This window comes from Equus caballus, unplaced genomic scaffold (assembly GCF_041296265.1).
Source record: "Equus caballus isolate H_3958 breed thoroughbred unplaced genomic scaffold, TB-T2T haplotype2-0000437, whole genome shotgun sequence".
Taxonomy (NCBI): domain Eukaryota; kingdom Metazoa; phylum Chordata; class Mammalia; order Perissodactyla; family Equidae; genus Equus; species Equus caballus.
Genome location: NW_027222394.1, coordinates 2,618,085 through 2,762,263, shown reverse-complemented (window position 1 = coordinate 2,762,263; position 144,179 = coordinate 2,618,085). Strand labels below are relative to the sequence as shown.

The 144,179-nt window shown below is 46.7% G+C and overlaps 2 protein-coding genes and 2 long non-coding RNA genes across 54 annotated transcripts; 2 read left to right on the top strand and 2 right to left on the bottom strand.

Moving 5' to 3' along the window:
- Nucleotides 1-33,304: 33,304 nt before the first annotated feature.
- On the bottom strand, nt 33,305-41,623 carry LOC138922946 (uncharacterized). The gene is made up of 2 exons (XR_011436082.1): nt 39,912-41,623; nt 33,305-36,609 (listed from the first exon to the last, which is right to left on the bottom strand). It is a non-coding gene; the product is annotated as an uncharacterized lncRNA (long non-coding RNA).
- Nucleotides 41,624-46,657: 5,034 nt separating this feature from the next.
- Nucleotides 46,658-137,025, bottom strand: LOC138922993 (ral guanine nucleotide dissociation stimulator-like). Of its 50 annotated transcripts, none has more exons than XM_070259494.1 (26): nt 136,901-137,025; nt 135,641-135,812; nt 135,289-135,493; nt 134,680-134,735; nt 124,569-124,666; nt 116,300-116,394; nt 115,951-116,156; nt 111,800-112,005; nt 106,822-107,094; nt 81,354-81,509; nt 79,981-80,106; nt 58,126-60,460; nt 55,126-55,236; nt 54,063-54,256; nt 53,354-53,461; nt 52,499-52,689; nt 52,072-52,352; nt 51,071-51,286; nt 50,622-50,725; nt 50,032-50,101; nt 49,185-49,253; nt 48,667-48,741; nt 48,048-48,080; nt 47,553-47,674; nt 47,256-47,347; nt 46,658-46,961 (listed from the first exon to the last, which is right to left on the bottom strand). In XM_070259494.1, the coding sequence occupies exons 14-26, from the start codon at nt 54,212-54,214 to the stop codon at nt 46,900-46,902; spliced, it is 1,575 nt and encodes a 524-aa protein (XP_070115595.1). In that variant the 5' UTR covers nt 54,215-54,256; nt 55,126-55,236; nt 58,126-60,460; nt 79,981-80,106; nt 81,354-81,509; nt 106,822-107,094; nt 111,800-112,005; nt 115,951-116,156; nt 116,300-116,394; nt 124,569-124,666; nt 134,680-134,735; nt 135,289-135,493; nt 135,641-135,812; nt 136,901-137,025; the 3' UTR covers nt 46,658-46,899. The 50 variants fall into 50 exon arrangements, 35 of the variants coding, with proteins under 35 accessions (XP_070115595.1, XP_070115592.1, XP_070115597.1 ...); XM_070259491.1 differs by having other exon boundaries at nt 115,951-116,133; XM_070259496.1 differs by having other exon boundaries at nt 106,822-107,091; nt 115,951-116,133.
- Nucleotides 82,707-89,063, top strand: LOC138922995 (uncharacterized). The gene is made up of 4 exons (XR_011436130.1): nt 82,707-82,981; nt 83,725-83,770; nt 84,367-84,427; nt 84,706-89,063. It is a non-coding gene; the product is annotated as an uncharacterized lncRNA (long non-coding RNA).
- LOC138922992 (spermatogenesis-associated protein 31D1-like) lies at nt 95,759-105,254 on the top strand. 2 transcript variants are annotated; one of them, XR_011436109.1, is made up of 3 exons: nt 95,770-95,977; nt 99,856-99,901; nt 100,497-100,558. XR_011436109.1 is itself a non-coding variant. In XM_070259482.1 (2 exons), the coding sequence occupies exon 2, from the start codon at nt 101,740-101,742 to the stop codon at nt 103,831-103,833; it is 2,094 nt and encodes a 697-aa protein (XP_070115583.1). In that variant the 5' UTR covers nt 95,759-95,977; nt 99,856-101,739; the 3' UTR covers nt 103,834-105,254. The 2 variants fall into 2 exon arrangements, 1 of the variants encoding a protein (XP_070115583.1); XM_070259482.1 differs by having other exon boundaries at nt 95,759-95,977; nt 99,856-105,254.
- Nucleotides 137,026-144,179: the final 7,154 nt, after the last annotated feature.

Below are 144,179 nucleotides of genomic sequence, written 5' to 3'. Positions count from 1 at the left end.
AGTCCAATAAAGGATGACTAACAAAGTTTTACTGATAGATTATTGTACATACATCACTTTTAGTAGATGATTCTCAATGAGTTTCCTTCAGCTATATTTTAGAAAAAGTTCACTGGCCCATATCGCTTTCATATTTTTCATCAAATTGCCACAGAAATCAACATAAAACCCTTTCTTGGACTCTTGACCATAAATGTGTAATTTGTGAATCTGCTTTCGAAGAAAGACAAAGTAAATTACCCTTAAAAGAGCAAATTGGAGGAGAAAATACATGCTCTCATAATTTGTAATAAATACCATCACAAATTGTGACTATTTTATGTCAAAATCATAATGCTTTGGCAATATCTATGAAATTTTTAAATGCGTATATCCTTTAATCCAGAAATTTAACTTCTAGGAATTTATCCAACAGATATATGTGAAAAATGAGATGTTCACAAGACTATTCACTGCAGCATTGTTTGTAACATCAAAGCTTTGTAAATAACATAGATATTCCTCAACAGGACACCGGTTAAGTGAATTGTGCTATGCAGACAACAGAATACCATATAGCACCTTAATATAAAAATTTTTCAAAAATCATTTGCATTTCCATGCACTAACAATGATCAATCCAAAAAAAATTTTAAACAAATCTCATTTACTATAGCAACAGAAAGGATAAAATACTAAGGAATAAACTGAACCAAGGAGGCAAAAGATTTGTACACTGAAATCTAGAAACTATTCCTAAAAGAAAGTACAAATGAATGGAAAGATACGCCATGCTCATGGACTGGAAGACTTAGTGTTGTTAAATGGCCACACCAGCCAAAGGGACCTGTAAATCCAATGAAATCCCTATCAAAGGCCCAACATCATTATTTGCAGAAATAGAAAAAAATCCTAAAATTCACATGGAAGCTCAAGGGACCCTGAATAGCCAATACAATCTTACAAAGGAAGAGCAAAGGTGAAGACTACATATTTCTTGATTTCAAAAAATACTACAAAGCAACAGTAATCAAGATGATGTGGCATTGGCATGAAGACAGATATATAAACCAATGGAACAGAAAAGAAAGCCCAGAAATAAACCTTTGCATATATGGCCAAATAATTTTCAACAAGGATGCCAAGACTACACAATGGGGAAAAGACAGTCTGTTCAACAAATGGTGTGAGGAAAACTGGATATCCACTTGCAAATAGTGAAGTTGGACCCTCAACTTACACCATATACAAAAATTACCTCAAAATGGATTAAAGACCTAAACCTATAAAATTCCTAGAAGAAAACATAGGGGGAAGATTCAGGACGTTAGATTTGACAATGGTTTCTTGGATATGACACCAAAAGCACAGGCAACAAAAGTAAAATAGACAAATGAGACTACAGTCGTGTGCCACATAACAACGTTTCAGTTAACAACGGACCACATGTACAACAGTGGTCCCATAAGATTAATACCATACAGCCTAGGTGTGTAGTAGGCTATACCATCTAGGTTTGTGTAAGTGCACTCTATGATCTCTGCACAACTAGGAAACCACCACATGATGCAGTTCTCAGACTTCCCCATCTTTAAGCAATGCATGACTGTATATCAAGCTTAAAAACTTCTGCACATCAAAGGAAACTATCAACAGAATGAAAAGACAACCTATTGGGGCCGGCCCCCTGGCTGAGTGGTTAAGTTTGTGCGCTCTACTTCCATGGCCCAGGGTTCCGCCAGTTCGGATCCTGGGCACAGACATGGCACCACTCATCAGGCCATGCTGAGGCAGCATCCCACACAGCACAACAAGAGGCACTCACAACTAGAATATGCAACTATGTAGTGGGGGTCTTTGGGAAGAAAAAAAAAAGAAGATTGGCAACAGTTGTTAGCTCAGTTGCCAATCTTTAAAAAAAAAAAGACAACCTATGGAATAGGAGAAAATACTTGCAAATCATATATTGATAAGGGGTTAATATCCAGAATATATAAGGCACTTGTACAATTTAACACCAAAAAACAAATAACTCCATTAAAAAAATTGGTAAAGGACTTGAATAGACAATTCCCCAAAGCAGATATACAAATGGCCAACAAACATATGAAAAGATGCTCAGCATCACAAATCATAAGAGAAATTCAAATCAAAACAACGAGATATTACCTCCTGCCTGTTGGAATGGCTATGATAAAAAGACAGGAATAAATGCTGGTGAGGATGTGGTGAAAGGGAACACTTATGCACTGTTGGTGGGGATGTAAAATGGTGTGGCTGCTGTGGAAAACAGTATGGAGGTTCCTCAAAAAGTTAAAAATAGGATTACCATATGGTCTAACACTTCCACTTCTGGATGCATACCTAAAACAAAAGAAAGCAGGGTCTCAGAGAGATATTTGATACTGATGTTTATGGTAGCATTATTCACAATAGCCAAAGGGGGAAACAATCCAAACGTCCTTTTACGATGAGTGAATAAAGAAAACGTGATATACCTCAACAAAATATTGGCAACCCGAATACAGCAATACATCAGAAAGATTATACACCATGATCAAGTGAGATTTACACCAGGGATGCACAGATGGTTAAACATCCACCAATCAATCAATGTGATACACCATATTATGAAAATGAGGAATAAAAATCATATGATCATCTCAATAGATGCAGAAAAAGCATTTGACAAGATCCAACACCCTTTTACAATAAAAACTCTCAATAAAATGGGTATAGAAGGAAAGTACCTCAACATAATAAAGGCCATAAATGACAAACCCACAGCCAACATCATACTCAACAAGGAAAAACTAAGAGCCATCCCTCTGAGAACAGGAACAAGACAAGGGTGCCCACTCTCGCCACTCCTATTCAACATAGTAGTGGAGGTTTTGGCCAGAGCAATTAGGCAAGAAAAAAAAAGTTCTCCAAATTAGAAAGAAAGAAGAGAAACTCTCCCTGTTTGCAGATGACATGATTTTATATGTAGAAAACTCTAAAGAATCCATTGGAAAACTATTAGAACTAATCAAGAACTACAGCAAAGCTGCAGGGTACAAAATCAACTTACAAAAATCAGTTGCATTTCTATGCTCTAATAACGAACTAACAGAAAGAGAACTCAAGAATACAATCCCATTTACAATCACAACAAAAAGAACAAAATATCTAGGAATAAATTTAACCAAGGAGGTAAAAGATCTATACACTGAAAACTACAAGACATCATTGAAAGAAATCGATGATGACATAAAGAAAAGGAAAGATATTCCATGCTCATGGATCTGAAGAGTAAACATAGTTAAAATGCCCATAATACCGAAAGCAATCTACACATTCAATGCAATCCCAGTTAGAATCCTAATGACATTCTTCACAGAAATAAAACAAAGAATCCTAAAATTCATATGGGGTAACAAAAGACCCCAAATTTCTAAAGCAATGCTGAGAAAGATGAACGAAGCTGGAGGCATCACAATCCCTGACTTCAAAACATACTACAAAGCTACAGTGATCAAAACAGCATGGTAACTAGTACAAAAACAGGCACACATATCAATGCAATAGAATTGAAAGCCCAGAATGAAAACCACACATCTATGGACAGCTAATCTTTGACAAAGGTGCCAAGAATATACAGTGGAGAAAGGAAAGTCTCTTCAATAAATGGTGTTGGGAAAACTGGACAGCCACATGCAAAAGAATGAAAGTAGACCATTATCTTGCATCATACACAAAAATCACCCAAAATGGAGTGAAGTCTTGAATGTAAGATGTGAAACCATAAAACTCCTAGAAGAAAACATAGGTAGTGCACTCTTTGACATCAGTCTTAGAAGGACCTTTTCAAATACTATGTCTCTTCAGGCAAGAGAAACAAAAGAAAAAATAAACAAATGGGCCTACATCAGACTAAAAAGCTTCTGCAAGGCAAGGAAAGCCATGAAGCAAATGAAAAGACAACCCACCAACTGGGAGATAATATTTGCAAATCATATATCTGACAAGAGGTTAATCTCCAAAATATATAAAGAACTCATACAACTCAACCAAAAAACAAACAACCTGATCAAAAAATGGGCAGAGGATACAAACAGACATTTTCCCAAAGAAGATATACAATAAGCACATGAAAAGATGTTCAACGTAACTAATTATTAGGGAAATGAAAATCAAAACTACAATGAGATACCACCTTACACCTGTTAGAATGGCTATAATCACCAAGACAAAAAACAGTAAATGTTGGAGAGGATGTGGAGACAAGGGAACCCTCCTACACTGCTGGTGGGAATGCAAACTGGTGCAGCTAATATAGAAAGCAGCATGGAGATTTATCAAAAAAGTAAAAATAGAAATACCATATGGGGGCTGGCCCCGTGGCCGAGCGGTTGGGTTCACGTGCTCTGCTTCGGTGGCCCAGGGTTTCATAGGTTTGGATCCTGGGTGCGGACATGCCACCGCTCATCAGGTCATGCTGAAACGGCATCCCACATAGCACAACCAGAGGTACTCACAACTAGAATATACTGGGGGGCTTTGGAGAGAAGAAGAAGGAAAAAAAAAAAAGAAGAAGATTGGTTGGGGCCAGTCCCATGGCTGAGTGGTTAAGTTTGCACGCTCCGCTGCGGCGGCCCAGGGTTCAGATCCTGGGCGTGGACATGGCACCGCTCGTCAGGCCACGTTGAGGCGGTGTCCCACATCCCACAAACAGAGGGACCTGCAACTAAGATATACAACTGTGTACAGGGGGGTTTGGGGAGATAAAGCAGAAAAAAAAAAGACTGGTAACAGTTGTTAGCCCAGGTGCCAATCTTAAAAGAAAAGAAAAAAAAGAAAAAAAGAAATACCATATGACCTGGCTATCCCACTACTGGGTATTTATCCAAATAATTTGAAATCAACAATTCAAAGAGACTTATGCACTCCTATGTTCATTGCAGCATTATTCACTATAGCCAAGATACAGAAGTCAACCCAAGTGCCCATCGACTGACGAATGGATAAAGAAGATGTGGTATATATACACACAATGGAATATTACTCAGCCATAGAAAAAGACAAAACCATCCCATTTGCAACAACATGGACGGAGTTTGAGACTATTATGTTAAGCTAAATAGAGCAGGCAGAGAAAGAAAAACACCAAATGATTTCACTCATATGTGGAAGATAAACAAATATATGGACAAAGAGAACAGATTAGTGGTTACCAGAGCAGGAGGGCGTTGGGAAGTGGACAAAAGAAGTAAAGGGCACATATATATATGATAACTGACAAATAATAACGTACAACTGAAATTTCACAATGTTATAAGCTATTATGACCTCAATAAAATAAAGAACATATATATAAAAAAGAAAATGTGATATGCATACATACATATATACATACATACATACATAAATACATACACACACAATGGAATATTATGCAGCCTTAAAAAAGAAGGCAATCCTTTCATGTGCTATGACATGAACGAACCTCGAGGATATCACGCTAAGGGAAATAAACCAGTCACAAAAGGACAAATGCTTTATGATTCCATTCCTATGAAATATCTAAAATAGTCAAAATCATAGAAACAGAAAGTAGAAAAGTGGTTGACAAGGGTTAGGGAGGGGGCATTAGTGTTTAATGGGTATAGAGTTTCAGTTCTGCGAGATTATGCGGTTTGAAAGATCTGTCGCACAACAATGTGGAGATACTTAACACTACCGAACTGCACACTGAAAATGGTTAAAGTGGTAAATGGAATGTTTTGTGGGCTTTTTTGCCACAATAAAAACTTTTTTAAAGAAGGCAGGGCAGGATGTACAGATATGTGAGATGTTTTCCTAGTTATACCATTAATGAAAAAAAAAGCAAGTCACATAACACTGTGCATAGTATTTTAACATTTGTGTTAGGGGTGAGTGAGGAGAGGAGAGAGAAGATAAGATAAGATAAAAAGTGAAATAACTCGGAAAGAATGAAAATTACGCTTGATAATGGTGGCAGCCTTGGGAAAGTAATCTGGTAGCTGGGGGAACAGGGCAGGAGGCGCCTTCACTATACTTCACTATATACTCTTCGTCCCGCTTATATTTTGTACCATCTGAGTGGATTTCCTATTCAAACAATGGACGTAATTTCAATATTAAGGCAGTGTAGTATTAGTGGAAGAATGCACAGATAGATCAGTGGAACAGAATAGAGGGCCCAGAAATAACCCGCACAGAGTCAACTGATCTCTGACAAAGGACCAAAGGCAATTCAATGGGGAGAGGACAGTCTTTTCAACAAATGGTGCTAGAAGAATTGGACATTTACATGCAAAGAAAGCAAAGCTGGACACAGACCTTGCACTTTTCATAAAAATTAACTCAAAATGGATACAGATCTAAATTTAAAATACAAAACTATAAACTCCTATAAGCAAAATGGGAGAAAATCTAGGGGATTGTGAGTTTGGCAATGACTTCTCAGATGCAACACAAAAAGCATGATCTATTAAAGAAAAAATTGATAACTTGGATTTTATTATTAATTAAAAACTTCTGCTCTGCAAAAGACACTGTTAAGAGAATGAAAAGATAAGCCAGAGACTGGGAGAAAATCTTTACAAGATATATCTAATAAAGGACTGGTATCCAAGATATGCAAAGAACTCTTACAACTCAACAATAAGAAAACAAAGACTCAACTTAAAAATGGGCAAAAGGACTGAACAGACACCTCATCAAAGAAGATATGCTGATGGCAAATAAACTTATAAAAAATGCTCAACATCATATGTCATCAGGAAATTGCACATTAAAAGAACAATGAGGGGCTGGTCCGGTGGCATAGTGGTTAAGTTTGCGTACCCTGCTTTGGCAGCCTGGGGTTCATGGTTCAGATTCCAGGCACAGCCTACACATGTCTCATCAAGCCATGCTCTAGTGGCAATCCCACATACAAGATAGAGGAAGATTAGCACGCATTTTAGTTCAGGGACAATCTTCCTCAAGCAGAGCGGAAGATTGGCAACAGACTGGCTCAGGGCCAATCTTTGCTGCCTGCCCCTCCCCCTCCCCGACACACACAAAAGGATACAAAGCACTCACTGGAATATGCTAATCAGGGGCCAGCCCCACGGCTCAGTAGATTAAAGTTCTGTGTGCTCTGCTTCAGCTGCCTGGGGGGTTCGAGGGTTCGGATCCCAGGTGCAGACCTATTCCACTCGTCAGTCATGCTGTGTAGGCATCCCATGTACAAAGTAGGGGAAGATCAGCACAGATACTAGCTCGGGGTTAATCTTCCTCACGCAAAGAAAAAAAAAGGGGAGGATTGGCCAGGGATGTTAGCTCGGGGTGAATCTTCCTCACAAAGAAAAGAAAAAAACAGAAATATACTAGTCACCACTGATTCTGCAGGCAGGGTTTATTTGAATGCCCCTAAATTGTCACCCAGAAGAGCCTGAAGATCATGCTTCAACATTTCCACCACGAGTCCTACTCTATCCAGCTATACTCACATTTTCAGGACAATGACCAAATACAAAGTGGTGTCAGCGAGGATACATCAATACGGAGTCGGGGCCAAGGCATTAGTGTCTGTTTTAATTTTGAACTGTGGTACAATATACAGAAATTGACCATCTTTGCCATTTGTAAATGTACAGTTCAGTAGCGTTAAGTTCATCACACTATTGTGCAACCTCCAGAATTCTTTTCATCTTGAAAAATTGAAACACTATATCCATTAAAAAATAACTCCCTATTCTCGCTTCTCCCAGCCCCTGGCAACCACCATTGTGTCTGTCTCTGAATTTTGATGAGGATTTTTAGGCTGGTTAGTTTTAAAACTACAGATGAGATTCAGGCTCCAAGGAGTGGAATTTGTTTGCCCCTTTGTTGGGAAACATTTACATTTCTAAGGGAAACCTCTATCTGTGTAGATGCCTCCCTCTCTGTGCCAGGAAGAAGGGGGGATGGTCTTATCTCTAGAAGCTCTTAATCAATGCCAGAGGCAAGAACTTAAGTTGGTTGCTGTGTGGCAATCTCATGTAACTGGTTTAGGGTGGTGGCGTCTAACCTTTCTAATAACCTTTACTTAATCCAATTTGATTCTTGTCTAAAAGTCATGGGATCACCCAATGACCAGACCCCACCTGCACTGATACCATTGTAACTTTTTTTCATGTTCTTTCATTTGTCTTGTAAAGAGATGAATCATATACCTATGCCTTAAATTTAGCCATAACCCTCAACTCGGGGCAGCAGCAGGAGCTCTGACTGCCCGTGGGTCTTGTCCCCACGCACCAGCTCTGCCTGCCCATGGGTCCTGTCCCCATGCCAGCGGGGGCAGCAGCAGCGGCTCTGCCTGCCCGTGGGTCCTGTCCCCATGCCAGCGGGGGCAGCAGAGGCAGCAGCAGGAGCTCTGACTGCCCGTGGGTCCTGTCCCCACACACCAGCTCTGCCTGCCCATGGGTCCTGTCCCCATGCCAGCGGGGGCAGCAGAGGCAGCAGCAGGAGCTCTGACTGCCCGTGGGTCCTGTCCCCACACACCAGCTCTGCCTGCCCATGGGCTCTGTCCCCATGCCAGCGGGGGCAGCAGAAGCGGCAGCAACAGAAGCTCTGACTGCCCATGGGTCCTGTCCCCATGCTATTCCACACTATTCTCTAAATAAAAGAGCACTACTGCCAGATCTTAAGAGTCTAAGAAATCTTTCTTTCGACTCCTCGGCTCACCGACCCCGCATCAAATTTGACTACCGTAGGCGCCTCATATAAGTGCAATCATACAGTATTTGTCGTCTTTTGTGACTGGCTTATTTCATTCAGCATAACGTCCTCAAGGTTTATCCATGTGATAGTATGTGTCAGAATTTCCTTCATTTTAAAGCAGAGTAATATTCCCTTACATGTATATACCACGTTTTCTTTGTCCATTCACCTGTCGATGAACACTTGGGTTGCTTTTACTTTTTGGCTATTGTGAATAATGCTGTTATGAACGCAGTGGTACAAATATCTCTTTGAGATTCTGCTTCTAATTCTTTTGGACATGTACCCAGAAGAGGAATTGCTGGATCATATGGTAATTCTACTTTTAATTTTTTGAGGAATTGCCATACTATTTTCCATAGCAGCTGCACCATTTTATATTCCCACTATGCAGCAGTGCACGAGGGTTCCAATTTCTCTCTATCCTTGCCAACATTCAGTTTGTTCTTTTGATTGTAGCCATCCTAATGGGTGTGAGGTGGGATGCCACTGTGATTTTGATTTGTATTTATCTTATGATTGACAGTCATCAGTACTTTTTCCCCTAATTACGCCCAGGGAAAGTTGAGAGTGAAAGGAAGTACGAAGAGTTCTGAAGAGTAATCTCTAGGCTTCTGCTGCTGTCTCCCCACCCAAATTCTACTTTCACGTATTAAAAGGAGTCAATCAAAACTCCTCCTTACTGCTAAAACCTGCATCAGCCCCTCCGGGCTAATGTCTCTAATTAGGATCCTTCTCCCAACAATTCAGATGTCAGGAAGCAACCAAGGTCGATTAACTGCGGTCAAGGTCGATTAACTGCAGTTTTCGTGTCTCCAGGGAGTAATTTGAATCTCCAAGTGAACCTAATCCATAGGGAATATGCAGCAAAATGGGAAACCTGAAGGCATTTCCGTGGAATAACCTTCAGTAAATTGCTTCATCTCTTTAGGGCCAGTTTTCTTTAGCAGTCAAAATGAAGGGGCTGATTAAATGGCATCGAAGGTCCCTTGGGCTTTGACTTTCTATAATATTAGTATACTGTTACCATTGTTGATCTCATCCTTGTTCATAATTCGGCAGAACCCATTTGAATCAACATCTGATATTAACATATTGGTTCCAAGTGTATCCTTTCTAAAAAATATTTCAATGCATATTATTATACAATTAGCAGCTATAATGGCCCCCATAAGCATTTCACAGCTTCTTCAGAAATCTGACAACAAAACATCCTGCATTTCAGCTGATTTAATTTAACACCAAACCTGAATATCACAAATGATCTCTATTCAAAATGTAAATACATCTTTAATATTTTGCATCATACAACAGTAGTGCTGGAAGGGACACTGAGGTGATTTAGTACAATGCACTCACATTAGAATAAATAAATGGGTACAGAGAGGTTCAAGGCGACTGCCCTATGGTCACAAAGCTAGACAGAAAGAGTAAGGACTAAAACCTGTTTAAAAGCCAGATCTCTTTACATCCTGTCCAGTGTTTCTACTCCATGTTTGAAAATGTACTATTGCCTAGTCTCATAGAACTTATCATGTCTGGGTAACTGTTTCAAGTCAACTATTTAGTAGCAAAAAGAAACTACTTACAGTGTTTACTGACTGGAACAGAAGCTAGATAACCATTGAAAACAGCCATTCATCCACTCATCTACCTTGGCTGTTTTGACTAAACTAATGGGTGACAACATTAGCGAAGGATAATCTACGAAAGCATGTATCTCAATCTAGAAATCCTTAAGGAAATTGGTCTATCAAATTCACTGTTGTTAAAGAGAAAGAACAACAACAAACATATGGGATTTCATCAGACTAAAGAGCTTCTGCATGCAAAGGAAACCAGGAAGAAAACGAAAAGACAACCCACCAACTGGGAGAAAATATTGGCTGACCATATATCCAACAAGTCATTAATCTCCAAAATATATATAAAGAATTCACATAATTCAAAAACAAAAAAATAACCCGATAAAAAGAATGGGCAGAGGATATGAACAGACATTTCTCCAAAGCAGATGGCCAACAGGCACATGAAAAGATCTTCAACATCACTAATCATCAGGAGAATGCAAATCAAAACTACACTAAGTATCACCTTACACCTGTCAGAACGGCTATAATCACCAAGACAAAAAAGAACAAATGTTGGAGAGGGTGTGGAGAAAAGGGAACCCTCATACACTGCTGGTGGGAATGCAAACTGGTGCAGCAACTATGGAAAAACAGTATGAATATTTTTCAAAACATTAAAAATAGAAATAACACAGTATCCCACTACTGGGTATTTATCCAAAGAACATGAAATCAACAATTCAAAGAAACTTATGCACCCCTATGTTCACTGCAGCATTATTCACAACAGCCAAGATGTGGAAGCAACTCAAGCGCCCATCAACTGATGACTGGATAAAGAAGATGTGTTATACACAGACAATGGAGTACTACTCAGCCATAAAAAAAACACAAAATCATCCCACTTGCAACAACATGGATGGACCTTGAAGGTTTTATGTTAAGTGAAGTAAGCCAGGCAGAGAAAGATAAACACTGTATGATTCCATTCAAATATGGAAGACGAACAAACACATGCACAAAGAGAACTGCGTAGTGGTTACTGGGGGAAGGAGGCTGGGGGGTGGGCACAAAGGGTGAAGGGGTGCATCTGTATGGTGACTGACAAAGAATAACATACAACTGAAATTTCACAGTGTTGCAAACTATCATAACCTCAATAAAAAAAAGTCCAATATAAAACAGTGTTGCAATATACTCCCTCTTGTGTATGTCTATATAATAAATATCTCATGTGCTGTACTCATATAAAAAAAAATTAAGGGCTGGCCCCATGGACGAGTGGTTGAGTTCCTCCACGCCGCTTCACTGGGCCAGGGTTTCCCTGGTTCGGATCCTGGGCACAGACATGGCACCGTTCATCAAGCCATGCTGGGGCAGTGTCCCATATAGCACAACCAGAAGGACCTACAACTAGAATGTACAACTATGTACTGGGGGGCTTTGGGGAGAAGAAAAAAAAAGATTGGCAACAGATGTTAGCTCAGCTGCCAATCCTAAGAAAAAAAAATTAGCACATGAAATCAACAACACATAAAAAGAATTATACACCATGACCAAGTAGGATTTATCACAAGTATGCAAGGCTGGTTCAACACTCAAAAGTTAATTAATGTTATCCATCACATCAATAGGCTAAAAAAAACCCCACATGATCATTTCAATAGGTTCAGGAAAAGCATTTGACAAAATCCAAACCTATTCATGATAAAAACTCTCAGTAAACAAGGAGTAGACAGGAACTTGCTCAACTTGATAAAGAATATCTACAAAAATCCTACAGCTAACATCATACTCAATGATGAGAAACTCGAAGCTATCCCACTAAGATCAGGTACGAGGATGTCCCCTCTCATTACTCCTTTTCAACATCGTACTGGAATTTCTAGTTAATGCAATAAGACAAGAAAAGGAAATAAAAAGCATATAGATTGGGAAGGAAGAAAGAAAGCTGTTTTTGTTCAAAGATGACATGATCATCTATTTAGAAGATCTGAAAAAATAAACCAAGATAACTCCTGAAACTAACAAGGGATTACCGCAAGGTTGCAGGATACAAGGTTAATATACAAAAGTCAACTGCTTTCTTATATACCAGCAATGAACAAGAGAAATTTGAAATTAAAAACACATCATTTACATTACCATCCTCAAAAATGAAATGCTTAGAGATAAATTCGGGAAAACATGTACAAGATGTATACGTGGAAAACTACAAAACTGTGATGAAAGAAATCAAAGAACTAAAGAAATGCAGAGACACTCCATGTTCATGGAGAAGAAGACTCAATATTGTCAAGATCCCAGTTCTTCCTAACTTCATCTATAGATTCAGTGCTATCCCAATCAAAATCCGAGCAAGCAATTTTGTGGGTATTGACAAACTGATGCTAAAGTTTATATGAAGAGGCAAACCCAGAACAGCAAACACAATATTGAAGGAGAACAAAGTTGGAGGACTGACACTACCCAACTTCAGGCTACAAGTAATCAAGAAAGTGTGGGATTGGCAAAGAAAAGACGAACAGATCAATGGAAAGGAATGGAGAGCCCAGAAATAGACCCACATAAATACAGCCAATTGATATTTGACAAAAAAGAAAAGGCAGTTAAATGCAAAAAGGATAGTCATCTCAACAAATGGTGTCAAAACAACTGGACATCCATGAGTAAAGAAACAAACAAAAAACACCTAATCTAGACATGGATCTTACACTTTTCTCAAAAATTAACTCAAAATGGATCATAGACCTAAATGCAAAAGGGAAAAATATAAAACTCCTAGAAGATAACATAGGAGAAAACCCAGATGACTTTGGGTACAGTGATGACTTTTTAGATAAAACACCAAAGACACAACCCATGACAGACATAATTGATAAGTTGTACTTAATTAAAAATTTCCGCTCTGTGAAAGACAAAGTCAAGAGAGCAAGATGACAAGCCACAGAATGGGAGAAAAAATTTGCAAAAGACATTTCTGATAAATGATTATTATCTAAAATATAAAAAGAACTCTTAAAACTCAACAATAAGAGAACAATCTGATTTAAAAAGGGACACAACGGGGGCTGGCCCTGTGGCCTAGTGGTTGAGTTCAGTCTGCCTCGCTTCAGCGGCCCGTGTTCCCGGGTACGGACTGACACCACTCGTCAGGTATGCTGTGGTGGTGACCCACATATAAAATAGAGGAATATTGGGGGCCAGCTCCATGGCACAGCGGTTAAGTTCACACATTCTGCTTCAGTGGCCCAGGGTTCGCTAGTTCAGATCCTGGGTGCGGACCTACGCACTGCTTATCAAGCCATGCTGTGGTAGGCGTCTCACATATACAGAGGAAGATAGGCACGAATGTTAGCTCAGGGCCAATCTTCCTCAGCAAAAAGAGGAGGATTGGCGGCAGATGTTAGCTCAGAGCTAATCTTCCTTAAAAAAATAAAAATTGAGGAAGACTGGCACAGATGTTAGCTCAGGGCTCATCTTCCTCAGCAAAAGACGCCCCCCGCACAAGACCCTAACAGACGTCTCACCAAAGAAGATATACAGATGGCAAATAAGCATTTGAAAAGATGCTCCACATCATAATTCATCAGGGAAATGTAGATCAGAACGAGATACCACCAAACACCTATTAGAATGGCCAAATAGCAGAACACTGACAACACCCAATGCTGAGGATGTGGAGCAATAGGAACTCTCATTCTTTGCTGCTGGGAGTGCAAAATGATACAGCAACTCTGGAAGATATTTTGGCAGTTTCTTACAAATCTAAACATACTCTTACCATATGATCCAGCAATCGTGCCCCTTGATATTTACTCAAAGGAGCTGAAAACTTCCGTCTGCACAAAAACCTGCACACCGATGTTTACAGCAGCTTTACTCATAATTGCCAAAACTTGGAAGCAACCAAGATGTCCCTCAGTATGTGGATGGATAAAGAAACTCTGGTACATCTAGACAATAGAATATTATTCAGCATTTAAAAGAAACGAGCTATCAAGCCCTGAAAAGACATGGAGGAACTTTAAATGCCTATTACTAAGTGAAATAAGTCAATCTGAAAAGTCTACATACTGTATGATTCCCACTATATGGCATTCTGGAAAAGGCAAAACTGGAGATAGTAAAAAGATCAGTGATTACCAAAGATTAGAGGGGAGGGATGAATTGGCAGAGTACAGAGGATTTTCAGGGCAGTAAAAATACCCTTTGTGATACCGTGTTAACAGATAGATGTCATTATACATTTGCCCAAACCAGTAGAATGTATATGACCAAGAGTGAACTGTAATGTAAACTATGTACCTCGGGTGATTATCATGAGTCAATGTAGGTTCATCAACTGTAACAAATGTAGCACCCTGGTTGGGGATGCTGATAAAAGGGGAGGCTCTCCATGTGTAAGGGCAGGGAGTATATGGGAAATCTCTTATCTACCCCTCAATTCTGCTGTGAACCTGTAAAATCCTCTAAAAAAATAGTCTTAATTAAAAAAAATACAAGTGAGAGAGGTCATGATTGACAGAGCGGGTGGGTACGGGATCCAGGGCACAGAAAAAGGCTTAAGCTTTGAACAAGATGAAGGAGCATTTCCACTAAGACAAGAAGCAAGGGGGTAAAGACAGGTGCCTAGCTATACTAAGAACTTCAATATTACATAATGGTGGCATAATGGTGGGATTTATGCTGTGATTTACAAAGTTACTTGATAAACTGTACACTTCAAAATGGCTAAATGGGGCCGGCTCCGTGGCCGAGTGGTTAAGTTCACGCGCTCCGCTGCGGCGGCCCAGGGTTTGGATCCTGGGTGTGGACTTGGCACCGCTCGTCAGGCCACGTCCCACATCCCACAACTAGAAGGACCTGCAACTAAGATATACAACTATGTACCAGGGTAGGTTTGGGAAATAAGGCAGAAAAGAGAAAGAAAAAAAAATTGGCAACAGTTAGCCCAGGTGCCAATCCTTAAAAAAAAAAAAAGGAAGATTGGCAACAGTTGTTAGCCTAGGTGCCAATCTTTAAAAAAGAAAAAAAAAAGGCTAAAATGGTAATTTTTTATGTATATTTTACCACAATAAAAAACATATATAAAATTACTTGATTACTACCCAATTTCCATATTCTAAAAGGTTAGCGCTGACCATTGCATTTCATGGTTAGCTCAAGTTTAGTTTCTATTTCACTAACTATTCTAGATTTTACATAAGACAAGTCCTATTTAACTTCTTGTGGCCATGGGAAAAGATGTATTCCACTTTTTCCAGTTTACCTATTCCTACTTAATAGAATAAACCAAAGATCTTACCATCTGAAATACATCAGAACCTTCATCAAAATCCACCATAGCAAAAAATATCCTGTTGGTAAATGCACTGGAGTATTGCCAGGAGTTTGCCAGGATCTGGAATTCTTCATCAGCTTGCCTGGATGCAATATGATTTTTGAAGACAACGTATAAAACATTTTTCAAAACAATCTAGTTCATCAGCAGGAAAACATTCAAAGAAACAAGAGCAGTTTTTACAATAGGGTAAATATTAAAAAAAAAAAAAAAAAAGACAAGCAAATCAGGCACTACCGAGAGGGTTAGGACAAACCTTGGAAAACACTGCCATTGTTTTGGCACAAAAGAAGCCTAATCCCAACTGTTGGGGATTTCAACAGAAAGTAGTAATTACCTGCCTCGGCTTCATAGTTTGTGCCTGTTTTCTTATCTCAAAGCTCTTTCAGTAGTCGCTGGAAAAATCCAGCTAATAGTCTCTGCAATTTTTTTTTAATTAAGATTATGATAGCTAACAACCTTGTGTAATCTACAACAATTTTAATACCCTAAATTACTTCTAGGAGTTCAAAGACAAGAGTAAAGTATTTCTCCAGAGAAAGTAGACGATAATATTAATCCATTAAAAAAATCTAAAGTACAAAATGCTACTTAGTAAATAAAAATACAGCCGGATGAATTATTAGGGTAAAAGATAAGAAGAATCTAGGGAATTGAGATTAATTGAAATCTCAAGTCATGTTTGACTTTTCCTTTACCACCCACGTGCTTTCAGTTTCCAAGATCTGATAATTCTTCATTTGTGATTATTTTTTAACTCCATCCCCTCCCATTTATTTTCATTGCTATCATCTAAAGTCAGATCCTTAATACCTGACATTAGAATATTAAAATACCAGCTCTAGTTTCTCCCCCTCCAATCTTTCTTACACAGTCTTCCTAAATTACCACATTTTGAAACTCTTGAAAGATAGCGCCTTAGAGGGTGGTGGCCTCAATGATCACTGGTCTATCTTCCAGCCTTGACGGTCTAAAGGAGCTCTGGGCGGGCAGGGGCAGCAGGAAGCAGGAACCAGGGGGCAGACTGATGGGAACCGACTGGCTGAGGTTTACTGATGGAGCCAGGAGGATGAGAGTAAGAGGCCTGGGGAGGGCCGGATGCAGAGAGCAGCAGCTAAGGTTACTGGCAACAGCCCTGGGGTCTCCCTCCTCCTCTTTTCAAGAGCAGTTTCTTCCTGAAAGATCCTAGGAGGTAGAAGGCTGGCCTGATCTCTCCCAGCACAAACAACCCCACTCATTATTTCAGAAATTACCGTTCCAGCTGTGCCCTGCAAGACTCGGGTCTGTGTCAAAATCCACAATTAAACTGCGAATACAATGAAAGGAGTAAAGTACTTCAAATTTTTGACAACCTCTCTTGAATCCAATTAATAATCAACAGACTTTTTTTAAATTTTTAACAGATTCAACTCAAATACGCAGATTTCACTCTAGTTTATCTAAGCTTAAGAATAAGAAAATAGGCCCGATGAGGTGTAAATACCCAATTTACCAATTTTGGCAGTCGCTTGGAGTAACCATGAATCTCTCTCAGAACAACCCTTGCCAAGCTCAGAAACTTCCTAAACCCAAGTTCACTATTCGGTAAGCAATTTCTGTCTTTTAAATTGTAAGAAAAAAGTTGAATAAGACCATTCCTTGCTTTCCACGACAGCCTGGTGAGGGTGGTAAAGCCAGGGATCCCTAGTCCCAATTCATAGAAAAGGAAATGAAACTATACAAAGGGACTTGTTCAAGGTCGTGCAGCTGAAAGTGACAGCAAGATTAGAAGCAAAGTCTCCTGACTCCTGGTCCAGGACCCTCATCAGCACACAAACTGCTTCCCAGAAAAAGGCGTCCAGTCAAGAAGAGAGAACCTCCCTTAAAGCCCACCCCCCACCCCAGAACACTCACCAGGAAACTGAGTTCCACCCTTTCCCAAGCTGACCTGGCCCTTCTGCCCTGACAATCTATGACTTTGCAGCCTTGAGTGTTTGGTTAAGCTTTTGTTTTAGATAAAAGGGGTCTTTCGCTGGCTGCTGGGAACCTGACCTCAGAGGAAGGCACCACATCCCAGGCCGCAACCCCTGCCCTGCCACCCGACTCCGCTCTGCCATGTAAACAAGTCAAACCCTGGGAGCGCTTAAGCACCATGAAAAACAGCCAGGCGCGGCACTTCAGAACAATGTTTTCCATCTCGGGGGTTCTTCTGCAAAGGGACGGCGACACCTGGGTCACACCGGGCTGGAATGCGAAAGGAGCTCCCCTGGTCTCGTTTGGGGAGGGGAGGGAAAGCTCTCAGAGAATGGAGGCTGGGCAAGACGGCGAGAAGGGGCCACAGACGCCTCCTGAGGAGACGGAGACGAGGGTGGGTCAGGGAGGCAAGGACCCCGCACGTCCGAAAGCCCTGCCAGTGCTCCGGAGAACCCTGGGCGCCGGGAGCGCAGGCGACCGCTGAGGGCCCCAAGGGCCACCGGGGACCGCAGCCCAACTTCCCAGGCCGCTGTCACCCACACAAAGCCCTCCTCTCCGAAGCCACTCCAGGGACGGGCCCAGGACTCGGCGTCGTTGGAGGCGGCGGCTCTGACGCCGACCCGGGAGCTCCGGGACGGGTCCGAGCCCTCTCCCGACAGCGCGGGCCAGGCAAGAGGCCCGGCCCTCCGACCCCGAGTCCCCACTCCGCGCCCGGCGGGGAGGAGCCCCAGCCCCCCGCCGACAGCGGGCCCCCCAGCCGAAGTTCGAAGGCCGGACGCTCGTGCCAGCCTTCGGGACCCTGCCCCGCTCTCCGGCCGCCGACGGCGACCACAACGGGGAACACGGCGGCTGCGCCAGACCGGAGGGGCGCCCACGGGCCACCGCACAGTCCTCCGGCCTCAGCCGCCCCGGGCGGACGAGTCCGAGCCCGGCCACAAGACAGACGCCGGGGTCCTGGCAGCGGCGGGCCCCTCCCGAGCCCTGTGTCCCCTCCGCGGAGAAGCAGGCACGTTGGAGTCTCGGCACACCCGGCACGACTCACGCGACGGCCGGGCCGCGGGGAGCGGGAGGAGGCGCCCCGCGGACGACCGGAGAGCCTCCCTTTGTCCCGCGCCGTCCGCGCGCTCCCCGCTGCGCCGCTCCCCGGACCCCGCACAGCCCCCCAGCCGGCCGGCGCACCCGCGCCCGCGAGGCCCGCGCGGCCCGCTCACCTGCGTCAGGTCCTCGTCGTTGAGCAGATGGGACTCGCGCGGCTTGAAGCAGTTCTGACTTGCACTTGTTGAAGATGTTGGTCTGGAACTTCCCGCACGGGTTCTCCTTGGCAGCCGACATGGTCGCGCGGCGGCGGCGCAGGCCCCGAGGCCCGGCCAGGCCCGGCGCGCTGCGCGGCGGACGGCGGACGGCGCGGCGGCGGCGGCAGCATGCACGGCGGCGGGCGGGCCGCTCAGCGCGGGCGCCGCCGCATGCCCCGCGGCCGGCCGCCTCTCACCCGGCCGCGCGGCGGTCGGGGCCTCGCGGGCGCCGGGACGCGGGCGCCTCCCATCGCGTGGAGGCCCCGGGCGCGGGCCTCACAGAGCGCGAGGTCCCCGCCGCCCGCCCGCACGGCCGCCGAGCGCCCGCCGCAGGCCCATGGACGCGGCCCGCCCCCGCCGCCGGGTCTTGCCGCTCCAGGTCGGTGTCGCCGCGGCTGCCCTCGGCGCCGCGCGGCCGCAGCAACTGGGAGCGGAGCGGCTGGCGCGCTCTGGGAGGCGCGGGGCGGGGCGGGGCGGGGCGGGGCGGGGCCTCGGCAGGGCGACCGGCGGCCCTGCCGGCCTATGGCAGCGGCTCGCCCGGCTAACAAAGGGAGCCCTCGGCCAATGGGAGCCGGGGGCGGGACGAAAGGCCGCCGTGCGCAAGGTAACTTGTGCAGGCGCAGGAAGGTGGGGGCGCGGCCATGGGACATTCAGGTTTGGTGGACTGGCGCCCAGGCCGCCAAGCCCCTGACCGCTGCTGGGCCGGGGCGGGGGCCTGCGGGGGGCTTGCAGGGGGCGGGGGCCTGCGGAGGTGGGGACCTGCGGGGGCGGGGCAGACCTCCGGCCGGCTCTCCGCAAACCTGGCTTCCAGCCTGGTCTTCCTGCCTCCATTCTGGACACCCGGGCCCAGCTCCGAGCTCTTGTTTTAACACCTACTATGCGCCAGGCTGGGACTGCAAGAGGCGGGCAACACAGGCGGCCAGCTGGACCACCCCCTCCTTGGCCCCCCCATCTGCACCAGGGCCTGGAGGATAGCCAGCTGGCCAGGGCAGGGAAAGGCTGCCGCTCTTTGGCCTGCAGCCCTGCATGTGGCCAGGCTGGCTTATGGAGGTTTCTTTGGAGCCCGCATGCCTGAGTTCTCACCCTCTGGTTCACCAGGTCACTGTAGGGGCCATCCCTCTGCATGCGTGCATGCATTTGTGCATGAAAGTTATGGATATAGCATCTCCTTGGGTGTCAGTGTCCGTGCATGTCCCGGTGGGGTCTGGCTGCCTTTGAGAGTAAATAGAGGCATGGCCACGTTATGCATCTACGTGCATAGTGACCTGTTTATCCGTGGGTCCATGACGTGTGAGTGTGCGTGTGGGTTGTACGGAGGCGTACATCTGTGTGTCTGCTGTGTATGTGTGAGACGGTGCCGCCTGTCTGTGTGTGTCTGTGGGTAGCTGCGCTATCCAGCTGCCCTGATACCTGCATGTCCGTGTTTCTGTGGGATTGCCTGTGTGTTTACACTGTGTGTGTGTGTCTGTCTGTCTGTCTGCTCTGCCTGGTTGAGTTGTGTTTGCTTGCATGTCTGTTGTATGTATGAGCATCTCAGTGCGTCCATGCCTGTGTGTGAGTGTATGTCAGTTTCTGTAGCTGTGTGTTGTGTCTGACTGAGTGTATATATGTGTGCATGCACGTGAGTGTGTGTGTGTGTTGGATGCTGGGGGTCAGGGTTCGAATCTCTCACAATCAGCACCAGCTTCTCAGTTCCCTCTGCCTGTCCCCATAAGACGTACATAAGGTCCAAGCAGCCCCTGCCAGCCTGCTCTGGGGTGCGAAGGGCAAGGGCAGGCTGGCTGCAGGGTCCAGGCTTGGAGGGCTCTGGAGTCCACTCTTGGTGCACTCACACATTGCAGCTGCCAGCCTGCCCTGGCCTGGCTCCTAGAGGCCCCTTGCCCTGACCAGCTGGAGAGTCTGTGACCCGGGACACGGCCCCCACAGCCCGCCACCCCTTCGTCATCTGCCACGAGTGCTGCCTGAGGCCATTTGCTCATGGGCCTGATGTGATCACTCACCACACACAGCCTGTCTGGTCGCCCTTCCTGTGAGGTGGCTGGGGGGCCCAGGGGGGCGATGGGGAGTTGAGGAGATGCGTAAATGAAGGGCATCTTGGGCAAAAGAAAAGGAGCAGGATGCCTCAGAGCCTCAGGACCAGAGGGGCCCTTGGAGACCCTCAGCTCCAGCCCTTTGTTTTATAGATAAAGACACTGGGCCCAGAGAGGGCAAGATCCTGACCTGAGGTCACACTGCAAGTCCCTAGCAGAGCTAGCATTCCAGAGGCCGGCCCGGTGGCACAGCGGTTAAGTTCGCACATTCCGCTTCGGCGGCCCAGGGTTTGCCGGTTCGGATCCTGGCTGCGGACATGGCACCGCTCATCAGGCCATGCTGAGGCGGCGTCCCACATGCCACAACTAGAAGGACAAGTGAAATATGCAACTATGTACTGGGTAGATTTGGGGAGAAAAAGCAGGAAAAATAAAAAAGATTGGCAACAGTTGTTAGCTCAGGTGACAATCTTTAAAAAAAAAGAAAAATGTAGTTGTATTTTGGCAGGGGACCCTAAAGTGATGTCAGCTCCTGATAGGGCCAGGGGATGGGTCACCCTGAACTTGACCCTCTTTCTCCTGGAGGCCCTGCCATGTGGCTCCTAGGAGGAATCTGGACCCTGAGCATCGGCTCTGAGCATCCCTGTGATAAGGCACCTGAGTGCACCTGAGCTGCCACCTGCAACCAGTTGGCTCCGGCACCCAGAGGATCTGAATAGACGTCCCTTGCACTTTCCACTTATTTCACTGCTTTTCTACATCCGGGGTCTTGTATTCAACCCCAGAACTTATGAGTAAATCAGCGGCTTTTGATCACATGGACTGATAATAAATCTCACTAGAATGTCAATTGCAGAAGAGTGAGGACTAGTCTTGTGCCCGCTGGCTCTCCATCTAGAAGAGTGGCTGACAGTAAGAGGCTTCAGGTGGAGGAAGGACAGTGACCATTTGTTGGGCCCTTTGCAAAAGGCACGGGTACACCCTTAATGTGGATCATCTCCTTCAGCTCGCAGGACAGCCCCATTTTCCAGACGAGTAAATAAAGACTCAGAAAGGAGAACATGCTTGTCCAGCATCACGAGGAAGCAGTGAGGCTGGGATTTGAACCTGTCTGTTAGACTAAATACCTCCTCAAAAAAGGTCAGAAAAGGGAGCTGCCCGAGCCTGCGTTTGGGAACCTGGCCGGGAGGCCAGAGTGGGAGCTGGGGCCAGGCCTCCCTTGCTCTGCCGTGCGAAGCGTTCACAAGGGCCTCTCCTCCCTTCAGCTCTTCTTCTCTGCCCCCACTCTCCTTCCTGGGGGCACAGAGGAGTGAGCAGAAAAGCATGCTGGAGGGCACAGTGTGCACAGAGGGCCCCCAAACCTGTGCCCCACATGGAGAGCAGCTCCCTGAAAGCTGAGTGTCTGCCAGCCAAGGAGTGATGTGGGCATCCAGGGAAGAGACTGAGGGAGGAAGGAAGGAGCCGCTCCTCTTCAAAGGGGCACCTGCTCTCAGTTCCTGAGGGACCGTCAGTGTTTCTGTCCATGGGGACCAGTCCCAAACACGCTGGAGCACAGGCCTTCCCCAGACCCGGGGCCGTCCTCAGAGAAGCCAGGAGGACAGCCTGTTCATCCCTCGCCGTGGGGCAGGACTTCTGGCCAGCCATCTCTTAGAGCCTCTGAATTACTGAGCATCGAATGTAAATATAAAAAACAAAGTAACTTGTGTTCTTTATAGCAGATTTAAAAACACAGAAAAGTATAACAGAATGATAAGATAACCCTCCACTTAGGAATAAACACTTTTCCCCCCCCCATTTTACGACAAATTTTGAACATCCAAAGCAGTTGGCAGAATCCCACAAAGACCTCCCAGGCTCTCGCCTCGTGACACTGCATTCGCGAGCCCTCCGGTCTTTACACACCTCTCTCCATCCCCCCACCCCGGCATCTAGCCGTCCTTCCATTTCCCTTATGTTTTCATGCATTTCAAACTAAGTTGAAGACAATTTTAGCATGAATACTATTAATTAGTGTAAAATAACTTTTTAAAAAGCTTTTAGTATAGAAATGTTCAAATACACGAAAGTGGAGAAAAATAGTATAACTATACGAGAGCACACATCTCTTAGCCTCACCAACTGTCAACATTTTTCCAATCTTGTTTCATCTATCCCTCACCTTTTTTTATGAAAAATCACGAGTTTCCTAAAAGTAAGTTTTACTTTAAATTGTAAAAGTAATACATACTTGAAATCATCGGGATAATAATTGAGTCAGGCATTTGATGGATGCTAAACTATGAGTAAAAGCTTGGTGGGGAATAGGATATTCACACAGAAATATCACTCATAAATTACTTATTAATGACATGGGGCCAACCCGGTGGTGCAGCAGTTAAGTGCGCACGTTCTGCACGTTCTGCTTCGGCCAGGGTTCGCCGGTTCGGATCCCAGGTGCGGACACGGCACCGCTTGGCAAACCACTGCTTGGCTTTATATGTGGCAGGTGTCCCACATATAAAGTAGAGGAAGATGGGCACAGATGTTAGCTCAGGGCCAGTCTTCCTCAGCAAAAAGAAGAGGATTGGCAGCGGTTAGCTCAGGGCTAATCTTCCTCAAAAAAAAAAATTTACTTATTAATGACAGAGGGAACAATTACCTCCACACTGGAGGACCTGGCAGACACTACCCTAACCAAGAGGTCAAGGTCAACAACACCAGTGATGAGAGAAGCCGACTTTGGGTGACTCCTGATAGGATGCACAAGGACAAACACAGCGTCACTGCTGTGAGATCCCAAACCTGCACAGCATGGAGCTAATCACGGGAAAACATCAGACGAACTGAAAGCAGAGACAGTATACAAAGCAACCGTCTACGCACATTTAAAAAATCAAGGTCATGAAAAAAAAGACAGGCTGAGGAATCATTCCAGGGCAGATGGAAAAGAGAGATGTGACACCTGAAGGCAGTGCGAGGTCCTGGTTTGGGTGGTGGATCGGGGGAAAGCAACACAGAGGATGCTGTTGGGACACATGGCAAAGTTTGAATATCATCTGAGTTTGACCACCATAGAGAAAGCCCTTGATCCTAGGATCTTAGGAGATCACACTGAAGCAATTGCGGGTGAAGGGCATGAGGTCTGCAGTCTGTGCAGGGATGGCTCAGGAGGCAACTTCCCAGACATGTACATACGATGCATCACTATGTGTAACCAGAGCATATCATATATAACATAACTTAAAACACTTTTTTTAGGAAGATTAGCCCTGAGCTAACATCTGCCACCAATCCTCCCCTTTTTGCTGAGGAAGACTGGCCCTGAGCTAGCATCTGTGCCCATCTTCCTCTACTTTATATGTGGGACACCTGCCACAGCATGGCTTGCCAAGTGGTGCCATGTCCACACCCGGGATCCGAACCGGTGAACCCTGGGCCACCGAAGCGGAACATGCGAACTTAACCGCTGCACCACTGAGCCAGGCCTATATATAACTTATAATGTGCAATATATAATATATTATTATACCATGCATTATTACAAAGAGTGAGGGAGAAAACAAAGGTCATAAAATGTTAACAACGGGTGACTCTAGGTGAAGGCTATAAGAATGTTATTTTTTTAATGCTTGTAAATTTTAGATAGGTTTGAAATTATTTCAGAATAGAACATTTAAAGGTAACGCGTGCACACAGCAGAGGTTCCAGCTGCTCACACGGCACGCGCAGGGAGGCAGGGGCCCCACCACCCAGGCCCCAGGCCCTTGTCCGCTCACGGAGGCAGCCTCATCAACCCGCTCACAGGCAATCTTGGCATCTTTTCCAAAATACGCATAGTTCTGTATCCTGCCCTTTTTGTGTAACATCATCTCATGAGCATTTTCCTGTGTTACAAAAATTTCCTCAAAAATACCACTTTTAATGGCTCTCTAGCAGCCTGCCCAAGGTTTCTTTGGGTATTCCCCTCTGTCAGAATGTGTATATTTTTCTGCCTTTTCACCACTGTGAATAATGCTGCAGTGAACAACTTTAACTGCTCATCTCTGCTGCAGCTCTGACCAGTCTCTTCAGGAAGATTCTGAGGAGGGAGACCCGAGGGAGTCTTCTAAAGGCATTCTGCAGGTCCAGGACGCCCAGCAGGTCCGCACAGATTCAGCCGCGAGGTCCGGCGCTGCCGAGGATGTGGGCGCAGAGCCCTGTGGGTGATGGCAAGCCTGCGACGCTCTGGTGGGCAGTTCGGCAATGACTGTCAGGTCATGGAATTGTCACAGTGCTTTCCCTCGACCCAGGAATCCCACTGTAAGGACCGTTCCTGGAAGAATGTTTGTTCAGGCATGCAAGGGGACAGGCATAAAGGTTTTTATTTCAGCATTGTGTGTGACGTTGAAAAGTTGGTAACAATTCAAATTTCTATCACAAGGAGAATAATTAAATTATAGCACGATCACAATGTGGAGAATCAGGTAGCAGCTACAAACAGCGGAGTCAGTCTATGTGGCCTTCACGGAAAGAACATGTGGCGTAAAAAAAGATAAGTTATAAAATGATGTACACATGTATGATGCCATTTATTTATTTATTTAAAGATTTTATTTTTTTCCTTTTTCTCCCCAAAGCCCCCCGGTACATAGTTGTGTATTTTCAGTTGTGGGTCCTTCCAGTTGTGGCATGTGGGACGCCGCCTCAGCGTGGCCTGATGAGAGGTGCCATGTCTGTGCCCAGGATCTGAACCCGTGAAACCCTGGCCGCCGAAGCAGAGCATGTGAACCTAATCTCTCGGCCACGGGGCCGGCCCCAGCATTCATGTATTTAAAAACACAAAACAACCTTATATATTTTCTACTGGTTAGCCCAGTGGTAAGTAAATGTGTAGGAAAATGTGTGCAAGGATATGTGCCAGAATGACAGCAGTCACAGCCGCTGATGAGGGGGGCAGAGGCAGGACCTGCATGAGGATGCGCCCTGCGCAAAGCTGCCCACCAAGGGGAGTGGAGCCAGCCTGTGCTGCCTTCTCCAGGTCAGGCACCTTCAGGCTTGAGTCCACACAGAGGGGAAGCCTTTTTCTCCTTCTCCCAAAGGTGCTACGTGGGCAGCTATCTGTCTTGTGGAGGGACCAGGACTTGGGGGTCAGCACTGTCAGAGGGAGGTTCAGCGATGTTTGAATGGTTTTTCACGAGGAAAATATTTATGAAGTGCTTTTATCATCACACACACACACACACCCAAACACTTTTTAGGTGGGGGCTTTGGAGTCACACAGACCCCAGCTTGAGCTCCGGCTCCATCACTTAGCAGCTGTGTGACTGGGAGCCGGGCGGCTGCCCCATGATCCTCAGTCTTCTCATCTGTTACAGGGCGTCGGGCGGGCTTCTGCACTTTTGCCTGCTTGGCTGCCAGAGAGCCCGAGTCTTCTCTGGGAAGCTGCTGTTCCTGCACCGCTGGTCTGTACTGTCTGGCGGGCCAGAATCATCCCTCTTCAGGTCGGAGCACGTGACAGGGGCCTAGCTGAGCAGGGGCTCAGTGACTGGTTCAAGAAAGGACGCATGGCCACCTTTGGACCTGGAAGCCCCCAGTTTTGTGACTTTCACCGGAAGAGCAAGAGCTGCTCCCTTTCCGTGGAGTTGTGGGGACCCCACATCAAGGGCACCACGTGGAGATGAGTGCATAGGAAAAGTGAGCCAGGGCCTGGAGAAAGGGGACTGCCTGGGACATTACCCAGGGCCCATGTCTAGCGTCTGCTTTCTGGTGACCTGGTCCCTGTCCGTGTCCCCTTGGCCTTCACAGTGGTCACCTGCAGAACTTGCTCACAGGAACTGCATGTGTGAGGCAGGCCAGAAAGTTAGTGCCTCAGGGTGACCCTCCACCACCGAGGGACACGAGCTGCTGAGTGAGGGCCGCCCGGCTCCCTTGCTGTCAGGCACATCCTGAGATGTGTTCTGGGACTCCTGGAACTCCCCAGTGGTCACCACTCAGTAGTGCACCCTGCACGGCCCCTCTTCTTCCTCTCTCACTGCCCTACATCCACACAGCGCTTTCTGGGACCACTCAAATGTGCGCCCATGATGGGTGTCCAAACTAAGACACTGAACCACCAAATCTCTCTCCCCACTCCTTCCCTCTCTCTCTCTCCCTTCCTCCTTCCCTCTTTGGGCTCCCTCTCTCATTAAGCCAGTTGGAGTCAATGTTCTCCACGTGCAACCAAAGAACCCTGGTTAACACTCTGACAGTGACGATAACAACTAGCTTACAGCGTTTTCCTCTAAGGTGAGACGGTGTGCGCAGTCCTCGCCCTGCGCCTGCTGCACGGCAGACGTGGCCTCCTGCTCTGCTCCAGGCCCCTGACAGAGACAGCGAGCCTTTCAAGCGGACAGCTGGGAAGGGCCTCCTTATGTGGGTCTGCGGACGGGTTTAGGCTGCCTGGCTAGACATATGCCATATACACGCCCCCTTACCTGCCACAGCAGCTCAAGTACCCACAGCAAAGGTCATTCTTTTCAGTTAAATCCTCTTCTCAAAGCCAACCCAAATGCGAGGGGGCACCCAGCACTTCCGTTGAACTTCCCACGCTCATCACAATACACTTCTCGAGGACTCGTCCTGTGCTGAGCTCCACGATCTGCCAAAGGGAGGAGTAGCGCCCCCTCCAGGTGCTGACAGCACTGTCTTAAGTTCAAGACTCACACAGAAATGTGTGCAAATCCTAATTATATAGCTCAATGAATGTTGAAAAGCGAACAACTTGTGTGACTACAGCCCACATAAGAAACAGAAAATGACCACGCCCCAGAGCACCCTTCACCCCATCCCTGCCTTTCCCGAGGGTGATGGTTGTCCGACTGTCCACCCACAGGTGAGTTTTGCCCGGTTTTGAACTTTGCTTCAAAATGAAGTCGCACAGTGGATGCTCTTTCACGTCTGACTTCTGCTGGACGTTACGCCTGGAGAGCGATCTGTGTTGCTGTGCACCGGGAGACGGTTCACTTCCATCGCTGGAGAGGACTTCATCGGGGGATGCGGCACAACGCACTTGCCCATTTCACGGCACGTGGGCGTGTGGTTGTTTCCCGTTTTCTCCCACTGTTAGGAATAGTGCTGCTTTGGCACTTTGGTTCTTTGTTACTATAACGAGACTGTAGGATCCACAGAGGGAGAAATGAGACCAAGTGTTTCACCGTCATTTCTCCCTATTCTGTGCAGTACCACAAACTACCCCGGTGTCACCTGTCCCCACTCTGGCCCTATGCCAAAAGGTGGAATTCTCCCATTGTCTGAAGTGGGCCTGGGTCCCAGAGCTCGTGTGGCTTCCTCAGTGATGTCAAGCGGTCACCTGCTCCTGTAGCTGAGTCTCTGTGAGCAGGACCAAGTGGCCCTGTTGAGAGAGGGGCTGGGAGGAGAGAATCCCGTCGTCTCACTTAGGACCAGAACTGTGGACCTGTGGTGACATCTGTGTTAGTTAGGAATTATATCCAGCTGCAAGCAGCAGAGCGCTGGAAAATCGTGGCTGAGACAGAAGGTTTGTTTTCACAGGTCACAGAAGGCAGGGGCTCCCAGGACCAGGATGGTGGTTCTAGAGCATCATTAGGAACCCACAATCCTCTGTCCTTCCCTTCTGCCAGATTTAGAGTTTGGCTCCATCCTCAAGGTCACAAAATGGCCTCTACAGTGTCAGCCATCACGTATATATTCCAGGCAGGAAGAAAAAGAAAGAAGATAAAGAGGGCACACACAAGCTTTTTTGGAGCTTTTCTGGAAGTCCAGCCCAAGAACACCTACTTCTGTATCCTTAGCCATCCTTATTTACCAGGGAAGTGGGAACTGTAGTCTCTTAGCTGCTCACCTGGTCATCTTGCAAGAAGAGGAGACTGGATGTTGGGTAGGCAATGAGCAGGCTCTCGTTCAGCATCCAGCCCTAGTTTTCTTCTCCCTTATTTTGTGAGGGACAAGGAACTCTCTAATGCTAGCAATTTCTAAAAGCAAGTAAGCTGGATTTCTGAAATGAGATGCTTTCAACAGGGACTCTGCTGACATTCCTCCTTCATGAGAGCCCTGCGGTGTGCCCTTGGGAAGGGGGTACAGGCTCCTCCTTAAGAACAGCAGGTCCTCATCAGAGCCTATTAAGGGCAGGGCTCTGGGAGACGAGGAAGGCCCTCTCCCATGGCAATGTCGGCAGGGCTCAAGCTCCAGGGGAGAGCCACACACGAGCCCAGCTGATTCTGGAAGCAGCCTTGAGACAAGCATTTGTGTGCCAGGGGTTTGTACAGGAGAAGCCCGGCCTCAGCCTGACGCTGCAGGAAGCTCAGGGCATCAGCTCCACCTCAGAGGGAGCTGAGACAGGAGCTGGCCTCTCAGACTTCTGCACTTGTCGGTCCTTAGTTGAGGGCCTGGAGTGGGGGTGGAGGAAGGGGGCATTTGTAGGCACTCCCGGCTCTGCTCCAGGAGCCCCCGGGCGCCCCGTGAGGAGGGGTGCAGGGGGGAGGGCTGCAGGGAGTAAGCACGTGGTATCTGGGGCCGGGTGTGCAGACGTGATGGAAGAGCCCCAGGGAGATGTGGGCTGAGCACCAACGGCATCCACTGCATCATGTACCTCATTTACAGCCACAACGCCCCTGAGAGGCCAGGTGGGGAAACGGAGGCTCAGGGAAGGAAAGTAAGAGAACTGTTCAAGTGTCAGAGTTGGGATTCTAACCCAGGCCTAAGTGTCACCAAAGGCCCATGTTCCTGCCAAAGCTTACATTCCTTCCTTGCTTATTCAATAAATCGACAGGCATTTGCTGAATGCCTACTGTATACAAAGCCCAAGCCCCTGCCCTCCAGATGGGGGCTGCCCGCCCCAGGGACCCCTGCCCTCCTGATGAGGCTGCCCGCCCCAGGGGCCCCTGCCCTCCACGTAGGGGCTGCCCACCCCAGAGGCCCCTGCCCTCCGGATGAGGCTGCCCACCCCCGCTGCTCCTGGGCATCATCCTCTCCCAGGCTGAGTGTCAGACTCATCTGTTCATTTTCCTCTGTGCTGGCACCAGGAAGCAGACAATCTCAGACGCAATCAGGGCATGTGGTGTGTCAACTTGGGGCCTCCTGAGGACTGGGCTCACGGGAAGGTGGGTGACGAGGCCCAATGAGGGAGGTCAGCAGATGAGCTGGAGCATTAACCCGGCCGGGACAAGCTTGTCCTTGGAGTGACGGACATGACTCAACTGACATAGCCTGCAGTTCCAGAAGGTGCCACTGGGAGAGGACTTGGAGAGCTTGTGGGTCCTGTCCCAGTGGAGGGGGGACTCAGGGGGCAGACGGCCTATGCACAGGCACACAAAGCTTGGAGCCCTCACAAACCCCAGCTTTACTGGGGTTTTACCACTCGCTGGCTGTGTGACCTTGGGTAGGTTAATGAACCTCTCTGGGCCTCTGTTTCCTTACCTATAAAACGAGAGGAGGCATCATAGAGGGGCTGGGAGGACTCAATGAGTTATCAAAGTGGGGCCGGCACCAGTAAGCAGTCCGCGGGCTTGATGATGATGATGGTGATGATGATGACCATCACTCCCACGGCTGACGGAACTGTCTGGAAGGAGGGCTCCTCCTCCCTGGCCTTGGGTAAGGCTCACAGCGCCCCTATCAAACCTCCCGGCCCTGGGCCCGGTCCCTCAGAGCGGAGCTCTCCTGCCTCAGGCGGCCGCACAGGCTGCTGGCTTTGGCCTTGCTGGCATTCATGAGGGTCAGACTGTCAGGTAAGGCTTCTCCAGGGCCTGCGCGGCTGGACATCTTGCTGAGGAAGCACCTCCCATGCATTTTCCCACGTCATCCCCAACCCACCCCTTTGCTCAGTCGATCCCCAGGCTGGTGGCCCAGGGGGCTTTCGGGCCCTGCTGGCTGCACAGCCTGTGCACCCCATGCTGCGTGTTGGGGGCACAGGGCAGGGCACACACAGTGAGGGCTGAGAAAGGTGGCTGAGCGAGGGGCCCTCGAGTGAGCAGCTTGGGAGCCGTGTCTGTTCTGCAGGACCTGCCTCCTCGGTGCCGAGGGACAGGGGCTCAGGGAGTCTGATTCCAGGCGTTCTAGGCGACATCCAGGCACAGAGGACACCAACAGCAGCCCAGCGCCCGCATGGGTGGGACAGTCACAGCACAGGCAGAGCGTGCTCTCCAGCAGCCCGGACTCTCTCCGCGCTGGGGTGGGCTGGGTGGGTGGGGCCCTGGAGGTCTCTTCGTCTTCTGGCTCCTCCTGCTGAATGCTGCTGGGCCCGTGCCCTGGGGATCCTCGAGCTGCCACCTGCCACAGAGTGGTGCTAAAAAGGTTTCAGAGGGACTCGGGGCGGAGGCGGGGGGGCGCTGCCAAGGATGGATCAATGCTGCAGTCACTGCCGGCAACACCCGCTCAGGGGCAGAGGGCAATAGGGAGCCAGAGGAAGTGCTCCTGGAGAACGTGGCTGCTTTTATCCACCCCCAGGAGAGCACTGGACAGGGAGTCCTGCGGGTGTGGGCCCCCCGTCAGATGGGCCCATCTCTGCCCCTCGTGCTGTGTTGCGGTGTGCTTAAGGCCCAGCCACTCTGTCCTTGCCTTCCTCCTCTGTGAAAGGGGACAGAACAGGACACCCTCATGGATCCGGGACCCCCGCATGCTTGACAATGCGTCAGGCAGCTCAGAGCCCTCTACCTTCACTGAAGTCAGGTAGGCTCCTGACAAGTGAGGACGCAGATGCACCGAGAGGCAGAGCTACTCCTGAGGCCACACAGCTCCTAAGTGGCTGCAGCGGCCACGGGCGCTGCCCTGCCACACCTCTCTCCAGGATCCATCTTTTCATGCCAAAGGCCAGGGACACCTGTGACTGCACCTCAGGGCTCTTTACAGCTGCAGGAGCAGGTGGGCTAAAACAGCCGGGGGTCTGGGGAGTGAGTGTCCCAGAAGCAGTTCTCAGCCCACAAGGTGTGGACGAGTCCCCCTGCTCTGCTCCTCCCTTGAGCAGACTCTGGGACCTGCTCCACGCTGTCTCCCAGGGCTCGGCAAGGTGTCACCCTCGATCACACACCCTTTACTGGCTCCTTCCCTCCCCGGCCCCACAGCCTGCTCCCCTGACAGTACCTCCCAGATCAAGTACTTGCCCTGGAACCGTTGTTGCAGGGTCTGACCCTGAGACCCCACTCCCCAAGTCAAGAGTGGGACCCAGACAGCCGGGCTCCAGAACCAGGTTCTTAAGCACAACTCTCTGATGCCGCCCTTTGAGAGGAGGTGACGTGTAGTCCTCCCTCCACACCAGGCACCCAGGGACAGCGCAACGAGAGGCAACCACTGGTGCAGTTTGTGCTGCTCTTGCCATCTGAGGTGGGAAGCCACACTTTTGCAGGCCCCTTCCCGCTCCCACCTTCCAAGACTCTGTATCCAGTCGCAGAGGGCCTGGCAAGCATCGTGACCTCAGTGAGGACAAAGTGTTTCAAAAGGATGGAGACACCAGACTCCTGGGCATCTGAGATCCTCCAAGAGGACTTCCTACTGCCCCTCGACACTCTCTGCCTGTCTCACAGTATCCCTCACGAATGGTCTTTTAGTCTCTGCTTGCCTACCTCCAGGGACAGGGCGCTCACCACCTCTCGAGGTCACAGCTCTAATCATCTGAAAGCTTGTCTCTATACTGAGCCAACATCTACCTCTGCACTGGCCTGGCTTTGCCATCTAGGAGGTAGTGAAAATCCTGTTCACATGGGAGGGCCGAGGCCCAGGCCATGTGACCCCTGAGCTGTCGCTGTCCATCCCTCAGCTTTTCTTAGACCGCCGAGCTGCAGACAGATCGGGCACACCAGTTCATCACCTCTTCCTCCTACTGCCCCTCGACACACATACGTTCTCTGCCTCTAAACGCACCAGGCAGCTTTGACAGCATTCACGTGTCACGTGAATACAGTTACAGAAATATTACGGGTGCAGGATTTTAGGGATCACAAGTGCTGAGTTTCCAAGGCGAAAAGAGTCTGTCTTTTTTTGGAAAAGGTATTTGAACGTGGGACATTTTCAGGAAAAAGAGTGACAGGCATAGGTGGTTCTGTCTTGGAAACCCACCTTTCCTGGCTTCTCGGCTCAGCGGGGCCGCCGGGTTCCATCAGTCACAGATGTGGTTGTTCTCTCCCGGCTCTGGGTTTAGAACTCACGTTGTAAGCACGAGGCCCACAAGGTGGGTGGCAGAGAGCAGGCTTGTCCTGTGACCTTAGTGGGTCCTTATAGGGGGACCTTAGAGACAAGCATGGGAACACAGAGAGACCTCCATGTGGAGCTCATGGCCTAGCAGGGGAGCAGACCACTAGCACCAACTGTCACTGCGGTGGCCAGAGCCCTGAAGGAGGGCTGCACAGAAGGCCGACAGCTCATGGGGGGGGCATTCATTCTAGTCTGGGAAAAAGGCTTCCCAGAGAAAAGAACTTGCTTATTTTTACTTTTTTATTGTACAAAGTAGGCCCATTTTAAGTACACAACTGGGTGAACTTCTACTGATGTGTATACAGGGGCGATCCCCACCCTGACCAAGACGTAGAGCCTTCACAGCCCCTGAAGGCTCCCTGGGCCCCTCTTAGCCAACACCTCCCTCTAAAGGAACCACTCTGCTCAGCCCTTTTGCCATCGATTAACTTTGCCTTTTTTTGAGCTTCACACGATGGAATCACACAGAACGTGCTCTTTTGTGCCTGGCCTCTCCCCTCAACAATTACATCTGTGAGGTTTGTGTATGTTGTTGCACGTGAGGAGAAGCCATTCTTTTTCATTGCTGTACAATCTTCCATTGCATGAATACACAAGTTGATATGCTCAGTTGATGGCTATTTGTGGTGTTCTAATTTTCATCTACTATGAACAAAGGTGCTATGAGAACGTGACATTTTTAGCTGAGTAGAAGTTAACTTGATACAAGGAGGCAGAGGGAGTAGGGAGGAACCATCGAGAAGGAGGGAATGACACCTGCAAAGGCCTTTGGCAGGAGGGAGCCTGCAGGCAGGTATGGCTGAAGGGGTGCCACTTCCTGGCACCACATTTCTTGGGGATATCAAGGGTACTGGGTCCTGAGCCCCTGCTGAACCGGCATGGTGCGTGGCCCTCGGCATCCATTCCCACCTCTTCAAATGCAGAGGCTGGAAAGCCAAAAGACTACACTGGGCAGGCTCCCGTGCAGCTGGCTCTGGGTGTGGGGGAGGGGCCATCAGGAAACACGCTGAGGGAGGTGAAGGCGGGGCATCTCCGTGCTGCTTTGGGCTGTGTTCCACTGTCCAACAGGGCCACTGGGATGTGGGGTTTTCTGCAGCGGCATCCCAATGTCTGATCTTGGGCTGCTGCGCTGTGGGACAGGCCCTGATCCCAGCTCCCGGCAGCAGGGGGAGCTGTGCCCCAACCAGCCGGCTGTGTGGAGCGGGCAGTGACCTCCCGCCCTGCAGGCCGGCTCTTCAGAGCTCCGGGAGGCAGCCCAGGAGGCCCAGCCGAGGGTCCCTCTGTGACTTTGTAAATATCTGTTGCTGTATCAAATCCGGTGTGCTTCAAACACCTGGAGGCACCGCCCCCACCGCGGAGACAGCTGCTGTCAACACAGAGACACACACGGTGGGAAGGACGTGCAGAAACTGGCACCCTTGCACATTGCGGGTGGGAATGTAAAATGGAGCATCCGCTGTGGAAAGCTGTTGGCAGTTCCTCAAAAATCAAAAATAGGATACCCTATGATCCAGCAATTCCACTTCTGGGTATAAATTTAAAAGAACTGAAGAGACTTTTGTCCACCCACGTTCACAGCAGCATTATTCACAGTAGGCAAGAGGTGGAAGCAACTCAAACACGACAGGGACACGGATAAACAAAATGTGGCATACGCATGTCATAAAAAGTTATTCCTCCTTAAAAAGGAAGGGAACGCTGACACACGCTCCAACATGGATGAACCTTGAGGACGTCATGCGGAGTGAAACAGCCAGACACAAAAGGACAAACTCTGCATGGTTCCACTCATATGAGGTATCTGACACAGAGCCATCAAATTCACGGAGATGGAAAGTGGAAGGGTGGCTGCCAGGGGCCAAGAGGAGGGGCATGGGGAGGAAGGTCCTGTGGACATGGACCATGGGCAGGCAGGACTCTTCCTTCTCGGGCCCACTAGGGGCTCCCTGTTCACCTCTGACCTAGACTGGATCCCCCTGGGCTTCTGGTCCCTGACTCCCAATACCATTTCCTGCTTGTTGTCTATCCAAGGGGAAAGCTGTGGGATGCAGCTTTTAGGGCCTCAGCCAGGTCTCCCTCCAGAAACCCAGTGCTCCCAACAATCTGTTCCAGAAAATATCACCAGAGACAACACTTTCCAACTCATCTTATGAGGCCAGCAGTACCCTAAAAGCAAAACTAGAGTTTAAAATTAGGGAAAACTTGAGAACAGCAAGTCTCAGAAATGAGCAGTTATCGTCTTCTACAAATATTAGAAAACTGAAGCCAACAATGTAAAACAATCATACACCAGGACAAAGAGGAAATTTATTCAGGTATGCAAGGTTGTATCAGCATTCCAAAATCAAATCAATGTGATCCACCCTGTCACAAGCTAAAGGAGAAATTTATACATATCTGTCAGTTGATATGGGGGGGCAAGTCATCAGATAGTACATATTAGATATGTCAGGTTCTTTTTCTATCAATTGCACCTCATTAAAGCTCTTACAAAAATGAACATAGATATAGAATTTACACTTTCACAAACTTTTAGAAAATGGAACAGAGACCTAAATGTAATGCAAAACAATACAACTTCTAAAAAGATTATGCAACAAACTCTAAGTGGACTCGAATCTGGAATTATGTTATTAAGATACAAACTGAAAATGTAATCTATGAAAAAAAACTGATGTTAGACTTTATTTATTATTTTGGTAAGGAAGGTTGACCCTGAGCTAACATCTGTGCCGATTTTCCTCTATTTGGCCTGTGGGATGCTGTCATGGCATGGCTTGACAAGCTGTGTGTAGGTCTACACCCAGGATCCGAACCTGTGAACCCCAGGCTGCCGAAGTGGAGTGCGTGAACTTCACCACTGTGCCAGCGGGCCGGCCCCAAGTTAGACTTTATTAAATTAAAAACTCCTGCTTTGTGGAAGGCAAAATCGATGAGTCAAAGGACAAATTACAGACTGGCAGACGATATTCGCAAAACAGATATATGATAAAGAAAATATGTCCAAGATATATGTAAAGAATTCTTAAAAGTCAACCACAACAGGGGGCTGGCCCCGTGGCCGAGTGGTTAGGTCCGCGCGCTCTGCTGCAGGCGTCCCAGTGTTTCGTTGGTTCGAATCCTGGGTGCGGACATGGCACTGCTCATCAAGCCACGCTGAGGCAGCGTCCCACGTGCCACAACTAGAAGAACCCACAATGAGAAATATGCAACTATGTGCTGGGGGGCTTTGCGGAGAAAAAGGAAAAAATAAAATCTTCAAAAAAAAAAAGTCAACCACAACAAAAAAATAAACAACCTTATTGAAAAATGGGCAAAAGACCTGAATATATCCCTCACCAAAGAAGACATACAGATGGCAAACGAGCCTGAGGACAGACAACCACCACCACAGGTCATTCGGGAATTTCAAATAAAACCTCAATGAGACACTTCTACACACCTGTTAGAACTGATAAATGCAGGAAACTGACAATACCAACTGCACGTGAGGATGTGGGGCAAAGCAAACTCTCATTCATTGCGATCTGGAAAGCAAAATGGTACAGCCATATCAGAAGAAACTTGGCAGTTTCTTACAAAGATGAGCATAGTCTTACCACACAATCCAGCAACTGCATTCTTAGGTATTTACCCAAGTAATTTGGAAATAGGTTTACAAAACACCTGTGGGCTAATATAGATAGTAGCTTTATTTATACTTTCTAAGCACCGGAAATGACCAAGATGTTCTTCAATAGGTGAGTGGAGGAAGAACCGGGGTACGGCTATAAAATGGATTATTATTATTTAGTGATAAAAGGAAACAAAGCATTAAGTCACAAAAAGACATGAATGAATTTTAACGCTTATTTCTAAGTGAAAGAAGCGATCTGAAGAGGCTATTGTAGAACACCAATTTTATGTCATTCTAGAATGGCAAATGTATAGAGACAATAAAATGTCAGTAGTAGCACGGTCTTCATGGAAGAGGAAGGAGAGTCGAATGGATAAAGCACAAGGGATTTTTTAGTGCAGTGAAACTCTTCTGCATAATACTGTAAATATGGACAAAACCTTAGATAGTTATCAAAACTCTGAATTTTACAGCACAGAGAGTGAAACAATGTGTGCAAGCAAAAAGCCACGTATGTGTCCAAGAAAATTCCCGAAGTGAATGAAAACTGTGGAAAAAATCTAACTGTATTACAAATGTATGAAACAGTCTGAATGAAGGGAGTGGGTAAAAAGGTGCAGAAATATGTAATTTGGGAAGTGAGTCGAGTCTGTAAAACTGAAGATGAAAGAAACTGTGCAGACGCACTGTATTGTAGCTGATAAAGTTGTGACCCGGGGGGTATTGTTAACAATGCTGATACTTCTATCCATGTGGACTGAAAATGAGCAGATAAGTAAATGGACAGTGAACAGTGGGCACAAGGTTATTATTTGGAGTAGGAGTTTACAGATAAGCAAGGAGAAGAGGCTAGAATGATCCACGTGGTGATAGAGTTGGAGACATCAGTGTGAACTTACTTTAGCTGAACATAGACACAGAAGGCTGTGTATAGATAGATTTATAGGTGTTTGAATACACACAGGCTACTACACACAGATATATTTCCCTGCTATGTCCGCTGAAAGAACCTAATGCCCTGACAGCTGCAAACACACCTGGTACCCAGGTCTTAATTCTAATACCACAGTCCAACAAAAGGAAACAGGGTTTCCAATTCTAGGATTCGGGAAGGAAATGTAAGAAAATGAGACTAAAGTGTCATTCAACATAAGAAAGTCATGAAATGCTACTCAAAAAAAGCCAAGAATGCTGGGGGGACGCCAAAGGGACACATCGGCTAACTGAAGGAGCTCTCAATCGCCAAAGCTGGAACAACCTGAGCAACAAAATAAATAAAGTTGTTGGATTATAATCCGGAGAATGTATGAATATCAATACTGTACCAATGTAAATAACTGAATAATAAGGAAATGAAAAGACACAAATCTCCTGTGCGGGAGAATACCAATGATTCATTCGGACATTCTGCTCTAAAGGAGGTTGAGGCTAACTCTCCGCTTCTTAGGCGTGGGCTGCACAGACAAAAGTCCCTACAAAGGGCACGGTGTGGACAGAGGGGACAGAGTGCGCAGGGGAGACATCTGACAAACGCTGCCTCAGCCAGGTGACCAACATTAACATCAGTGGGGGGAAGTCACAGGGAGAGCATGGACCCTTGAAATGATGAGATGAAAATGGCAATTTACCTCTCTGATCTTCTTGCCCCAAATCCATAATCCCAATCTAATCATGAAAATAAAACAGACAAATTCTGTTGGAGAACATTTTACGAAACACCTGACCATTACTCCCTAAAACTACCAAGTTCTTCAAGAACAAGGAAAGCCCAAGAACCTGTCACAGCCAGGGGAGGCTAGGCAGAAAGGACTAAATGTAGTGTAGGATAACAGACAGGATGTGTTCATAAGAGTAGAAACTGCGAACGGAGCTGAGGGAAACTCTCTGTACTATCACAGCAAGTTTTTCTAACTGTACAACTGTTCAAAAAATAAAGTGAATTAAAAATCAGAGTACTAGCGAAATGCAAAATACCTGGAAACCATGAGTTCTGAACATGTCTCCAGACTCCATTATGTGCCCTGCACAAGCACTGTCACTACAGTCACATTCTTCATGAAACAGGATAATGATACCAAATTCATAGTTTCTGGGAGATTTAAATAATGAATATAACATTTCTGGCATTGTTTCTAGTAAAAATTCACTACTTAATGGAAAAATTAATCGGAATTTTGGGATACGTTATTTTTCACCCCTCAGAGACCCGCTCCTCTCCTTCCACTCCCAGGGTTCCCGTGCTGTTTCCGTCCCTCAGTCTCTCTTACACTTTGAAAGCAGCAACAGTCTGTTCCTCACATTGACCTGGGTGACTTTTCCACAGAGCAGACCTGATCACGGCTGTCCCCTCACATGAAACCTGCACTTACCATCCACTAATTTCAGAATCAAACCACAATCCTGTAGCCAAAATATAAGGCTCTTTCTTAACCTGACTGTGTTCTCTCTGACCAGGCTCATTTCCCACCCTCTGCTATGCAGGATTGGTCAGATAGGAATAATCTGCATCACAATTACAATGTCGTATTGCAATTTTATACACACACCTTCCAGTCTAATTACCCCCTAAATGTCCTCCTCTCCCGGCTCATCCTGGAGTGCTCCCACCTCTCGATCACCTGGGAGGATTCCAACACCTTGTTCAAGGCTGAGCGCAGTCACAAGCTTGTCTGTGAAGCTTTCACTAGACTCTCACTGAAGAGTCAACTTCTTTGGATAGACTTCACCAGAGTTCAATGTCACCTCTGGATATTACAGTTTTTTTACATCTCCCATCATGTTTAGCCAATGAGTGCCTTGTGAGAATAAACAGTGTCTTAGTCATTACTTAATATCCAGAATAAGATTTAGTGCCTACCATACATCAATTGCTGGGAAAAAAAAGATTTTTTTAATGACTGTAAAAACAAACTATTGAAGGAGGATAAACAGACATTCCCAAAATGGGAGACAAAGAATAAACCATGAAAGACGGAAATACTATTGAGGAATGAAGGCCCCGTGATTAAGCACAGACACTGGAAAAGACAGAACAGAGAAAGAAGTTTGATTCCTGAGTTTCCTTCCAGAATCAGTCTGTACCGGCAGGGCTTGGTGTCACTACATTCTCTCTAACTTATTTTCCCTAGTGATGCCCCCAAAGTAACTACCAATAAAAAGGCTCCCTCACACCATCACACGTCCCCTCAGCACTTGTGAAAATGCTGTGCTCACCTAGATGTCATCACAGAACAGCCTGAGAGCACCGATCCACCTTCCTCCGTGGACGAGTCATCGCGTTGGAAGTCACGCCTCTACAAAGGTCAGATGGCCCCTCCTGGGCCCTTTCTCACTTGCTGTCAGCGAGGTTCTACGCTTGACACAGCCCTGCATCATCTCATCAGCTTAACAACTGCTGCAGCACTGAACACAACAGCAAGCCGTTACCCTGTAAATATCCGTGCAGATTGTTCACGCAGATGCTAGCGCTGAAGTGACAGGAGTGCTTCACATGGTGACCTGTTGTTAAGTCCAAAAGTTTGGTCACTGTGCCGACCCAGAATCTGAGCGGCACCGTCAGGAGGCAGAGAACACCACCTGCGGCCCCTTCTGCAGAGAAAGCCTTTAAGCGACCTCCCGAGACACCTTCCCTTCTCCAGGGAGCAGAGGAACATCGCCTTATCTACCCAGAAACTTAATGCCAATCACGACACGCCAGTTGCAACAGCATAAACACCAGCAGGACCCAATGGTGACAGGAAATACCTCTGCTTCCCTCTGCAACTGCTTTATGATCATAGACCAAATCCTTCCCCAAACCATCCTGCTCAGCATGGCCTCAAAAGCAAGTGGCTGTCGCTCTGAACTCCTACAAAGAAATGCTGCCCTGTGTTTCCTCCAACGCTTGCAAATTTCAGCCTCGACAGGCGATCCCAGTAAAACAGAGAACAAGAACAAGAACTCAGGAGGCTCTTCGACCGTCCCCCAACCCACCGCCCTCCCACAGCAAAGCAGGGCGTCCAGGTCGTTCCAGGACAGGGAGCTGTGGGGAGACGGGAGGCGTCCACACCAGGCGAGACACAACCAGGTGAGTCGCGGGGAGGCAGGTAGAGAAGCAGGCGGCCTCCCACTCCCTCCGCCCGGACTCAGCCGGCTGTCCCTCCCTCGAGCCCCTGAGAGCGGGGAGCTCAGCAGGCTGCCTCTCTGAGCCTCAGACAGCCGCCAGGACAGCCCCGCCATCGCTGGGGAGCGGGGACGGAGGGGACGGAGGGGACGGAGGCCCCGAGGAGCCCTGTGCAGCCCGCGAGCCCCGCGCCCCGGCCCTCGAGGACAGCGCCCCGCAAGCCTCAGCGGACATGGCGGGCCAAGGCCGCGCCGCCGCCCGGAAGGCTGTCCGGGACCCGTGCCCGGGCTCAGGGCGCGTCTCCCCTCGGAGCGGCCCTCCCGCCCCGCTGCGGCCCTGCCCGCCGTCCTCCGAGGGCCTCCTCGTCTCCGCGGAGCCCCGTCAAAGCGCTCCCGCCCGGGCTCCCCGCGGAAGCGACGCCCGGACCCCGGCGTTGCGGGCCAGGGCGGCACAGACCGTCCTCCGCCGGCCGAGCGCCCGACGCGGCGCGCGTTGGACCGGCCGCCCCCGCCCAGGAGGGACGAGGCCTGGCCGGGACAGCCCCGCGCGCACTGGGCTGAGGGGAACCGGATCGTCGCGGACGCCCGCGAGGCCCCAGCTTGCCGGCTCTCCGCGTCAGGCACGCCCCTCACGCCGGTCTGAACCTGCAGCCCCTTTCACCGGCTCCACACGCTGGCACCGCCAAGCCTGACGCGGATGTCTGGGGCTTCCCCATTGGCTCAGGGGCGGGGGGCGGAGCGAGTGAGGAGGCGTGGCGAGCGGGGAGGCGCGGAGACAGAGGAGCCGGGGCTGCAGCCTGCAGCCTCACTGGGGAAGGCCAGAGAGCGTAAGTCTGAGTGACAGGCAGAGCGGGGAGGCGGGGCGAGGGGGGCGTGGCGAGCAGGGGGCGTGGCCACAGAGGGGCGGGGCAGTCGAGCCGCCCTGAGTTGGGAGACGGCAGGAGCGCGAGGAGCAGTGTGAGCGGAGAGGCTGTGCCAGCTCGGGAGCACAGCGTGTTGGGAGGCGTGGCCAACAGGACGGCCCCCGTGGGGGCGGAGCCCAGGCTGGCCAACTGCCTGCTCACAAACGCCTGGAGCCGCGCCCCTCCTGCCCGCTGCCTGCTGGGAAATGGAGTCTTTTTTTACTGGAAACAGAGAAGCTGCGTGTCTCTGCCCCTTGGCCTTTGGGAAATGTGGTCCACAGTCGGACCTTCGGATCAGATGCCACAGCCCTCCATGCCAGAAAATCCCAAATGAACGTGTTAGGTCATTGATAACTCTATGTTTAATTTTTTCTAAACAAAATTCACCTTGAGGTGGAAAGTGGCTCCACGAAGTTGAGTTTCGTCACCCAAAATAACTGCAATATTTTCCGTATTCTGCCTGCAGGAACCAAAACACACTTGTTTGGGTAGGTTTCCCAGGTTTTCCCTGTAAATCGAGATGAGGCAGTAGGTACAGTCCCGGACAAAGACAGAAGAAAAGAGACAAATCCATTTCCGGCATCCATGGCCTCTGACTCTGTCTTGACCCTGAAACAGAGGTTTTCAGCATATTGCTACTTAGGAAGACAGAGGCTCAACACAGGAATGTGAACAGCAACAACCAGAGAAAGCTTTGTGTGCTCGCCCCTGAGGGCTTCCTCAGGGGCCCCATCTGTTCTTAGATTTTCCTAGGTAGGAGCCATCCTTCTTTGTCTCTTTGTATGCTCTGGGGCTTTTGGCAGAAAACTTACCATTTGGAATATTATGACGTGACAACTAGGGAAATCAGGTTCTCCCCCTCCCCAGCGTTTCTGGGGGATGCTGACTGCAATCGATGGTGATAGTTTCTTTAGGAGATATTCTGATCCAACCCTGAAAGTTCTGTAGTGTTTGTCATGTGTGGCCACTGAACACTTGGATCTGTTAGCCTAAGGATCTTCTAGAGATCCTGAGTTCAGTGGGTCTTAGGATGTCCTCCTGGGGAAACAGGGCGAGGGAACACTGTATGTGACAGGGAGAGCGACTGTCTGCTTTGGTGTAGAGAAAGAGCGTGGCAGACTGCATCCAGTTCTCCTTTCATTCTGGCACACAGAAGACTAGGTTTCCTAGCCCTCTTGGTTTTCGAATGGACGTGTGGCTACTTCTGCCCAAGGCATCACTTTTAGGCCAAAGGAGAAAGGAGGGTGTGTAAGGCCCCAGGTGCTCTTTGTGTCCTTCAGTGGCAATGGAAGAAGGCGTGAGTTTCAGATGGTGTAGCAACAAGGTCATAGGGTCTCCATCAGCCTTGCCCAACGAGACTTGGGAAGCAGGGTTCCCTTCACCCCGGCGACCAATATTTGATGTAAATCTGAGGAGAAATACATCTTGAGTCATGGATTTCTTAATCATTGCATTTAATTTCTTACCAGAGCATTACCTAAGGTTGTCCTGAAGATTACGATGACCTACCCTCTCAGATTGTCTAAAGGGTGATTCTCCCAAAGCAGAATTTCCCGAATCTCATATTGCTATGGTCAGAAGTCGTGTCTGCTGACGGCTGCTTGTCACATATCAGGGCCCTGCCAAGAGACTCTAAGTCTGATGGGGAGTATTGCATGTGGAAAGTGTATGGAAGTGTTCTGGAGAGATATCCCTATGGGAAGGTAGCAAAGCAGAGATGGTCGCAGGAGAAGCTGAAGCCCAAGCCTGCTGCCACTGGGTCTCAGCCAACCCTCAGGGATCTCTGGAGCTGGGACGGCCCTTTGGTGTTGTCCCAAATTGAGACAAGGGGACCAGGCTTCTTACTCTCTTATCTGCCAGACATGGGCCCCTGGCTGTCCCTGGAGAGGGCTGCATCCTCTGGTTAGGCGCTTCCCTATGCTGTGGGAATGTCCTGTGAGGGAAAGAGCTGTGAGCTGTCCTCAGCCAATATTCCCAGGAGCTGTGGGGTGGATGCCTTGGCCTTGAGCATGAGTCTGGGCTGAGTCTCAATGTTTCAACGGCACTTCTCCTTCACCGTGGTCTTCCTTCCCAACCCAGTTAACAAACTCCCCATGGGAGGATGTCCCTGGGAGGACTTATGTAGAGCTCTGCCTTTCCCTGTGATTGGCTGAGAGAAAGGCATGGGGGAAGACCAGAATCTCTCTCTCCAGCATTCAGACCCTCTTACCTGGGGGCTTCTGGAGAGCTCCAGAAGGGTTCCGACCTCGGCTGACACTGCTGAAGTTGTTCCTGTAACAGTGGCCACGGATTTGCTGTAGTCCGGCGCTTGTAGTTAGGGAGAGTCCGATTCCCTCCACAGAGCCAGAACAGTGTGCTCTCCAAGGTCTTGGCATCACAGGGACAGGCCTGGTAGACATCGAAACCCAGGGGCAGGTTGGCGAGTCGAGGGGTGTTCTCGTTGGTCTCCTCAAGGGTGAAAGAAAGGCCAGTCTATGCTGGTAATTCTTCCAGACACACCTAAGCCAGGGGGCAGCATTCAGGAGAATGGTCGAGTCATGCCATTCAGGGACAAATCCTAAGCCAAGCCTAGAGAAAGGCAGGGTTCTGGACTCAGGTTACCCATCCAGAGATGCTCCTGTTTTGGCAGATAGAGGGGGTGTGAACATGGTTCCCAGGGCTCTAGAACTCCCTGGCATGGCTCTCTCACTGTGATGAGGCAAATCATGTCCAAATCAGCAAGACGGGTGTTCAGGGCACTGTGAGTCGGGGGAGACGGCATTAGGCTGGATGGTATGGCTGTCAACTGGACAGATTTTTTGTTAGCTCCCATAAATGGAAGATGCATCTGTGCATGGACCACACAGCAAGAAGTTCTCGAGGTCCGTGAGTGAGGAGTACAAACACCGTCTCATCGACCACTTTGGAAAGACTGAGTTGAATCCCAAAGTGGCCTTGTTTTCGCTTGCACTGGAAGCCAAGATGCAAGCATCCGTCCTTAGACCTGGAATAGTTTAAATGGCACCCAGCTTACCAGTTCCTCAAACATTTTGAGCATTTCCTGCCAACACCATATTCACCTGAGGCATTTCAAGGGACTCACATTGTTACTTTCTCTTCCCCTAAGTCAGCTCCTAGGAAGCCAGTTTTGGTAACTTCTGTGTGCCTTGAACAAGAAACATTTCATCCAGATTTGCTAATTTCTTTCCTCGTGGACTTCCACAACCTACTTCCAATTTGGAAACCCAAAGATGGGATGAATGGTGCCTCCTGTGTCCACAGCTGTACTCCCACAACAAACTAAATATTGCTACCTGCCGGGTCGGCTCTCAGGAGCACCCCAGTCCCGGAGGAGACTCTCTTGGGACACCCATGCCTTCATCCCAGCCCTGGGCTAGCCCTGGGACCTGCCACGACTCTTTCTCCTCCGAGGGACAGCACAGCCTTCCCCACCTTCCTCTGGCAAGTCTCTTTGCTGGGTGGCTGTGCCGCATCAGCAAAGACCTGGGCTGCCGGGGACCAGGATTGATCCTCAGCTTCCCGCGGTGCTGAGATGGCCTCCCTGGCAGAGCCCAGCCTGCCTGTGTCTGAGTGACACTTGCAGCCACCAGGAAGGAGGGGATAACTCAGAAGTGCCAAGCGCTTCACCCTGCCCTTGTCTTTCAGGCTCTTTCCAAGGGACGACATTGCAAAGGGTGGGTGGTCACGCTTTCGCTCCTGCTTCTGGACCCGGTGCTCCTGTTGAGCTCAGAGCAGTGTCTGTTTAGCACCCAGATGGGAAGCATTTCAGCATTTCCCTTGGTAAGGCTGTGTCCACGCACATCCACAGATCATCAGGTTGCTGACATTCCCCGCAAGACCCCCAACTCACACCCTTCTTAGGCCTCCTCTTTCAAAGCTCCCAACAGGAAAGGCACATATCCCCATGACAGAACCACAGCACAAGACTGTGGAAAAGAACACACCCAGCCGAGGGGCTGCACACTTGCTGGGCTCAGGCCCAGCAACGACTTTAGGAAAATCACTAAAAATACTCCAGATTGTGTAAATTTGGGACTGTCCGACACCACAGGCCTGGGAAGCACACAGGCCCAGAAGTCACCCTCGGCAGCAGGGAGACTGTAGGGTCATTCCTGGTCACGATGATGATGAGAAAGGCTGGGGGCATCTAGGGAATTTCTGCCCCAAGATACAACTGTATGCAAAAGTGCAGAGATGCTGAAAATCCTACCTCACAGGGAGCACTAGGTTTATGGAGGGAGACCTGGCTGAGGCCCTAAAAGCTGCATCCCACAGCTTTCCCCTTGGATAGGCAACAAGCAGGAAATGGTATTGGGAGTCAGGGACCAGAAGCCCAGGGGGATCCAGTCTAGGTCAGAGGTGAACAGGGAGCCCCTAGTGGGCCCGAGAAGGAAGAGTCCTGCCTGCCCATGGTCCATGTCCACAGGACCTTCCTCTGGCCTCGTCCTCTCTATGTGCACGTTTTGAGCTTTTGACGGTATTTTCCCCACTTAGAGCTGAAGCCATTGCGGAGACTGAATCAGAAAACAAGGTCCTAATCTGTGTGCAAGAGAAACTGGGAAAATGTTCCCTCTTCCAGCAGAGTGTCGAAAGGCAGCCACTGTCCTGGGCAGGACGTGTGTTAGGGACAGGCACGTGCTAGTTTGACAGACACACCCAGCTTAGTGGTTGTGGCTCTGCCTGAGAAAACGCCTCCAACCGCTTAGTCCCAAGAGGTCGGAGGGGCCATCTCTGCTCCTGGACAGGGTGAACCACACTGCAATGATCCTGTCCTCGGCGGGAGGGGCACTTGGGCACGTCCTTCAGTAGCCAGGGAGGGGACTGGCACTTCTCCCTTCTCCACATAAACTGAGCCGCTCACTCTGGGAGATTTCTAAATTCGAGGAGGAATGTGAGTTTCTGGATCTGGTTTCCATGAGTGCTGCGAGCGAAAGACTCACACCTCCACTCCCAGGATTAGAAAGAAGCAACAATTTAATATAATACTCAAACGGAGCATTTACCATTGACAGCAAAATATGGCCCTGCCAAATAGGGAAATAGGTGCTGGGCAAAAGGGGGGAGGGGGAAGAGGGGTTGGTGCCTTCCCTCGTGGCCAACAGGGGACCCCAAGAAACGGATCACAAAGTTCTCCTCATCAGAATCAGGGGAGGTGGCCCTGTGCACCCTGAGTGTCAATGCTGTGTCCCCGCTGTAGCTCAGCTGGTCTCAGGAGGGTCATCGACCACCACCACTGGGCCCTTGGTTGGGGGTCTGGTGTCTGGAGAAAGAGAGGCATTTCCTGAGCGGCCTGCCCTGGAACCACAATGCACACCCCATCCCGGCCCCCACTGCGCTCTGTGCTCAGTCAGCCAAGAGAACCCCATCTGATTTAGCGTCACCCACTTCACAGAGGAGGAAACCAGTCCCAGAAACGTGAGTGCAACCGCCCAGGACGGGACTGCTCAGCAGTGGAGCTGGAACCCAGGGCCAGCTGTCTGCCTCCCCAGGCCCACGCTCAGCCTGAATGTTTCCTGAGCCCATGGTTTCAGCCACTGCCGGTCTGGACACTCACTCTGGCCTGAGCGGTTCTTCTTGCCTTTGAAGAAGAGTCGAATCTTTCTGACCCAGTGGTATCGGGGCTCCAGCTGGCAGGACAGGCTGTAGCTACAGGACAGAGCGGAGCTGGGAGCTCTCAGGAGCCACACATCACATGTGCGTCCTGGAGCCTGCCAGCAGCTGGGGTGGAAGGGCCCCAGGGGTCGCCATGCAATCAGATCAGGGGCTGACCATGGAGCAACGGCCATGGGCTCTGGAGCTGGTCAGCAGAGAGAGGCTGCCCTGCCCTCCCCCAACTCCTGACCCGACTCACCTCTCCTCCTTGCTCAGGGGCTCCACGGCCTGGAACCAGGCCCCAAAGTGCTCGTCGGGCTGCACGGTGTACAGATTTGCAGCCTCCTGGAGCAGCTCGATCTCGTCCATCAGTTTGAATTGCTAGGACAGAGCAAGCACAGGATGCCCACAGGGCCTGAGTGGGGGACCCTGCAGGGCTCGTGGAGGGGGTGAGGAAGGGGGCAAGGGGCCAGTCTGGGACCTTTGCCCACTTGGGAACCCTCCCTCCCTGCGATTCCAGTCAGGGCTTGCCTGCTGTCACACTTGGCCCAAAATAGCTCCTCCTCCAGGAAGGAGTCTTTGATGCCAGCCCTTCCCCCACCCACCAATGCCATAGGATCCCTAGCTCTGTATATCGAACTGTGCAAATAAATGTTCCACCCTGGGGATTGGGTCAGAGGGGGTCCTGCCCACTGCGGGGGGGTCTCTGATTTCCAACCCCCACCCTCCCCACCGGGAGGCCGCAGCCGCTTACCTCATTCCATTTCCGACAGTTGAGCACATTGCCCTGGAAAGCAGACAGCCGCAGTCCATCAGAAACAGCCCCCTGGGGCCAGCACTAGCCCCCGTCCACACCTCTTGCAATGTTGCACTACTGCCAGTGGGCAGGCCCATCCAGAGCCCGGACTTGGACCTGGGCCAGTCTCTGGGCTCCAGAGCAGGGGGCGCAGAGCAACTGAGGCAACAGACCTTGTGACCCAACCCTCTCTGATGACACGTGGGGAGACTCAGGCCTCAGGCAGGAAGGGACAGCTCAGCCTCTGATGTGCTTCCTGACTGGGAGGGGCCCGACTTCTCTTGCCTCACTGGCAGGGCCAGAGGGAGAGGCTGAGTCCAGCTCAGACACCACCTCCTGCGGCCACACAGTCAGGCAGCTCTGAGCCTCAGCAGCCCAGGGAACCTGGACGGTGGCTTATGCAGAGCCTGCATCACCCACTGGGGAGATGGGCCTGACACCCCAACTCCCACACGAGGCTGGAGGCCCTGCTGAGAGGACCTTTGCCAAATGCAGAGAGCTCAGGGCTCAGGACAGGACTCTCTCCTCCCCACCCTCAGGAGCCTGAGCCCCCGGACCCACCTCCGGGCTCACTCACCTCCACATAATCCTCCATCGTAGCGTCCAGCAGCTCCAGGGAATGGAAAAACGTCACCAGGGAGGGGACGACCCCCTGTGCCGCCATCGGGATGGGCATGGTGATGAGCTCCCGCTCTCAGGTGCCCCCATGAACCTTCCCCTGAAACCCCTCAGCCCAGCCTCCTGCCCACCCCACGCTCCCACACAGAGCAGCCTAGGATCCTCGGGACACCCCAACACACACAATTCCCTCCCCCGCTCCCCTCCAGGAACACCAAACTCCGTCAGTCAAGTCCCAGGGCTGGCTGTTGGCCCCTCCCAGGGGCAGTGGCCCCTGCCCTTCCCCACCCCAAATCTGCCCTGCTGCCAGCCCTTCCAGGCCTCCTCCCGCTCACTGCCACTGCAGGCCCGTCATGCTTGGCAGCCACAGCAGATTCGCCTGAGGAGGAAGGCCCCTCTCCTGAGGGAGGTCTCCAGCTGGGAGGGGGAGCCCCCTCTCCTCTGACTCCTAGGCCCCTCCCCCACAGTCACCCCCACCTGCTGCCGCTGCCTCTCCTGGGCTCCCTGGCAGGCCCTCTCTGCAGTCTTTAACACGGAGGTCGCCTCCTGTCGGGGCCGAGGACAGGGTCAGTGCGCCCATACTCCCCTCCGCATGTCCCCCAAGGCCCCTGATCTCAGACCCTGGCCATCGGCTCCAGTCCCCTGCTGCCTCTGCTGCTCCCACCTCCAGGGTGCTCTGATTCTAGACCAGTCCCAGCTCCAGGACTCAGTCCTGTGTGACCTTGGGCCTGCCCAGGCCTCCCTGGCCCTCTTTCCTCAGCTGAAAAGTGTGAGGAGAACGTCACCTGCTTCCAGGAGTCTCCTGAGGACACAGAGTCATCCGCGTGTCATCACTGCTCTCCCCTCACCTCTCGAGGAGGAGCCGGCACAAATCTCCTCACATTCCTGTCCTCCCTTGGATGGTAGCACCCCGCTGGGAGGCCTGCACCGCTGATCATTTCCCTCCACTTCCCAGAGGAGGAGACGGAGGCCCCCAGAGGGGCAGTGACTGGCTCAAAGACCCACTGGGAGAGGCTGCTCCCCGTGCCAGCTACAGGCCCTGTCCCCGCTGCCTTCACCCCAGCCCTGGCTCCAAATCTGACCAAGGCCCCGACCTCCGGACTCCAGGGGTGCGTCCAGACCCCAGCTGAACAGACAGGGAGGGGGAGGGCAGGGTGTCTTGCAGGGCCTGGCCGAGTGGCCCCGGCCTGCCCCACCCTCACCGGGCTCTCTGACCCCCAGCCTGGGCCGAGCCTTGCCATAGCCTCACCTCCTAGGATCCCCTCGGGATGCTCCCCTCCCCTCTCCTTCTGGCCTCCTTCCAGATCTCCAGCCTCCAGGTTACCTGCACCAGCAGCTCCCTGCTCACGCGTTTCTCTCTCCTGACCCACTTCTTCCAGGTTCGAGAACTCTCCCTGCGGGGTGGGGAAAGAAAGAAAGAAAGAAAGCAAGAAAAACTGTGGGATGCTTGAAGGCAAATCCCATTTATTTGAGAACCCAGCAGATCCAAACCGCCTGGGGCCTGGATGAGGGATTTCACTGGGGTGCTCTGAGCTCTAAGGTCCCCATGGGACTGCGGAGGGGCCTCCCCTCTTGTCCTCGGGGCCTCCATTCCCAGATGTCCCAAACAGATCTCTTTGGAACAGTGTTGGTTTCAGCTGCATAGAGGCTTCTGTTGCTGCAAAGGAAACACTTGACAATCTCCACCTGGGCTCAAGCCAGGATCTGGTCTGGAAGGAAATGAATCCCTGGGACAGAACTGCTGGCCTAAGGGCGCTGAGAGACTCAGAGACCCAGCACCCAGCTCAGTTCCTGTGCCCGGCGTTCGCTGTCTTCCAGGTGGCCTCAGCTGACTTTGGGGGACATGCCGGCCCAAATCAGGCTGCCTGGGCCACCTCACCCTCATGGTGCTTGGCTGGAGAGCAGACTACCCACCTGGAAACTTGTCCCCAGGTGTCTTGGAGACGGGCAATGGCAGGGCTCTGCAGGGCAGAAAGGATTGTGTGGAGGGAACAGAAGTTCCCGAGCCCTCGGCACTCCTGGGGAAGGGAAGAGATGGAGCCGTGATGGGGAGCTGAAGTTCTGCTGCCTCTGGTTTCTGTCCCCTCACGGACTTCCCCTGTCCTGGAGGAGACAGATGCCCAGGGAAGCCAGGGAGGGCACACCTGCCACCCGACGAGTAACACTGCCAGGCACAAGGATTTGTAGCTCAACACAAGGAAGGAAGTGAGCTTGTCCCCACTGGGACCTCAAGTCAAGGTCAATGTGGCCCTGGCATGAGGGTCAAGGGACAGTCCAGGGACTAAGACCCCAGACTTCAATCCTGAGGGCTGAGAAACAAGAGGCAATTCCCACGCATCCAGACAGGGCATGCCAAGGCTTACCTCAGCCACCCTGATCCACAGCTCAACCACCCTGGCCCTGTCCTGCGCTGTCATGCTGGGGTCCCCAAGGCAGGTGACGAGGATGCAATTGGCCACGGTGTTGTCGTGCATCACACTGTCACGGACGGTGGGTGCCAGGTACTCTCGTTCCCTGTTGTCACGCTCGGACCAGATGGAGCCGAGGCAGTGGGCGGGCACCAACGTCTTGAACAGCTCCTGCAGAAGATTCGGAGTGTCACCCGGTCCTGCCGCACCCCAGCTCGGCGTCCACAGTCCCCCATAGGCCCAGGCACGGTGAGATCAGAACTGGAGCTCAGGAAGCAGAGCATGTGGCCTGAGGCTTGTGGGAGTCCCTGGGTTTTGTCTGTGTCCACTGAATGCACCCAGTCCAGGATGACCCCGGACACAGTACTGTGGGGAAGGGAGGGGACATTTGCTCCCAGCCCCGTCTCACTTCCTCCAAGCTCCAGAAGGCAGCCCACACATGCCCACCAGAAGGGCCATCATGCACCCATCCCAGTGCCCCTCGGGTCCCACACCCCATTCCCATGCACATTCCCCCGAGGCAGGGACAACCCCCAGCTTTGTTTGACTGTCTCCACTGGAGTCAATACACATCACCTTCCTGCTAAGTGCTGAGGCTGTCTGGGCCACCTGCGCAGATGGGGGATCCACCCAAGGACCTGGCAGCACTTCAGTGAGTGCCCATCCCCCACCAAAGGGCCAGACTCTGCCCACCTTCCACTCTCTCCCACCTCATTCATCGGCACAGCCACCCTGTACAGCAGGTGCTCTGACTGTCCGTCTCTACTGTCCCCTGTTCGCTAGGGGACAGCGAAGGCTTGGGAGAAAGAAAGCTGCCCAGGTCACAGTGTTGATAAGAGAGGGAGCAGGGATTTGGACCCAGATCATCGGAATCCCGAGCAGGGAATGGCAGGTGTGGGGTGGCTCATGGCACCGGGAAGGCAGGGGCCACCCGCCCCGCGAGCTCCTCTGCTCACCGCAGCCATCCTCGTCAGCTGCTCTGCCACCAGCTGGGGAGGGAAGTCCAAGATGTTCAGCTTCTCCTCCCGCAGCTGGTCCTCGGTGGTCACGGCCCAGGGGCAGTTGGGCTCTGGGGCTGCCTCTAATGGTGGCCCTTGCTCTGGTCCTGGAGTGGCCGACTCAGGGGCTGCTGGCTCCAGCTCTACCACACGTGGTGAGACTGGAGGTGCAGCTGGCTCCAGCCCGGGGGCTGGCACTGGCTCTGGCTCTGGAAGTGGCAGGAGCTTTGGAGCTGGCTCTAGAGCAGGATAAAGAGAAAGTTTCACCCACACACCTGACAGTTTCTGTGCCTTTCCAAAGATAGGAAGGGCTCCACTGCCTCTAAGGGAACGCTAGCCCATGAACCTCAACACAGACAGTCTTCCCAGACTCCAGTCCCCTCACCTTTCCGTTCGGCCTCAATGGCCTTGAGATGCTCCAGGTGGCCTGGCAGAAGGTAGGCATGGCCCTCCACATGGGAGCCACCAAAGCTGACGTGCAGAGTGGCCAGCTGCAGGGTCCAAGCGGGAAACCGCAGGGGCTCCCTGCAATCCTGCCCTTGGCCCAGCCAGGTTCCCAGCAGGAAATAGATAGCACTGCGTGGAGGCAGATGGGCCAGAGAGTCAGTGGCCTGGCCTTTCCTTAAACACCGCCCTCCCAAGGCACTCTTGTTAGCATCTGCGCCCCTTTGCCAGACCCTCCCCCTCCAGAGGAGGGCCCCATCCCAGCCCTGAGCCCTGGCTGGCTGTCCTGGCTGTGGCAGGCCTGCTCATCCAGCAGGCTGAACACAGAGTCTGTGAGAGTCTCTTGTTCCCACCGATACTCTCCTCCCCAAGGGTCTGGACACAGCCCACCCAAGCCCTGCATGAATGTGGGCCACTGGAATGAAGACTCCAGCAGATTTGGGAGCAGCTTGCTCACACACCTCCTACTATGGACCTGGCGGTGGTGCTCACAAGGGGTGGATGTGGAGAAAGGGAGGCAGGAGGGGCTGGGACTCTGCTGGGAGTGGGTCTCTAGGGGACAACGCAGCCCAGTCTCCTTTCCAATTCTCAAGGGGCCTGGGACCCATGCACAGCTGTCTTTGAGTCCAGTCCTGCCGGAGTGGAAGCCACCAGAACTCAGCCCTCCCATGGGAATCACAAGATGGGTGAGATGCAGTGTTCTCCCAGGCCTGACCCGGCCACAGCCTCCATCCTCTCCCCACACCCTGTTTGCAAGAGACAGGAGGCCGTCCTTCTCGACCCAAAGACCACTCACTTTGGGAGGTGGTCCTGTCCTCCAGCATCCCGCACGCAATGGGCCAAGCTGCCTCCATGTGTCCCAAAGGGGATGAGGGCATCGCCCGGGATGGAGGGTAGATGGGACCTGTGAATGATGTCAAGTGTGACTGTCTGACTCTCAGATTAGAGGGGAGGGCCAGGGAGGCTGTCTGCTTCAGTCACTGAGTGACACTTAGTGTGTCCAGAAGTCCTGCTCAGAGTAGGTCCTTCATAGACATTGTTGAATGACCTCCAAGCAGAACCACCCTGGGTGTCTGAGTGGGCCTGTGGCCCCTCTGTGGCCCTAGAGATCCCTAAGTGGCTACACCAAGGACAAGCACCAGGGCCAGCTGGATGGCATCTCAAACTCCTTGACAGGGTGCTCTCCAGGTGCTTTTCCAAACTCAAAAAGCCACAAGCCAGTGAAGGGAGAGGAAGACTACTTTCCGTGGGGGACAGAGAAATAATCACCACCAGCAACCACAGCATGGCCCACCACCCTCTCTGCAGAGCCGGGCACCAGGGCAGCACCTGGAGGGCTGATCCCATTCATCCCTGGGAGAAGCCTAGCAAGTTCATCCTCTCCCACCCCACGTTTCAGAGGAGCCAACTCAGGCTCAGAGAGATGCGGTGACATTCCCAAGGCAAGACACACAGCTGGCAGTGGGCAGAGTCACCACTGTGCTGAGGGGGAGGTGGGCAGTCACCTGGGAAACAGCTGGTCCAGCACCTGGTGGGCTGTGCTGGAGCCTGAGTAGCTGCAGAGGGAGGTGATGACACTGCAGAGGACTCTGCTGGGGAAGGCTGGCAGCACAGTCTCTGAGAGCCTCTGCATCATGCCTGCCTGGAGGGCACGCATCCTGCAGGCCTCAGTGACAGACAGAGTGGACTCATCTTCACTCTGGGTGGGACGAGCAGGGACACAGAGTCAGGGTCACCACTGCGAACCACCAGCGTTATCGGGGTCTGCAGCTGACGCAGGAACTCCTAGCCCCTCCCAGACGTCTGCGACAGGAGAGACAGGGGTCCCAACTCAGCAAAGTTCTGGGCTCTCAAAGTACAATCTGACTTTGGTCCTGCGAAGGATTCCACACTGAGCTCCCTCAAGGCCATTTGCTCGCTGAGGGACAACAGAGCTCCCTCTGTGCAGAGCACCAGCCCAGTGAACACTCAACAGACACCCCTCTCTAGAGAGGAGAACAGAGGCTTAGGCATGCCAAGTGGCTTCTCTAGGTCCTGTGGCTCAGAACTGAGAACCGCCCAAAGTGAGGGCTGAGGGACATCCCCTCTAACTGCCTGAGGCTTCATCAGACGCTGACCTGGAGGGAAATGTTATGTGGCCACCTCACCCCTCCCAGGTCTGGAAACAGTGTACAGGGCAGTGACACGTTCTGAGAACCCCTTTGACTTTCAAACACGCTGACGGTTATTTCTTTTACATTAAAGGGAGTTTGGAGACCCTTGTTATCGAGCTTTCATTTTCCAAAAAAGGCAAAATTCAAAGATACTCAGGGCCTATTGGGAAGTGACAACGACATCAACGTTTTCTCTAATCTTCCTAGGAAAATGCAAAGAGTGCCCTCCTACCCTCCTATGCAGCTGGTGGGGAGGAGCGGAAGTCCAGATTCCTTTGGGAATGGGACTGTGGGACACTCATGGGGGACAGCCCTGTTAGGGTCCCAGGAGAACGGCAGTTTGAGGTTGGATTCTGGGCCTGCCCTGGTCATCTCAGGGGCCTGGGTGGGAAGACCCCTCCGTGCCCACTCTCACCTCAGAGCAGCCCTGGTTATTGATGGTGGCGCGGTGCAGCTGGTCCCTGTCCAGGGAGATGGAGTACCCGAAGCCATCCGTCAGCTCTTCCACCACCTCCTGCGTGCAGCTCTGCAAAGACAGTGCCCGAGAGCCGGGCCGGGAGGTCTGAGGGGCATGCCTCGACTTGGCCACAGGAGGAAACCCCAGCACAGATCAGGTACCGAGCAGCATCTGCATAGACCTCTAGCCAGGGAGGGAATGAGATGACACCTGGAGGGCTCGGGACTAACCTATGGGTAGAGGAGCTTGGTTCCCAGCACCTACTCTCCCATCCTGCTAGCCACCACCTAGGCTGGGAACACGACACACTGCCAGGCTTCCAACACCGAGCAAATGGCTCCTGCCCAGGGTGGGTCCCCACTCAGCACCGCCGTCCCTCTCTCACTCCCCTCCGACACACAAGGAGGCTCAAATTGTTGTGCGGGTGGCATCCAGTTGTGGCCTAACCCGGTTGGCTTTCCCTGTGTTACCTGAGTGCTCCTCCTGCCAGTTGGACAGAGGCGGTGCAGGTGAGGGCCAAGCCAGTGTCTATAGTGACTGAAAAGGCTCTTTTTCTTGGCTTTCCTGAAGCCAGAGCCTCCACAACTCGGGAGACAGCAGGAGAACATCCTCTTGTCTTCAGTGTCGCCACTCAAGTGGGCTCAATAGGATGCTATGTCTAGAATGTGGACGCCTGGAGACCAGTGTGCTAAGTTCTGTTGGGGTCTGTCTCCAAGGAAGTGAGGTCACTTCCTCAAGTTTCCCTTACCTGGGCGCCTTCTTCAATAACACCCACCGAAAACCTCTCTGGGATCTTGGCTGCTCACCCTCCTTGCCCATGTCACCTCCAGAACTGTACACAAATAGCCAGCACAGATCCCAACACAGGACCTTGAGATGGAACCAGGGTTCCAGCTTGAGGACATCCAGCTGAGTTCCGACCTCTTTTTTCCTACAAGCTCTGTGTCCTGGAAATGCCAATGGGCCTCCCAGGGCCTCCTCAATCACCCAACCTGCACGATGGGGACGAGGCCAGAAATATCTCCCTTGGGACATCCTCAAGTGTAGAACAGACAATAGCGACAACACCTGTGGTCTGGTTTCCATGTGTCTGATGCACACACTTAGAGATGAAAGAATCACAAGAAGGGGTGGGATGTAGTGTGGAGTACCCCTCAAAACAGGACTGGGTTCCAGCTCTGTGACCTTGAGAAAGTCACTGCCCCTCTGGGCCTCATTTCCAGGTCTGCACCTTTAAGAGGTGGAAATTAGGGGAAATTCAGATACTTCCATTCACTGGCATGAAACCTTCCCAGGTCTCCTGTTTGACTTAGAATCAGACCCAAGTGCCTCGTGTCGGCCTATGTAGTGGGCAGCCTCCACTATGGCTCCTGGTGCTCACTGTCTTCTGCTGTGCACGTCCTTGTGGAACCACAAGTGGTCAGGAACTGCCTTGTGAATAGAATGCAGCCAAGGTGATGGGATGGCCTGCCACCCAGGGTTAAGAACAAAAAGCCTGGCCCTTCCTTCTTACTCATTGGCTTTAGTCCCCTCCGTCTTTCCCTCCTTCTGTTTCCATCTCTCTCTCTCTCTGCAGCTTATATCTCTGGAACTGGGGGAGCAAGTGTGCATGTTTTCAGTTGTCCTATGAAGATGTTCCATAGGAGAGAACGGAGGGAATGATCGACCAACAGACAGGCAGGAACTCAGACTTTCAGTCCAAACAAACCCCGTCAACATGCATGTGAGTGAACTTGGGAGCAAACCCTCCACGAGTCGAGCCGCAATATAGCCGCAGCCCCTGCTTCACGGAGACCTTGAGGCGGAGGCACCCAGCTAAGCTGTGCCCCATTCCTGGCACACAGAATTTGTGAGATGTTAAGGATTTGTATTTTCTAGGTGCAATGTCTTAGAGCAGTGTCATCAGAGAGCGACGGGAAAAGCACAGTCTGCCAGTTCCTGCCCTCTGGCCCTGCCTGTCCCCATCTACCCTCCTCTCCCTTCTCAGGCTCCTTCCAGCTACACTGCCCTCTTTCGGACATTGTCTGGTCAGACCCACTTCTTCCTGTGAGCCTCTGCGCCAGCGGTGCCTTCTCCCTGACACTCAAACTGTTCCCAGACACAGGCAGGCGTGCCTCTCATCTGGCACCCTGCTGACAGCAAATGTCACCCCTATGATGCCTTTCAGAGCCTCCCAGGCACAGGCTCCACTGTCACAGGTCTCCCACCTGCAAGGGCATCTCATGATGTCCTCCTCCTTGGTCTCATCTGGATAAAGTGAGTCCATGAAGGAGGGCTTTCTGCTTGGTGGACGAGGAGGCAGCTTCTTCTGGTTTCCTCAGGATCATGACTGTCTCTTCTGGGCTGAATGTTTCCCCTCCCAAGTCCATTGTGAAAGGAAATTCTCATTCCCTTGCTTTCAAGGGTCTGGTTTCCCCAAGAACACAGGGAGACTGGCCTCTCCCTGGAATGCGGCACCAGCCCCTACACCCAAAGCCAGAAAATTAGCACCCAGCTTGAAACACCACCAGATCCTGAAGTCAATTCCTGCTGAGGTCCCCCATCCATTTTGTAACCCCATAGTATCTCCTGATCTCACCTTTCCCCTAAGACACAGCTCCCAGCCTGCCCTTGGCTTCTTACAGGAACAGTGGGATTTCCCAGAAGCACTCCCAGCCTGGGCAAGAAATGTTTTGAAATGTTCTCTATGTATTTTCCAGGACATGGGATATGGGGAGAAGTCATTTTGGTTGTGTATGTGCAACAGTTTTGATGCGAATAGCATCTTTTTCAGACAGAGATCAAAGAGTGGGGCTACCGGGTGTAACAAGAAAATGGATACACTGAGCCAACGTCTTCATGGTGTGAAGTCATAGGGAGCAAAGAACATGGTTAAGAGCAGAGAATATGGAGCCACAACTTAGGTTCAAATTCCACCTCAATCACTTCCTAGATATTGGTAGAGGGCAAAGTACTTACCTCATTGGTGCCTCAGTTTCTTCATCTGTTGTTGGCAAGAAGGATAAGCATACCTAATTTGTGAGGATATGGAGAGTGCTAAAGGAGTTAATGTTTCAAAACACTTGCAACATCCAGCACATTGCATGCCCTGTACGCATACATTACAAATGAAATGTAAATGTTCTTCTGACGCTGTCTGTTTGCTCCAGACGGGAGACTAGGGGCTGGAAGGATGTAGACAGCACTCCCTGAGACAGGATGAATCGATGAATGAGCAACACTGTTGAAGGCATTACCAATGGCAGATCCGCCTCCCTATGGACATTCCCAAGGACAATCACACCCAAGCATCCCTCCTCCGTCCTGCATCGTCTTCTGGGATTCTATCCAGGAATCACGGGGGCTTCTTGAACCCTGGGACCCACACCCACCACAGGTTCTCTTCTGTCTGGCAGCAAACCCCAGGCCTTGTCCTAATGGCTGCAGCCCACAGGCTCTGACTCAGATCCTTTTCTTCACTTGAGGGAGACGTGTCATTCCCAGAGCTGGGCACACAGAGTGTCAGCCTTGGAGGAAATGCCTCCCTGGCCAGTGGCAGGTGGAAGAGCGCCGTGACGGAGTAGGATTTGGGGAGAGTCCTCCAGGTGTGGTCAGAAGGGGCCCAGCCAGGGCATTTGTCAGCAAGGTCTGGTTGGTGGACCTTGGTGGCAAAAGAGTGGTGGGGACAGCATGTTTTAGAGTTCCTGGCATGAGACAATCCACAGGATGGTCATGAAGTCAGAATCAGCCTAACGAGGTCCAGCTCAATCCACTGTCATCTGTTCCCTGACTGGCTCACTAATCCAGGAGTGATTTACAAGGGCGATATTCGTGTTCTACCATCTTTTCGTTGATTGGCAGGAGCTAGTATTCTTTACAAAACTTGTGTACTTTTACATAGGAAAGGATAGGTGAGTTCTGTAACAACCCTTCTTGCAAAGTTCTCACTAACGTATTGAGTCTCTAACAGAATCCGCCGCTGGGAACTTCACCAAAGATCCTGACCTTTACTCTCTGGTTTTAGATCTTCCTGGTTGGTAAATTTTCTTGACTCCTGGCTCCTTTCCTGAGGTTCGTCCACTTAGAGCAATGTAGGACTGCAAGCTCTTGCCACTTGAGAAGTAGTGGTTCAACTCTATGATGATGTTGGTCTTGCTTACTAAGTGTGTGTGTGTGTATGTATGTGTGTATGAGACTGTTTTCTGCATGTTGCCACGTGGGTCAGATTGACTCCTTTCCTTGGAAAAATTGTCCCTAACCACTTTCTCTGGGCTTTATTTTCACGTCTTGAACAGTGCTGTCCAACAGTAGAATTTCACACTCTATCTAATGAAATTTAAACTTTTTTTAAATACTGACATTTAAAAAAGTAAAAATAAACAAGTGAAACTAATTTTTAATGGTATATTTAAACCCATTATAACCAAGATATTACCATCTGTCCAGGCAATCTATATAAAAATTAATAGTGAGATAGTTCACATTTTTTTTTATTGGGATCAACAAATCCATTTACATAGTCTCCATTTGTAAGCTGAAACTTTTTACATATGTGGTTTCTGTGTCCCCCACTCAGAACCTGGGCTGACTTGTTAGAGAGGAAATAAAGCAGAACAGGCATAAGTAACGATCACTGTCAATCCAGCTCAGCACAAACACTCACAACTGACAAAAAGGCTGTCCCTGACCAGGGAGTAGAGGTCCCTCGGGGTCACATGGTGGATCAGCTGGTTCAGCACCCAGGAATGCTGCTCTCTGTCACATGGGGTCTCTGTCACACTCTCCATCATGAGCCATGGGGTCAGGGTGGTAGGTGCAGACAGCTTCCATGCTGGAGGCTGCCCCTTCCTCCGCAGGCCCGGGGAGAGAGGAATGTGGGGACTCTAGAGAGATGTCCTGAATCCTCTGATAATGGGGGCCAGAGGGAGGGAGGGAGGAGCAAATTGGCAGTCAGTGGCAAGAGTGAAAACTGCGGTGGTCACCGAAAGTGTTCATGACTCTCATATGCTCAGAAAAGGGACTTCCCTGAGGGAGATCAGTCTACAGCCCAAGACAAGGGACCCAGGCTGCTCTTCTTGAACAAGGATCCAAGCAGGGGAGGAGGCAGGAGGAGGATGAGCAGGAGAGACAGCAGGTGGGGTGCGGCTGGCTGGGACTCATCCTGCCGGGAGCTGCTGACACCAGGGTCTCATCAGGTGCTGCAGGACTCTCTCAGTGGAGTTCAATGTGGCTGAGCTCTTGCTCATGTCTGTCAAATACTGGATGTTGGAGATGGTGGAGTTGAGTGTGAGGGCCTTCAGGTCGTGCCCCTTGGCTGCAAGAAGAGAGGGAGAGAGATGGCCATCACTGAGAGCTGGGCTGAGACCAGATCAGAAGCCTGAACTCAGTATCATCTGTTGCCTTTGCTCCCAGTGGAACCACCACCCAATGCTGCGCTCATCCAAGTTGAAGCCAGCATATCTCTCAGCTCCTCCTCCCTCCCCTGCCGGTAACACCAATTGCACCTACAGATTGCTCCTCAATGCATTCCTTCTGTTCATTCACGTCCCAGGTAGGTCTTATCTTTTCTCACCGGAACCAACACCCTAACATGCTCACTGGATGCATTGTCTAAAGGATGTTCTCTGCCTTGAACATTAGAAGCATTTTTCTGAAATGAAGATCTCACTAGAACACTCCTGCTCTAGCATCACCCATGGCTCCCTAAGGCCTTCAGGGTTAAGTTCAAACTTCTTGACCTGGCACTCAAAGCCCTTGCACATCTGGCTCCTGCTGACTCTTCAGCCTCATTGATGCATTCACTCTGAGTTAGGCTTTGTGCTTCAGGCAAACCAAATTCCTGTCACTTCTCCCGTACACTATGCTGTTTTTGCCTACAGGGCCATTGCTCATGCAATTTCCTCTGCCAGGAACACGCTCCACACCTTATTTCCCTATATAACTCCTACTCCTTCTTAAAGACCCCAATTGGGCAAAACTCCCTCCAGAGAGCTCTTCCCACCCAAAGGATGCCAGGTGCTTCTCCTCAAAGCATCCCACCTTGTATTAGAATTTTCTGTGACTTTCACAAGACCAGGGGCTCTCTGAGGGCTGCATCAGATTGAAATATTGGTCTAATCCTTGTGATCAGCATGCTTGCCCTCAAAGCAGAATTGCACACCTCGGCTTCCCAGCTGCCCAGTAAGAATTGGTCAGTTGAGGTGTGGGGCTGGAGAGCTCCTCTGGGGAAGGAAGAGGGGCCCCCTAGGCCTGTGGTGTCTTCTGGTTGCTCAAGCAATGAGGAAGTAGGCAGGAACATGCTGCCCAGCTCAGGAGCTGTGGAAAGGGCTGTCATCTGGGAGACACAGAGACCCCACACAGTGGGTGAAGCCCCACAGGCTCCTCTGTACTCCAACAGTGGCTGTCCCAGGACAACCATTCACAGGTGAGCCATAAATGTGAGTGACAGAAGGAGGGATTGTGTGAGTAGAGGGATGTTCGAGCCTGTGAGCGAGATGAACCCAAGAGAGACAGTGTGCTTGAAGAAGAGAGACACACAACAAAGAGACAGGTAGAGGCACAGATAGAGGGGATACCTGGATGGACAGAGGAAGAGTGGACAAATGGAGGGTCACAGGGAAAGCAGGAAGAACAAAGACAAGGAAGAGAAGTTGAGAGATGGGAGGAAAGAGGATGGAAGGAGAGAAGAAGGACAAACAGGCGAACAGGCAGGAGGACAGTTGGACAGATTGATACCTGGACAGATGCTTGGGTGGATAGATGGAAGGAAGGAAGGAAAGAAAGAATGGAGGGAGCGAGGGAGGGAGGAATGAAGGATAGGAGGAAGAGAGGAAGGAAGGAGTCTGAGAGGAGGGAGAACTGGGAAAATCACCTGCCCACGTTCAGAGGGTGCTTTAAAGGGAGGGTAAGGCTGAGAATACAGGACCCCTAACTCCCAGGCTTGTGTCCACCTGTCCCAATGCTGCCTGTTATTACTCGTAGAGACGGGCATATGGATGTAAAGGAAACCTTGAGCCCTACCCTCACAACACACAAAGCTCAATTCCTGGACACTTTGACCTAAAGGGGAAAGGTAAAATAATGAAACTTCTAGAAGACAACATAAGAGAACATCCTCGGGACCACAGGGTAGAAAAAACTTCTCAAAGAAGACACACACACACTCTCCATACAAGAAATATCAGTAAACTGGGATTCATTAAAATTTAGGCTTTCGGTTCATCATAAGACACATTACAAGAGGGAATTTGCAAGTCACAGGATGCGAAGAGATTGTCCCAGTTCCAATATTCAACAAAGGATTCACATGCAGAATACAGAAAGTCTTCAGCATATTTATTAGATAAAATGCAGTGAAAGAGATACATATTAATGCTGCTTATTTTAATGAGCCACATTTATTTTACAAGGACAGTGAACAAAGCAATCTGAAAAGCAGGGGGTGGAAAACGAACAGTAGATAAACAGAATCCCAGGAGGGTTTGGAAAAAGCAAGAGAAGCCCCTTACATAACAGTTCATTGGCCTTAGAAAAGGAAAGTACTACTGGATTCTGTTAGGAAGTCAGAAAGATTGAAATATCTAGTGGCTTCAGTGGAAAAATAAGATAGGAAAAAATAACTATGATAGTTATTTGATTTTCCTCCAAATGACTTTATCCCTTAGAGAGCAAGGCACTTTCCTTTTCAATCATCAACACATCAAAGTTTAATTTCCCTCCATTTAGCCTTTTTCGTGGCCATAGGTTAGAAGCAGCAAAGGGGCTGGGCAGGCTGAACCAGTCTGCAGACATACTCTGTCCTGTTCCACACTGGCTCACACACGTGCAAAGTGGTCGCTTCTCACAGGGGAAAAGCCTGCAGGGCTGAGGGGCAGCCACCCCTTGGACCCTGTTTGTTAGTACCATTGGAAATTTCTCCTGAGTCCCTACTCAAAAAGGAAGTGGGTGGGGGGTAGAATAAGAAGGCCATATATTTGAAGGAAATAGGAGAAAATATTTCATTGTGAAAGTAATAAATGTTGCTTTTCAGAAGTCATGTGTATGTTGACAGTCTATGTCTTAAGGTACCATAATGAAACAATGTACACCTCATCTTCTCCCTCTTTTATCTGAGCATTAGGTTAAAATCCATGAAATTCCTAAGCTTAAAAAAACACACAAAAATCACAAGGAAAGTTTTGGAGGTCATGGATGTGTTCAGCACTTGGTTGTGGGGATGATATGATGGGTGTATGCATATGTCCAAACTAATCAATACACATATAGAAAACGTGTGCATTTTTTGTCTATTACTCATACCTCAACAGAGCTAAAAATTCAAATAAATTCCTAAGTTTACTTTTTGAGGGTGTATAAAAGTCAAAATTTCTAATAAAATTCAGATTCTTAATTTCTGAACATAAATAGCATTCCTGCTTTGATGGGCGACCCCACGACTCTCAAAAAAATCAAGAGCAATTGCTACTGTCAATCTCAGTGGAAGTTATTTTCAACACCTCACCCCCTTCTTTACACCTCATTATTTAAAAACCAAGGAAATAGTCTTCAGCTTTTAAAATGAAGGAGTAAATGAGTCAGCTTGACATTATACTTTATTCAAGATTTAATGTTAAATAAAGGAAATAACTGAGCACGAGCAGAATCCCTTCCATAACTCATCTTTTCTCCTATGCTGATAATAAAAATGACACTCTACTTAAACATAGTTTGCATGATATATTCTCAAGTAAATTTACTTCACTGCTGGATATTTTATTTTGAGATTCTTATTCAATTTCTTCATATTTATCTATAAAACTTATTTGGCGTCTTTCATCTTTTTACCATTTTCATCTTTTTAACTTTCGAAGGTTTAACTTTCCAAGAGACGATTTTTTAATGACGAGCTAACTGATGAATTTGTGCACCGACTGTTTTTTTGAGACTGAATATACAAATGGACAAAGGCCAGAGCATTTATGACAGTATAACTCTGACCCCCAACGTGGGAAGCAAACATCCCAAGAAGCCAAATCACAGCCCCTGCAGCATTCAGCACAGAACAGTCAGCACTTGGTCAGTAACTGCCAGTTTCCAAAACTCTCGTTCTGCTTTCAACACAGGACCGCCAGAGAAAGCCACATATGCTCCCTAAACCATCACATAGGGTGCCTGCCTTCTACTTAGTGAGCTCCGGCTTCCCCGTGTCAACAACTTCCAATCAGGCCACCCCTCCCCCACTCTCCTGAACTCTGCCACCCTCTCCCCTCCCTTTCCCTTCTCTCCTCTTCTTGTGCATGCAACAATCCTCTCCTGTCGCATTACAGTCTCTGCAATATTTTTAACGTGTGATAGAGCAGCTCCTCCCTCAGAGTTCTTCCTGGTCCATATTTTCCTAGCTTAGCTTATGTGTTTATTTTTTCCATGTAGGATCATTTATCTAACTCAACATAAAAGCTCGTTAAAATTTTTATTGGCATTGTATTCAATTTATAAAGTAATGGGACTGACCATTTAATGAAACTTCCTAACTTAAAACATAGACTGACTTTCCATTTGCCAACTATTTTTAATTGAAATTTATAGTGTGATCGTTGTAGATTCTACACTGCTGTAAGGAATAACTCCAAAAGTTCCAGTGTACACTTTACCCAGTTCCTTACAATGATAACATTCTGCAAAACTATAGGACGATACCACAGCCAGCTTGTTGGCATTGATGCAATCCACTATCTTATTCAGATTTCTCCAGTTTTACTTGTACTAATTTGTTCCTGTGTATTTAGTTCTGTACAATTTTATCAGATGTGCAAGTTTGTGTATCCATCACAGCTAAAATAATGATCAGTTTTATCACTACAAGGTATTCTTGTATTGCCTATTAAAAAATCAATGGATGTTATTTTTTAGAGCAGTTTTACATTTACAGCAAAATTTAATGAAATACACAGTGTTCTCATATAGTCCTTGCCCCCACATGTGCATAACCTTTCTGTTGTCAATATCCCTCATCAGAGTAGTATACTTTTCACAATTGATGAACATACATAGGCACATCATTATCACTCAAAGTCCATAATTTACATTAAGGTTCACTCTTGGTGTCAGAGATCACTAGGGTATAACTCTGTGGTCCATTTCTGGATTCTCTACTCTGTTCCATTGATTTATGTAGCTGTCCTACAATGAAAATGATGATGCTGTGATTACAGTATGTACAAGGCAATACTAAATATTGTTAAAGTGTTTACTGCCGCATTATTCTTCCTGTCATGATTGTTTTAGCTACTCTCAGCTATGTGCCTTTCTATATAAATTTTAGAAAAAGGTGTCTCTGTCTACAAACTGTGGTGGAATTTTTATTAGAATAATATTAGACCTATAGATCAATTTGGGGATAATTGAGACCTGTACTCATTATTCTATCCAGTAACATGGTGAGGACTGCAGAATTCTCAGCACATAACAACTCCTTCCAAACCCCCACACCAGGAGGAGACTCAACCAGACTCTGGCGTGGCTTCTAGCTGCATGAGTCTGTGTAACCGGAATGACTCCAGCCCACCATTAAAATGCCTTCCTGAGAGCTCAAAGCTGACAGAAAAATTTGCTATTTATTTTAGTCAACACCCAATTATAGGCCTCTGATCCCCCTTCTTAGAGTATTTACTAAAGAGGGCTTACAACTGTAGATATGTATCTCTCACAATTCTCTAAAGGACCTAAGAGCCACTCCTTTGAAATACGATCATTAAGACAGATAGAGCCTCTTTCTCTCAACTTCTGAGTGAGGATAGAATCCTAACTTTGATAACTGCAAAGTAACGAACACAGTGGGTCTAATCACAGTTACGCTGACCAACCTTTGTACTTTTTCACTTCTTTGACTCTACTGAGCCCCTGAACCCTGCTCCTTCATTCCCTCTTTAAAATTCTAGATTCACCTCCGTACAAATCTGAGCGCAGCTCAGCTTCTGTCAGCTGTTACTGAATAAAATCTGCTTTCACCACTTTAACTAATTTCTGCTGCATTTGTCTTTGACAATAGTAAGGCTCTCAATTTATTTGCATCTTCTTTAATCACTGTAATCGGTATTTTATAATTTTCAGCATCAGATCCTGTACACATGTTCTTGAATTTATGCCTGAATATTTCATGTTCTTCGGAGTGGTTTTAAATAATACAGCATTTTCAAGTTTATCATCTGCAGGTTCATCATTAGTTGTAGAAATAAAATTGTCTTTTGTGTGTTGATCTTGTACTTTGTACTTGGTGAACTTTTTGTACTCACGTATTAGTTCTGATTTTTTTTTTTTTTTTTTGGAGATTCCCAGAGTTTTTTTACACAGACAACAATGAAACTAGGAATGGTTACATTTTTTCCTTTCTAAACTCTATGGCTTTTATTTCCTTTACTTCTGTTATTGCCAGAAGCTTCAGTATTTTGTTGAATAAGAGTAGTGAAAGTGGTATTCCTTTCCTTGTTCCTTATTGTGGGGAGAATCATTTAGTGTTTCCCTGTTAAGCATGAAGTCAACTGTGCATTTTCTGTAGATGACCTTCAACAAGTGAAAGTAGTTTCCATCTATTTCAAACTTGCTAGAAAATTTTATGACAAACAGGAGTTGGATTGTATCAAATGTTCTCTCTACATCTCTTGCTTATTAACAAGTCTTGCCCTTAAACAAATAGACAGCCAGTTATTTCTCTGGCAAAAATTGGTTTATCTGGGATTAGCGAAGAATAGCCATTTGGAGTGTGCAACCATGGCAAGCCATGCAGGAGCACCCAGCAAGGAAGAGAGGAGAAGCTCTTTTATCTCAGAGTGGGGAAAACTGTGGGGGCTATTGGACACAGTCTTGAGGGCAGTGGCTTTTCATCGGCAGAGTTGTGACTGTCTCTCCTTGGGTTAGTTTCTGACTGGTCAGGAAGAGAAAGTCTTTATTCTTCCTGTTGCACTGCGCCTTTGACATAGGGCATGAGAACTCCCTCTATTAGCCTTCCAACACTATTTCAACTACGTTTCCGTTTATTAACTTTCACATGTCCCCATTTTGATTTCGATCTTTCTCTGAAAGCACTGTTGATCTGCAGTCAGATTTTTCCAGTTTCAGTAGCCTCTCGTCCCTCGATGCCAGGAAGGAGCTTCTCTGGGAGTCATGTCCCAGGTTGGAGGAAAAACACACAGATTGGAAACCTATTGTGGCCACATTTGAGGAACACGGAGTGAGAGGAGGGAGAACTCTCTGGCACTTTTTACCTGAAGTTTGCATGTTATCAAGATCAGAGGCATTGGAGATGATCTGAAGTGTCATGTCATCCTCAAAGGTTTGGCAGACAAACTTCCAACAGACCTGGTCCAGACACCTTGGAAACCTTCGCATCAGATACTGTCTGCTTCCATTTGGAGAAATCTTTATTTTTAAGTCACCAAATGATGTGCAGTTCCCCCCAGAGTTTGTGCTTTCTTCAGGTGTGTCGCATGAATCCAAGTCTTGAGTTTTGTGGCAAAAAGCTTGGCTAGCAGCGCCCGATTGAGGAAAATACTATCATCTTGGTTGAGTTTTGTTAGTTTGAAATTTTTGGTAAGTTGTTCCTTGTTTTCAAGTTGTTAAATTTATGAGAATGGAGCTGTTTATATTATTTTCAATGGCTGAAGAACCTGCAGTGATCTATCCCTCTAGTGTGTCTCAGGCCTTTGAGGGTGAAGAGGCTTCCCCAAAGCTTCTTGAGGCAGAACCCTGTTTGCTGTTGGCCCCTAACAGCTTGAGTGCATCTGGGTTGGGGAGGAGACAGAGACTTCCAAGAACAAGTTGTTTCTTCTTGAAGGAATGCTGAAGATGCCCAAAGTATGGTACTTTGACATACAAATTATTTTGAGCCAAAAGCAATCGAGAGCCAGCAGATGCAGGAAAAACTCTTGATCTCCACCTTGACTGCTTTAAATGAAGGATAGACTTCCTCTTTGGAAAGGAAATTTATGTTTCTAAAGGAAATTTCCATTAGTAAAAGCATCGGCACCAGAAAGAGAATGACTCTTAGAGAATTTTTTTTTGAGGAAGATTAGCCCTGAGCTAACATTCCCCACCAACCCTCCTCTTTTTGCTTAAAAAGATAGGCCCTGAGCTAACATCCATGCTCATCCTCCTCTACTTTATACGTGGGATGCCTGCCACAGCATGGCTTGATAAGTGTTGTGTAGGTCCGCACCTGGGATCTGAACTGGTGAACCCCAGGCCATCAAAGCAGAATGTGTGAATTTAACCCGTGTGCCACCAGGCCAGCCCCTACAGAATTTTTTTTTTTTTGAGAAAGATTAGCCCTGAGCTAACTGCTGCCAATCCTCCTCTTTTTGCTGAGGAAGACTGGCCCTGAGCTAGCATCCACGCCCATCTTCCTCTGCTTTATGTGTGGGACACCTGCCACAGCCTGGCGTGCCAAGTAGTGCCATGTCTGCACCTGGGATCAGAACCGGCGAACCCCAGGCCACCAAAGTGGAACGTGCACACTTAACCAGTGAACCATCAGGCCAACCCCTAGAGAATTTTTTTAACTGAGAGATTTATCTGCATAACAAGGCAAGCTTTATTTATTATACATTTTCTCCCCTCATCTTCCCATAATTTTCCTTCAGCCACTTCCTGCTGCTGCTCACCCAGATGGCTTCCTGCTTCCAAGCTCCCCCATGTGCACTCAGTGTGGACTGGACTTGCAACTGGCAGCTGGTGTGGAGCTGCCTGCTCGAGGGCTGCAGAGCACCATCCTAAGTCTCATCCCCAGCATGACCTACCTGGCCAGCAATACTCAGGATCTGCCACCACTGCACAGGATTGGGGCCGCGGCACTGATGGTTCAGATTGTGGGCAGTACCCAGCCCAATTCCCACTCACTTTTGTTGACCACATGCCTGTGCTGTTTGCAGATGGTACAGATTTAAAAGAGAAGTCATATCCTGCTATTAAAGTGGAACTGTTGGACTGACTTGAGGGATTTTTCAACACCTGTAAAACTAAAGAGAAGCTGGGAGAATTATCAGAAGAGTTCTACAAAAATGAACTACTATCGATTGAAATGTTGAATATACATGTCCCTGCAGTTGCTAAATTGAGACGTCTTTTAGACAGTTCTCCTAGGGAAGATTTACTAGACATTCTGACATCACTTATCCAAACAAGCAACAGAAATGCTCCAAATTTTAGATACTGTGACTCTGGAGGAACTGTCCGAGATGATGATACCACTGCTGGTGAAACAAATGCAAGAATTGAAATTGCTTTAAAAAGACAGAAAACTTGGGGCTGGCCTGGTGGCACAGTGGTTAGGTTTACATGTTCTCCCTCAGTGGCCTGGAGTTTGCCGGTTCAGATCCTGGGTGCAGACCTATGCACCACTCATGAAGACATTTTGTGGCAGGAGTCCCACATATAATGTAGAGGAAGGTGGGCATGGATGTTAGCACAGGGCCAGTCTTCCTCAGCAAAAAGAGGAGGATTGGTGGTAGATGTTAGTCAGGGCTAATCTTCCTCAAAAAAAAAAAAAAAAATTATAACAATAAAACAGAAAAAGCGAGAAAGATGATAATAAATGCATTATATGAATATGCCTCAATAGGATTTCACACATCCTAGGTACTTTATTTTCTGGCACATTGTTATGGGATGTCATGCAGGTGATTTCGACATATCCTGTGTGTTTTCCATGCGTGTCCGACACCTGATTCTGGCGTGTCCGGCAGGTAGTTTCAGTGAATCAGGCACCTGGTTCCGGCGTATCCAACAGGTGGTCCCGGCATGTCTGGTAGGCGATTCCAGCACATGTGACATGTGGTTCCGGCGTATGCGGCAGGGGATTTCGACGTGTCCGGCAGGTGGTTCCAGCATGTCCAGCACCTGGTTCTGGCATGTTTTGCAGGTGGTTCCGTCATGTCGGCACCTGGTTTTGGCATGTGCGACACCTGTGTCTGGTGTATCTGGCAGGTGGTACTCACAAGACTGGCAGGTGGTTCACATGTGTCTGGCACCTGGTTTTGGCATGTGCGACACCTGCGTCTGGTGTATCCGGCAAGTGGTTCTCACAAGACTGACAGGTGGTTCAGCTGTGTCAAGCAGGTGGTTCTGGCATTTCAGGCACCTGGTTCTGGCCTCTGCTGTACCTGTTTCTGGTGTATCCATCACATGGTTCCAGCGTGGCTGGCACATGGTTCTGGCATATTCGGCAGGTGGCTTCAGCGTACTGGGTGCCTGGTTCCGGCGTATCTGACAGTGGGTTCCATGGTTTCTGGCAGGTGGTTCCTGCGTGTCTGGCATGTGGTTCCGGTACGCTCTGAATGTGGTTCCAGCGTGTCCATCAGGTGGCTACCATGTGTCCAGGACCTGATTCCATCGTGTGCGGTTGGTACTTTCAGAGTGTCCAGGTGTTGGTTCCAGCATGTCTGGCCGTTGGTTCCCGCATGTCCAGGGGTGATTCCGGTGTGTCCGGCAGGTTGTTCCGGCCTTTTCCAGAAATTGCTTCTGGTGTACCCAGGACCTGGTTCTGGTGTATCCGGCAGGTGATTTTGGCGTGTCCAGCAGGTTGTTCCAATGTGTTATGCTGGTGGTTCCGGCCTCCATGGCAGGTGTTTGTGGCATGTCTGGCACCTGATTCTGGCGTATACGGCAGGTGGCCTCAGGGTATCTGGTACCTGGGTGCGGCACATCCAACAGATGGTTCCGAAGTGTCTGGCAGGTGGTTCCGAAGTGTCTAGCATGTGGTTCTAGTACGTTCGGAAGATGGCTCAGGCGTGACCGTTGGGTGCTTCAGGCATGTGCGGGAGTTGGTTCTGGCGTGTCAGAGTCATGGTCCCAGCATGTCCGTCATTTGGTTCCAGGTGGTTCTGGCTTGTCTGGTGGGTGCTTCCAGTGTGTCTGGCGGGTCGTTCTGGCATGTCTGTGTGGTGGTTCCAGAGTGTGTGGCGGGTGGTTACGGCATGTCTACCAGGTTTTTCCAGCATCCAAGGTGCCTGGTTCCAGCGTATCAGGCAGGTGATTTTGGCGTGTCCAGCAGGTGGTTCAGGTCAGTCCGGGAGATGGTTCCGGCGTGTCCAACATGTGGTTCTGGCATATCTGAGAGGTGGCTCCGGTGTGTCCGGCAGGTGGTCCCGTTCTGTCTGGCACATGGTTACGGGGTATCATGCAGGTGATTTCAACGTGCCCAGTCGGTTGTCGAGGCCTGTCTGACACCTGGTTCTTGTGTGCCTGGCAGGTAGTTTCAGTGAATCAGGCACCTGGTTCTGGCATATCCAACAGGTGGTCCCGGCATGTCTGGTATGTGATTCCCGCCTGTGCAGCACATGGTTCCGGCGTATCCGGCAGGTGATTTCGACGTGAGCGGCAGGTGGTTCCAGCATGTCAGGCACCTGGTTCTGGCATGTCTTGCAGGTGACTCACTCGTGTCTGGGACTTGGTTCTGGCATTTCTTTAAGGTGGTTCATTCATGTCCAGCACCTGGTTTTGGTGTGTGCAACACCTGTTTCTGGAGTTCTTGGCAGGTGGTTCTCACAAGACTGGCAGGTGCTTCAGGCGTGTCCAGCAGGTGGTTCTGGCATGTCGGGCACCTGATTCTGGTGTGCCCAGCATGTGGTTCCAGACTGTCTGTCAAGTGGTTCAAGCTGGTCTAGCAGGTGTTTCAGGTGTGTCCAGCAGCTGTTTCAGGTGTGTCCGGCACCTGGTTCTGGCCTGTGCTGGACCTGTTTCTGGTGTATCCGTCACATGGTTCCAGCGTGTCTGGCACATGGTTCTGGCATATTCGGTAGGTGGCTTCAGCACACTGGGAGCCTGGTTCCGGTGTATCTGACAGTTGGTTCCATGGTGTCTGGCAGGTGGTTCCTGTGTGTCTGGCATATGGTTCTGGTACATTCGAAAGGTGGTTCCGGCATGTCCAGCAGGTTGCAACAGTGTGTCTGGGACCTGATTCCATCCTGTCCGGTTGATGCTTTCAGAGTGTCCTGGCTTTGGTTCCGGCCTGTCTTGCAATTAGTTCCCACATGTCCGGTGGGTGATTCTGGCGTGTCTGGCAGATTTTCCAGCCTTTTCCAGAAATTGGTACTGGCGTATCCAGGACCTGGTTCCGGTGTATCTGGCAGGTGATTTTGGCGTATCCAGCCGGTTGTTCTGGCGTGTTAGGATGGTGGTTCCAGCTTGTGTGGCAGGTGTTTGTGGCGTGTCTGGCACCTGGTTCTGGCGTATTTGGGAGGTGGTTTCAGTGTATCTGGTACTTGGTTCTGGGATATCCAACAGGTGGTTCCGAAGTATGTGGCATGTGGTTCTGGTAGGTTCAGAAGACGGTTCCAGCCTTTCCGTTAGGTGCTTCCAGCATGTCTGGAAGTTGGTTCTGGTGTGTCAGACTCATGTTTCCAGTGTGTCCAGTGGGTGGTTCCAGGTGGATCTGGTGTGTCCGGTGGGTGCTTCCGGTGAGTCTGCTGGGTCGTTATGGGATGTCTGTGTGGTGGTTCCAGAGTGTTCGGCGGGTGCTTTCGGCATGGCTGTCGGGTTTTTCCAGCCTCTAAGGTGCCTGGTTCAACCATATCCAGCAGGTGAGTTCTTTCTCAGCTTCCTAAAGAGCTGGAAGCAAGACAGTTTGTGGCTTGTCTCCGCTTGAGGGACGGAGGCAGTGCTTTGTGCCATCCACCTCTCGAGCAATATAGGGCATGGTTGAGAGCAAATGGGCCTTTCTGACATAGGGGTTTTCTGACACTCTCTCCACGAATGCACAAGGACAGTTGGTTAAAAGCCTCTTGTCTCTATCCTCCTAAGCTTGTGGAATCACAATCATTTGGGCCTTGGCCCAATTGCTTAAGGGGAAGATGTAGCCATTACCCCTGAGCCGGCTTGGCAAGAGGGAAATGTGGCAGAAGCAGAAGTTCTAAAGCAGCGAGTTAAGGGCTGGGAGGAAATGGCGTTCAGCTGCCTGTGTATGAGAGGTTCCCAATATGCTGTAAGAGCACTGTGGAAAGTGACTTCTTTCTCAGCTTCCTAAAGAGCTGGAAGCAAGATGGTTTGTGCCTTGTCTCCCCTTGAGGGATGGAGGCAGTGCTTTGTGCCTTCCACCTCTAGAGCAATGTAGGGCACGGCTGAGAGCAAAGGGGCCTTTCTTCCATAGGTGCTTTCTGACACTCTCTCCTCCAGTGCACAAAAGCGGTGGTTAAAAGCCTATTGTCTCTCTCCTCCTAAGCATGTGGATGCACAATCATTCGGGCCTCAGCCTCCTTGCTTAAGGAGAAGATGTAGGCATTTTGTCTGAGCCGGGCTGGCAAGATGGAAATGCCCCAAAAGCAGAAGTTCTAAAGCAATGAGTTAAGGGCTCCAAATAAACAGCATTTCAGGTGCCTTTGTATGAGATGTTCAAGGTACACTATAAGAACAGTGTGGCAAGTGAGTTCTTTCTCAGCTTCCCAAAGAGCTGGAAGCAAGATGGATTATTGCTCATCTCCCCTTGAGGGTTGGAGGCAGTGTTTTGTGCCTTGCAATTTTAGGGCAATGTAGGACTCTGCTGAGCAAACTTGGCCTTTCTTCCATAGCTGCTTTGTGAACACTCTCTCCACCCATGCACAAGGGCGGCATGAGAGGTTGCCAGTATGCTGTAAGAGCACTGTGGGAAGCAAGTTTTTCTTAACTTCCAAAGAGTGGTTGGTTAAAATCCTATTGTCTCTCTCCTCCTAAGCATGTGGAAGGACAATCTTTCGTGCCTCGGCCGAATGATTCGGGCGGGACTTGTGTGACCCACCTGCCTTAAATGCTGGAACCAACTGTTGGACACTTCAGAAGCATCATCTGGAAACGGTGGAACCACCCACCGCAGATGTGAGAATCAGGTCCACAACGTGCCAGAAGCACCTGCAGGACACACCAGAACCATCTGACTCTAACGCCAAAATCACCTGCCGGATACACAAGAACCACTTGATGGACGCTCCAGAATCACATGACGGGCATGAAAGAACCATCTCTCAGAGTGCCAGAACCATGTGCTGGAAATGCCGGAACCACATCACTGACAGACATGAACCACCTGCTGGACACGCCTGAACCACCTGCTTCACTCGCCGGAACCACCTTCTGGACAAGCCAAAATCACCTGCCGGATAACCTGGAACCAGGCCCCTTAGAAACCGGAAAAAGCCAACAGACATGCCAGAAGCACCTGCCGCACACCTGGAACCACCATACAGACATGCCTGAATGACCCGCCATACACACCAGAAGCACCCACCAGACACGCCAGAACCACCTGGAACCACCCGCCGGACACACTGGAACCATGACACTGACACGCCAGAACCACCTTGCAGACATGCCAGAAGCACCCAAAGGACATGCTGGAACCATCTTCCGAACGTACCAGAACCACATGCCAGACACACAGGAACCACCTGTCACACACTTCGCAACCACCTGTTGGATATGCCGAGACCATGTGCCAGATACACTGAAACCACCTCCCGAATACGGCAGAACCAGGTGCTGGCCATGCCACAAACACCTGCCAGACAAGCCGGAACCACCAGCCTAACACGCCAGCACAACCTGCCGGACATGCCAAAATCACCTGCCGGATAAACCAGAACCAGGTCCTGGATATGCCAGAACCAATTTCCAGAAACGGCCAGAGCAACCTGCCAGACAGCCTGGAATCCCCCGCCAGGCATGCGGAAACCAACTGTCAAACACGCCAGAACCAACACCTGGACACACTGAATGCACCAACCACACACGAAGGAATCAGGTTCCGGACACATGGTAGCCACCAGTCGGACACGCTGGAACCACCTTCAGAACATACTGGAACCATATGCCAGACACACAGGAACTACCTGCCAGACACCACAGAACCAATGGTCAGATACGATGGAACCAGGCGCCCAGTACGCTGAAGCCACCTGCTGAACACGCCCAAACACTGTGCTGGACATGCCAGATCCATATGATGGATACATCAGAAACAGGTCCAGCACAGGCCAGAACCAGGTTCCAGAAACAGCTGAAACAGCGGCTGGACACACCTGAACCACCTGTTAGACCAGCCTGAACCACTAGATGGAGAATCCTGAACCACATGCCAGGCACACTGTAACCAGATGCCCGACACACCAGAACCACCTTCTGGACACGTCTGAACCACCTACAAGTCTTGTGAGAACCACCTGCCGGATAGACCAGATACAGGTGTCGCACACACCGAAACCAGGTGATGGACATGACTGACCACCTGCAAGACATGCCAGAACCAGACATGCCAGATGGGGAAGAGGTGATTTTGGGGGAGAGGAGCTTTGTAGATTTCTCACTTGGGCACTTACCTGTTTTGTTCTCCATCCAGGTTTTTCTGGGAGCAAGTTCTTGAGAAACCTATAATGAAAAGTATGAGCTATCTACATAGGGAGAACTCAGACTTCGTTCAGCAATTCCCTGGGTGTCTGGAGACTCGATAGAATACTTTTTTCTTTTTCCATTGCCAACACCCATGCCCATTCAGGCCTATGTGAGTTTTTACAATGCTCCTCCAACTGGTCTCCAAGCCTCCAGCGTGCCTCATTTCTCTTCATCGTAGAGGACAATAGCAGATCAATGTTTCTGAGGCATGGCTCCACCAGTGCCCTCTCTGATGCGGAAACCTTCCTCTCACTGCCTACCTGATAGACTCCAACTCTCTGCCTTAGCACTCAAGGGCCCCTCCGCCTTTCATGTATCCCACAGTCCTGCCAAACCGAACAGTACCCACTACCCAAAAACACACATTGCATTCTTCTCTTTTACCTCTGCCTGATCAGATGATGGACTTGAAACAAAGCCATCATTTGCTAGTTAAGTGACTTTTGCACAGGTCATTTCACCTCCCTGACCCTCAGTTTCTGCATATATAAGTGATGAATATTAAGATTCACCTCATATTGTTCTTATAAAGAATTAAAATTGACTTAGAGAGCATATGCAAAAACAGTTGGCTCCCTGCCTGACATGCTGCAGTCACCAATAATTATTCGGATCTAAATATTGGCTCATGCCATGCCCTGCTTCTTTTCCTATTAAAACCTTATCCTTCAAAAATCGGTGTGTACCCTTTCTTGAAAACCAGCCCAAGGTGTAAACTGAAGTTCATTTTCCTAAGCTGCTCAGTAACATTTATAACGCAAAGTCTAATGCATTAGATCAGTTTTTTTGTTTAAGCAAAAGAAGCTAACTCTGGCCAACTTCAGTTTTCTTATTAAAGAAATTGACTAGAAGGACTTATGGTAACTCACATAACTGAAGGGAATTTTTGAAAAAATCAACAAACAAAAAGCAAAAATATGCTTTGGAAGACACAATAGAGCACAGCGTATAGTTATTATTACTGCCGTTCACCAAATAGTGTCGGCTCTTCTCTGGCACACAGAAGGGATGTATCTTCTTGGCCCCTTAAAGTCAAATGTGACTTTGTGAGCCTTTGGCAAATGAAACTTGAGCAAAAATGAGGCTGTCTCTTCCAGACAAACCTTTGGCAAACAGTAGGAGTGTGTTTTTCCTGCCTGGCAGTTGTGCAAGAAGTTGGATCGAGCATCTTTTAGCTGCCATCTACTCAATCCTCCAGACTGAGCAAGGATAATACAGAGCCAGCCCCTGATGACATGGAGCATGTTCAAGAAATAAACCTTGGTCACTTTTAGCTGAGACTTAGGAGTTTGTTGTGAATACAGCACAACATGGACTATCTGACTGATGAAAACATATGTAGGGGAGGAAGACATTTCCTCTTCCCAAGTGTGGGTTCGTCTGGCTGGAGAACGAATTAAATTCACATGAGACAGAAAAGCAAGAGAAAATTAAACAAAGCTTTATGAGGAACCGTGGCCCGGTGCCTTTCTTCCCAAAGGAAGAAAGGGCACCAAAGAAGTGGGGTGCACATAGTGGTTATATACCGCCAAATGGGGTGTTTCACATGTGATTGAAATGTCCCTCCCACAATAGTCACAAGATTGCCCTGTCGGCACTTGATGGACACAGCAGGTAGTGGGTCTGCTATCTCAGTGGGCATGGCAGGACTCAAGTCGATTGTCTGGAGCTGGGCGGTCACAGGTGAGCTCAGCAATCAGTTCCTAGCCTAAGGAAAGATGCTTAATCCTTAAGAAATGCCAACGTTGGGAGGGGGAGGAAAGTCAGTTACAGGAGGTTACCAGACTAGCACAATAAAATGCAGATTTAAGTCCTTGCCTTTGGTATTGATTAAGAGTTTTTAGAGAGAAGGTCATCTCCTTTCTTCTTCCTGGTACAGAGAGGGAGGCAACTTTTACAGATAGAGATTTACCTTACAAATGTAAATGTGCCCTAACAAAGGGCAAGTTCCATTCCTCCTTCCCTGTCCCAGTTTATCAAAAGCAATCAGCCTCAAATAATCCTGATGCCAAAGAGACATATCTTGGGGTGGCCATTTCCAGGTCCCCACACATACATATTACCGATTTCCTGTGCTGTTGACCAAAATGACTTCAGTGAGCCAATATTAGAATTCCTTTTCACAAAGGTGGATAAGTGACAGATTAGAAGTCTACACTGTCCCAGGAGTGTAGACAGATACCATGCTTATATCTAGCAAAAATATTTCCTCATTTTGTCCTTTACCTGTCAATAAAAAAGTATATCTATAGAAATCTGGAGGTAAAGCTCCAGACAAAACCAACATGGTGACAAGGAGGAACATTACATACTTGTAAAAGGAGCGACAGATGAGAAAATAATATTAATGGCTGGGAACTTATAGAACCTTGCATTGAAAGGGATCTCATATGGAACTCAGGAAATATTTATAGCTGAAAGCACTACATGACAAAATCTGGTGGATGGAATTAAACAATACTTAGAAGAAAGATACCTTCAACATACGTATCTAAAAAGAAAAATTAGAAACCAATGAGCTGCTTGTTCAAGAAGCTAGACAAAGAGCAAGACAGTAAAGTCAGGAAGAAAGGAAATGAGAAAGAGAAATGCCAAACCTTTGTTTCTATTTATTTGCTCTTTATTTATTGCTATGGACTGAATTCTCTCTCCCCACCATTCATATATGGAAGCCCTGACCCCCCTTGTGACCATGTCCAGACACAAGGTCTTTAGGAAGTAATTATGGTGAAAATGAAGTCATAATGGTGGAACCTAAATCAGATAGGACTGTGGCCTCATCAGAAGTGGAAGAGATCTCTCTTTCTGTTTCTTCACACGCATACACACACCCCGCCATCTGAGGACTCAGTGAGAAGGGGACCTTATGCAAGCTGAGGAGAGAGCCCTCGCCAGAACCTGACCATGCTGGCATCCTGCTCTCAGGCTTCCAGCCCCCAGAATGGTGAGAAAATAAATTTCTGTTGTTTAAGTCACCCACGCTATGGCATTTTGTTATGGGAACCCAAGCTAAGATGCTTATCTTTCACAGTTTGTTCCTAGGTTCTGGTACCAATTCCAATGTGTGTGGGGTTGGGGGTCAGGGGAGTCCCCCACAGCAACAAGCAATTCTTGGGACACCAGCTGGGTGTCCTACAATTCAACTCGATTCTGACACTATGTACCCAGAGACAGCATCACATCCCACAGGTTAAGGGTTCAGCCCCACAAGACTGCCCCCACTGCGGGTGCCAAGAGCAAGTCTAGGCTGTCACCTATGCTTCTGAACAACTGGCTGTCAGTAAGAGGTTCTCAAGACTCTCTACTCCGGTTCGACGAATTTGCTAGGGCGGCTCACAGAACTCAGAGAAACCTCTTACTTACTAGATTACCTGTTTATTAGAAAAGGATATGACTCGGGAATAGCTCGATGGAACAGACGCACAGGGCAAGGCATGGGGAAAGGGCAGTGAGCTTCCACGCCCTCTCCAGGTAACCACTCTCCCAGAACCTGCACATGGTCACCAACCTGGATGCTCTTGGAAATCTGTCCTTTTGGGTTTTTATGCATAAGCCGTTTATTTATTCTCTTACCCTCGGCTGCTGTTTTTCCTTCCCCATTTATAGCCCAAAGCCAATCAAAGAAGGACATGTGCAGTGTGATGCTGTTCCTGTACATTTTTTAAGTGCATAACAATGTAAGAATTTGTTAACGGAGACATACACATGTATGTCTTGACTATGCATAAAAATGTAATCTTTTGTTAATGGAGCCATGCACATGGATATTCTTGGAATCATAAAGAATGTAATTAATTTTAGGATATTGATACCTATGATGAGGGAGGGAGGAGAACGGGATGGAAATGTGAATTTTAGGTGTGACAGCAACATTTTGCTTCTTAAAAACAGAGATATCGTTGTGGGCTGAATCATGTCCCTGAAAATTCATATGTTGAAGTCCTAACTCCAGGACCTCAAAATAGGGCTGTATTTGGAGAGAGGGCCTCTAAAGAGGTAATTAAGGTAAAGTGAGGTCACATGGGTAGGCTCCAATCCAATGTGACTGATACTCACATAAGAAGAGAAGATTAGAACTCAGACACACACAGAGGGAAGACCGTGTGAGGACACAGGGAGAAGTGGCCGGGGAGAGAGGCCTCAGAAGAGACTATACCGGCCAATGCCTTGATCTTGAACTTCAGCCTCCAGAACCGTGAGAAAATAAATTTCTATTGTTTAAGCCACCCTACGTGTGGTATTTTGTCATGGCAGCCCCAGCAAATGAATGCAACATCGGAAGCAAATAGGGCAGAATTGAACGTCTGTTCTTTCTGGGTATTGGGGCCGGAGATAGAGGTCATACTATGTACTCTTCTGCATATTTGAAATATTTCCATAATAGTTAAGAAAATAACAAGCAGATCCCGAAAAAGAATAACCAGAGAGTAGAAATTTATGTGTGATTACCTTACAGGCCAAGGTGGGTTTCGCGTTGGGCAGGTGGTTCTCTTCCACAGGGTGTGTCAGTCACCCATGAATTCCCGTCTCTTGGCTCTGCCATTCCTGATGCCTGTATCGTCGTCTGCAACCAATCTGCACAAGGAGAAAGAAGGAACACGGAGAAGACACACCTGCTTTCAAAAGTTCCAACCTGGAAATGGCACACACCACTTCCACTCCCATTGCATTGGCTGAAACATAGTCACACGCCACACCTCACTGCAAGTTGCTGCGTGACTGCCTTCCTGGGCACCCAGGACAAGGATGTGGACAAGCAGCCAGTAGTCCCACCCACAATGTCATCAGGTTGACCCTGGTCTTCATGCTGCTGCTCAGTCTACAGCGTGTCTGCCAGGTCTATGGTTAGGGTTTAGATATTTTACAAAGGCGCGGGGTTGGGGGTCATGGTTTGGGACTTCAAAGAGGAGGAAGCCAATTCACAAGGAGACAGAAAACCAAATGTTTGCTGGGCCATCTCTAAACAAATGAGAGAGAACTTGTGTAAAATGGGCCCGGCTAGGTACCTTCTTCTCTACCACATCTAGAGTTCCCTACGTTGACAGCTCCTTCCTGGAACAGGCCTTCTGTCTTAAATTCTTTTAGGCAGTTAGGGGCGAGGCCAAAGTTTCTTTTATATATAAATTTTATGTGTATATATGTAATTTATAGAACTAAATAAATGAATTTAAATATAGATACAATGGATTATATATTCTATTATATATCACTATTAATATATATTATATATATATAGATAATCTCCTTGGTTCTCCAGAGAACCCTGACAAATACAGGAGGAGTTAATATTCTTTTATCGATGGCATTTACATTTAATCACTTGAAATTCTTAGTTACGACATTGTTATGGCTTGCAAGGAAGTGTCCTTTTCAGTGTTTCATTTAGAGGCCTCAAGATACCAATGTTAAAAAGTTTCCCATTTTATTTGTTTGGTTTGATAGGCTTTTTCCAATTGAGTGCACAGATAAACCAATTTAGGAATTTCAAAGGAGCCCCATTTAGGCCAGTGAAGCCTTAAATCACCCTGAGTAATCTGAGCCCAGTGGGACAAAAATCTACATGTAGAAGGTCTGTATTCTTTAAAGACAAAACCAGCAGGAGTCCCAGAGTGGGGCTGTTCTTTGGTGGTCCTCTTAGAAAATGGATTTCTCATTTGTATGAACTTACCAAAGGATCAAAGGCCCAAAAAAGGAGTGAAAGAAACAGAAGTTTCTGACAAAGCTGACAACGGAAGGATGGCCAGAACCAGTATCAAAGGACGCCTACAGAAAGAGTCTGGACCTCTACCAAAAATGGGAGGTCCAGGCCCAGGAGGACTTACCACCAGGAACCAGAGCCACCAGGAGGAGACAGCAGAGCACAAAAGATTCTTTGCAGGCACCTTGCTTGTGTCTGTGAAGTGGCACCAGAATTGAAGGTCAGTAGCTAGGGATCCCACTTCTGTCACCATATAAAGTCAGCAAATAAGAGGCATAAACTGCAAAAGAACCAAAAAGTTTATTTGGGGTCTCAAGAATTGCAATTCAGGAGATGTAGATTCGAGTAGAAGCTCAAATGTGCTCCTAGGAAGACAAAGGAGGCAGGGGTAGATAAAAGGAAAGGACACAGGCTTACAAAGGTCTACAGTGAACAGTTACTGACTGGTTCTGGCATGGGGTGAGCTGACTTGCCAGAACATAGTTGGTCCTAGGCAGACTGTCCCTTCTTGGAATGAGGAAACACTTCAAGATGTGACCTCTGCTGTCAGGTAAAGCTCAAAAGTTCAGTTAACATCTGGTGGTGGATGTGGTGTACAAGCATAAGCCCCACTTCCTTAATGGCCTCCCAGCTCCATTTTAGAAGCCTTGAAAATGGTATTCCATTTTGTCATTGTCATCCACCACAGTCACGCACCACGTAACAATATTAACGATGTTTCGGTCACTGATGGACCACATATATGACAGTGGTCCCATACGGGTAGCACCACATAGCCTAGGTGTGTAGTAGGCTCTACCACTTAGGTTTGTGTAAGTACACTGTGTGATGTTCACACAGCAATGAAATTGCCTAATGATGCATTTCTCTAAACATTTCCCTTTCATTAAGTGAGGTACACCTGTACTGATTTTAGTCTAGTGAATGTTGAATAATGAATTACTCATTTCAGTTATTTGAGTCAGCCCCACTGGCTGAGAATGGTAAAGGCTGACTGAAGCAAAAAACTAAAATTTGTTATTCAACATTCACAAAACCAAATGAGTAAAGAAGAACTTTAAGTTCTATATCAGGGTTCATGTAAGGCAAAAACATTCTAAAGGAAAGATGGATTTGAGGACATATATGATTCTGAGTGTAAATGTCTGGGTACAAGCAAAAATTCCAGGGAGCATTTCAGACTTTCGAGGCAGTGGAATTGGTGAAACCAAAGTCAAGCTCTCCAAACAGTAAAGGGGGCCCAGGTAATATCTGGAGTACAGGTGGAACAGGCAGAAAATTTCATTAATGTAATTGTATGATTTCATGAACGGACAGAGTTGGAAAATAGGATGGCAGGGTAGGGCAGAGGGACCTGGAGGGCCCAGGATGGATGGAGAGATCAGCTGGGCTGGTGGGGGGAAGGGGCCATGGGCACACCCTCTTCATGTCCCCTCCCCCACCCTCTGAAACCCTTTGTGACTCTTCAGTGCTCTGTGATGCAGGCCTGGGATTATAAGCAAGTGCGGACACTCTCAGAGCTCAGTTGCCTCAGGCAGCCTTGCGATTCAGAAAATGGAGTTCAGTCAATGGAATGTTCTCTCATTTCTGAATAGCCATATTGAGTTGTTTTTGAGCATCTGCTCAACATTCTTAGATAGTGACCGCAACCTCACCATCGTGTGTGGGTTGTGGTTGCTTCTTCTGTTCCTGTGCTTCCTGGTGGGGATTCCATCTTTACCAACCTTGTGGAAAACCAAAATCTACCAAAAGGTAAGGATCCCTGGGCAAGCCACCAACAGGGATTTTTTATTGTTGTTTCCATTTCTAGTCCCACATTTTTAAATGAGTTGGTCCAGAGAGACTCCTAAGATGGCAAGTCTGAATAGAGGATAGAACATCATCCTCCTAGGGGAATAGGCCAGGCAGGACTAGGGGTTCAGCTGGGACTGTTTCCCATTTAAAACTCACAGACCATCTGGGTGTGGTGGAGGATTCCCGGATAAAATCCCATCAGTGATTTCACGGCCCTGCATTAGGTTATTTAGAGAGTTTGGGATCTGTGTAGGAGAACACTGTTCCCAACACTGGATCACGAGTCACATTCCCATGACGGGCGTCATTCGACCAAACCGTCCTTTGTATTGGGCAGATCAGGAGAGCAGGGCTGAGCCTCTGAGCAGACACTGGAGTGTGAGCTCTGTCCCAGGATACAGGGGCCTATCTGAGGAAGCACAGATGTGACTGTGGGCCTCAGAGTCTATGCCCTCCTTGAGCAGAGGACTTCTGACTGAGAAGATCAAGTGTGGACTCTAGCCAAAAATCCTCCGAGTTTTTCAAAGAAGGAAAAATTGAAAGTATGTTATCACCTTTAGAAATTCAGAAAGGGAAAGAACACAAAGTGCTAGTAATAAAAATAGAGAGTGACATTAATCTTGGATGAATATCTGAGTTTCCTAGAGAGAGGAGCAAGCCAACTAAGTCCTCACTCCTCATTCTTTTCTTTTTGTTCTCAGCGTCAGGGCAGAGCCAAGAGGAGAAGAAAAGGTGGAACATCAAGTGGTAAGGTTCCACCTATCCCACCTGAGCTCTCCAAGGGTGACCCTTCCTGTCCTCTCCATGAGGTCCCAGGTCCATGGTCTCTGAGGATCAGTCGCTAGATAGAGTCCCTCTCAGAAAATAGAGGCCTCAGAGGAAAGGCTCATGGGAAGGTAGTCAGAACCCGAGACATTTCTCAGATTCCTGCTCTGCCCAGCTCTGGGCATGAAGCAGTGATGGGCCTGGACAATGGGTGTTGCCCAGTGGGTTGCCGTGGGAGATGTCAAGAGTCAGAACTTCTGTCTCCTGACCTTGTGAAACTACGTTGACTTCCTGGATGATCAGACTCCTCTTTGAGGTAACCATTGACCTATGTTCCTCACATGGTGGTTTTGAACATCCCATGGGATAATGTATGTGACAGTACTTTATAAATGAAGCAACAAACACATGTGAACCTTATTAATATTATCATTGACCGTTTGACCACATCTACTGATTCTTGGGGCTTTCAGAGTTAATATCCCGTTAATATCCCAAGGGTCTCCCATAAAGGGACTCCCGTGTAACACCTATGCTTCTACCTTTATTACATGTAATTCACTCTTCTGGTTTCCCAGGTTGGAGAAACTACCAGAGGGAAACAGAGGAGAAAAGGAGGCTAATTTCTATTCTGAAAAGGTGACTAGTCTTTTCTTTCCTGATCCTTCTTTAACATGTTCTCTGCAATTCCAGGGATTCAGTACAGCCTGCAGTAGTCATGGGAGGGGTTTGCCATAGGAACGGGTATGTGAATGAAGGCCTTGGGGTGAGGGCTGCTGAGTGTATGGTGAAGTCATAGATGTGGGGCATTGTGAAGGGGCAGCAGGCTTCAGGTGGCCCCTCCCCTGACAGGCCAGCAGGTCCTCCTTTCCTTGTTCTGGTCCTGGCTACAGTTTTCTACTTCCTGTCTCCCGCAGGCCCCTAGGCCGGCCTCTCGATACCACCCGCATTCGTCAACTATTATGCCCAGACCCCTCCTGTGAGGTGTGTAATAGCACAACTGCTGAGATCAATCGGCTGCTGTTCCTGGAGGACCTGGAAGATGATACTGCCTCTGTGTCCTCTATGGCTTCCACAGCTTCTGGGACTGAGTCATCATTCACTCTGTCCTCTGCCTTCTCAGAAATCCCTCCAGGAGACCTAACACCATCCCCTCCACCTGACCCTTCCCCACCGCCCCCCTCCGTCCTCTCACCTAACCCAATGACACCCTTAGCTGACTTTCTTTCACCCTCACCACCGGGTCACTCTATGCCACCAGAGCCTTTTCCTCCCTTGGAGTCCAAATTCCCAGCAGACCATTCCCCACCCCAACCCCTTGCCCTTCCCCCTCTCCCACCACATGACACCCAGGCAATGGATCCTATTCTCCAACCAGAGGCCACTCTGTCTCTGAATACGATCTTCTCTCTTGACCGCACCCTTTCCCAAGATATTAACCCCTTACCAAATTTGTCCCAGATAATGAATCCCAGTGACTCACTGGCTTGTCATCACGGACCACCAAGCCTGTCTGTCTCACCACCGACAGACCACCCTTTAACTGTGACTCAATCTAAATCGGTTTCCATTTTATTGAAGTCTGTTCCAGAGAACTCATCTCCAGATAGCCCTGGTGGGTTGTCCACTTATGTCCCAACAATCAGAGGCACTGACCATTCAAGCCTGTCAATTTCAGAATTATCCTGGTGGCAAGCTTGTGCCAAAGACTTGTTCTTAGCACCTTCCACCTTGGCACCACGTGATTTTAATCGAGAGTTTCTTGCCCTCCATTCTTCAGAGTCCTCTCTGGAGAGACACCCTACAGCTAACCTTATAGAGCCTGGTAACCTCTCATTTCTCAGCCCTCATGTCCTGTCACTCCTGGAGAGACAAGTCCGAAAGAGGAGTGATTTCCTGATGTGGAAGGAAAAGGAGAAGGAGAAGGGCTCTTTTCCAAAAAAGCTTAGGCCAGGCCACCAACTAGATCCTTCGGGGAAAATGTCAGAGTCAAATGCTGATGAGTGTGACTCAGCATTCTCCCTTCCTTTCTGGAGCAGTGCAGGCAGACCAAAGGAGCTGCACATGCGTGAGCAGCCCCCATATCCTAAAATCTTGGAGGACCATTTACAGGAAAAATGTATGCAGCTCTTCTGGGGTCTCCCATCTCTGCACAGCGAGTCCTTGCCCTCTGCTATCCGTGACTCAAGTGACTGCACCACAATCTTCCTTTTCAATACCATCTCAAATGCCTCCATGAGCCAAGAATCCCCAGTACCTCTCCATCGCCCACCTCCATCCTTGCCTGAGATCCAGCCCCAACCCTTGCCTCAAACCCTGCCCCAATCCCAGCCCCTACCTCTCACTCAGGTCAAGTCCCAGGCCCACCTTAAATCCCCACTCCCAATCCTACCATCTGGTCCTCTACCCCAGATAAGGATCTGTGGAGTGTGTTACCATAGACCCCAGGATGAATCAGAGTCTCTCACCTCATCTGAAATTCAACAACTGGAATGGAAAGTGTTGCAGAAGCAACAGGAAAGTTTGTGGGGTTCCCCCTCTGTAGTCCAAAGATCTCAGGAAGAATTTTGTTCTTCAGCTCCCAACTTTCCTTACCATCAGGCCTCCCAGGCCCATGCCTCCATCTCCACCCTTCCCGTAGAGTTTCCTCTCAGTGATGAGCTGAGGAAGAAACTGGAACATCACCTTCGAAAGAGGCTCATCCAACACCAGTGGGGCCTGCCCCGCAGGATCTGTGAGTGTCTGTCACTGATGATGCCTCCAAGAGATTTCTCAGAGATAGCTAAGTCAGAAAGCAATCGTGGACTCTCACGGATCTCGGTGAACAAAGATCTAAATGTTGGATTGAGCCAATCCAAAAGCTTCCATGAGAGGGGTTCAGAACTGCTTCAGGTAGAGAAGGAGATGGGGAAGGATCAGGGGCATAGCCCAGAGAACGGCCCAAAAGCTCATCTGTTGAGTGACCCAGAGAGCTCTTCAGATAAGGATCCGGCATATGACTCTGAGAAAGACCTAAATAGTCACATGGCAAGTCTGTCAGGGAAAACTTCAAGGGCCTTGGAGGAAAGTCTAGATCAGAAACAACTTGAAAATGTCCTGAAAGCACATTTGAGCAAGAAGTTTGAGGAAATCAGTGAGGCTCGGCTCCCTGGGACTGTGTGCAGTTCATGGCATGCTAGCAAGCAGACATTGCTGCTTTCTGACAAATCCCGCACCCAAATAACACAGAGGAGTTTGCCACCTTCAGTGGGTGGGGAATCCTCCCTGAATACCTTCCAGGAGCTTTGCTTCATTGATTCCAGTGCACAACAGATGATGGAAACCCATATTAAAAGTTTCCGTATGAGGATGGAGTGGGGCCTGCCCTGCAGGGTCCTTGAATCCATACAGGCGTTTAAATTGGAAGATGCTGCATCCCAGTCCTTGCCCTATTTCTACTGTCCCCCCTCAAATAACCCAACTTTGGAAGTCGACTCCAAATCCGAGGGCTTCGAGCCCCATAGAGGAAGCTCTAAATCTGTTCTTCAAGAAAAAGCGGAAACAACAAATTCAGCCCTGGTCCTGGATCGTCTTTGCCCTGCTACTTCACCTATGGGCAGGGAAGGACAAGGGGTGCCGAGACAATCACCCTCTGGTATCAACCAAGAGATTGCAGAGGTTGTTCAGAGGAGTAAGGGTGCCAGGCAGACTCATCTGCCTGTCACATGGGGCATCACAGGCAAAGCGAGTCAGAAATTTACTCAGCTAGGCAACAGATGCCCCCCAGAGCTGCCTGCAAGGCAAGCTGGTGCCAAACATGAGACAAAGGATGAGAGAGTGAGTTCCAGTGATAGAAGAGAAGGGCGACAGGACAAAAAGATGAAGTCGGAACACTTTTCCGTGCACAACACGGCCAGGGACATATTCAGGGCCAAGGAGCTCAACGCTCTGCAGTCAAAAACTGGTAATGTGTTGACAACCAGCAAGCCAGGAAGCTCCCAAATGATACGTGAGAATCACAGTAAAATAGAAATTACTGGGACCATTGAAAGCCCTGCACCAAAAAGACAAGTTCCCCAAGATCCAAAGTCATCGGATCTTAAGGAACATCTGTTTGGGGAATTAAAGTCGAAACTGGAGAAGAGGAATCAGAGCCAGGTCCAAGGCCAACACACTGACAGGTCCCCTGCCTCAGAGAGCTTGACTTACAAGGCCTCAGCGACTCATGCCGACGGTGTCTCCAGTGGGGACATGGGAGCTTCCCAGGTGCTGCGTGTCCATCTGGAGGACAGTGGGATCAGCAGGCAGCAGCGGCAGGAGCCTTGGGTCCCTAAGAAAGACCTAAAGAGGTCCGAGGATAAGAAATTCCCACCAGCTACAATGAGAGTGAGCCCTCCGGGCCCCAACAAAGAAGAGCTTGGTGGAGGGGATGCAGGGTTGGGGACATCCCAACCTACAAGAAAGAGTTTCCCTACTCAGATCACAGCATCAGAGGAGACGCTTGGGAGCAAGTCTTCCCAGACCTCATCACAGAAGGCACAGCCTCCTCCTGAAAGTCTGTTCAGAAAAAAGATGAACCACATTTTTCAATGGCTTCATCCTGGGACAAAAGGCAAAAAGCAAGAACATCCCCAGGAAAAGGGCAACCCCATATCATCTGCACAGAGCAGAGGCCTGGTTAAAGGGAGAGCTACCGTTACTGGGACCACCACGGCTCAGAAGACCAGGACGGTCCCTGGGAAGTTCCCAGTGGAGAAACTGGGGCAGCGGTGTGCAACAGAGGTCACCCGCCCTCAAGAGCCCCTTCCTTCCCTGAGGAAGTTTGTGAAAACTGAGCAGAAGGCAGAAGAGCAGGCCCAGGCAGAGCCCGTCCAGGGGCATCCTTCCAACTACAGGGCTCCCTCCTGTAAAGTGCCAAACACCAAGTCCTGCCACCAAGAAGTTGTCTTTGCTGGCCGGAATTATCCTACATGTTCTAGATGGATCAGAGACCAGAAAGGACACCCTCAGAAAGTCGTGGCATTTAAAGATCAGCTATTGGATCAGAAGCGTCCCTTATCTGTGCCCCGCAGGGAGCATGTGCCCCATCCAAGCTCCAGCTGCAGGCGTCAAGCCGGCCCAGGGGCCTCCAGCTGTTCTCACCACTGCTAAAGGCACTATGTTTAGGGATCCGTCTCTATGTCAACAGAAAACGCTTTTCCAGCGTTTCGAGAGCGGAAAATTTCCCACCGCAAAATAATTCCTTCTTGTGGAGAATATTAATTCTCCCCAATAAATGATTCTCTAATAATAGTGATGTCTTTTCTGTGTCCTGTGTTGGGGGCATGGGTTTCAGGTAACTCAGGGCTTGTGCTTAGGGAAAAGGAGGAGTGAGTTCAGCTCTTACTGATTGCTTCCTCTGGCTTCTGAAAGGTCACCAGTGCTCTGCAGCTCTTGTTGACAAAGAGATATCACGTGCTCCCAAAAGCCCATTTCCTCCCTGATGAAGTTTGAGGAGGTGGGTTCTGCCTCCTGCCTCTTCGCTTAGCCTTAACGAAAGTGTAGAGCAGCCCACACCTTCCGCTCACTGAATGTTTTACATCCTTCAGAGAGTAGGGAAGACAGGTGTTCTCTATCCGAAGAGGGTCAAGAATAGGTATGCAATTCATAAAACAACAATGAAGAAAAAACAGTGGCTTCATCATGATTTAAAGGTCAGTGACCAGAGGACCCCACAGGGGGTGAACCCTGAATGGGATTTGGGGGGTGGGGGAGGGTATTGCTGCAGTGGATCCTGGGCTGGTGGGGGAGGGGCTAGGAACAGCACAGACACACCTTAAGAATCTGTCATGTGAGTCATATTAATGTGTTAGGGAAGAATACTTTAAACTTTACATTGAGGTTTCCCTACTGGAAAGGCACCTGGGGGAAGTGGTTCCCCTCTGTAGGTATTTCTTCAGACTGCCCAATGACATTTTGTTGCAGAGCAAAAGCATCACTCAGCTGCCAGTAGTAACAATGTTGATCAGGTAGCCACCTACCTCCCAGGATAAAATAAAGCTGAGAGTAAGGAAAAGATGACATGGAGTAAGCGAGGAGGGAAGAAAAAATGAAGAGGGGAAAGAAGGACCTTGCTGGTAGAACAAAGCTTTATGCCTCATCATCCATATGGTGACCCTGTCCTGTTTCCTGTTCCCCCCGCCCCCTCCTCAATCTGATCCAGGCATCACCACCTTGAGGCTGATCCAGGCACTGCACAGCACACTGATGCCTTATTCCAAAAAGGCACTGGGCTGTTCTTTGAATACTAAACAATATCTGCAGGGAGGTCATCAGGCATGGCATCCCCCTCTTTGGGAAGGTGATCTTTCTGCCTTCCTTCCATCTATGCTTAATAAGAATATACAAGATCTTGCCCTTAGTGTGTACAGTTCACCTATCGGGATGGAAGTGCCGCCTCTGATATTCACGGCCTTGGTGGAGCCATGGTTGGTCTCCCCCAGAACACCTGCAGCTCATGAACCAGAGGTGAGTCCCAGACTGTGCACCAGGTTACAGATATATGGGGGTCTCACCATGGACTGCACACATACCCACCCTTACAATAGGGGTTTGGAGGAAAGGCAACTCCACTTAGACAGACTGGGACTCAAAAATTGGCTGAGTGTCAACTGGGGCCAAATTCAAAAAGCATTATGATGGTGAGCGTTAAATACATTAAGTTGTAGATGTCTAAGTAAAATAAAGATGTTACAAGGGTGGAAAAATAAAATACCAATTTTGTTTTCTAAAAACATGATTTTAAAAATGGAAGGGAGGAGAAAAAGGGAAAAATAGAATAAAATGATTGTTCTATAAGTAATATGAGGGGGTCAAGATATAGGTGACAAACGAAATAAGACTCCAAGTAAGGGAAAGGAATTTGAGGACATTAGAAAAGATACAAGTATAATGGTAACTATTGTAACAAAACCGAACACGCATGCGCGTGCGCGCGCGCGCACACACACACACACACACACACACACACACACACACACACTCTACACAAATGGGGTGAGTATCCCAGAGGGCACTGGAGGTAGTTTTCCCAGAAAGACTTGTGAATGCTAGGTGTTAAAACAAAAACCAAAAACAAAACCGGTGTCCACTACAGCCTCTCTCACTCCACACTTGTATCTTCTTGTCCAGAGTTATGCCATTGACCCCACAATGTCTGAAACTTGAGGTCAAAGAAAGAATGCAGATTCTGTGGAGGTCCTGGGAGGGGGATGGGGCCCAGGGCAGGAGACTTGAAGAGGTGAGGAGGCCATGGAGGGCTCTACCATCGATGTGGATAGACCAGCCAAAGACCAGCCTCTCAGTTTCTGCATCATCTCATCTTAGGGTCCTTTCCTTCCATTCCAGTGTAGTTACTGCCACACTCCAGAGCTTATCACCAGGAACACTTCAGCCATCCAGATTATTACAGTCGGACATTCCACCCCTTGGCCTCGTCTCTCATTCTTCTGATTCACATGCCCCTTGTTAACTTTCCAACTCCAGGCCATTCATTTTTCCACTTACTCCTTGTCTGTCCGTGAAGCTCTTGTTTACATTTCCTCCCTCTCCGGGGTAGACTTGATGGTCTGTCAGGTAACCAACATTTAAACAGCTCCGCTACTAATGGGCCCCATCCAATCCCTTTTAATCCTTCCTGTCTGGCAAAATCCCATCTCTCTGCCTTTCCCAGAAATGCCTTCCTATATCTAATTGATCACTATTGGATTAAATCTCACAATGGAGTCTACCGATGCCACAGTAAATTCAGCCCCAGCACTAGCTGGAAATTACTCACTCATTCCACAAATAATTATCCCATGCTTACTAACATGAGAACAAAACAAATGGAGCTTAGGTCGCTGTTTCCTTACTCCATTCTCTCTCCAGGGACACTCAAATTTATTTCAAATCTCCTCCACTTTCCTCAAATTTAGGCTGTCTCCATTTGCTCAGTAGATGTGCTGGACCACTGATCACAGAGGAACTAGAAGTCAGGAGACAGGAACTTTCCGTCAATAAAGCTTCACAAAAACCTTTTCCCGTTCCTCCTTTCCTTCTTTCCAGTTATATGAAAAGACGTTTCCTTCCTAACCTCAGTGATTACACTTCCTGAAATGTCCTTATTGAGAGAGCTGAACCCTCGTCTTGACGGACTGAGCCCCCTTGCCAGGTCTCCTCTCGTCCCCTCCCTCTCTTTAGGAGGCACCGAGCTTCTTTCATTATTTTAAGCTTCTATTACAGAGATGTTTAAACACGCACAAGAGCCGTGGAACTTCCCATGCACCCCTGACCCCACTTTCACTGTCATCATCTTGCACGTGTGATACGGCCCGTCTCCTACACTACGGTTAAGGGGCAAAAGCCCATGGGAACATCCTGCCGTCCGTCTCTCAGGTGTATGCTTTGTGCCCATGTCACAGCTCTCATGTTTCTTTGACATTTACTACCTGTGGAGCTCACTGACCCAAGACAGATGGACAGAGCCATGGGGAGGAAACGCACTGAGCTTTAGATGCTCTGGCCATCAGTTCTGCTCAGCCCTGTAGTCAAGCCTGAAAAGTCACTGAGTTAACTCCTCCCTCCACCCCACGCAGAAAGGAATCTTCCTAAGCAAATGCAGTGCACGGTGTTGCAGTCCCTCAGTCACACAGTGACTGCAGCACGTAGAGAGCACAGAAGGAGAAAACTGTACATGTGATAAGGACTTCACATCACCATGCAAGTGTTTTCAAAGATTTAGAAGAAAGTTTTTTTCCTGTAATACATTTAAAACGAGCTGCTGTATGATGAGTTAAACACAGGAGATCAAACACTTTTTTATCTCCTCTCCTTCCCCAAAAGTAAAATATTACATGAAAAGATGCTCCACATCATTAGTCACCAGGGAAATGCAAATCAAAACCACTGTGAGATAGCACTTCACACACAGGATGGCTAGAATCAGAAAGTTAGATAATAGCAAGTGTTAGAAGGCCAAGAAACTGAAACCCTTCTATGCTGCTGGTGGGTATGAAAAATGGTGCAGCTGTTTTGGAAAACCGTCTGGCAGTTCCTCAAAAGTTAAACACAGAATTACCATATTACCTAGAAATTCCACTTCTAGCTAGACACTCAAGAGAAATGAAAACATATGTCCACACAAGAACTTGTACACAAATGTCCATAGCAGTATTATTCATAACGGTCAAAAGACAGAAACAACCTAAACGTCCATCAACTGATGAATGGGTAAATAAAGTACGGTATATCCACACAATGTAATATTTCTTGGCAATAAAAAGTACTGATAAATGCTACAATATGCACAAACCCTGACAACATTACGCAGAAGTGAAAGAGGCCAGTCACAAATAACCTCATATGATTCCATTCATACGAAATTGTCCAGAACAGGGAAATCTAGAGAGAGAGGAAGTAGACTAGTGGTTGCTTAGGGCTGGGGGGATGAGAGGACAGGGGCATGACAGCTAAAGGTTATGAAGTTTCTTTTTGAAGTCATGAAAATGCTTTAAAATTGACTGTGGTGATGGTTACCCATCTGTGAATATACCAAAAATCATGGAATTATACACTTTAAATGGGTAAGATGTATAGTATGTGAACTATATTTCAATAAAGCTGCTAAAACAAAGGATTTAAAAAGAATAAGGCCCTTGAGGATGACAAGAAGGGGAGAAGATATGACAAAAGATGTCAACACATTTTTTGAAGACGGAAATCCGGTGCAGGAGTGGTAACTGACTAGCAGAGCAGAGGAAGTGGCGGCAAACCAACTCACACCACAAAACCCCAGCAGACAGACAACCCAGTGGCACCAGATAAGGAAGAAATTAAGGGTTTCATGCTGTACACATGTTGAATATTTTGTTCTTTCCTTTGGTTTTTGTTTTATATTATGTATAATTTTTTAAAAAATAATTTTGGGGGGGGGGATGCTCTTTTCCAGTATTTTGTGAAACCCTGTTGGAATGTTAGCACACTTTAAATGTGCAAAGAGGATCCAGGGTTTCTTGCCTGGGACAGAACCTGCGACAACTGTTTTAAAGTCACCATTGCACACTTCTGGGGTCTGGGTACGCTAGCGATGGCAGCTGCGGGAATCAAAGCCAGAAATCTCAAAGGTTAGGCAAAATTTGGGACAACAGCCAACGGTCCATTTTTAAAATGTATTTATTTAAAGATAAACTTGTGGAAAAGTTGCATGGATGGTAAACAACCATATACCCTTTATCCAGGTGTACCCATTAGTATTTTGACCCATTTTCGATATCTCTCCACTTTGTCTCTGTTTCCGCTCCCTCCCTCCCCTTTCTCTCTATATCAGCGCGCGCGCACACACACACACACACACACACACACACACACACATGAATGTCCATGAATGTGCCAGGTCCGTGCTCAGGATCCAAACCGGCGAAACGCTGGGCCACCAAAGTGGAGTGTGCAAACTTAACCACTCGACCATGGGGCCGGCCCCACCTGAAACTATTGTTGGTGGAGCTTATCTTGCTCAGACTTTAAAGGATGATTTTACAATCATGAGTCCTGGGGACCTTAGGGGCAGTCAGGACCAGACTTGCTATAAAAAAACAATGCCAGAGAAGCAAAGATACATAGAGGGATTTGTCTGAACAGAGACCTCCTGCAGTCGAGGGAGGGTACATGAGAGGGGTGGGCTTGAAGTGTACCTTCCTTTTGGGTAGAGACGATGGTGAAGCTGTGGATGAGGGAGAAGACAGGGAAAGAAAGGAGCTGTCGTTACTGGTAAACCCTCTCACCTGGAGGGAAAGGATTGGGTGTCTGCGGCCAAGATAGATTCATCAGACTCAGCGAGGGAATGCAGGCACGCAAAGGGAAGACATGACACAGGGCTTCATTCCAGCAGTTTAGCACTAAACAATGAAGCTGTAAAAGTTATAACCATTAAATGACTAGCTAGCATGGGGGGAGATGAAATAAATATATATACACCATCAACAAAAATGACATTATTGTTTAAAAAGGTACAGAGATGTCAATGGGAATTTTGGGGAAAAGATAGAAAGTAGATGGGGAAAAAATCATACAACCTTTCATGGAAGAAGTAACCATAGGTGTGATTCAAACAAAATCTAAAGGTACTGTCAAATATGATTACAACTGTGCTCACTAGAAGTTATGCTAAAGAGAAGCCTAGTCCCTAAATCAAGAGGAGTTTGACTCTGCAGGTCATGGTCCAGCACAATTGCTCTGTAAAATAATGGAAAAGTTTAAAATTTTGCTGGGAGGAGGGGATTTGGCAGAGAAAAAGAGGGAGCAGCAGGGTGAGACACCGTATGGGTGGAGGGGGCCAGATTTGAGAACCTTTAGAGGCTGACTAGCCTAAGAGGGATTCGGGGAAAAGAAGAACTACCAAACATTTTCAAGTTGTTTGCCCTGGGTCCACGGATGTGCCACGCCCTTGTGGCCCTCTTTCTCATGCTTTCTGTTGGTTGATACAGGCTACTCTGTTCTCTCATGCTTTTTGGTGATAGTGGATTCTTTTGAGGAGATAACGGGAGGTGGGGCTGCCGCTGAGTGTATCTCTGGTTTCATACAGGTAAAAACACATTATGTATGAGGGGAAGTTTTAGTTGAAGGCCGAGTAGATCTTGGGGATGTAAATCCCTGGGCACAGGACCGACTTTCAAAGATGACGTGGGGGTCCAAAAGGAGATCACCAAGCAATAAAAGGCTCTTAGGTAATAGCTGGGTAACAGAATAAATAGAAAATTTCACCAAGGTGAAATATATGCTATGGTGAATATGTGGAGTTGGAAGTATCTAAAGGGCCTCAGAGGGGTGGACTGATTTGCTGGCCTGGATGGTGGGGGAAGGGTCGTGGGTTCATCACTTCTGTGTTTTCCCCTCCCCGACCTTCAAGAACCTCTGGTGTCTATGCTAAAGCTCTGTGATGCGGGCCTGGAACTCTAGTCTAGAATGTGCACTCTTAACGCCCAGCTGCCTGAGGTGGCAGTGCACTTCTGGTGATGCAGATCACCCTCTTTGTCTGAGGAATGTTAATGCACCATGGCTGAGCTCCAGCTTGAGTTCCTAGGTATTCCCATCCCTGCCTTCCTGTGTGGGGTGGGGCTCCTTCTTCTGTCACTCTGCTACCTAAAGAGGAGTCCATGTTTCCCAATATTTCGGAAAGAGAGAGACATCAATCAGGTAAGTAAATCAGGTCCCTCAGAAATATCAAATCTTTCTTTTCAAATAGATGTATTCAATGCTATCAATTTCCCCCTAAGTACTGCTTTTGCTATACCTTATAAATTTTAATAAGTTCTATTTTAATTTTCATTTAGTTTAAAATACTTTGAGACTTCTTCCTTGACCAATGTGTTTAGTAGCGTGTTGTTTAATCTCCAAACATTTTAGGATTTCCAGCTATCCTTCTGTAATTGATTCCTAGTTTAATTCCATTATGGTCTGAAAACGTACTTTGTACAATCTCTATTTATTTTTGTTAAAGTGTGTTTTGTGGCCAAGAACGTGGTCTATCTTGGTGAATGTTCCATGAGAGTTTGAGAAGAATGTGTATTATCGGATGAAGTACTCTACAAAATGTCAATTAGATCACGTTGACTGATGGTGCTGTTCAGGTCAACTGCATCTATACTGATTTTCTGCCTGCTGAATCTGTCCATTTCTGAGAGAGAGGGTGAAATCTCCAAACATAACAATGGATTCAACTATTTCTCTTTGCAGTTCTGCCAGTTTTTGCCTCATATTTTGACACTATGTTGTTAGATGTATACATGTTGAGGACTGTGTGTCTTGTTGGAGCATGGTTATGTAAGACCCCTCTTTATCCCTGAGTTTTCCTTGTTCTGAAGTCTGCTTTGTCTGAAATTAATATAGTTACTCCTGTTTTCTTTTGGTTAGTGTTAGCATGGTACATTTTTCTCTGTCTTTATTTGTAATCTATCTGTATCTTTATTTTTAAAGTGGGCATTCTGTATACAACATTTAATTGGGTCTTGTTTTTATATCCACTGACAGTCTCTGTTTTTTAATTGGTGAATTTGCACCATTTATATTTAGTGATTTTTTAAAAATACGGTAGGACTCATATCTACAACGTCTATAACTGTTTACTATTCATTATATCTATTCTTTTTTCTTCTCTTTTTCTGCGTTTTCTGGTTTTAGACAAGCATTTTATATGATTCCATTTTCTCTCATCTCTTACTATATCAATTGTTCTTTAAAAAAAATTTCAGTGGTTGCTGTAGAGTTTGTAATATACGTTTATAACTAATGTAAGCCCTCTGTAACACTGTTTTCATTCCTTTCACCTATCCATATACTATAATCACCCAGTACATTGTCACTATTATTATTAGCTCAATTGAGAATAAGAAAAATAAAAGTTTCATTTTACCTTAATTTATTCCTTCTCTTCCTCTTTTTAATGAAGATCCAAGTTATCATTTTCCTTCTCCCTGAGGAACTTTTAAAAAATATTTATTGCAGAGCAGGTCTGCTGCTGATGAATTCCCTCAGTTTTTGTTTGTCTGAGAAAGGTTTTATTTCTCCTTCACTTTTGAATGATCATCTCACTAGATAGAAAATTCTAGGTGGGTGGTGTTTTTTCTTCTTTCAACACTTTAAATATTTCACTCTACTCTCTTCTTGCTTGCATGGTTTATGATGAGAATCCCACAATTCTCATCCTTGTTCCTCTAGATGTAGGGTGTTTATTTTCCGCTGGATTCTTTCAAGATTTATCTTTTGGTTTCCTACAGTTTGAAGACGATATGTCCAAGTATAGACTTTTTTAGTATTTATCTTGTTGGGGTCTTTTCTGAGCTTCTACAATCTATGGTTAACCTGTCATTAATTTTGGAAAATCCTTGGCCATCATTACTTCAAATATTTTTCTACTCTGTTCTTTCTCTTTTCTTCTTCTGGTATGCCAATTACACATGCTACATATTTTGAAACTGTCTCTCAGTTCTTGGATATTCTGGGCTTTAAAACTTTTTTTCTTTTTCTCTCTGCATTTCAGTTTGCAAAGTTTCTATTGACATATATTCAAACTCACATATTCCTTCCTTGGCCGTATGCAATCTACAGATGAGCCAATCACAGGCCTTCTCTATTTCTTGTAGTGTTTTTGGTTTCTAACATTCCCTTTTGATTCTTTCTTAGAATTTCCCTCTGTCTGTTGGCATTCCTCATCTGTTCTTGTGTGCCGTCTATTTTTTCCATCAGAGCCCTTAACATACTAATCATGGTTATTTTGGATTCTATGTGTGATAATTTCAAAACCTGTGTCAATGTGAATGTGAATCTGATGCTTGCTTTGTCTGTTTACACTGTTTTTTCTTGCCTTTTAGCATGCCTTGTAATTTTTGGTTGAAAGCCAGACATGCTGTATTAGGAAATAGGAACTGAAATAAATAAACCTTTAGTGTGAAGTTTTATGCTCATGTGGCTAGGTGTTGGGCTGTGTTTAATATTTACCGTAGCTGTGCATGTCAGAGGCTTCCATTTCCTCTAGTGTCCTTGTTTTTGTGTTTCTTGTGTCTTTAGGTTCCCCTAAATCTCCTCCTTAAACAGAGCCTATGCCTTGCAACTCTTTCAGCTATGATCCCATCACTATACTGCAGCCCTGGGGACGTGGTGGAAAGGTGTTAAGGGAGGGGATATAATTAAATCTGTTAGTGGGCCTGTGTCCCTGGGTTGTGACGTTCACAAGTGTTTCTAAGCTTTTTTTTTCTTTTCTTTGAACTCTTTAGATGAGACGGGAAGGCTACAGGGGGCTGCAGTTGGGTAACTGCCCTTCACCCACGTGGGATAAGGCTTGGTAGTCTTTTCCTCTGCTAGGGAGGCTTCTATTATGGAGCACACTCAGGGGATATTTCAAAATCCTTTCAAAATGGTAACCTTTCTCCCCCACCCTCCCGTGCCAGAAACATCAGAGTTTCTTCATGGTTCTTCACTGTGAGAACTTAGTAGGGTTCCTGGAAGTAAAACTCACGAGTAGCTGGGGCCTCCCCTTAAACGGTCCTCCAGGAGTTTCTCACTTTCATGCTAGCCCACATGCATCCTCAGCAATTTGTCATTGTCTTTTACGTGTTTCTACCAGTTTATGGCTCTAGTGGCTTCTGTCCAGGTAAGCTGATCTTAACTGTGATTCTCTGCATTCACCCTCTCTGAAGATTCTGGGTAGTAGTTTGCCCTGCAACCTCAGTTCTCTGGTGACTTCAAGAAAAGCCATTGATTTTCAGTTTGCTCAGCTTTTGCTTCTCCTAAAGACCATAGTAAAGACTCCCAAGCTCTTTAAGTGTTGGAGCTGGAACCAAAAGTCAGTCCTCAAAGAATAATTCTTTATTTTCCCGTTCCCTTTCTCACATTTTTAAATGAGTTTGGCTGGGCCAGAGAGACACCTAAAATGGGAAGTCTGAGGAGAGGACAGACCATTGCTCTCTTAGGGGAAGAGAACAGGCAGAACTAGGGCTTCAGGGAGGACTAAGGATTCCATTTAAAGCTCACAGACTATCTGGGTGTGCTGGTAGGTTCCCAAATAAAATCCCAAACAGTGATTCTGTAGTCCTTGATTCAGTTATTTAGCGTTTCAGATCTGTGTAGGAGAACACCGTTCCCAGCACTTGATCATGAGTCATCTTGCCATGTCAGGCGCCACTTGCCAAGCCTTCCTTCATGTTGGGCAGATCAGGAGAACAGAGCTGAGTCTCTGAGCAGATGCTGGAGCAAGAGCTCTGTCCCAGGATACAGGGGCCTATCTGAGGAAGCACAGATGTGACTGTGGGCCTCAGAGTCTATGCCCTCCTTGAGCAGAGGACTTCTGACTGAGAAGATCAAGTGTGGACTCTAGCCAAAAATCCTCCTTCGAGTTTTTCAAAGAAGGAAAAATTGAAAGTATCTTATCACCTTTAGAAATTCAGAAAGGGAAAAACACAAAGTGCTAGTAATAAAAATAGAGAGTGACAGTAATCTTGGATGAATATCTGAGTTTCCTAGAGAGAGGAGCAAGCCAACTAAGTCCTCGATCCTCATTCTTTTCTTTTTGTTCTCAGCGTCAGGGCAGAGCCAAGAGGAGAAGAAAAGGTGGAACACCAAGTGGTAAGGTTCCACCTATCCCACCTGAGCTCTCCAAGGGTGACCCATCCTGTCCTCTCCATGAGGTCCCAGGTCCATGGTCTCTGAGGATGTCACTCGCTAGATACAGTCCCTCTCAGAAAACAGAGCCCTCAGAGGAGAGGCTCATGGGAAAGCAGTCAGAACCTGAAACATTTCTCAGATTCCTGCTCTGCTCACATCTGGGCATGAAGCAGTGATGGACCTGGGCAATGGGCGTTGCCCAATAAGTGACCATATGAGATGTAAAGAGTCAGAACTTCTGTCTCCTGACCTGGTGAAAGTACTTTGACTTCCTGGATGATCAGATTCTTCCTTGAAGTAACCAGAGACCTATGTTCCTCACATGGTGTTTTTGAGCCTCACATGGGATGACATACATATATGAATGAAAGCTCTTTGTGAATGATAAAGCAACATACATACGTGAGCTTTATTATTATCATTAACCGTGCGATCTTGAATCCTAATTCTTGGAGCTCTCCAAGTCCAATCTACCAAGGGTACCATAAAGGACATTCTACTCTGCCTCCTAAAAGATCTCTTTGCTTCTGTCTTCATCACTTTCCTGTTTTCCCAGGTGGTAGAGCTTACCAGAGCGAAGCAGAGGAGGCAAGGAAGGTGCTTTCTCTGCTGCAAAGGTGACTAAACACAATCCTTCTTTCCTGTATTCCGCTTCTTAGCAGGGTCTAAGAATTTCTAGGGCCTCAGTGAAACGTGAGATTGATAAGGGAGGGAAAATCCTCAGATTTTGAAATCCAGATTGTGAAAGTCTTGGGGAGAAGGAAACAACATAGATTGTGAGCTCAAGGAAGTGGAGGGATGTGAAAGGACAGTATGCAATGGGTGCCCCTACCTCTGTCAGACCTGCCAGGGCCCCATATATTTGTTCTGGTCCTGGCTGCAGCTATGTACATCCTGTCTCCTTCAGTCCCCGGGGCCAGCATCGCGATACCATCTGCTTTCGTCAACTGCTATGTCCAGACCGTTCCTGTGAGGTGTGTAATAGCACAACCGTGGAGGTCAATCGGTTGCTGTTCCTGGAGGGCCTGGAAGATGATACTGCCTCTGTGTCCTCTCTGGCTTCCACAGCTCCTGGGACTGAGTCATCCTTCACTCTGTCCTCTGCCTTCTCAGAAGTCCCTCCAGGAGACCTAACACCATCCCCTCCACCTGACCCTTCCCCACCGCCCCCCTCCGCTCTCTCACCTAACCCAACGACACCCTTAGCTGACTTTCTTTCACCCTCACCACCGGGTCAGTCTATGCCACCAGAGCCTTTTCCTCCCTTGGAGTCCAAATTCCCAGCAGACCATTCCCCACCCCAACCCCTTGCCCTTCCCCCTCTCCCACCACATGACACCCAGGCAACGGGTCCTATTCTCCAACCAGAGGCCACTCTGTCTCTGAATACGATCTTCTCTCTTGACCGCACCCTTTCCCAAGATATTAACGCCTTACCAAATCTGTCCCAGATAATGAATCCCAGTGATTCACTAGCTTGTCATCATGCACCACCAAGCCTGTCTGTCTCACTACCGAAAGACCACCCTTTAACTGTGACTCAATCTAAATTGGTTTCCATCTTATTGAAGTCTGCTCCAGAGAACTCATCTCCAGATAGCCCTGGTGGGTTGTCCACTTATGTCCCAACAGTCAGAGGCACTGACCATTCAAGTCTGTCAATTTCAGAATTCTCTTGTTGTCGGGCTCCTGCCAAGAACATGTTCCTCCCCACATTATCACACTGTGATTTTCAACGAGAGCAAGTTTCCCTCCGTCTATGAGAGACCTGTCTCTGGGGAGACTCTGCTACCAATCACATGGAGGCCAGCAGCCATTCTTTCCTTGGCCTTAACGGCCAGGCATTCTTGGCAAGACAAATAAAAAAGAGAATGGATTTCCAGATTTTAGAGAAGAAAGAAAAGGAGGAAGGACTATTTTCAAAACAAATGTGCTCAGAAAACCAACGGATGTCTTCAGGGAATTCATTGCAGCCACTTGACGTACAAGACACCACAGCCCCCAAAACTGGCTGGGACATCACAGGCAAACCAGAGCAGCTGAGCATTTGTCAACAGCTACTGTATGTCAAGACTTTGGGAGAAAACTTGCAGAAATATACCCAGCTCTTTTGGGCTGTTCCCTCTCTGCACAGTGAGTCCCCGGTGGCCACTCTCCTGGTTTCTAGTAGTAGTGCCCCACTAGGGTCTCATTTTGTCTTATTCAATGGAATCTGTAATGCTTCTGCAGTCAAGATGAGGAATCAAGAATCTCCACCACTTCCCCATTCTCACCCTCCTCCCCTCCCCGATGTACATCCACAACCCTTCTCTCAAATCAACCCCCAATCCCAGCACCCACACTTCACTCAGGTCCAGCCCCATGCCCACCTTCAATCCCCACTCTCAATCCTACCATCTTCTTCTCCATCCCAGATTAGGGACCATGGAGTGTCTTTCCATAGATCCCAGATTGAGTCAGACTCTCATATCTCAACTGAAAATCAACACCTGAAATGGCACATGTTGCAGAAGCAACAAGAAAGTCTATGGGGTTTAGTCCCTGCATTCCAAAAATCTCAAGAAGCCACTTGTCCTCAAGCTCTCACCCCTCCTTTGGTCAGCCAGTCCTCCCATGCCTATGTACCAGTCTCGGTCCTTCCTGGCCATTTTCATATCACCCGTGAACCCCAGGATAAAATGGAGCTCCACATTCCAAGGAGGCTATTCTCACACTGCTGCCTCCATGCCAGTAGGAATCTAGAGTCTCTGTGTAAATGCACAGAAACATCTCAGCAAAAAGGCAGACATGCTCACTCACAGCTCCGTCAGCTTCAGGGCCAGAGTAGCAAGGATCTAGCAGAGACTGAATTGAGTTTCCCAGGAAGCTTCCATGAGACGATCTCAACAAAGTTTCAACTAAGGCAGGACATGAAGAGGAATCTTGGATATATCCTAGAGAAGACCCCAGAAGATAGTCCTCCAAGGGTCTCAGAATGCTACCTACTAAAGAGTCTGAGGGCTGCCTCAGAGACAAAAAGTAGCTGTGTGTGTCACTCAAGGAATTACTCAGGGAATCAACTCTTAAATGTCTCAAGGAAGGACACAGACCAGAATGAAGTGAAAACCATTCTTAGATTATATCTAAGCCAGAAGTTTTGGCAGATCATTGCGGGGAGGATCCCCCTCGGGGTGTGTCATTTTTGGCTGGCTGAGGACAACCCATCCCCTCCTTCTGGGAGTTCCCAGAAGAATATGGAAAACAGAAATTTGAAAAACATAACAGTAGGTGGGGTCCACCCCCAGATGACCACTCCAGAGCTTTCTTTTCTGGATCCCAACACCCGACAGGTGCTAGAAGCCCATATTATAAGGTTTCGCGTGAGTCAGAGGTGGGGCCTACCCCTCAAAGTTCTTGAATCCATAAAATCCTATAAGTCGAGAGAAGCCAAAACATGGCCTCTTCCCCAATTTGACTTTCTCTCAGCCACCTATATTTCTGGGGTGGATTCCAAAGCTGAGGTTTCCAAGCCCCTTGAGGGAAGCTCTAAAAGTTTTCAGGGAAATAAGGTGAAAACAACGAATTCAGTCCCCATCCTGGATCTTCCACTCCCTGCTACCTCACCTGTGGGCAACGAAGGACAGGGGGCCGTAAAACCATCCCACTCTGATATCGACCAGGAGCTTGCCAAGGACATCCAGGCAATCGAGCATGGCAGACAGACTTCAGAGATCCTCACACACAGCTTTATAGACAAAGTGAGTCAGAGTAAGACTGCACTAGACAATAACAGATGCAGCCGAGAGGTGCCCACAAGGCAAGCTGGGGCTGGACATGTGCCAAGGGATGAGAATGTGAGTTCCAGTGATAGAGAGGACATGATTCAGGGCCAAAAGATGGTGGAGAAGAATTGAAAACATTTTTCCACGTTCACCATGAACTTCGGGGAGATATTCAAGGCTGAGGAGCTGTGCGTTCTTACATCACAATCTTGTGACATCTTGACAACCAACAAGTTGGGAAGCTCCCAAATGGTAAATATCAATGTGAGCAAAGTAGAAACTACCCTGACCAGTGAATGTCCCTCACCAAAAATACCAGTTCCCCAAGATTCCAAGCCATCAGACATTAAAAAACAGCTCCTTACCGAGTTGAAGTTTCAATTGAAGAGCAAGGAACATAGCCAGCCTAAAGGCTCTCCCGCTGACATATCCCTTACTTCAGATAGCTTGCCTTCTGACTCCTCACTGACTCAGTCCCAGAGCGTCTCCAGTGGGGACATGGGAGCTTCCCAGGTGCTGCAAGTCCACTTGGAGGACAATGGGCATTGGCGGGAACCCTGGGCCTCTAAGCATGTCTCATGGAAATGCCAGGATAGGAATTTCCCACCAGCTGCAAAGACAGTGAGACCTCTGGACTCCAGAGCAGGAGAATGTGGAAGCGAGGATTCAGGAGTTGGGACGTCTAAAGCCAGAAAGAAGAGCCACTCTATTGAGGACAGAGAATTAGAGGGTGCTTCCCTGTATCTGTCACAGAATGAACAGTTTCCTCCCAAAAGTTACTTCAGAAAAAAAATGAGGCAGTTTTTTCAGTGGATTAATTCCAAGAAAAAAATCACAGGGCAGGAAAGTCCCCAGCAAAAAGCCAAGTTCACGTCAACCTTTGCACCGCTCCGAGACCCAGCTCAAAGTGCAGCTCTCGTGAGCTGTGGGCCTCCTGAAGCTCATGAGCTCATGGCAGCCATCGGGAAGATCCTAGAGGAGAAACTGGCATGGAGATACGAACCTGAGGCTGCAGAGTTAAGTCAGCATAAGGGGGAACTGCAGGCCCAGGTAGAGCCTGACGAGGGACATCCCTCCAACTACGGGGCTCTCTCTGACCCACAGCCAGGGGAATGGGCAAGGACCACATCCTGCAGCCAAGATGCTGTCCCTCCTGACAAGAGTTTTCGTACAAGGGTTAGACAGAAAAGAGACAGGATCAGACAGCCCTGGAAAGTTGTGGCCTTCAAGGACCAGCATTTATGCCAGAGTCAACCCCCTTCCCCACCCTACAGGGAGTCTGTGCCCCATCCAAGACCCACCTGCATGCATGATGTATTCCACGTCCCTGCGGCCACCCTCACCTCTAATGAAAGCACTGTGTTCAGAGATCTGACTCTTCTATTCAAACAGGAAATGCTTCTCCAACACTTCCAGGGAGGAAAAATGTCCCCAAAGAAATCATTCAGTCCTTGTGGAGAAAGCATTGCCGTTTTCACGAGAACACATCCTCTGATGAGAACCATGGTTAGCACAACCAAGGATACTGATCGTCCTCAATAAATGTTTCTGCCAAGAGAGAGTAGTGTTCTCTGTGTGGTGCTTTGGGGGAGTGGGTTTGGGGTTCCCAGCGCTTATGCTCAGGGAAAGGAAGGAGGGAAGTCAGCTCTGACTGATTTCCTCATTTGGTTTCTGCAAGATGACCAGTCCCTTGTAGGGGGCCTGACAGTGGCTTTCTCAGTTTTATCTTGGGTCCTGTATTTGACCTTACTCAGATGTCCTGTACTTAAAACACTTTACTTTTTCATAAAAAGTACAAAAAGTTTACTCTAAAAACTTCCGGGCGTTTTCAAAATGAGAAAAACCCTTCAAGTCCAGAACTTGGCTCAACTTGTCTTTCCATCTGCTCCCTCACTATCCTGAACTATACACAGCTGCAGGGTGGGATGCGTTCCTCTGGAAGGATACAGCCAGAATTTCCCCTTGTTGCCTCAGAAAGTTTTGGAATTGGAAGTGTGGGGGTGTTTAGGCCCTGAGGTGAGTGGCAGGGGGAAATGTTGCTCTTGGATCTCTTGGTGAGGAATGAATGTCACCTGCTCCTAAGAGCCTTTCTCTCCCTCAGGAGGTCTGGGTGGTGGGCCGCGTCCCCACGCCTCAGCTGACCCTAACGAAAATGGGGGGCAGTTCACCCTTGCCCTTCCTCTACCCTTCCTGGAGCAGACGGGAGGAGAGACCTTGCAGCTCTGAAAAGGACCAGAGATATGAATCTTTTCCTGAAAACGGTAACTTACCTTCATTTAGAAAAAGTTGCTGATTCCTGAGTATCTCACAGGTGAGCAGTCAGTGCAGATGTGCGTATGGGTGGGTTTTGCGATTGTGGACACTGGAGTGGCCAGGGCAGGGTCCAGGAACTGGGTGGGTCCCGCTGAAGAATCTGTTATATGTGGGGTGGTAATCTGTCTGGAAGGCACATTCTGAGCTCAACAATGAGGTCTCCCTGCATGTGAGGACACCTCAAGGAACGCGAAGAGCTGCTCCCGAGGGAAACTTCCTCAGGAGGCCCAGCTTGGTAGAATTATTGCAAGACCAAGAGATCACCTGGCTATCATTTGTAGGAATGGTCGTCGGGCAGCCACCCAGAATTTGGGGCAACAGGAGACAACAAGTAGGGAAAAAGGAATGGTGGAGTGAGTGGAAAAGGAAAGAAAAAATGAGGAGGGGAAGAATGACCTCATCATCACTCCTCATGGTCCCTGAGGGTCACTTTGAGCTCAAAATGTCCCTTCCAGACAGATTAACACCCCACATCCTGGCCATCCACTCCACCCAGCACTACCTTACCTAGGCCTCACCTCCTGGAGACTAATCAGGGCTGGGGGGAGCACAATGATACCACTGCAGCTAAGAGAACTTGGGATAGTCTTCGAGATTGAAGACAGTGTCTCCAGGAATGTTGTCAAGGAGGTTGTCCTCTCATTTGGTGCCTGCCTTCCCAGCCATGCTACATCTTACACCAAGGTTACAGTAATTTAGGGGTGTGTTAGTTACTATATAACAAATACCCCAAAAGTTAGTGGCTAAAAAAACCAAGTATTTATTAATTCATAGTTTCTGTTGGTGAGGGATCTAGGCAAGGCCTACCTGGGTTCTCTGCTCCAAGGTCTCTCACAAGGCTGCAATTAAGGTGGCAGTTGGGGCTGGGGTCTCAGCTGAAGGCTTGACTGGGGAAATACACACTTCTTCGCTCACTTCTATAGCTGCTGGCTGGATGCAGTTCCTCAAGGCCTGTTGGACAGAGAGCCTCAATTCCTGGATGGCTGTTGGCTGGAGTTGGCCGGAGGCAACCTTCAGTTCCTTGTCATGTAGGCCTCTCCACCATGGCAGCTTGCTTCATCAAAGCCAGGAGAGAGTCTGCTAGCAAGACAGAAGTCACAATCTTGTAAACTAATGAGGGAAATGATATCCCATCACCATTCCCTTATTCTATTAGTCAGAAGCAAATCACGAGGTCCAGCTTACACTCAAGGGGAGCAGTTTATACAAGGGTGTGACTAGCAAAAGAAGGGATCTTTGGAACCTTCTTAGAACTCTTCCTAACACAAGGGTTTCTTCTTGGACATCCCACTGAGTTCACTGAAGCAAAAGTGACCAAAGGGACCAAGTGGATCCTTGTGCTCATCCATATCCACGTCATCAAAGGTAAAGCTGTTTAATGGCTAAGCGGAGAAACGTCTGGTAAGAAAAACATCAAAGAGATTGAAGCATCCAAAGAAGGAGGGAAAGGTGGCAGGGAGGTAAAGGCGGTGTGGGGTCATCATGAACGGTAAAGTGAAAGGAGCCCTTAGAACCACCTGCCTCACCACTGCCAGTATTCAGACTTAGAGGGGAGGAAAAATTAGGAGCAAGACGGCTCATCCTCGCTCCGCCACCAAATCTCCACTCTGCTCTAGCTCCCCGACTATAGGCCTAAAGAAGCAACCTTCAGTTCCCATAGAGATAGCCAGGCTTATCGAGGAAGCAAACCCTACAGCTTGCAAGGTTTAACTTCCGCTCTTATTGATATATTTAATATAGCACATCCATCATTTCAAATTTGCTTCTCACAGCTTGAACATCAGAGAGAATGAATCACACAATCGATGGCAAAGCCAGTACTAGGGAATTCAGCATGTAGCTCCCATTCTGGGATGTTTTCCATGAACCCATTGCCAAAGAGCTTCTAACCAAGGGAGAGCTGGTGGCTCAAAAGGGCTGACTTACTGGCTGGGGTCACAAGACAAGTCATACCTGGTGCCCAGATATTTGCTTCTATTCAGAGAAACACTGGATGAGGCAACGAGACAGAATTTGCACACTCAGCACATCTAGGCAGTGAACTGTCCAAATGAGGTGACAGTACCACCCAGGAGTGATCCCACACTCTTGTTCTGCTTCTAGTACTGTTTTCCTTTCTCCCAGATTCCAGTTCCTATGGGAAAGCAGGACTCTTACCAAAAGAAGGAAAACGTATTAGCTGAACAGTGACTGGAGAGATGAGGAGGAATTTCTCTAGATTTCATGGGCTTGCTGCTTATACCCAGAGATCAGTGCTGTGCAGCTTGGGGGGCGTGGGGGGTGGGGGTGGGGGTCTCATTTACATGGTACTCTGTGGCACCTGAAGAATTTTCAGTGACATAGAATGTGATGGGAATGGGTTACCTGAATTTTTATACCCTCAAGCCCACACTCCAAACTTAATGTCAGGGCGAATAAAATGCATGAATTGACTGGTACCTTGATGTGGCTTGGGTATGGGAACCCCAGATCTCAGCTTCAGGCACTGTGAATTTCTCTGGTATCAGGTGCTGCCTAAGGGAATCAGCTTTCTTGAGGCAGCCTTCACATGGATTAACACTCAGAACTGTGCCGTAATCTGCAGCCACAATGAAGGGGCCCAGGCTATGAGAAGGGGCTCTTCTCTCTCTTTTTTTTTTTTTTAAAAGATTGGCACCTGAGCTAACAACTGTTGCCAATCTTCTCCTTCTTTTTTTCTCCACAAATCCCCTCAGTACATAGTTGTATATTTCAGTTGTGGGTCCCTCTAGTTGTGGCATGTGGGACGCCGCCTCAATGTGGCCTGAGGAGCAGTGCCACGTCCACACCCAGGATCCGAACCAGTGAAACCCTGGGCCGCCAATGCGGAGCGTGTGAACTTAACCACTTGGCCACGGGGCTGGCCCCGGGGCTCCTCTTGAGGCCTTTCCTCTGGAACTTCCATTGGCCCTGGATCAGAGCCTAATTTAGGCTATTTTCCTGGGGTCACAAGGACACGTTTGGTCTTCCTTAGGGAGGCCAAGTGGAAGCTCAGAGATTTGTGGAGGCTGCCTCCCTATCTCTCCCAGGAGACTCGGGGTCTGTTCCTTCCTTCTATGGGGGCCAGGAGGTAGAGAAGGAACTGAGTATTATGCAAGTTTAGCAATGCTTCACTGTGGGAGGGGGTTGGGCTGACAAGAGTAGGTAATTTTCCTTTGCAGGGATTCTTGCCCAGCTTGAGGCAACCTTCATTTGAAGCAGGATAATGCTGTTTCTACCCTCCACCTGAGGGGATTCCAGAAGGAATAAAAGTTACCTTTCCTCATTTGTCTTACAGGAAGTTCTGGGCTTCTGGGTTCAGGAGTTATTAATGGCTTTCATGTTTCCTGAACCCAAGCAGAAGTTGTGAGATACCTGTTGTACAGTCCTGTCCAGACCCTCATGTGGGAGGAGACTTTAGCTGGCTGCTCCAAGGAGAGAGGAGATAGGGGTTGACACAAGTGCTGGGGTGAGAGAAGGAGAGTTGCCTAAAGGTAGCAGTGGCTCCAAGACCCTGAGAATCAGGATGTAGAGACGAGTCCCTTAGGTGGACGGGTTCTGTGTGGAAGTCCTCTAGGAGACAGCACAATGTTTTAAGGGATGAAGTGATGATGCTGAGATGACTAATCATCAAGCCCCATCATCTTGAGAGCTGTCGCAAGACACGGCATTGCTCACACTTAGCACAGAGGCTGTGCAGCCACTGGCCTTTCAATGGGCCTGAAGGGCTTGGGCAATGAAAATCCCAGGGGCAACCAAGATGGACTCAAGATCACAGGCTCTTACCTACATATTTGATGGTGAATACTTAACTAAATAGGCAAAAAGCTCCCATTAATGACTACTTTTGTATATCTTCCTACCCTTTAAAATGGGGTCTTTGAGCCAGATTTAATTTAATTTAGAAAAATTAAGTACTGCTTCTTGTACTTCAATGTTGTGAAACAAATTTATGCTTTTTATGTATATTATCCCATTTAAACTTTACAATGCTTTGAAGTAGGTTTCTTTACCCTCTTTTATAGAAGGGCACGACCTGAAGGACAGAGAAGGTAATATATATTCAGAGTGCTAGCACAGAAGAGGGAGCCAGGGATGGAGAGCCCCCTTACGCTGTGAGGGATTCTTTGGATGTAAATGATGGCAAGCGCAATTCAACTGACTTTAAAAACAGGATCTGTTGACTCAGGCACCTGAAAAAGCTCTGGGAGTAAGGCTGCCCTCACGCAGGAGGATTCATATTGGGGCTCAGCTGATGTCATCAAGTTTCAGTTTCTATCCATTTCTCTGCTCTAGATTCTGGACTGGCTACCTTGTAAGTCTGTCTGGCAAGTTCGTAGCTACATCTTCCAAACTAAAAGCGCAGCTAAAAATGGGTTATTTCTCCCACTAGTCCCTTCAAAAGTCCCACTGTGCCTTATTGTCTCCTGTTGGGTCACATGCCCATCCCTGACCAATCACTGTTGCCAAAAGCATGGACCAATCTTTTTGGCCAAGCCTGACTTCAATGCCCTCCTTTAAAGTAAGAGCGTTAGTGATAAACAGCTCCACTTCACATGGACTGAAACTGACAACGGGGTTAGATCCCCAGAGGGCAAAAGAAGGACTATTTTTAGAAGGTGAGTGAATGCTGACTGTCAAAATAAAAACAAAAACAAAACGGATGTCTACTTCAACCCTCTCTCTCACCACCCCATTTCTGCCTTCTTGTCCAGAGTCATGCCATGGACTGAAGGTTAGAGTTAGAGGAAATGCCAATTCTGTGGACAGGAAAGGAACTCAAAGGGGAAGGAATCAATCAGAGGCCCCAACATCCATGCAGATAGACCATCCAATGATCTGATCTCTCACTGTCTGCTCCTTCTCATCTTAGAGTCCTTTACCTTCATTCCAGTTCAGTTATGGCCATATCCTAGAACTTATCACCAGCAACACTTGTGTGTTCTGAAAAAATACAGTCTGACATTCCTCCCTTTATCCTCTCAGCTTCTGCCCTCAGCATGCTAATGCCTCAACCTATTCAGGAACTACAAGTCACTCCATACTTTCCCCTGCTTACCTGACAACCTTTGTCTTCATTTCCTCCCTCTCCAAGGAAAACTTCATGGGGCATCACTTAATCCTAAACCTAAATATACTGCTCTGCTCTAAACAGCCTACCCCCTTCTTTCATTCATCCTGTCTAGCAAAATCCAACTCTGCCTGTTTTAGAACTGCCTTCAAATAAGGGCCTGCTTCCTCTTGGATAAAATCACACAAGTGTGTTTGTGCCCCATAAACTTCTGTTCTACATCTGTTGCTCAGCTCCACCACTGCCTCAGAATCCAGTCATTCCTCCTGTGTTACCATGTGCCAGACGCTCTTCCAAGCACTTGGGACACCCAGTGGAGGCAACAAACAGAGGCCCTGTCTCGGGGGAGCTTCTGTGATTGTTTTCTCAGTCAACTCGCTTGCCTAAGTTCTCAAAACAATTCCACTTTCCTACACCTTGTCCACACTCCTCGCTCATTGATCATATGTGCTGGACCACCAGAGGGAAACAGAGAAGTCATCAGATGGGAACTTTTCTTCATAAAAACTTCAAAACAAAACAAAACCAAAACCAAAATGAGATCCTCCATCTCTTCTTTCCTCCTTCCTTCCCACCATACTGAAAGGTTTCCCTCAATGCTTTCCTTAATCCTCCCAACCTGGGATCTGCCCACCCTTTCCAAGTCACAACACTTTCACATGTGTGGACTATCTGCCTTAATTATCTACTTTTCCAGAGGACCAAGACTACATTTACCTCATCACAGCTGGAAACACCAAGCAGAGCTCAGAATCCTCTGGAGGAATACATTGGCAATGGGAGGGATCTGTGGGGAGGTCCTGCCCAGCATGCTCTGGGGCGGGGCCACGTCCGGGGGCAGGGCCTGAGAGACTCCGAGAGCCTGTTTGGCTTCTTGAGGGCGACGGCACTAGCAACACGGCCAGACATCTCACCTCAGGCTTCTGGAAGATATGAGTTGAGATTTAATTCAAAGACAGGTTCTGAGGAAGGTTTCTGGATGCCTGAGTGACCTTCCCCACTGCCCAGCCTGAAGGATCCTTTCCTCCATCTGCCATTTCCATTACGGTGGGCAGGCCCTCACAGCCCCTGGGCCCCCAAACTCTCACTCCAGGCCCAGCCTGAGAAGGCGCTCAGAGGCCTGGGGGCGGGCTGTGCCTGCCCAACACCACCCCCTTTGACGATGGCACTCTTAGGAACTCCACCAAGGTGAGAATAGTAATAAATAGAGTAACAATATTGACAACTGTTAAGGCTTCACCTTACACTGGCTGCCTGGCCTTGCACAAGTAGCCTGAGTCTCAGATCTCATTTATTATGTGCAGATACTGATGTGTACTCATAGGGTTGGTCCTCGGAACTGGAATGAATGAGTAAAGAGTTTTGAACAGTGTTTACCTAACACTAGAAGTTTAATATGTGCTACCCCATTATTATCACTCATTTAAAATGCTAGGCCTCCTCTTTATTATTTTAGAAGTATCAATTTACCACTCATTCATTCTTCCTTCCTTCAGAATGAATTTATTTAGTACCTAACATGTGCCAGACACTATGCCAGGGTCTAGAATACAATGGTAAGCAAAAAGGTAGAGTCTCTGCCTTCATGGATCTTACAGTCTAGAGGGGAGATCAGGCAGAAATTAATCATACGAGATTGTGTAAATGTCCCATGTTACATTCTATGAAGGGTTCATGAGCTGGTTGTCGGGGCCAAGGGAGTTTAAAACATGGGGATTTGGCCTAACCAAGGAGAAGAGGGTCTTCCTCACCCACCCCTCAGGAGCTGATAAGGCTTAAGAGGTAAAAGGTGAGTAGGAGACAACTTGGCAAAGCAGGGAGGGAGAAGTGTTCCAGGCAGAGGAATCTGGGTGATGAGAGCAGGGAGAGTGAGGAGGGAGGAACGTGATGCAGCAAGAAGAGGGAAAAGCGTGGGAGGCACCGATTAAGCAGAGTTCTCTGGGCCAAATCAACTAGTTAAGTCTTTGGAGCAATGGGGAGCCAGGGGAAATTTTTAAGTTAGGATTTATTTATATGTGTAGGGTATTCAGATTTTAGTTGTATTATTTGAGTTTCCAAAAGATTACTGTGAATTAATGAATTACAGTGATTTAATGTGAAGAATGCTTTGGATGGGGTAAACAGGATGTGAGAGACCAGTGAGAAGGCCACTGCGGTAATCTACGAGAGAAATGATGTCAGCATGGACCACAATGGTGATGACCAAAGTGGAGTAACGTGGACGGATGTGAGTGGCATGACTTCATTAATTCTAATAAGATGGAACATTTTTCCTTTTGTTTCGCTCCAGTGCCCAAGAGGTACAGGTTGGTGCAAGATGTGGGGTCTTTTATAGAGTTGGACAAGTCAGCAGACACGAAACATTTGAAAAGGCTGCTTGAACTGCTGACTAGCCAAAATCAAAGAGGAAGTTGACCTTCAACCCTTTGTTTTATTCCAGCTGCAGAAGTCATTTTCAGTTACTCCCTGACTCAAGTAAACACCACTCCCTGTCACCTTATCCCTTTGAGGGTTGGTTCACTTCTACATTTTCACTGGGACATGATTCTCACCGACAGTAGAAAGTTCGGCACCCAGACCTGCAGCTGTGAAGACACTTGCTCCTCTCTCGAACTATTAGTACTTCTGGGAAACACGTCCCAGTGCCAAACTGTCCTGGTCCTGAAATGACCCCGTTATTTGGGGAGGTAGTAAAGGAAATTACATGTGTTAAACTCCGAGCGGCACTCTCTTTGGACATCGAAAGGTGTAAATGATAAAATACTTACTAGACTTAAAGACCAGGGAGTAAACGGGGGGCCGGATGCTGCCCAGACTCTGTGTGTCAGCAAAACATATCTGAGCTCAGCGAAGTAACCCAGGACCAAGTGTTTTCCTCAGTGGAATAATTAGACAACAGAGGTGGGCAATTTAGAAAAGATAACTTCTTCTGTCCCTGCTTCAGAATTTCTATTACAAACAAAACCCAATCCTTAGCAAGATTTAAGAGCATGGGACAAAGACTGCTAGATGTTGAACTGCTGGGAGTGGAGCCCACGTTTTATTTATCTTTGTATCCAAGCACATCCGCAGTGCTTGCCACGAGGCAGATACTCAGTGAATGTTGGGTGGATCAAGGATTCCTCTGTCTTTTCATGGGGTATTTATATGGTATGGGAATTCAGTCATTTTTTGCCCCACTAAGTAGAGATGGATGCTTTCTGTTCTCCATGTTTACTTTGAACACCATTTAGCTACAGGGATGTTCTAAAATGAAATAATAAGGAAACCAGCTTTAATACGATTTTATATATACAGACAGATACACTTTCTGACCACGTGCAGATATGAATGCTCTCCCTGGAAGATGCTTTTGTAACCTAAATTGCACTAGAATGAGGTTAGAGATGGGGAAGAAAGGGAAAGTAAGGCAAAACTCACAGCTTAATTTCTAGACAGGATTGCTGCTTTAAAAATGAATTTCAGGTGCTTCTTGGCATACTTGGCCCAAGCACTGGAGATTTAACAGTGATTTGTGATTTGGTGTGACCCAGAACATGGCCCAATGGTCCTCTATCCTTTGAAGCCGTCAGTCTGTTTTCTTGATTGCTGTTCTGGACTTTCTCACCGTCACTAACCATCAGGGCCCCATTCCTTCTGCTCTGTCCTAGTGGAACAGTCCCTTGACCTTCCTTCTCCCACTACTCTAGTCTCGACTTCTCCTTGTTGCCAGATTACTCTATTATTGCTTCTCAAATTGTGGTTCCCAGACCAGCAGCATTAGCATTGCCTGGGAACTTATTAGAAATGCAGATTCTCGGGCCTCACTCTGGACCTACTCAAGAAGAAACTTTGATGTGGGGCCCAGCAATTTTAACAAGCAAGGTAATCTCCAAGGAGAGAACCACTGCTGTACGTAAAGCTCAGTTCTGAGCATATCACCCCTTTGCCCAATACCCTTTATTGCTTTCCTGCCGACAACCACATGAGAGTGTGTGTGTGTGTGTGTGTGTGTGTGTCTGTGCGCGCCCTTCTATCCAAGGCCTTCTGCAATCAAGCACCAGCTCAGGTGTCCCCACGCAGGGAGGTGTGTTCCACAGTCATCCTAATGGGTCACCTGCTCTTCCCTCTGCTCTCCTGCCGCCTCTCTCTGTTAATGTTGGGTCCTCTGCTATAAATACCCACCTCCTCCCTCTCCTTGGAGAAACCTTACTCATTCTTTAAGGCTCACTTAAAAATTAATATTTATCTAAGGAATCCATACCTGTGCCTTTAAAACCAAATAGTACTGAAGGCTTTATAAAGAACCACGGCAGGCCCTCCCCCACCTCACAACCCCAATCCTTCCTATCCCCCCAGTTCCATTCCCCATGGAAACCACTTGAGCCGTTTCTATCACAGTTGTTCTGGTGTTTACCTCTATTTATATAACTAATACGCAAATACTTGTATTTAAAAGTAATTTTAAAATATTAGACACTAACTTCTTGCCGTGGTAGATAAAATTTGAGTAAGTAAAATTGCAGGTGGATGAAATTTGGTCGACACCCCATTCCCCTCTTCACTCTTCTCAATCTTTCCTCACTTAAATCTTTATTCATGCAAAGTTCATCTTGGCATGGAAGGTGACTCCTTTCCTGGAACGTGTTCAGAGACTGCTCCTCCCCTGCTCCCACAGAGCTGTGTATCTCTCTTAGTGCACTGTCCCCCTTGCCCTTCCACGTTTGTATGTATGTGTCTCCCATTCCCACCAGCTTGTAAGAGCCAGAAAAGTCTAATCCGTCTTTTACTTTCCCAGAATCCTCCCAGGGCAAAGCACAGGGCCTGGGATATAGCACACACTGAGCAAACGTGGCCAATTTAACCGTAAAGTAAAATATCTGCCTGACCTTTGAAGCTTGCTGGTGTGACAGCAGTACTTGGAATGAGTCTTCCCGTTCCAATGTGGTTTTCCAACATTATTGTGGGAAATAGTAAACTGGAGTCAGGAGACTTGAGCCACACCACCTTCTTGGTGACTTCTTTTAAGACCTTGGGGAAGGCACTTAATGGTTTTGCTTCCGTTTTTTCATCTATAAAGTGGCAACAATAATATCTATGGACAGAGTTGTAGGGAGGACCAAATACAACAGCACAGGTTATCAGGTATAAGGCGTTACATTGATTCCTTATGTTTAAAACAAAAAGGCAAACCATTTTCTGGTAGCACATAGGGCTATAATGAACATTAAAACCAACCTTTAAATAGAAAACTTTATTTTTAGATGATCCAGGGGGTCTTTCTTCCAAGATCAGCCTAAGATTTTTTCGGAGGAAACTGTATTCTCATTGTCCTGAAATTTGAAGCAAGAAAACTCAATCGTTTAAGACCATTTGCCTATTCTTACTTGTTGATGAGAAATCACGACTACTGCCACCCTTTTAGCCTCTGAAGGAATTGTAAGCTTTGTCTTGATTTGATGGCTCAAAAATAAAATCTACCAAAGGTACGTTTTCTAAGCCTCGTCTGGCTCTACCCATTAGAAAAGTGTGAGCTACTGTTCTATCAAAACTAATTATATTTTAAATCTACAACCAAGTCTCAATTACCAAGGTTAATGGGACTACATACATACATAATTCTCTCTTACATTTATCCAGTGTTTTTAACTTCTTCAAAGCACTTTTCACTGTACTGCATATATAAAACAGATGCATTTTTTTAAATCCACAAATAAGGTAAAAAATAAATCTTCAGATCAATAATTTCAACTTTGTACCTGTCAAAAGCTATTAGAACTTGCAAAATTGTCTAATAGGACTTTCATTGCCCTACTCTCCTCTCGACCCCTCTCAACTAAGGCCAGAAAAGACCGAAAGATCTGGAGGAATCTCCAGAGGAGAGGAAGCCAGAGAGGGAAGGAAGCCAAGGACCTGGGCCATCCACAGCCTGGATCATTAGCTCCAGCGTAATTGAGAATAACTGACTGTATGTGTGACTATGGCCAGAAAATCCAGAAAGAGATAAAAAGGCAAAGAAAATGACGTGTGAGTAACAGTATTTACAGGGTCTGTCTTTGTCATTCTCTCAACAAGCATTACTGAGTGCCTACTGTAATGACAGGTGCTTTCAACAAAGAGGATGGACACAGCATGAACAACCCAGGCAAGACTGCTATTTTCATAGTGATGACCTTCCTGAATGGTGCAGACAGACAACAAACACAAAGACACACAACTTCACATAAACGAGATAACTTCAGGTGGCACTAAGCTCTGTGGAGTCCATAAACACAGGAATGTGATAGAGCCTTGGGGAAGGGATGCTGTTGTAGATAAGGTTGCCAGGGAAGGCCTCAGGGTATCGGAGCTGCAATCTGTGAGAAGAGCCCACCCTGTGCAGGTCTGCAAACCAGATGATGGAATGAGTGAACTCGCCAAGTATGCTAGAGGGAGAGGGGTCCAGGCCAGTTTCAAGGGGTTCCAGGAAAGTCACTGTTCTGTGGTTATTCACTTTGTGTCCTTTTAGGGATATTACTAAAACCTCTCCAGGACCCCGGATTTATTGCCTCTACAATGCGGGTTGCTAACACTGATCACCTGGACAGGGGAGCGCTGAGAAATAATGGGTAAACAATTGTGAGGAGCCACATAAATGCTAAATAATGCTCATGGTAATAAGCTTTTATTAAAGTCAGCACCTTGATAGGCAGCTCACAATCGGATACCTTGGCAAATGTGTAAATTGACGTGGCTGCTCCCTGTGCACACCAGCACCATCCTTTAAAACAGAAAAAAATAAATGAGCCTATGGTCATGATATTCGAAGTAGTTAGTGATCAAACAACTGTCTGGAGAGAAAGCTGGTGTGTGAAGTGTACAATGGGAGCAGGAAGATAACGGCACATCACAGCCCAGCTCACGCAGAGGATAACTCATGAATTAACTGGATGCTTGCTGGTGCACACACCATCCGCTCCAGGGTGGTACTCTAACCCCGTCAGGACTAGGTGCTGCCACCAAAAGGCCCAGCAGACAGGAAGGGGAGTGAGAAGGAGCCAGAACAGAAGCATCTCTGGCAGCAGCCCTCTCTGGCCCTCTTGGCCTTGGAAAGCCACCCCTGGGGGAGGAATGAGCAGCCAGCACCAAGGGCCCTACCTTGGAAGGGCACCAAGGAAGTGGTGGGGGGTGTGAGGGAGGAGGGATGAGCATTGCATTTCTCCCTACGAGAATGAAATATGCCAACGCCAGGAGAGACTTCAGTTGTCGTTGTAACTGAGCCTCCCCACACAGAGATATGAGTCCACCCCTTAGAAGCAAATCTTCCTCCCCCAAAACCTCCCCCCAAAATATAACATTAACATCACAAAAAATGAATTCTTTTTTGTGGGTCCTACCATCTCTTTGATATAAATACACAAGTGCCTAAACATTCTTTCCCATCTCCCATCCCACATCGGCAATCAGATTGTGACACACACACACACACACACACACACAAGCACATGCTCACACAAATACCGCACACACCCAATTCCTTTGTTAAGCCCTGGCTCAGCTATTATAAGGTACCTGTGGAGTGTAGGTCACATAGTAGAAAAGTTTAAATTACTGTTGCTTCTACTCTGAAAAGCAGACAGGAAGAAAAGACAATAAAAAAGAAAACACTTATTTTAAGGCTGATACTAAACACTCTACTCCACGTTCACTGAGGTCAATTTCCCACCGTGGGATGGGGAGAATCGAGATGATCTCTGAGGTGCTATGAACCCACAGTGCAGACTTCACGTTTTGAGGCTTGACTAGAAACGACGGGGACGTGAAAAAGAACATGGCGAGATAATCCTAGTCTTCAGGAAATTATGGTTTAAACTGGGCTGGAGAAAGACCAAGATCCTCAAAAAAATCTAATTGATTTTAACCAAATGGAGTAATTTTAAAATGTTAAATACACTGGGATATCATATTAAAAGTATTCTGGGAGAGCATGCCGCATGGGACGTGGTAAGTGCTGAATTTCCTGCTGCTAAGGGAGGCATTCCTATCTGCCAGTGTCTCATGCTGCTCAGACCTGAATCATTCATTTAGGTAGACCATTTGTCCAAGTGCGTCATTTCCCAAAACAGCCAATGAAGGAATCCAGGGAGAACTGTCCTGAGGAGATGTGGTCATCCTCAAGGCCAAATCAGTCTAGACTAAGATGGTTCTTAGCAAGACTGCCCAAAGGGCTTCTAGACTTTGTTTGGTAAGTGTTGTTAATGCCTTGGTAACAATGGACTGTTGATAAGGTGGGAGATAATGTCAGAAGGAAGGAAGGTATCCGCTCACATCTTTTGCTTTTAACTTAAGCTAACCCATAAAATCCATTATCAAACCCCAAGGAATGCTCCCAATTATTGTCTTGGACCCTTCATTTCGCTTTGCTTTGTTTTTTTATTTTTTTTTCAACTCTCTATTTCTGTTTTTACCTGGCACTGACTCGCTTGACTCCTCTTCTCCTCTCAGCTTCTGGCTCTGTGCTCCCCCTTTAGACTTGATGAGTAATTTTGGTTTTCCTGCTTTTCACCTTTGGCACCCCTTCAAAAATGGGTTAGGTTTATCTTCTGGCTCTTTCTACTTCTGACTGCTTGGAAGTTTGGATCATACTTAGCCAAGTTTTGATCCCAGGACCTTTCCCTGGCTTTGACCTGTCTCAGTGGCATCTGTGCTGGGCTTGACTCCTCCAGGTGAGGGCGTCGGCAAGAGGGAGGATCAAGCAAAGATCAAGCAAGGAAACAGGAAGAATACCTGGCTCAGCTTAAACTGTGCAGGGCACTGAGGCCTTGCTGGCCGTCCAGTCTCTGCCTCCTTCTTCCTCTGCTGCTTTCATTCCCTCCCGTCTCTGACTTTCAATTTTTATTAAGTTTCCACCTTCTGACTGCTCAATCCTCTTCTAGCATCCCTTTGTAAGATTGAAGTGGGAGTGGGAGTGATATCCATTAGCCAAAATAAGTTCCATAGCTGGGAGAAACTGCTGAATCTCTGGTGTCTTTATAGCACTTATCAAATCCCAATTAACCATCTTAGTTGGCAAACTGCTCTGGCTTCCCAGGCAGTCAGCTGGTAGGTGAGTCAATAAATATCTGTCAGATGGATGGATGCACACTCACTAGTTGTGTAGCATGGCATCAGGTACTTTAAATAATACAAAGTATAAGACTTCATCCTTGGCTGAAGAAGGACATCTTCTCACGGCCATTCACAAAAGGACTGTTTGGAAACATCACCAAGCGCTAGACCAGCTTCGCTACTTCTTCTAGAAAACAAGAAGAAATCTCTTGTTTCAAGAGATGTTTGTGTCATCTCTTAATGCACAACTGGCTTCATGTGGGCAAAAGGGAACATGAGCAAAGCCCTGGTTAAAGCATAACAGACACCCTTGGGCTAATGAACTGTCGAAGGTAGTAGTGTCAGCGGATTTTCTACATAACTGCTTTGTAAACAGCAACACGCATAAACCATAAACAAGGAGAATGAAGTGAGCACCCACAGACCCACCACTCATGTCAAATCATACAATGTTGATATCACCCCAGAAGCCTCCACTCTCCTGTCTGATAATCTTTCACTTACTTTTCTTTATAATTTCATCACCTTTATAGACTCCCATAAAACATTTAGTTATATCCAGTTTGGGATCAAAATAGATGAAAAAACAACAATTGCAGGTGCATTCAACATTGGACATGAAAAAGAAAACTGGTTTTTTAATAAGATACTTCAAGTGTACACTTTCCGTAGGTGATCAAGACATTTACTCTTTCGTCCATTTTTATGTTTGCTGACTGCCAATCACTCTACTCCTTAATACTTCAAAGGTATTTTTCCCAAAGCTGCCTTTTGTCTTACACTAATGCTTTCCCGGACTCAAGTGAATTTTGAAGGAGACTGAGCTCATCATGATGAAATGGATGTTGACATTCCATAACCATCACTGTAATTATTCCTAATTTGTACTTTGCTTCAAAAACTCTCTTCCCTTGCCCCCTAAAGTCTGTACTTTCAGAATAGCATCTACAGCTTTAATTATACCTGACAATAAACTACTCTCACCACAAAATCTTGTTAATCACGGTGTACGTTACTATCTTCAAGTATCCTGTTTTTTTAAAACTGCATTTATATCAGGTTCCCAAAGAGTTACAATATTAGCAATGAATGTTTTAACTGTTTCTGTAATTACCGTTTGTAATTACTACAAATCAAAGTTGTACAAACTTTGGATTGGAGGCTGGTTGAATTATCTACCAAACTGGGGTGAATGGTCTTTTAATCAACTGTATACTGAACAAATCTACCGAGTAAAAACTGAGATGGAATTTGAGTGACTTGGTGTCCATCGAGAATCAAATCTGATGCTGTAGTGTTAACAAGGGACTTCAGGTCCAGAATGATTCTGTTAATCACACGTCTTCCAAATTAGTCAGTTAATGTTGTGGGTCCTGATGAGACAGGATTTAGGAAGGCAGAGAGCGGCGGGGAATGCTCCTGGTGATAGGATCCTTAGAGCAAAGGACAGAAGACAAAAGGAGAAGGCTGTATTCATGAGAAGTGAGCTGGACCATAAGCGCTATAATTAGAAGCTTATAATGTCACCACACTGCTTTCTGTAATGTAATATTTTTGTTGTCTGTTATTTTCCTTGATTCAGGTTTTGTATTTTTCATGATGTAATAGTGAGATCTAGTCTCATTTTTCTGTGTATTTGGATACATTGAGTAGAGTGCTCTGGCTGAGTAAAGAGTTTCACATATGGGAGACTTGAGAAACAAGAGTGGCAAGGAAAGTTAGGTCAGATTATGAAAATTCTTAAAATGTTTATATTGGACTTAATCCTTCAGAAGTCATTTAGTGTTCTCTTTTCTTTTTTTGTAATTGAGAGCACCATGAGGAAAGGAGTGTTTTTGATGATCTATTTTATTTTATTTCTTTCTCTTTTCTTGGAGGAAGATTGGCCCTGAGCTAACATCCGTGCCCATCTTCCTCCATTTCATCCGTGGCTCGCCTGCCACAGCATGGCCTGATCAGCAGTGTATAGGTCTGTGCCAGAATGGGAACCTACAAACCCCAGGCCGCCAAAGAGGAGCACACAAACTTAACCACTACACCACCGGGCTGGCCCCATTTTTGATGATTTCTAAGGGGTAAAAACTAGGCAGGGAGATTAGGTAAGATGATATAGCAAAAATTCAGGCATTAAGAAATAAGGTTAGACTAGGCTGGCGATGGCGGCCATGGATTGGAAAGGAAGGAAGGATGGATGCAGCATCATAAGGGAAAAATTTGCTTCTTTCCCTTTGTCTTTTCAGCCATTTGGGCTTAACGGTGTTCAGTGCTCCTGATTTATTTCCCTTCCCATTTATATTTTCCTTCTTCCCTCGATAATCTACTTTTGCTTTCCCATTTTTCCCTCTCTTCTCTCCTTTGCTTGCATTCTTATCACCTTCCCTGATAGGACGATGACTGAATCGGGCAGGTAGACATGAAATGGGAGATCTGAGTAGAAACTAACTATAAGATTTACTAATTAGAGTATGTTGCTGCTTAACACATTTTTTTTTAACCTTTCATCTGCAGTTAAAAAGAAGAAAAGAAAGGTGAGGAGGCAAAAAAGGAGTAGAGACGAAAAGGGAGAGACTCATTTATCCATTCATTCAAGAAGTGCTGTGTTTCCAGAGAAAGAGAGAGTGCCAAAGAGATAGAGAAAACACCACACAATAATTTGTGTTATTGTAGTTGTATCATCTATTTCCCCTTCTAACTCAGTTGGGTAAAGTAGAGATGCCAGATGGGAGGCTAAAGACTAAGGTGAGATGGGCAGTCTCCCTCCCTCCCTTATTGCCTGCTGCTTCTCATATCAAAAGATGGAGTCTACATCCCTCCCCCTAGGCCTCAGTGACTGGCTCAACCAATAGGATGCTGTGGAGGTGACTTTCTGGGACTTCTGAGGCTAGGCTGTAAGAAGCCTGGTCTTTTGGAATATATCCTCTTGGGATGCTTTCTTTTGGAACCCAGCCACCACTTTGAGAGATGCCCAAGTCACATGAAGAGGCCACATGCAGGCCCTCCAGTTGGCAGCCCCGAATAAGAGAACAGCCAGCATCCTCAGCAAACACAGAAATGAACCATCTTGACATCCAGCACAATAGAGGCAAAGAGGATTTCAGCCCAAGCTGACATCTGACTGTACTTCCTAGGAGACCCCAAGCAAGAACTGCCCAGCGAATCCCAGCCAATCCACAGAACAATAAGAGACAAGAATAAGTTACTGTTTCAAGCTACTCTACTTTGTTGTGGTTTGTTATACAGCAATAGATAACTTTTTTCATCCTTACACGAGACACAAAGAATATCGAAAGTTTGAAGATTCATGATGCCACCCGGAATGCATGTATATTTTTTACGTATTTTTTTCCTTTTAAAGGTCACTTTCTTATTCATTAGCCTTGAAATTGGAATTTGAATTGACCTTGATCAGAAATCCTAAGAAATGCTTAAGCAAATATTTTAAGCACTATCATATTTTGAGTACTAGTTCAGGATAAAGTGGTATTGATGTGACAAGAATAATGGATGTGTAATTAGAAGATGGAGTTTAAGTCCTAGTTCTGTCATTTATTACTGTGTGGCCTACAACAAGTTATTTAACATTTCTGCTTCCTAGTTTCCAATGCTATAATGTAATCGAAGGTATTTAGTGATGCATGACAAGACACAAACATTCAGTGAATTTCCATTTCTTTCCTTCCTATGAAAGTCCTGTACTCATAAGTGCAACCATATCAGAGCCTATCATACTGCTTCCTAAAACTAAATATTTTTATTATGTATCAAATGTTTCCCTTGATAACTATTGCATAAGCTTCCATAGTGTTGCCTTTACTAGTGTGATCTGCCTCACTTTTCCTGTGGGATAGTTTATTTAATAGATTTTGGGGACTCATCCTGTTGCTGGATTCTTACAAAGACTCTTTTGTGATAACCTTCTTTGGTTTTCAAGGACATGACCCTGTTTCTCGAGTGTGGTTCCCTACTGTAGCATAAATGTTAACAAGTTAAATGCATATCACATAAGAATTTTAATTGTTCATCATATGTTTATGTATTGAAATATAGAGTCGAATTGATATAATTGGTAACATTACCCATTTGCTTTGATTTGAGATGTCAAGTGATTGAAAAAATTTTTAATTCAGAATTGAATTACCTTGCTTATTTGAATTTATCATTTTTGCGTAATTAGGATGAACTAATTTTTTTTTATTAATGTTATGATAGATTACAACCTTGTGAGATTTCAGTTGTACATTTTTGTTAGTCACGTTGTGGGTACACCACTTCCCCCTCTGTGCCCTCCCCCCACCCCCCCTTTTCCCTGGTAACCACCGATCAGATCTCCTTATCAATATACTAACTTCCAACTATGAGTGGAGTCATATAGAGTTAGGATGAACTAATTTAATTTGCAGTTATCCTTAAATGACTTAACTGATGTCTGCTGAGGTTCTCAAGGCCACAGGATTATGGAGTCATGCTGAACATCACTCTGTCTCTTAGGGTTGGAAGTACAAGTGCACCTTGTGAAGCCTGGAGACAGAAGTTACAAGCTTGATTTTTTCTCCATTAATGTTTTTTTTCTGTTTTGTCCCCCTCACCTCACTCTAGGCTGCGTCATGTTTCCCAGAAGGACCACATATTGCATTTGGAGGTGGTCCTCCTTTTCCAACTTTGTTCTGATTTTATGTCATTTTTACTTGGTGTTGAGCTCACATCTCAGTTCTGCAAAGGAAAGCTGGTTATTTATCTGGTAACTTGTGGTTGGAATCCCCAAGAGAGTGCTCTTTATAGAGACTGAGGGTCCTTTAGCAAATATTGCTTTTTGATGATGCATTTTAATAAGCCTTTTAAAAATCTGGATACCAGACTACTGGCTAGGGTACCTGGAAGCAATAATTTTAAAATAGTGCTTTTCAAACTGCAGGTCCTGACCAACTAGTGGATTATGAAATAATTCTAGAGAGTGTGACAAGCACTTAAAAAACAATGAAACAAAATGGAATAGATAATATTAGAGTGTATTACACGTAAAAAGGTAAGAACAGTTTCATAAAATTTTTATATTCCTTTGGTGTGTGTGCGTATATACTGATTTACGATAAAAAATAATTTATAGATTTATTTTGTGAGTTGCCATCAAAAGAATTTGAAAGTCACTGCCATGGATTTAAAGTTATCTGAAACACAGTTTTGTAATATAGCAGTTTGAAATGAAGCCCCAACAATATATGTAACAAATAAAAGCGTAGATAGGTTTTAGCTGCAAATTTTAAAGGGATTGGCAAGTTACTTTTCCTGAGAAGTCTAGCCCTGGGATGACTGGGTATTTTCCAAAGGGCCAGGAACCAGTTATCCCAATAAACGGTAGGGGCCTCAATGCTCTCTCCCTGGGAGGCTCTGAGGTAACGTTCCTCATCTCACTTGTAATGCTGCTGTTGCCTTGCTGCAGTGGCTGTTGGAAGTACTGCGTCTTCCCTAACCAGATCAGAAGGACCCAGTTTTCCCAAAGTCTTGGTCTGCCAGAAAGATGGCATTGCACTTCTCCCCGATTTGTGGGACCTGCACCCAGCTTGGAGAGCTGGAAAACTCCAGCCCTTAACTCCCCTCTTTGCTAGGGAACCACGTTTTCCTTCCCACTGGGTCCTTGGAAGATGGGAAGCAGCAGTAAGGTTACTTGTGTTTTATCCACACCATGTGCGTCTGTGTTTTTGTGTGAAGGCTGACTCATGTGGAGGAAAGTTCTCTGCCTAGAATTATAAAATTAATGCTAATCAGAGTAATGCAGCATGCCACTTCCAATCTGCTAATGAGCTTTGGGGAGAGATGGCACATCTTCCTGCAGCTGATGGATGCCCCTTTTAGAGGATCTACGACATCCTCCCCAGGTCTTCACTCAGCTGGGCTAACACACTTCAGAGCAAAAGAATCCTCAGGGCAGGATGGGACCCCTTGCTTTTTGGTTCTTGTCCCTTGAATTTTCCAAACTTCTCCTCACTTTTCAGTCTACTCTCTCTGCCACTAAAATGGCTGCCTATTAAACTCATCAGTGGAATCTGCCATACTGTGTCACTTAAACTTTTTCCATCTGCTTATGGTTTTTACTTGTTTTTCATAGAAAGCCCTGACCTAAATCTCTACTCTTCTTTTATAATGCTTTCATTTTGACCTTACTACTGCTGAAAGTCAACCAAACTCATTCATCACTGTCCCTCCCCCCAATCTCCATGAACATTATCCTGTTATCCAGGTTTTTAACATCCACTCAAGAGATTGTCAACAAAAATGGACTAAACCTTTACATGGAACTTCTTTACCCCCACATGGGACATTTTCAAGAATAGGAGCTTTCAGATGAATTAGCAATGTAGATAAATTTGTTACCAACACTAGAATCTCATTCTAAAATATTTTCTACAGCTCAAAACATGGCATAAGGCAGATTCCTATTTAAGAGAAAGGGCCTTCTTTTAAGTTGTCTTGAAGATTCTGAGACTGTCCTTACGAGCAGTGCTATGAGAGGATATGAGGCACAATCTCAGTCACCCCAAGAGTTAATTTAAATGGAGAAAGTGAGATGGTTTCCCAAAACATTGGAATTGATTTTTCCCTGAGTCTCTCCATAGTTGTAGATTCTGATAATCACAGAATATAGAGAAGGAAGAAACTTGGTGTTCCTTCTAACTGCCTCATTTCACAAACCAAGAAATTGAGGATCAGAGACATGAGGTCATTAAAGTCATCCAGTTACTTAGTTGCTTACTTCGACTAGGGTGGTTTCAGAAAGGATGCAGAAAAGTACAGGTATTTGAGAGCTAGTTAGGGACTGTATTAATCAACACTGTAATAATCAGCTCTGTGTCCTTGGGTGCTGCGACAGCTGGGGGTCCACTGCTGCAGCTGACAAATAAAGTGTGAGGAAGAAACAAAAACTGAGGGAGTCCATCGCCACTAGACCTGCCTTATAAGAAATGTCAAAAAGAGCTCTCCTGTCTGAAATGAAAAGGCAAAGGATACAAAGCTTTAAACAAGTTGATAAATAGATAAAATCAGAAAACTGCAACTCTGTATCAGAACATGTTAGTAAACAATTATGATGCAAAGGTTAAAGGGAAAGAAAGCATTAAAAATAACATTAACCATTCCAATTTGGTAACAAATTCACAATACAGAAAGAAAGAATTTTGACAACAAAAATAGCAAGGGAAGAAGAAAAGGACAGAACTTGCCTAGTCAAATGAAGCAAAAATGCTATCAGCAGAAAAAGAACTATCTCATCTGTGAGACCTTTTATACAAACCTCATGGTAACCACAAAACAAAAATTAAGGCAGAGTCACGAAACATAAAAAAAGAGGAAACTGAAAAACACATCACCAAAAACCGTCAAGCTGAAATTGTAGTGAGAAACACAAGGAAAAAGAAACAAAGGAAATATAGAGCAACCATAAAACAAAAGATAAAATGGCAATAGTAAGTCCCTATATATCCATAATCATCCTAAATGTAAATGGATTGAATGCACCAATGAAAAGACAGAGAGGCTGGACAGGTTAAGAAAAAGACCCAAAAATGTGCTGCCTCCAGGAGACCCATCTCAGCTCTAAAGAAAAACATAGGCTCAGAGTGAAGGGGTGGAAGATGATACTCCGACCAAATGACAACCAAAAGAAAGTGAGTGTAGCCATAATTCTATCAGACGAAATAGACTGCAAGCCAAAAAAGACAAGAGACAAAGATGGGCATTATATAATGATAAAGGGGATAATCCATCAAGAAGACATAACATTTATTAATATATATGCACCTAACGTAGAAGCACCAAAGTCTATAAAACAACTATTAACAGATCTAAAGGGAGAAACTGACAGCAACACCATAAGAGTAGGGAACTTTAATACCCCACTTACATCAATGGATAGGTCTTCTAGAGAGAAAAATCAACAAAGAAACGTTGATCTTCAATGAAACACTAGACCAGATGAATTGAACAGATACATATATAATATTCAATCCAAAAGCAGCAGGATATACATTTTCTCTCAAGTACACATGAAACATTCTCAAAGATCCACTGTTTGTTGGGAAACAAAACAACTCCCAATAAACTTAAGAAGACTGAAAAGATATCAAGCATCTTTTCCAACCACAATGGTATGAAACTAGAAATCAACCACAAGGAGAAAGCTGGAAAAGTCACAAATATGTGGAGCCTAAACAACGTGCTATTCATTAACTATTGGAACAACAACAAAATTAAAGGAGAAATGGAAAAATATCTGGAGGCAAATGAAAAGGAAGATACAGTGTACCAAAATCTATTGGATACAGCAAAAGCAGTACTAAGAGGGAAGTTCCTAGCAACACAGGCCTACCTTGTGAGACAGGAAAAATCTCAAATAAACAATCTAACAATACATCCAACAGAATCAGAAAAGAAGAAAAATGAAGAGCCCAAAGTCAGGAGAACAAAGGAACTACTAGAAATCAGAGCTGAAATAAATGACATGGAGAGTAAAAAGAAAATAGAAAAGATCAGCGAAACTAAGAGCTAGTTCTTTGAAAATATAAACAAAATTGACAAACCTTTAGGTAGAATAAGACAAAAAGAGAGAAGCCTCAAATAAATAAAATCAGAGAAGAAATCACAAGCAATATAACAGAAATACAAAGGATTACAACAGTATTCTTTATCAATGTTATAAACTACATTAACAAAATGAAGAATAAAAATCACATGATCATCTCAACAGACGCAGAGAAAGAATTTGACAAGATTCACCACATATTTATGATAATAACTCTCAATAAAATAATTATAGAAGGAAAGTACCTCAACATAATAAAGGCCATATATGACAAACCAACAGCTAACATTATACTCAATGGTGTAAACTGATAGCTATCCCTCTAAGAGCAGGAACAAGACAAGGATGCCCACACTCACCCTTCTTAGTCCTAGCCAGAGCAATCAAGTAAGAACAATAAATAAAACATATTCAAACTGGAAAGGAAGAAGTAAAACTGTCACTACTTGTGGATGATGAGATTTTACATATAGAAAACGCTAAAGAATCCATCAAAAAACTAAAAACAAACGAGCAGAAATAAAAAATCAAGAATACAATCCTATTTACAATCACAAAAAGAATTAAGTGGGTAGGAATAAATTTAACCAATGAGGTGAAAGACCTATACACTGAAGACTATAAGACATTGTTGAAAGAAATTAAAGAAGACATAAAGAAATAGAAGGATATTCTGTGCTCATGGATTAGAAGAATCAACATAGTGAAAAAGTCCATGTTACTTAAAGCAATCTGCAGATTCAATGTAATCCCTATCAAAACCCCAATGACATTTTTCACAGAAATAGAAAGAAGAATTCTAAAATTTACTGGAAACAACAAAAGTCCCCAAAGAGCCACAGCACTCCAGAGAAAAAAGAACAAAGGTGGAGGCATCACATTCCCTAATTTCAAAGTATACTACAAAGCTGTATTAATCAAAACAGCACGATACTGGCAGAAAAGCAGACACAGATCAATGGAACAGAATTGATAGCCAAGAAATAAACCCATACATTTAGGAACAGCCAATTTTCAACAAAGGAGCTAAGAACATACAATGGAGAAGGGAAAGTCTCTTCAATAAACACTGTTGGGAAAACGGACAGCCGCACACAAAAGAATGAAAGTAGACCATTATCTTACACCATGCACAAAAATTAACTCAAAATGGATTAAAGACTTGAATGTAATACCTGAAACCATAAAACTCCAAAGAAGAAAACATAGGCAGTAAGCTCTTTGCTATCATTCTTAGCAGTGTCTTTTTGAATATGTCTCCTCAGGAAAGGGAAACAAAAGAAAAAATAAGCTAATGGGACTACATCAAACTAAAAAGCGTCTGTATGGCTAAGGAAACATCAATACAATGAAAAGACAACCTAGCAATTGGAAGAAGATATCTGCAAATCATTTATCCAATAAGGGGTTGCTATCCAAAATATATAAAGAACTCAACAACAAAAGAACAAACTTAGTCAAGAAACGGGCAGAGGATTTGAACAGACATTTTCCCAAAGATATACAGATGGCCAACAGGCACATGAAAAGATGTTCAACATCACTAATTATTAGATAAATACAAATCAAAACCACAATGAGATATCACCTCATGCCCATCAGAATGGCTATTACTAAAAAGACAAGAAATAAGAAGTGTTGGAGAGGGGCCAGTGCCATGGCCGAGTGGTTAAGTTCGTGTGCGCTACTCACTTCAGCAGCCCAGGGTCTTGCCGGTTTGGATCCTGGGCCTGGACACGGCACCACTCATCAAGCCATGCTGAGGTGGCATCCCACACAGCACAGCCAGGATATACAACTAGAATATACAACTATGTACTGGGAGGGTTTTGGGAGAACAAGAAGGAAAAAAAGATAGACAACAGATGTCAGCTCAGGTGCCAATCTTTACAAAGAAAACAGAAGTGTTGGAGAGGATGTGGAGAAAAGGGAGCCCTCATACACTGCTGGTGGGAATGTAAATTGGTGCAGCCACTGTGGAAAATAGTACAGAGATTCCTCAAAAACTTAAAAATAGAATGACCAGGCATGACATCAGCATCACGGCGGAGTGAGCTCTTCCCTTAGACTCTCCTCCCTAAGAAAGAATGAAAAGGACATTCATAAACCAACAGAGGACAGGCACACAACACAAAAGACATCTGAGAGACCCATGCAGCCAAATGCCTGAAGGTGGAGGTGCTGGACCCCCCAGGAGGAAGGAGGAGGAAGTAAGGGGATCTCCTCTCCCTCCCCAGCAATGACCTAGGGCACAGGACCATGCACAGCTCTGAGAAAAGAGGGGCCTGGGGGGAGACTCTGTAGGAATGCCTTCGCTCTCCAAGTTCCCTCACATCCCATAGGAAAGCTCCACAGAGGAGGCTAAGCTATTGTGAGGTTGTCTTCATGAAGCCAGCACGCCAGGAGGACAGACAGCGAGGGCAAACAGAGAACACCCACGGGATGGCACATGCAAAAGAAGTGCCCCTCCCCCTGCTGGGCTCACAAGCTCAGCCAGTCAGCCAGAGCAAGGGACCCCCTCTAGAGTGCCCGTGCGTACATTAGCAAAGCAGCAGCTACAAGCAGGCAATCGCAGATGGGTCCTGTCAGCATAGATTCCAAAGGACAAGCACAGACACCAGGGATCACAGCAGGCTCAGAATACACAGCTCCTGAACCTCCTCCAGTGGTGGCAGGTGGAATCTGCAACCAGATACTATCTATGTGAAGGCACAAACCAACCCCATCAAATACTATGAAGAAATATATTAATAGTCCAGACCAGAAGGAAAATGAAAAGCACCTAGAAATCAATCCTGAAGGCACACAAATTTACAATGTAAACGACAGAGAATTCAAAATAGCTAACATTAAAAAACTCAACGAGTTACAAGAAAATTCAGATAGTTCAATTAAATCAGGAATAAAATTAATAAACAGAGGGAATACTTCACAAAAGAGATTGACCCTACAAAGAGAAACCAATCAGAAATGTTGGAGATGAAAAACACAATGAGATAAAGAAAAATCTGGATACCCTGAATTACAGAGCTGACGTTATGGAAGACGGAATTAGCAATCTGGAGGACCGAAATATAGAAAGGCTTCAGATGGAGGAGGAGAGAGAATTAAGACTAAAAAGAACCGAAGAAATTCTCTGAGAAATATCTGATTCAATTAGGAAATGCAACATAAAAACTACGGGTATTATAGAGGGAGAAGGGAGGGAGAAAGGAGCAGAAAGTCTGTTCAAACCTGGAAAAGGAGCTGGAATTACAAGTAAAAGACGCTAACAGAACTTCTGATTACATCAATGTAAAAAGACCTACTCCAAGGCATAGAGTAGTAAAACTGGCAAAAGTCAGTGACAAAGAAGAAATATTTTTAAAGGCAGCAAGGCAGAAGAAAATAACTTACAAACACCATATCAAACTTTCAGGAGATTTCTCAGCAGAATCTTTACAGGCTACGAGAAGGTAGAATGAGATATTCAAAATTCTGAAAGACAAAAACCTTCCGCTGAGAATACTCTATCCAGGGAAAAATATCCTACAGATATGGTGGAGAAATACAAACTTTCCCACATAAACAAAAGCTGAGGTAGTTCATCGCCACAAGACACCCCAAACAGGAAATGCTCAAGAAGACCTTCATACCTGAAAAAGAAAAAAAAGAGTTCACAAAGCCTTGAGCAAGGAGATAAATAGGCAGCCAAAGTCAGAAAATTGCAGCTCTCTACCAGAACAGGTTAGCAAAAACTTAATTATGACATGAAAGATAAAGGGAAGGAAAACATCAAAAATAACTATAATCTTGTGATTTTAACCACAAAATCACAACACAAAACAGAATGTGTTATGACCAACAAATCAGAGGAAGAGGAAAGGGATGGAACTGGCTTAGACCAAGGAAATAAGAGGCTATCAGAAAATGGTATATCTTATCTACGAGATTTTTTATACAAACCTGATGGTAACCACTAAACAAATAATCAGAACAGAGACACAAATGATACAGAAAAAAAGAAAACTGAGGGGCTGTCCCAGTGGCATAATGGTTAAGTTCACGTGCTCTGCTTCAGCCACCCAGGGTTTGCAGCTTCAGGTCCCAGGCACAGACCTATGCATCTCTCATCAAGCCCTGCTGTGCTGGCATCCCACATACAAAAAACAGAGGAAGATTGCCACAGATGTTAGCTCAGCAACAATCTTCCTCAAGCTAAAAAAGAGGAAGATTGCTTACAGGTGTTAGCTCAGGGCCAGTCTTCCTCACACACAAAAAAGAGAAAACTGAGAAAACCATCATAGAGAACTACCAAACTGAACTGGCAGTCCAAAATACACAAGACAAGAAACAAGGGAAATACAGAGCTGCAAAACAAGTGATAAAATGGCAGCGTTAAGCCCTTATATATAAATAATCACTCTAAATGTAAATGGATTGAATTATCCAATCAAAAGACAGAGTGGTGGGATGGATTGAAAAACAAGACTCATCAATATGCTGACTCCAGGAAACACTCTTAGCTCTAAAGACAAACACAGGCTCAGAGTGAAGGGACGGAAGATGATACTCTAAGCTAATGGCAAACAAAAGAAAGCAGTTATTGCAATACTTATATCAGACACAGTAGACCTCAAGATAAAAAAGGCAATGAGAGACAAAGAGGGGCAGTATATAATGGTAAAAGGGACACTCCAACAAGAAGACATAACACTTATAAATATACGTGTACCCAACAAAGGAGTACCAAAGTACATAAAGCAACTATTAACAGACCTAAAAAGAGATATTAACAACAACATAATAATAGCAGGGGGCCCCAACAGTCTACTTACATCGATGGATAGATCATCCAGACAGAAAGTTAACAAGGAAATAGTGGAATTAAATGGAAAACTAGACGAGATGGACTATATAATAGATATATATGGAACATTCTGTCCAAAAATAGCAGAATACACATTCTTCTCAAGTGCACATGGAGCATTCTAAGGACAGACCATATGTTTCGAAACAAGATAGGCCTCAATAAATTTAAGAAGATTGAAATCACATCAAGCATCTTTTCTGACCAAAATGCTATGAGACTAGAAATCAGCTACAGGAAAAAAGCTGGGAAAGTGACAAATATGTGGACACTAAACAACATGCTACTGAACAACCAATGGATCATTGAAGAAATTAAAAGAGAAATCAAAAAATATCTGGAGACAAATGAAAATGAAAATACACCATACCAATTCATATGGGATGCAGAAAAAGTTGTCCTATGAGGGAAATTCATAGCAATACAGGCCCAGCTTAAAAAAACAAGAAAGATCTAAAATAAGCAATCTTAAAATACAGTTAGAAAATGGAGAACCAACAAAGCCCAAAGTCAGCCGAAGGAGGGAAATAATAAAAATCAGAGCAGAAATAAATGAAATTGAAACCAAAAAAGAAAAAAGAACAGTAGAAAAGATCAGTGAAACAAAGCGCTGGTTCTTTGAGAAGATATGCAAAATTGACAAACCCTTAGCCTGACTCTCTAAGAAAAAAAGAAAGAAGGCTCAAATAAATAAAATTAGAAATGAAAGAGGAGAAATTACAACAGATACCACAGAAATATAAAGGATTATAAGAGAATACTATGAAAAACTATATAGCAACAAACTGGACAATCCAGAAGAAACAGATAAATTCTAAGACTCATACAACTTCCCAAAACTGAATCAAGAAGAAACAGAGAATCTGAATAGCCCAATCACAAGTAAAGAGATTGAAACAGGTAGCTTAGTGGGAAACTACTTACCCTGACAAGGTTACCCACTCAAAGCTAACAGCCAACATCACAATTAATAGTAAAACACGCTATATTTTTCCTCAAGACTGACTTGATTTCTACTATTTCAACTTCTCCTTTTCCTTTAATGCATGGATCCTGCTAAACCTTATAAATCCATTACAATATAAAGTGGGGAATGAATAAAGAGCTCACCTGAGGGATGTTCACTCTCTGTGGCTCCTGGGCGAGTACAGAGGACTGTGGTTCAGCTGAGGGGACAGAAAGAAGACAGGGGTCCTGAGATTTAGCTGTCTTACAGCTCTTAGATTCACCTCCTCAAATCTCAGCACCCCAGTTGGGGATCATCCTCCCCATAGGCACAGGGCCCTCTGGGCCTTGAAAAGGCACAAGAAGGATCATGGACAGGCAGCAACACCTGTCTTTGTGTGATTCTGAAATGACCATGGAGCTGAAATCTGCAGTTTTTTACTGAGTGAACATAAACTTTACTCGATTGATTTAACAATAACGCATGCGTCCTTCTGGATAACAGAAAGAAATAAAAACAACCGATCAGTTGAATTAAAGTACGCCAAACGACAAGACACTATTCCTTCATTAAAGTTAACTTAGCAGAAAAATGCTCAGTATGCATCATTTATCTATTTTTCTCAGTAATATTATTCAACCCCTGGTATACACAATCCACGGAAAGCCTAGTAAAAGAGATGGGAGGATTTAAGGCAGGAATTTGTAATTGTTCATTTCAGCTGGGAAGTATTTCTCAAAAGGCCCTTTCGATAGATGCTTTTGGTAACTTACCTGTGAGAGAGTGAACTGTCACAAACTGCGTTTCCCTGGACAAGTCACTGAAATTTTCAGGCCCAATGTCTTTAAATCTTTCAAAAGAGTTAGAAGTAGGTGACCTTGGAAAACTCTTCACAGATCATCATTCTTGGATCCTGTGACATCAGGATAACGTCACTAATGTCACATGTGGTGGTGGACATGTGTGACAGCAGCGCATCTGTAAATAGCGGGGGCCATTTAAGGGGACTGGAGACAGAACTTCCTCCCTCTGCCTGGTTGTCCCTTACCCCCAGACCTTGCCCTCACGGCTCTCCAACAAAGCAGCCTTTCCTGAGCAGCCTGCCCCTGGGCCACCCCAGCTCACCTGTACTTCCCAGGGACGGCCCAAATGCCCCACTGTCACACAGTGTGGTGGCTCCTGAAGGTGGCATCATCATCAAGTCTGGTTCATTCTGGGCAGGAGGATCAAGACCTGCTTCTGATCTTGCAAATCTAGCATCTGCTCCTTTCTGGGCTCTTGTCTCTGCTCTGAAGCTCTGGAGAGAGGTCTAAGGTCAGAGGGGCGCTCTCTTCCAGGTAAGACTCCCTCACAGAGGCCCCCTGCTTCCTGCCTCACAAGGGCTGGTTTGTTTCAAGGCAACTGGGACATGGATCTGAGAAATAAATTCATCTTAGGGGCAAAAAGGCTGACTCTTAGAATTCATTATAACGTCAGACTTCAAGGACAGAAAGCCTGACAATGCAGAGGGGGCCAGGCACCTCTGTCTGACCCAAGGGACCTGAAGAGACACTAGAAATCCCAGGATACATGTGACACATGGTGGGATTCCATCCACATCCTTTCCTTTACATCCCTGGGGACGCAGGGACAGGCCATGTTCCTAAGTGCTGTGAAGGCTGTAATGCCAGTCTTGGGCAGGTGTGACATCAGACAAAGCCTGAGACTGAAGCCAAGCACACCTGCCCTCGAATCCAAATTCCCTGGCTGGGAGCTCCTGACTCGAGCACATCGGGCCACCGACCCGAGCCTCGGTTTCTGGTGAAGTGGTTGTCAGGGTACATTAAACTATCCAGTAAAAAAACAAAGCGTCCTCTAACTATAACAGCAGTTGTCACTTACTTAAGGCTTCCTACCTGGCACTTGTCTAAAATAGTGATCTATGTTTCCAAACGTCGCCGTGAAACAATCATTATTAATATTTATAGATGAGAACCCTGACTCTCGCCCAGGTTCCTTCTGTCGCCCCTGCTAACAGGTGACAGAGCTGGCACTGACCGGGCCTGTAGTGCTCCAGAGCTCGGGCTCCACCGCAGACCCACGGTCACCGTCCGCCTGATAAACGCACTCCTCCCTCCCGCACCCACCGCCGCCGACATGGGCTTCTCTCCGGTCGGGCTGCAGGCGGGCTGGTCACACGATCCTCGGGCATCCCGGACCGCCCCGAACACCTGCGCCCCCCGGCAGCCCGAGGGTCGGGGTCTCCCCCATCGGCCTTACCCGCTCTGACGGCCCGCCCGGGTTTATACACCGCCGCGGGGGGCGACGAGGTCCCAGACACTTCCTGCTCCCATCCCCAAGCACAGGCACACCCTTCCCAGCTAGTCCCTCGCCCTCGGTGCGCACCCTGCATTTTCCGAGCACACCCCAAAGTTCCCCAACGGTTCTCTGGAGTCCTGAGAAGACAAACGAGGAGGCTACGGCTGCACATGCGCAGAAGGAGCGTGGCGTCCCCTTCCCGGAGTCCAGGCGGTGAACCTCACCTATTTAAAACTACATTTCCCATAGGCCTCCGCGTCTACATTTCAAGTCACTTTTGGCCTTTCCGCGAAAGCGGGAGGACGGTGTTCTTAAATCTCTCCTGCCCAGGGTCCTCCGAGCCTGAAGAGGTTAAGGGTTAAGCCTGAACTCTGCTGTCAAATGCAAAGGGTAGTCCGCTATTGGCTCCCGATTAAAATAGCATTTTTTTCATAAGTCATTTGGAGGTAATTGGGGAAATTTGAATACGGATTGGATATGGAAAATATTAAAATATTACTTAGATGGTGTGAAAAAAATTTGGAGTTAGGTAGGAAAATTGACTTTGTAAAAAGAAAAAGACATGACGACTGAAGTAGTTAAATTATATAGCTGTAAAATTATAATTTTACAATTTTTCAACCTGGGACCTCCACCCTGTTCCTTTACAGCCGCCGGACCCACCAACCCCTGAGCCCCATCCTGGCGCGCCTGGGGCCCAGTGTGCAGATTCTACTGAGGGTCTGCACAGGTGCTCCAGGGGTGGATGTTTATAGGAAATCTGTTGGGTCTTCTACATTAACATTGATTCTTGCTGAATTCTCTTATTGTTTCATAAATTTTTATGTTAAATATCTTGGATTTCCATGCACATAACGACAAGTTTGCTTGCTTTTTGCTGACGTTTATAATTCTTTGTCATTCTTTACCAAATTACAGATAAAAGCACAAGAATGCTGGTTAAACTATATTAAATCAATCATAATAGACTTTAACATAAAGATCACGAAGGAGAGAAAGTGGTCACACATATGTCGTTTAACAAACATTTATTGAAAACTGACTGTACAATCGACATCATTCTAGGTGCTGGGATAGCAACATCAAATAAAAGAGAGTAAATTCCCTACCCCCATGGAGTTTATGATCAGGCTTGTTGTGGGGCCTATTAGTCAGGGTCCCCTGAAGAAACAGGTGTCAGTTGTCAAGAAACCATGGGACACTTGAGGAGAGTCTAATAAATAGGGCTCTAAAAATGTGGGTAGGGTTAGTGAAGCATCCTGTAACTAGTGTTGGTAGAGAGTTATCATCACCCCCAGGGCTGTAGTGAGAGTAGGTGACATTATCAGAACTTAGCACAAAAGGCCACCCTTATGAGAGCTGTGGTCTTAGGAAGAGAAACATTGTGAATGCCCATTACATGGCTCAGCACGGAGAGCCAAAGGAATAAATACCCAACACCTCACTTGTTCTCTTCCCTCTGATATCCTATCCTCCGTTAAGCATTTATAAACCCCATTCAATACCTATTCTTAGAATTCCATCCGCATGTGTCTCTTCTAGACCTTTTGGTCACCAATTTTCCAGTCTTATTCTTGTTTAGCCCCCTACTACCTGTCAACTCACTGAGCTACTGGACATAAATCAGTATAAATCGAAACTCAAGTACATGTCAGTTCTTCACAAAGTGAACTAAATATACCTCCTTAAACTCTACCCACTGGGAAGATTTTTTTTTTCACCACACATTTCAGAACCACCCCTAAGTGAGACTGTAATCGTAGCAGCCATAATTTCCAATGATGCCACCATACACTGTAAACCCAGTTTGAAGGAGAGTTGATGGGTATGTGGCCACAGGTCTCCCTTGGGGACTTTTGGGGAATGTTTATTTGTATATTCTTGTGACCAAGTTATGAGGAATTTTGTCAAAGGGACCCAGCCTTCCCTTTAGTCAAAGCCTCCTGTCTATAAAGTAGGATATATCAAGGATTTAGAAAGAGAATCTAAATCCCTGTTGTGGTGATTTGTGTTCGTTTTCTGCCCACAAGATCCAGAATTTCACATGTATATAGATATATATCTCAAGAAGCATCTTAGTAGAATACCCATCTATTTCATTTCAATGAACTTCATGACCAAAGAGCCACCACCACTGATCCCTTCACATCACCACAAAAGATGGCTGCACATGAGAAACACTCTAAGAGTTTCAAAAAACATTTGTCAGTATCCCATTAGAGAAAATACATATTTCATTGCTTTGAAATGCAACATGGGCTGCTCCTGAGTCCACAGGGAGTATACTCATATTGATTAATTTGAGCCTATCCAAACATAATTCATCCTTCCTAATCTAATATGGTAAGGATCCACCCCCTTATGTGCTACCTAGTTTCTGCTTTATTGGGCAAGATCTTGAGTTCCTTTTGTGTTTTTGGTTTTTTAATTTCTGGATTTCTTGCAATTTTACTCTGAACATAGCTGGTTTTTTATTCCTATTATGGGCCTGGAGCCAGTAAGGAAGTTCGGACAGGGCCTGAGGATAGTGTGTATCTCCTTCAGGGGTAACTTATACTAGGATCACCCCTTAGGATTTGGAGAGAGAGAGAGAAGTGAGACAGACACTGTCAGAATTCAGTTACTCTTCACTTCTTTTTCTAAGCTCCTCAAAGCAGTGACTTTTAGTATACCTTAAAGGCCTTAAAATTGCAGAGTGTGTGGCAGGTACAACAAACTTGAACTGTCTAATAAGCCTCAAAGCTGTGCAGAGGCAAGTGTACACCTGCCAGGCAAAGTGCACAGAGTTTAGAACATCTGTTCTGACCAAGTAGTAGTATATGTTTGACCATATCCTTCTCCTCTGATAATAACTTTGGGCTTCCTAGATGCTCGGTAAATCCATGTAAGTGAAGGAATACAATTTCTTCACCTTAATCTTGACCTCACACTGATCCATCCTCGCAGTAATTGGGGGAGGTGTACTTACCTGGCATTCACCCTCATATGGCTAGTGATCATTTTATAAAATATTGAGGAACATAATGTCCCTCTTGAAGATATTCTTGTATTCAAACCTTATCTGAGTGAGTAATTGAGGCAATCTATTGAGAGCCCCAGTATATTGGATCACTTTTCAAACTGTTCAGACACCTCCATCTGGGAACTGTTTCTCTCTACACCTGTCAATATTAGATTAGTTTTATCTTTTTAGGGTTTCATGCAAAAGGAATCATACAGTGTATTTTTGTGTGGCTTTTTTTTCACTCAGGATAATGATTTTGAGATTCATCCTATAGTTGAATACCAGCAATGAAGGAACAGCCTCACACAGGGAGAAACAACTGCTTATGAAATCAAGGGAGACTCATTGTGCCCAATGAGTTCAGCTATATGTGAATCCAAATACATGTAATCATTCCAATTTCCAGGTTCCTAGACTTTCCCAGTAAATGTCCCAAATCTCATGTAATACACCTCCTCAAATTGTGGATCTAATAGTTATTGTAATTGTTTGAAGAAATAATGTCCAAAACTTCCCAAAGTTGATGAAACAATGTTAATTTACACATCCAAGAAGCTTACTGAACTCCAAGTAGGATAAATACAAAGATATAGTTTTACCTAGACACATCATAGTCAAACTGTTGGAAGCCACACACAAAGAGAAAATCTTAAGAAAGAGAAAAACAACTGAACATGTACAGGAGAGCATCAACATAAATAATATCTAACTGCTCATCAGAGAAAATAGACCCTAGAAGGCAGTGAAATGGCATATTCAAAATACTGAAAGAAAAAATGGTAACGAAGAATTTTTTTATCCAGCAAGACTATCCACTAATTATAAAGGTGAAATAAGGACATTCTTAAATTTAAAAGGACTGGAAGAATTTCTTGATATCAGAACTGAATTGTGAGAAATACTAAAGGAAATTCTTTGGGCTGGAAGAAAATGACATCAGACAGTACCTCGAATCAGCTGGAAGAAATTAAGAGAGCCAGAAGTAATAAATTTCTGGGTTTTAAAAAAAAGAATCTATAAATATATTTTCTCATTTCTTCTGTTAAATTCTTTAAAAGACATGAGATTGTACAAAGAAATAACTGTAACATTCTAGTATTGGTTTTGTAACATATATAGATATAATATATATAAAAACAAGAGCACAAGAGGGGAAAGTAACAGAGTTACATTGGAGGAAACATTCTATATTTCATAGGAATTAAGTTAATATTCGTTTGAAATAGACCATAGTCAGTTAAAATGCATATTGGAATCCCTACCACAGACACTAGGAAAATAGCTCAAAAACAGTAAAAAATATTCAATAGAGGAATTAAAATGATATACTGAAAGATTTATTTAGCACAAAAGAAGTTAATAAAGGAAGGACAGAGAACAAAAAAGCCTGAAGACAAAGAAAACAAATAGCAAAATGGCAAATGTAACTCTGATCCTATCAATAACTGCACTAAATGTGAATGGTCTAAAAAAAACAATTAGAAGACAGAGATTGGGAAAATGAATAATAAAGCAAGATCCAACTATACGTGATCTACAAAAGACACATCTTAGATTCAAAGACAAACAGAAGTTGAAGCTAGAAGGATGGAAAAGACACATCACACAAATAGTTACCAAAAGATTGCTGGAGGGTTGTGTTAATACTGGACAATGTAGATTTTAAAACAAGAAATATTATTAGAAGCAAAGAGGGACATATCCAAATGACAAAATGTCATTAAATCAGAAAGATATAAAAATTATCAATGCTTACAAATGTAACAACAGAGCTTCAAGATACGTGAAGTAAAATTTGACGGAAATGAAAGGAGAAAGAGACAATTCAACAATACTTGGAAATTTCAACTGCCTCCTGTCCATAATGGATTAAAAAGAGGAAAGACAATCAGCAAGGTTATACAAGACTTGAAGAGCACTATCAACCAAATTAAATTAAGTGACGTGTATAGATCACTGCACTCAATGACTACAAAACACACATTCTTTTCAATACCACATGGAACATGCTCCAGGATAGACCGTGTACTCAGCCATAAAATAAATTCAACAGATTTAGCAAGAATGAAATTATATAAAATATGTTCTCCAACCACAATGGAATGTGAGCTATCAAGAATGGAATATATCTGGGATATCCACAAACATTTGGAACTTAAATGACACCCATCTGAATAACATATGAGTCAAAGAATAAATTGGGAACAAAATTTGAAAGTACTTTGAAGTGAATGAAAATTTAAAAAATAGAATATCAAAGTCTATGGGATGTGCCTAAAGCAGTACTTAGAGAGAAATTTAGAGTATTAAACACCTATAGTGGAAGAGAGGAAAGTCTCAAATCAATAATTTAAGTTCCTACCCTAAGAAAGGAAAGAAAGGAAAATAAACCAAACTGAAAACAAGCAAAAGAAAGGAAATACAAAAGATTAGAACACGTCTGTGAAATACAAAACACAAACATCAATAAAACCAGAAATTGGCTGTTTACCACATAAAGTTGACAATCCCTTAGCTAGCATCCCCAAGGAAGAGAGAAGATAGAATTTACCAAAATCAGAAATTAGAAAGGGACACCCACAGAGAAATTAAAGGATTATAAGAGAATATTATGAACAACTTTATGCCACAAATTAGACAATTTATAAGATATTGGCAAATTCTTAGATCCAAATTTCCAAAACTGACTCAAAGAGAAATAGAAAATCTCCATAGATCTGTAACAAACAAGAAAGTTAAATTACTAATTAAAACCCTTTCAGGGAAGAAAAGCCCAGATTCAGATGACTCAACTGGTGAATTCCATTGACTATTAATGGAGAAAATAATCCCAATCTCCCACCATCTATTTCAGAAAATATTAGAAGGAGAGAGCTGGTCTCACATCATTCTATTAGGCCAGAGTCACCTTAATTTCAATGGCAAGTGAAGACATCACATGCAAAGACAAGACCACTATCCCTCATGAATATAAATGAAAAATCCTTAACGATGTGTTAGTGAGTGATGTCACCAAGATGGGGGAGTAGGAGATGTTAGCCTCTGTCCTCCCAGAAAGATCAACAATTAGACTGCTACCTACCCATGATCAAAAAGAGTTCTGGGAGAGCTCTAAAGCCCTCTTAAGAAACTTTAGCAACATAGCGGAACAAAAAATGTGAGAATAACCACACATAAAGAGAAAGAAGAACAGCTTCATTTTGCCTGCATCACCCCGTCCTTTAAGCTGGCATTACTCAGTGCTAAGAGGGAACTCCTCAGCTAGAAAGAGCTCTCCTTTCAGGGAAAGAGAGAGCAGAGTGAACGACCGGCGTCCCAGCCTTTCAGGGCACACAGGAAGTACCCACTTTGGTTTCCCCCCACCCAGAGACTGGCAAAGCAGAAAGATATAGAGATGGCTAGGGACAGGGAAGAAGAGCAGGGTTTACCAATATCGGGCACACAGCAGTAAAGACCACAGCTGTGTGACCTGTTCTATAGATAACCCCAACGTGGAAGGGCAAGGGGAACAGTGCACTAAGAGAGATACACAGCTCTGTGGGAGCAGGGGAGGAGAAGTCTCTGAACACGTTCCAGGAAAGGGGTCACCTTCCATGCCAAGATGAACTTTGCATGAATAAAGATTTAAGTGAGGACAGACTGAGAAGAGTGAAGAGGGGAATGGGGTGTGGACCAAATTTCATCCACCTGCAATTTTACCTACTCAAATTTTATCTACCACGGCAAGAAGTTAGTGTCTAATATTTTAAAATTACTTTTAAATACAAGTATTCGTACTAGTTATATAAATGGAGGTAAACACAAGAACAGCTATGATAGAAATGGCTCAAGTGGTTTCCATGGGGAATGGAACTGGGGGGATAGAAAGGACTGGGGTTGTGAGGTTGGGGAGGGCCTGTCACGGTCCTTTATAAAGCCTTCAGTACTATTTGATTTTAAAGGCACAAGTATGGATTCCTTAGATAAATATTAATTTTTAAGTGAGCTTTAAAGAATGAGTAAGGTTTCTACAAGGAGAAACTTGTAGTTTCTCAGTTTACTTTTCCTGCCACTCTAGTGCCTACGACCACAGGGCGTGGGAAAGCCCTGGCCCCGGCTTCAGAGTGGCTGTGGCTTCACGGGAACATGGATGATCTGTCCCTGTGGTACCACAGCATCACGTCTGCCTGCGATCCTGCTCTAAACCAGCAGCCTCTGATACTGCCAGAATCCCAGCATCATCCCCGCTGGCAGTTCTTCGTGCCAGGCCCCACCCACTGGACCAGACTCCTGAAATGCTGAAATGGACCTGAATCCCTACTTTCTCCATCCCTAGTTCAGCCTCTTCTTTTTATACGTGGCCCACGTCAGCCTCTGGACAGC

Excerpts from the sequence above, each read along its gene's own strand:
- LOC138922992 (XM_070259482.1), top strand. The coding sequence starts at position 101,740 with ATGGAGGCCAGCAGCCATTCTTTCCTTGGCCTTAACGGCCAGGCATTC.
- LOC138922993 (XM_070259494.1), bottom strand. The coding sequence starts at position 54,214 with ATGCGTGCCCTCCAGGCAGGCATGATGCAGAGGCTCTCAGAGACTGTG. Across the intron at positions 49,254-50,031 it reads GCAGGGAGCTGCTGGTGCAG|GAGGCGACCTCCGTGTTAAA; the intron begins GTAACCTGGAGG and ends CGGCCCCGACAG. Across the intron at positions 48,742-49,184 it reads AGGAGAGGCAGCGGCAGCAG|GGGGTCGTCCCCTCCCTGGT; the intron begins GTGGGGGTGACT and ends ATGGCGGCACAG.